The sequence below is a fragment of the Ictidomys tridecemlineatus genome, unplaced genomic scaffold (assembly GCF_052094955.1).
Source record: "Ictidomys tridecemlineatus isolate mIctTri1 unplaced genomic scaffold, mIctTri1.hap1 Scaffold_827, whole genome shotgun sequence".
In the NCBI taxonomy this organism is placed as follows: Eukaryota; Metazoa; Chordata; class Mammalia; order Rodentia; family Sciuridae; genus Ictidomys; species Ictidomys tridecemlineatus.
In genome coordinates, this window is record NW_027526082.1 from 27,214 (window position 1) to 171,392 (window position 144,179).

Below are 144,179 nucleotides of genomic sequence, written 5' to 3' on the forward strand. Positions count from 1 at the left end.
ATGGTCCAAGGGACTCCATCTTCTAGGGACAAGACACCTTGCACCCAGGTGATATCAGGTTTTTCCACACCCATGGTCCAGGGAACAAGCCTATCTAGGGGCGAGACCATCAAACATGGTGCTGGAGGAGATAGATATGGCTGCAACCTGGGTCCAGGGTTCTACCCGCTCTAGGTGCGAGACCCACGAACCTGGGGGAAAATCATATACCATGGCACCCAGGGTCGAGTTGACTCCCCTCTCTAGGGGAGAGACGCCTCGAACCCGGGTGTCTGGAGAAATTCCCATCACAGACATTGTCAAGGGGACCCCTCAAACCCGGTTCATGGGGAGATCAAGTAGGGCCGAACCCAGGGCCAGGGGATGCCCCCCTCTAGGGTCGAGAGTCCTCAAAACTCTGTGTCAGGGGGACATCAGGAACCGCCTAACACAGATAACCGCGGACGCCACCTCAAGGGGTGAGACCCTTCAAACTCAGGTGCCAGAGGAGATAGGTGCAGCTGCACCCAGACACCAAGGGACACCCCCCACTAGGGGCAAGACACCTATAACCAGATGCCTGGGGAATTTCAGATATGGAAGCACCCCGTGTTCAGGTTTCCCCCTATTTAGTCCAGATCCCTCGAACCCGGGATCCAGGGGCAGATCAGATACACCTAGACCCAGGGTCAGGGGATTCCCCCATCTAAGTGCGAGATCCCTCCAACCCAGAGGTAGATGAAGTACCTCCGCCCACAGGGTCAAGGAGACTTCCCCTTCTAGGGCAGAGACTCCTCAAACCCAGATGCGTGAGGAAGATCATGTATGTGGCTGCACCAGGATCCCGGGGACTCCCCACTATAGGGAAGAGACCACTGGAATCAGAGGGTTGGTGTGAGATTAGGTACCGCCGCACCCAGTTTCCAGGGGTCCCCTATTTAGGAGTCAGACACCTCGTACCCAGGTGAAGGGGGGAGATGAGGTACCTGCACCCAGTGACGAGGGAAATCCTCCCCCCTATGGGAGAGACCCCTCGAACACGGTTGCTGGGGGAGAGATCAGGTAGGGCCCCACCCAGGGTCCAAGGGACTCCCCCATCTAGGGATGAGACCCCTCAAAACTGGGTGCCAGAAGTACATCAGGTACGACTGCACACAGTGAACAGGGAGCGTCCCCTCTAGGGGTGAGAAACCTGGAACCCAGGTGCCGGGGAAGATCAGGTAATGCCGCACCAGCATCCAGGGATCTCCCCACTCCATGGCAGAGACCCCTCGAACACGCATGTCGAGGGGAGCTCCCGCCACAGGCAGGGTCAAGGAGACTCTCCAATTTATGGGCGAACCCGGGAGCCGGGGGATATCAGTTACCGCCACACCCGGGTTCCTGGGGCCTCCCCGCTCTTGGTTAGAGACCCCTCGAAACAGATGCCAGGAGGAGATCAGGTACGGCACACAGCACCCAGGGTCCAGGTATGCCCCCCGCTATGGGCGAATCTCTTCTAACATGGATGCCCGGGGTAGATTAGATACGGCTTCACCCAGGGTCCAGGGGACTCCCCACTTTAGGGGGAAAAACCTCTCAAACCAGGTGCCAGGGGGAGATCAGGTATGGCCGCACCCATGGTCCAGGGTACTCCCACATTTAGGGGCTAGACCGTCAAACATGGTGTGGGGGAGATCAGGTTCAGCAGCATCCTTTGTCCAGGGAACGCCCCGCTCGAGGGGCGAGACCCCTGGAACCCAGGTAAAGATCAAGTACTGCCGCACACAGGGTCGAGGGGACTCCCCCCTCTACGGAGGAGACCTTCAAACCCGGATGCAGGGGGCAGATCATGTACAGCCACACCCAGGGTCCAGAGGACTCCCCCAACTAGTGGGAGACCCCATGAACCTTTCTAATCTAGGTGAGAGACCCCTCAAACCTTGGTCCTGGGAGGAGATCAGGTATGGCCGCACCCAGTGTACAGGGGATTCCCACCTCTAGGGTAGAGACCTCTCCAAACAGACGGGAGATCAGGTCTGGAATCACCCAGGGACCAGGGGACGCCCCCTCTATGGAGGAGAACTTTGGAACCTGGTTGCTGGGATAGATCATGTACTGCTGCACCCAGGGATCAGTGTACGCCTCCATCTAGGTTCCAGACCCTTCAAACCCTTGAGGAGATTAGGTTTCACAGCACACAAGGAGGACGGAGGACGGGAATCACCCCTCTAGTGGTGAGACCCCTGGAACCCGGGTGCCTGGGGTGATCAGATACAGCCGCACCCAGGGAGCAGGGGACACCCCCTTCTAGGGGCGAGATGCCTCTAACCAGATGCTGGGGAAATTTCAGGTATGGCAGCCCCCAGGGTCCAGACACACCCCCCCTAGGGGTGAGACTCTTCGAAACAGATGCGGGGGGGGGGGAGAGATGAGGTAGGGCTGCACCCAGGTTTGAGGGGACTCTTCCCCCCTCTACAGGTGAGACCCCTCGAACCCTGGGAGGGAGATCTGGTACCACCGCACCCAGGGTCTAGTGAACTCTCCCCTCTAGGGGTGAAACCTATAGATCCTGGTGTGTGGGGAGACCTGGTAGGGTGCACCCAGGGTCCAGGTGATGGCCCTCTCTAGGGGAGACACAACTCGAACCCGGGTTTCCAGGGGAGAACATGTATGGCCACACCCAGGGAATCCCCACCTAGGCTAGAAACCCCTCAAACCCGATGAGGGGGGAGATCAGGTACCATAGCAAGGAGGGTCTAGGGACGCCCCCCTCTAGAAGTGAGACCCCTCAAATCCATTGTGAGGGTGAGATCAGGTAGAGATGCACCAAGGGACCAAGGGACTCTCCTTTCTAGATGCGAGACACCTGGAACCCGGTTGCTGGGTAAGATCAGGTACTGACATACCCAGGGTTTAGGGAACTCCCCCCTCTATGGCGAAGCCCCTCGAACCTGGGAGCTGGTGGGGGAGGTCAGGTATGGTACGACTGGAACCATGGTCCAGGAGCCTCCGTCCTCTAGGGACGAGACCCCTCGAACCCAGGTGAAAGGGAGATATCAGGTACTGCCGCAACCATGGTCCAGGGGACTCCCCCAATAGGGGCAAGACGGGCAAACAAGGTGCCAGGGGGAGATCAGGTATGGCCGCAACCAGGGTCCAGGGTAATACTCCCTTTAGGGGAGAGACCCCCGAACCCAGCTGCACACAGGGTCGAGGGGACTCCTCCCTCTATGGCCGACACCTTCGAACCTGGATGCCGAGGGAAGATCATGGACGGCCACTCCCAAAGTTCAAGGAACTCCCCCCTCTAAGGGAGACACCCCTCGAACCCGGGTGTCAGGGGAGCTCCGGGTACAACCATTGACGATGGGACTCTCTACTCTAGGGGAGAGACCCAACAAAACCGGATCGCAGCAGGAGATTAGGTACGGCAGCACCCAGGGTCCAGGGACACCCCGCTCTAGGGGTGAGTCCCCTCAAACACAATGCAGGGGAGAGATCAGGTACGGCCGCACCCAGGGACCAGGGGACATCCTCCTCTACGGAGGAGACCCCTGGGACACGGGTCTGCAACACCCAGGGTCCACGTACTTCCCCATCTAGGGGTGAGACCCCTCCAACCTGGGTGCCTGGGGAATCAGGTACTGTTGCACCCATGGTCCAGGGGCCTCTCCACTTTAGGGGAGAGACCTCTCGAACTCACGGGTCGGGTGGAGCTCCCGCTGCAGCCAGGGTCAAGGGGACTGCCCACCCTAGGGGTGAGACCCCTAGAACCCAGGAGCCAGGGGAGATCTGCTTCGGCCGCACCCATGGTCCACGGGAACCCCCCCCCTTCTATGTTAGAAACACCTTGAAACAGATGCCTGGAGGAAATCAGGTACAGCAGCACCCATGGTCCAGGAAAGCCCCCTTCTATGGGCGAGTCTCCTCCAACCCGGGTGCCAGGGGTAGATCCGATATGGCTGCATCCAGGGTCCAGGGCACTCCCCACTTTAGAGGCGAAACCTCTCAAACCAGCTGCTGGGGGGAGATCAGCTACAGCTGCATGCAGGGTCCAGGGGACACGGCCTCTCTAGGGATGAGACCCCTTGAACATGGGTGCTGGGGGAGATCAGGTATGGCTGAACCCAGGCCCAAGGGACACCCTCCTCTAGGGGAGAGATCCCTGGAACCCAGGTTACTGGGGTATATCATGTATGGTACATCTGCACACAGGATCCAGGGGACTCCCCCCTCTAGGGGCAAAACCCCTCCAACCTGGGTGCCGGGGGGAGATCAGGTATGATATGGCTGCACCCAGGATTCAGGCGACTCCCCTCTGTAGGGACAAGTCCCCTCAAATCCAGGGATTGGTGTAAGATTAGGAATGGCCGTCCCCAGCGTCCTGGGGTCCCACTCTTTAGGGGTGACACCCCTCTTACCTGTGTGAAGAGGGGAGATCAGGTACAGTCACACCCAGGGTCCAGGGAATCCCTCCATCTAGGGGCCAGACGATCAAACCAGGTGATGGGAGGAGATCAGGAATTGCTGCAACCAGGGACAAGGAGACGAACCACTCTAGGGGTGAGACCACTGTAAACCGTGTGCAGGGAGAATCAGGTACGGCCTCACCCAGGGTACAGGGAATTCCCCAATCTAGGGGTGAAACCCCTTGAACCTTGGTGCTGGGGGGAGATCAGATAAGGTACGGCTGCAGCCAGGATCAAGAGCACTCCTCTCTGTATGGTCGAGACCCTTGGAACCTGGGTGTTTTGTGAGATTTGGTATGGCTGCATCCAGGGTTCAGGGAACGCCCCCCTCTAGGGGCATTAGCCCTTGAATTCAGGTTCCAGGGAAGATCAGGTATGGCCATACCCAGGGTCCAGTGGCCCCCCTCTTTAGGGGTAAGACCCCTAGAACCCGGGTGAAGGGGGAAGATCAGGTATGGCCAGACCTAGGGTCTAGAGGATGCCCACATTTAGGGGTGAGACCCCTCAACCCAGGGGGAGATCAGGTACCACTGCATACAAGGTCGAGGGGACCCCACCTTCTAGGGGTGAAAACCCTTGAACGTAGGTGCTGGGGAGAGATCAGGTATGTCTGCACCCAGGATCCAGGGGACTCCCCCCCTCTATAGGCGAGAACACTCGAACCCTTGTTTCGGGAGAGCTCCCTTCACAGCCAGGGTCGAGGGGATTCCCAATCCTAGGGGCAAGACCCCTTGAACCGGGGAGCCAATGGAGTTCACTGACAGCCGCACCCAGGGTCCAGGGGACTCTATCCTCTAGGGTAGAGGCACCTTGAACAATATTCCGGGGGGAAATCATGTACGACAGCACCCAGGGCCAAGAGACCCCTCCCCTCCAGGGCCCAGACACCTCATAACCGGATGTGGGGGTTTTATCAGGTAAGGCCACACCCAGGGTCCAGGGGACTCGCTACTTTAGGGGTGAAACCCCTCGAACCAGGTGCCGGAGGGAGATCAGGTACCAAGGGTCCAGGTGATGCCCCTCTCCAGGAACAAGATGCCTTGAAACCGAGTGCTGGGGGAGATCAGGCCCGGCTGTACCCAAGGCCCAAGGGACTCCATCCTCTAGGGAAGAGACCCCTCGAACCCGGGTACCGGGGAAAAATCAGGTATCACCACACCCACTGTCCAGTGGACTCCCCTTTCTAGGAGCAAGACCCTTCAAACCCGGTGCAAGGGGGGGGATGAGGAACTGCTGCACCCAGGGACCAGGGGACGCCCTCCACTAGGGGCGAGATGTCTCGAACCTGGTGCCAGGGGGACATCAGGTATGGCCGCAAGCGGGGACCAGGGGACGTCCCCCTGTAGGGACAAGACCCATGGAACCCAGATACTGGGGAAGATCAGGTACTGCTGCAACCAAGTTCCAGGGAACTGTACACTCAAGGGGCAAATGCCCTCGAACCTTGGTACGGGGAGGGGGGGAGATCAGGTACGGCGGTACCCAGGGTCCAGGGGACTTCCCATCTAGGGAGGAGACCCCTCGAACCCGGGTGTCGGGGGGAGATAAGGTAGGCTGCACCCATGGTCCAGGGACTCACCCCTGGAGGGTAGAGAACCCTCAAAAAAAATGCCAAGGGGAGATTAGGTACAGCCACACCCAGGCACCATGGGACACGCCCCTGTAACCTGGTGCCAGAGGGACATCAAGTATGGCCGCACTCAGGGAATACCCCTATCTAGAGGTGAGACCACTGGGACTAGCGTGCCAGGGAAGGTCAGGTACTGCTTCACCCAGGGACCAGGAAGCTTCCCCCTAAAAAAGGAGTACCCTCCACGTTGTGTGCGGTGGTACCTGATGTCACCCCGTGTTGGAGGGGTCTCTCCCCTAGAGGAGGGAGTCCCCTGGACCCTGGGTGCGGGTGTACCTGATCTTCCCCAGCATCCGGGTTCCAGGGTTCTCACCCCTAGAGGGGGCATCCCATGGTCCCTGTGTGTGGCGTTACCTGATGTCCCCCTGGCACCTGGTTTTGAGAGGTCTTGCCCCTAGAGGGGGTGTGTCCACTGGTCCCTGGTTGCCGCCATACCTGACCTCCACCCCGCACCAGTATCGAGGTGTCTTGCCCCTAGATGGTGGAGTCCATGCAACCCTGGGTGCGATAGTACCTGATCTCCTCTTGGCACCCGGGTCAGAGGGGTGTCTCCCCTACAGGGGTAGTCCCTTGGACCCAGGATGCGGCCTTACCTGATCTCCCCTGGTACTTGGCTTCAAGGGGTCTTTTCCCTAGAGAGGGGTGTCCCTTGGACCCTGGGTGCGGCTGTACATGATCTCCCCCCAGCACCCGGGTTCGAAGCTCTAGTCCCTGGAGGAAGGAGTCCCCTCGGCCCTGTGTGTTGCAGTACTTGATCTTTCCCTGGGTTTGAAGGGTCTCTGCCCTAGAGGGGGGAGTCCCCTGAACCCTGTTTGCGGCAGTACTGATCTCCCCATGGCACCTGGTTTGAGGGGTCCCGACCCTAGAGGTGGGAGTCACCTGGACCCTGGATGCGGCCGTACCTGATCTGCCCTGGGACCCGAGTTTGAGGGGTCTCTACCCTAGAGGGGGGAGTCCCTTGGATCCTGCGTGCGGCCATACCTTATCTCTTTCCAGTATCCGGGTTTAGGGTCTCTCCCCTACAAGCTGGAGTCTCCTCGACAATGTGTGCGGTGGCACTTGATCTCCCATGGGATTTGAGGCGTCTCACACCTACAGGGGGGAATCCCCTGGACCCTGGATTCAGGCGTACCTGATCTTCCTCTGGCACCCGGGTTTGAGGGGTCCCGACCCTAAAGAGGGGGACCCCTAGACCCTGGGTGTGGCCATACCTGATCTCCCAATGACACTGGGTTAGAGGGGTCTCACCCCTAGAGGGGGGCATCCCCTGGACATTGGGTGCGGTCCTACCTCATCTCCCCTCGGCACCGGGTTCCGGTCTCACGCCTAGAGCGGGGAGTTCTCTGGACACTGGGAGCAGCAGTACCTGATCTCTGCCCGCCACCGTTTCGAGGGCTTTCGCCCCTTAGGGGGTAGTTCCCTGGACCCTGGGTGTGGCAGTACCTGATTTTCCTCCACATACAGTTTCCACGGGTCTCACCCCTAGAGGGGGACGTCCCTTGTTCCCTGGGTGCGGCCGTACCTAATATCCCCCTGACACTCAGGTTGGAGGGGTCTCGCCCCTAGAGTGGGTCGTTCCCTAGTCTCAGGGTGCAGCCAAATCTGATCTTCCCCCGCACTAGGTTTGAGAAGTCTCGCACCCAGTGGGGGGAGTCCACTGGACCCTGGGTGCAGTGGTACCTGATCTCATCCTGGCACCAGGTTCGAGGGGTCTCTCCCCCAGAGGGAAGAGTCTCTCGGATCCTGGCTGTGGCTGTACCTGATCTCCCTCAGGCATCCAGGTTCCAGGAGTCTAGTCTCTATAGGGGGGCATGCCTGGACCCTGGGTGGTGCCGTACCTCATCTACCCCTGGTATCCGGTTCGAGGTGCCTCTAGCCTAGAGAGGGGAGGCCCCTGGACCCTAGTGCAGCCGTACATGATCTACCTCTGCACCCGGGTTTAATGGGTCTTGTCCCTAGAGAGGGACTTTCCCTGGATTCTGGGTGCGGCTGTACCTGATCTCCCACAGGCACCTGGTTTGAGAGGTTTTGCTCCTAAAGTAGGGAGTCCCCTGGACACTGGGTGTGGCGGTATTTGATCTATCTCCAGCATCCGGGTTCGAGGAAACTCGCCCATAGAGTGGGGCATCCCTGTACCCTGGGTACTGCTGTACCTGATCTCCTCCCGGCATCTGTTTCGAGGTGTCTCTAGCCTAGAAGGGGGTGTCCCCTGGACCCTGAGTGCGAGCGTACTTGATCTCCCCTGGCACCCAGGTTCGAGGGGTTTCGCCCCTAGAGGGGGGAGTTCCTTGGACCCTGGTGCGGCATTACCTGATCTCCCCCTGGCATCCGTGTTGGAGGTGTCTCGCCCCTTATTGGGCACCCCTGGACCCTGGTTGCTGCCATACCTTATCTCCCCATGCCATCACATTCGAGGGGTCTCTCCCATAGAGGGGGAAGTCCTCTGGACCCTGGGTGCGGCAGTACCTTATCTCACCCAGCACCCGGGTTCCAGGTGACTCATCTCTAAAGGGGGAGTCCCTTGGACCCTGGGTGCCACAGTACCTAATCTCCCACCAGCAACCAATTTCCAGGGGTCTCACCTCTATAGGGGGATTCCCCTGGACCTTGTGTGCAGCTGTACCTGATCTCCCCAAGACACCTGATTCGAAGGGTCTTGCCCCTTTTGGGGGAAGCCCCCTGGACTTGGGTACACACGTATATGATCTCTACCCAAAGTTCCGTGTTCGAGAGTTGCTTCCATACCTGATCTCCCCCTGGCATCAGGTTTCAGGGTTCTCTCCCCTAGAGGGGGGATTCCCCTGGACCTAAGTGAGGCCGTACCTCATCTACCCTGGCACCCATGTTCCAAATGTCTCATCCCTAAGGGGCGAGTCCCCTGGAACCTGGGTGCCACTGCACCTAATCTCCCCCGGCACCGGGTTTGCTGGGTCTCTCCCCTAGTGGGGGTTTTCCCCTAGTCCCTGGGTGTGGCCGTACATGATCTCCCCTTGGCCCTGGGTTTGAGGAGTCTTGCCCCTAGAAAGGGAAGTCCCCTAAACCGTGGGTGTGGCCCTACCTGGTCTCCCCGAGCATCCGTGTTCGAGGGGTCTCACCCCTTAAAGGGGAGATGGCCAGACCCTGGTTGCTGCCATACCTGATCTTCCCCCAGCATATCTGATTTAAGAATTCTCGTTCCTAGAGGGAGAGCATCTCCTGGCCCTTGGGTGTGGCCATACCTTATCTCCTACCAACACCCGAGTGTCAGGGGTCTCATCCCTAGAGGGCAGAGTCCCCTGGACCATGGGTGCGATTGGACCATACCTGATCTCCCCCAGGCACCAAGATTCCAGGGGTTTTGCCCCTAGAGGGGGGCGTTCCCTGGACCCTGGATGCGGCCATATCTGATCTTCCCTTGGCACCGGGATCGAGGTGTCTCCTCCTTAGAGGTGGGTGCCCCTGGACCCTTAGTGCGGTTGTACCTCCTTTCCCCCCAGCACCTGGTCAGAGTGGTCTGGTCCCTAGAGGGGGAAGTCTCCTGGACCCTGCGTGCGGCAGTACCTGATCTCCTCCCGACATCCTGGTTCCAGGAGTCTCGCCCCTTAATGAAGGGACAACTGGACCCTGGTTGCTGCCATACATGATCTCAACCCAACATCAGCTTCGAGGGGTCTCTCTTCTAGTTGGGTTGTCCCCTGAACCCTTGGTGCAGCAGTAACTGATCTCTCCCAGCACACGGTTTCCAGGGGTCTCATCCTTAGAGTTGGGCATCCCCTGGACCATGGGTGCCTTCCCTGATCTCCTCCCGGCACGTGGTTAGAGAGGTTTCCCTCCTAGTGGCGGGAGTCCTCTGGACCCTGGGTGTAGCCGTACCTGATCTCCCCATGGCACCTGGTTTCAGGGTGACGCCCTGGTTCAAGGGGTCTTGTCCCTATATGGGGGAGTCACCTGGATCCTGGGTGCGTCGGAACCTTATCTCGCCCTGTCACCTGGGTGGGAGTGGTCTCGCCCCTAAATGGGGAAGTCCCCTCGACCTTGTGTACAGTGATACCTGATCTCTCCACAAGTTCAAGGAGTCACCCCACTATAGGGGGGATCCCCTGGACCCTGGGTGCTGCCATACCTTGTCTCCTCCCTGCACCCAGGTCGAGGGGTTTTGCTCCTAGAAAAGGGAGTCCCCTCGACCTTGTGTGTGGTGGTACCTGATCTCCCCTGGGTTCCAAGGGTCACGCCCCTAAAGGGAGACGTCCCCTGGACCCTGGATGCCGCTGAACCTCCTCTCCCTCGGGCACCATGTTCGAGGGGTCTCGCCACTAGAGGAAAGAGTTCCCTGGACCTGGGTGCAGCCTTACCTGATTTCCCCACCTTCATCTGGGTAGGAGGGTTCTCGCCCATACAGTGGGGGACCCCTGGAACCTGGGTGGGGCCCTACCTGATCTTTCTTGGCACCCAAATTCCAGGTGTCACACCCCTCGAGTGGGGCATCTCTTGGACCTTGGGTGTGGCCGTACTTAATCTCACACAGACACCCGAGTTGGAGGGGTCTGGTCCATAGAGGGGGAAGTCCCCTGTATCCTGGGTGCAGCCATACCATACCTGATCTCCCTTAGGGACCCAGGTTTAAGGGGTTTCCCCCCTGGAGGGGTGAGTTCCCTGGACTCTGGGCCATCTCTGATCTTCCCCAGAACCTGGGTTTCAGGGATCTCGCCCCCAGAGGGGGGGTTCCCCTGGTCCCTGGATGCAGCCGTTCGTGATCTTCCACAGTACCTGATTTGAGGCGTCTCTCCCCTGGGGGGGGGGCTCTTGTACCATGGGTGTGGCCGTAACTTATGTCCCCCTGACACCTGGGTTCAATGGGTCTCCTCCTTAGTTCGGGGGGTCCCCTGGATCCAGGGTGTGGCCAAACGGGATCTTGCCCCCTCACCAGGGTTTGAGGTGTCTCACCCCTAGTTGTGGAAGTTCCCTCGACTTTGTGTGCAGTGGTACCTGATCTCCCCATGGTTTTGAGGGGTGTCACACCTAGAGGGGGGAGTTCCTGGACCCTGGGTGCAGCCTTATCTGATCTACCCCCTTCACCCGGGTATGAAGGGTCTTGCCCCTAAAGAGGAAGCCCCCTGGAACCTTGGTTGGGCTGTACCTTACCTGGTCTCCCCCAGGCACCCATACACGAGGGTTTTCTCCCCTAGAGGGGGAAGTCCCCTTGACCTTGTGTGTGGTAGTATCTGATTTCCCCTGGGTTTGAGGGGTCTCGCCCCTAGAGTGGGTTGTCCCCTGGACCCTGGGTGCAGCCATACCTGCTCTCCCCTGCACCGTGTTCGAGGGGTCTTGCCCCTATAGAAAGGAGTTCCCTGGACCCTGGGTGCAGCCGTACCTGATCTTCCACCTTCACCTGGGTACGAGGTTTCTCACCCCTAAAGAGGGGGAACCCAGGACCCTGGTTGGGGCTCTACCTGATCTTCCCCAGCACCCAATTTCCAGGGGACACACTCCTAGATTGGGGCATTCCCTGGACCCTGGGTGCGGCCATACCTTATCTCCCACCAATACCCAGGTTCGAGGGGTCTTGTCCCTAGAGGGGAAAGTCCCCTTGACCCTGGGTGTGGCAATACCATAACTGATATCCCCCATGACCCAGGTTCAAGGGGTTTAGCCAATAGAGGGGAGAGTTCCCTGGACACTGGGTGCAAGAGTACCTGATCTTCCTTGGCACCCGGGTTCCAGGGGTCTCTCTCCTAGAGGGGGGCATCACCTTGTTCCTGAGTGCAGCCGTACTTGATGAGCCCCGGCACCCAGGTTTGAGGGGTCTTGTCCCTAGACGGGGCGTCCCCTGGTCCCTGGGTATGGCCATACCTGATCTACCCCTGGCATCTGGTTCGAGGGGTCTCTACTCTAGAATGGGGAGTCCCCTGGACCCTGGGGGTGGCTGGCTATACCTGACCTCCCCTGGCATCTGGTTTGAGGGGTCTCTACCCTAGAAGGGGGAGTACCCTGAACCCTGGATGCAGCCGTACATTATCTCCTCCCAACACCCGGGTTCAAGGGGTCTCAGAGGGGGGAGTCCCCTGAACCCTGGGTGCTGGTGTACCTGATCTACCTCCAGCACCAGGTTCGAATGCATTCGCCCCCTAGAGGGGGGAATTCCCTGGAACCTGAGTGCAGCAGTACCTGATCTTCCTCGGCACCCAGGTTCTAGAGGTCTCACCCCTAGAAGGGCCATCCCCTGGTCCTTGGGTGTGGCCATTCTTGATCTCCCTCTCACACCGGGTTTGAGGGGTCTCATCCCTAGAAGGGGGAGTCCACTGAACACTGGGTGTGGTGATACATGAGTTCCCCCACAGTACCCGATTTGAGGAGCCTCTCCCCTAGAGGTGGGAGTCCCTTGGACCATGGATGTAGCCGTACATGATCTCCCATGGCACCCGGGTTCAAGGGGTCTCGTCCCTAGAGAGGGGCATCCCCTGGACCCTGGGTGCAGCCATATATGGTCTACACCCGATACCTGGTTTGAGAGATTTCAACCATAATGTGGGGAGTCCCCTGGAGCCTGGGTGTGGCCTTACATGATCTACCCTTGGCATCCGTGTATGAGAAGACTGGGCCCTAGAAGGGGAGGGTCCCTGGACCCTGAGAGCTGCCGTACCTGATCTCCCCCCCAGCATATGGTTTGAGGGGTCTCTACCCTAGAGTATAGAGTCCCCTGGACCATGGGTGTGACCGTAAGTGATCACCCTTGGCTCCCTGGTTCGAGGAGTCTTGCTCCTAGGTTGAGGAGTCCCCTCCACCCTGGATGCGGGGGGAGCTCCCCTCGACATGCGGGTTCAAAGGGTCTTGCCCCTAGAGGGGGGAGTTCTCTGGATCCTGGGTGTGGCCATACCCCATTTCCACCACCACCGCCCCCCGCACCTAGGTTGGAGGTGTCTCGCCTTTAGATGGAGGGATTTTCTGGACCCTTTTTGTGGCCATATCTGATCTTCCCCCTTCACCCAGGTATGAGGGGTCTTGCCACATACAAATAAATAAAATAAATGTATTGTGTCCAACTACTAATATAATAATAATAATAATAATGCACAGAAGGAGCCACCAGCCCTGAGGCAGCTGCAGCTCTGGCCAGCTTAAGAATTCCTTCTTTCTTTGCAGACTCTGGTGGTCCACCTTCCCAAGTGTCTGATGGGGATTCATGCCCTCTAGATTATCCCAGTAGACCATATCTAAGATGGTCCACATCACAAGACTGTCTGAAGGAAACATACTCTGTCAAGTCCAGGTTTCAGCATACAAATTCACATTCGTTTTTGTGTTAGTCAGCTTTCCTTGACTTTAACAATTACCTATGTTAATACATTTATAAAGATAAAAGGACTTCTTTCTTTTTTTGTTCTGCTTTTGTTTTTGAGCGGAATGCCAGTGATTGATCTCAGGGTCACACATCCATGGAGCCAGATCCCAAGCCCTATTTTATATTTTATTTAGAGACAGGATCTCACTGTGTTGTGCAGTACCTCGCTTTTTGCTGCAGCTGGCTTTAAACTTGCAATCATCCTGCTTCACCCTCCTGAACCACTGGGATTATAGGCATGCACCACAGCTCCTTGAAAGAAAAGAATTATTTTGGCTCACAATTTTGGAGTCCATGACTGATTGCCTAGTTGCATTTGGGCTTTTAGTTAGGGAGGACATCAGACTGAAGCTTGTGTTAGGAAAGACTTCTACTCAAGGCCAAGTGTAACAGAGGCAGACAGGAAAATAATGGGTTTCTACAATCCTTTTGGGGGGGTCACCTTCAGTTACCTACAATGCCTACTTTCTCTCTCTCTCGCTCTCTCCCTCTCTCTCGCTGTCTGTCATGCTCTTCAACTATGGATTAAATCCAAGGGTGTTCTACCACCTAGATGTACACCAGTGCTTTTTGACATTTATTTTGAATCAGGTCTTGCTAAGTTGCCAAGGCTAGCCTTGAACTTGTGATACTCCTACTTCAGCCTCCAGAATAGGGGGGGGATTACAGTCTCCCCTAAACTTGGCTAGGTCCCACCTCTCAAAGGCTCCATAACCACCACCCAATAGCATCAAGATAGGGAATAAGCCTTTAATAAATGGGCACTGGGTAGATATTGCAGACCTAAGCCATAGCAGCTTACTCACTGGTCTCTAACCTTCTCTACTCTCAGAAAAAAATTTCACACAGTCCCCATGCCTCCATCTCTCCAGCCTCAGAGAATCAAACACTTCACAGCCTCTCAAAGAAGCTGGACTAGAGGTACAGAAATAGATAAAACATCTCCAAATTTGGTGTATGCATGTGTTCATCAGAAGGTGAATAACAGTCTAAAAATGTTTGTAAAATTCTCTAATACCTATAGATTTTTTTATATCCTCTTTGTGGACTAGGAATTTGTGAAGCTGGCAGGATTTGTGCAGTGAGACAAGTTCTAAAGCTTTGTCTGTAGAAATTTACATCTTCATTTGATAACTAACTTGCCACTTTTGCAGCTTTGAAATCTTGGTGCTCCATCATTATTTCCTCAGGCATGACCCTTCTTATCTACTGGGGTTTTGGGGAGATGCAGTGACATCACTGAAGCTTGCTAGGTCCCAAGCAGAGTGCCCAACACTTAGTAAGACTCAGATATTGATTGACATTATTTTGCCCAAATTTCTGTGCCCTAAAGAAGATGTAGCACATCAGAAGCATTTGATAAATGTTGATGAATGAGTTTGTTGATGAATGTTGATGAATAAGTAGCTACAAGTTTTCTATGGTCACAACCAAGAGCAGTGACAGGTTATTCTGCCTGGTGCATCCTGAGAAAGTTTTGGCCAGGAAATGGCCTTTGGGATGTGTATCACTGGGACTGGAGCATATGGAGCATGCAGATGGGCTTTTATTTATGGGTAGCACTGGGTTATTATTTGGACCAAACCATGTTTTTTGCGGGGTCAGCCTCTTTCAGGTAGATCTCTTTCCATTACAATGATAGAAGATAGACTTTAACCAAATAAACAGTAAAGGGAAAGATTTTCTAAATGTGCAATGTGGAAGCACAGGTTTCAGCAGCAGGCCCAACTTGATTTAGGCTTTTGGATGCCAACAGGACCCACTTTACAGTTCTGGTTGTTCTCAATGCAGATTTCATAATCATTCCAGTAGCCAGTCTCCCTCTGCAGGGACAAGGTGTTGGGTTCTTCTAAAGCTGCCTATTTCCAGTTCAAATCCAGTGAAATGAAAGTCCAGCATGTCTCCATCTTTGCCTCCACCACAGCAGTCTTGACATCTGATATAATCACCTGGCCTTAGTTCCATGACTCTGCCTAGAAGATTCTTAAGGTTGGGGAGGTGCTGCTAGGGGCTTCACCCCAAGATGAGAAATCAGAAACTCCTGAACTGATAGTGGAAAGAGGTGGCACGTGGGTGAAAAGAAGTGCTGCCAGCAGAGATATCCAGCAGAGGATACTCCCAATTCTCATTATTTACTATGAGACACCAGCGATACTCTGGGGTCACAGCTGCACAGCTTCCAACCATAACTCACCAGGTGCATGATGTTGTGCAAAGTGCATCATCTCTCTGTGCTTCAGTTTCCTCATCTGCAGAAAATAAATAGTAAGTCCACATCATAGTGTTATAGAGAAACCTAATGAATTTTTACAAATCTTTTAGAATATTGCGCTGAAAGTGCCTGTCAGAGTTAATGAAGCTGTCATTATGAAATGAATTATTTTCCCTGTGATTTTATATTTACTCAGTTATTCTGGTCATTCCCAGCCCCAACTTGGAAATAGAAGTGGCGGGAAGTCATCCACCTCTCAAGTACGTATCAGTATGATTAAAACATAGGGCTGGGACTGTGACCCTTTTTGCTCCCTTTTTGCCATAAATATCACCATGCATGGTGAGGTCCTTGTAATATTCAGCTCAAGGTCTGTATTGGAAAACCTAGCCACTCTGAATTTGGTGGCATTATTGAAAACCAGGAGGAAACCGTATCATTTGGGCCATTTGCAGAAGGACTTTGCAAACTAACTTAAAATGTTGGAACATTCTGTCAATTACAATCTAAACCAGGACCCATTCCCATGAGGAAACAGCCCATGTTGGCTGGCCAGGGGTCTGATATGGCCTTCTTTTTCTTGGCCCCTTCTTATAGTGTGAATGAGCATAGAGTGGGAGTGAGGAAGGGGAGACAGAGGGAGGTAGGAGGAGGGAGAGGATGGGAGGGAGAGAGAGATTGAGAGAGATTTAGAGAGAGAGAGAGAGAGAGAGAGAGAGAGAGAGAGAGAGAGAGAGAGAGAGATTGGGAGATTGAGAGATTTATAAAGCCTTAGGTAATAAAAATTTTAAAAATGTGATGTCAGTCGTTAAAAATGACCTGGAGTATTGTGTCCCAATTATTTATGCAATAACCAATTTGAGGGCTTTATGTTGGTGGTGGTGGTGGTAGTGGTCATATGTGTCTTATTTCATCAACATCTTCTACTTGTAAAGCAATTGGCTTATGAGTCATGTTCTTCTACTACCTGTTCTAAAACCAGCCAAATCTTCTAAATATTGCAGTATTCTGGAGCAGAGGTTCTCTAAGTGTGGTCCCAATGCCAGCAGAGTCATACTCATAGAATGACAATGAATGCCCATTCACAGGACTTATATGGAGTGGCAGTGGTCATCTGCCTGGCCAGTTCCCTCCTTAGCCTAGAAGGTAAGAGGCATTCTGATGGACATTTTAAGAGTTGCTGGCATTTACCATAATGGGAGGGGGCTTTTTAGGGAGGTGCTTGGAATCTTGTGATTGGAAGAGTTCAGGTATAACCTGGAAGATTATCTGGAACAGAATTCTTAAAATTAGCACCTGATGGCTGTATCCACACCACACTATTTAATTTATTTATTAATTCTTTTTAGCAAAAATTTATATCAGAACACAGTTACCACTATGAATTTGTGGCAAGATACTAAATCTGAACTCTAAATAGGTCATATTGTCCATAGTATTTGCACCTTTAATTTATAGAACATCATCATTCAATATTTTTTGCTATTATGGAAATGTTCTGTACCTTTCCATTCTAATCTTTAGCTTCAAGCAAATAATATTTTGGCATATAGATATTATGACAAAACAACTGAGTTTGTTCCTTCAATGGATTACATGGCCATGGCCACAATGTTAAGTAGCATTATTCTAGAACACAAAACCATAAAATGGAAGCATTTCCTCTAAAACTGAAAAAAGACAGGGATGCTCTCCTTTACCACTTCTATTTAATATAGTTCTTGAAACAGTATCCTGAGCAATTAAACAGATGGAAGAAACTAATGGACTATCTATAGGTAAAGAAGAACTCATTAGCACTATTTTTGACAATATAATTACATACCTAGAAGACCCATCAAATTTCATCAGAAAACTGCTAGAATTAGGAAAACAATTCAGAAAATTAACAGGCTACAAAATCAACACTCATAAATCAAAGGCATTTCTTTATATTAGTGACAAATCCACTGAAAGAAAAATGACAAAATTACTCCATTTAGAATAGTATCATAAATAATAATAAAATACTTGAGAATCAACTTAACAAAAGAGGTGATAGACCTCTACAATAAAAACTAAACAATCTTAAGAAAAACAATCAAATAAAACATGGGAAGATGGAAAGATTTACCTTTTTATTTTGTTTGGATAGACAGAATTAATGTTGTATAATGACCATACCACCAAAAGCATTATACAGATTTAATGCAATTTCAATCAAAATTCCAATGACATTCCTCATAGAAATAGAAAAAGCAGTCATAAAATTTATCTGGCAAAATAAGAGGCACAGGATAGCTACAGCAATCTTTAGCAAGAAGAGTGAAGCAGACATCACAATACCAGAACTTAAACTATGCTACATATTAATAATAACAAAAACAGTATGGTGTTGGCACCAAAATAGACTTGTATAACAATGGTACGGAATAGATAACACAGAGACTAACTCCCATAATTACCGTTATCTTATATTTGACAAAGGCATCAATAATATACATTGGAGAAAATATAGCATCTTCAAAAAATGATGCTGGAAAAATTGGAAATTTATATGCAATAAAATGTAATCAAACCCCTATGTCTCACCATGCACAAACCTCAACTCAAATTGAATCAAGGACATAGAAATTATACCAGAGATACTATTTCTCTTAGAAGTAAAAGTAGGCCCGGATCTCCATCATATCTATTTATTCCACCACTTTTTAAATAATAATCCATAGCCCAATAATTACTATTAAGCATCAATTTATAGGATGAATGCAAACTAAAACTGTTCTTAGCAAAAAAAAAATAATAATAATCAGTGAAGTAATTAGAGAGCTTAGTAATTGGAAAGACATTCTTACCACATGCAAATCAGATATAGAACTAATCTCTGGAATATATAAAGAACTAAAAAATCTTTAAAAAAAGAAAAAAAGAAGAAATAACCCAATCAACAAATGACCAAGAAATTGAACAGATACTTCTCAGAAGATGAGAAGATGATATACAATCTATAAACACATACATGAAAAATTGTTCAACATTCCTAGCAATTAGAGAAATGCTAATTAAAACGACTGTATGAATTCATCTTACTCCATTCATTTAAGCATATAAACTACATAATTGTTGGCGAGCATGTGGGTAAAATGTACATACTCATACAATGCTGGTGGGATTTCAAATTGCTGCAGCTAATCTGGAAGCAGTATGGAGATTCTTTGGGAAACTTTGAATGAAACCACAATTTGACCCAGCTATCCCAATCCTTGTTCTGTACCTAAAGAAATTAATAACAGAATACTACAGGGACAAAGCCACATCAATGTTTATAGCAGCACAATTCACAATAGCTAAACTGTGGAGCCAACCTAGATTCCCTTCATTAGATGAATGGATACAGAAAATGTGATACACACACACACACACACACACACACACACACACACAGAGACACTAGAATATTATTTAGCATTAGAAGAGAATAAAATTACGACAATTTCTGGTAAATTGATGGAGCTGGAGAATATAATGCTAAGTGAAATTTTCCAATCCACAAGAAACAAATGCGAAATTATTTTTCTGATTTAAGGATACTAATTCATAACATATTGTAGGAGGGGGCAGGATGGGAGGATTAATTAGACTCCAGATAAAGCAAAGGAGAAAAGGGGGTAGAGGGGAAGGAAGGGGGTATATGAGTAAGAAAGGCACTGGAATGTGATGGTTTTCATTACCCGAAGTACATGTATGAAGTCAGAAGGATAAGACTCTACTTTGTGTACAACCAGAGATATAAAATGTGTTCTATAGGTGTAATATGGATTTTAAGCCATTCTTTTGTTATATATTACAAATTAAATTTTAAAAAAGAAAATATATACATGCAAAAAAATCAATCAGACAGTGGTTTTTAGGTCATTAAGTTGTTTCCTAATTTAAGCAACCTCCAACATATTATTCATACATAAAGATTTTCTTATAAATTTAATAATTCATTTTAAAATAAATTAAATCATCAATTCAAAGGTAATATTTGACAGAAATAGACATTGGTGGTTGAGGTTTTTTTTTTTTTTTTGCATTGATGGAATGACTTACTTTGAACATGAAAGTGTTGTCTAGTGAAAGAACTGAGCCTTTACAGGTACTGTCTTTCTGCTAAAATGTTACTGATAGTGAGTGCAGGATGGGAAGAGACTACTGTGTGAAAGACTTTGCTGTGAGATGCTCTAGACAGATAGCACCCTTTCTGTCCCTGGGTATAGTGTAATTCAAGGATGATGGGAGATTATAAAAAGGAAGGTGTGTGAAGTAGCGAGGCTGGGGTCCGCGTAGAGGGCAGCCGGCGCAGGGGGGGCCGGGGGGCGCCACAATGGCTGCAGTTTCATTCCCACTCCGAGGTAAGGGGCGGGGGAGGAGCCTGGGGTCCACTTGGTGGTCAACCAGGGCGGCTGCAGCAGAACCTTCCTTCCCACAGCGAGGTAAGTTGGCAGGGCTTGGGTCCGGAGGGCGTCAGCCAGGGCAGCGGCTGCAGCTTCATTCTGGCCATGAGGTAAGGTGTCGGGGCTGGGGTCCGAGTGGGGGCAACCGGGGAGTGGCAGCACCAGCTTCCTTCCCACCGCAATGTAAGCAGGGCCGGAGTCTGCATGGGGGCAGTGGAGGGGGGCGGCGGTGGCTTCCTTCAGGCCGCGAGGTAAGGCTGGAGGCTGGGGCCTGGGCAGTGGCAGCTTCATTCTTCCTCCAGGTAAGGCAGCGGGTCTGGGCTCCTGTGGGCATCAGCCTTGGTGGCAGCAGCAGCTTTGTTTCTGCCGCGAGGTAAGGAGGGGGTCGGCGCGGGGGTGGCGGCCTTGGCCTCCTTCCTGCCGCCGCCTCCTTCCTGCCGCCGCCTCCTTCCTGCCGCCGCCTCCTTCCTGCCGCCGCCTCCTTCCTGCCGCCGCCTCCTTCCTGCCGCCGCCTCCTTCCTGCCGCCGCCTCCTTCCTGCCGCCGCCTCCTTCCTGCCGCCGCCTCCTTCCTGCCGCTTTGGGGGCAGCTAGGGCTGTGATAGCGGCGGCTGCAGCTTCGTTCCAGCCAGGAAGTAGGGCAGCGGGGATGGTGTCCGCGTGGGCTTCAGCCGGCGGTGGCGGCAGTGGCAGCTTCATTTTCTGGCCGTGAGGTAAGGCGTAGGGGCTGGGGTCTGTGTGGGGGGCAGCCCTGGAGTGGCAGCGGCAGCTTCCTTCCCACAGCGGTGTAAGCTGGGCTGGAGTCCCCGTGGGGGCAGTGGAGGGGAGCCGCGTTGGCTTCCTTCAGGCGGCAAGGTAAGGCACCAGGCTGGGGTCTGCATGGGCGGTGGGGGTGGGGCGGCGGGGGGGGCGGCGGCTTGGGTGGGGTGGGGGGGGCGGCGGGGGTGGGGTGGGGGGGCGGTGGGGGTGGGGTGGGGGGCGGCGGCCGGGGGCGGCAGCGGTGGGGCTGCGGCAGCTTCATTCCTGCCGGGAAGTATGGCAGCGGGAATGCTGTCCGCGTGAGCTTCAGCCGAGGCAGTGGCAGCGAGGCAGTGGCAGCGGCAGCTTCATTCTCGCTGCGCGGTAAGGGGTGGGGGGCTGGGGTCCACGTGGGGGGCAGTAGGGGCGGCGGCAGCTTCCTTCAGGCAGCAAGGTAGGGAGGTAGCATCGGCAGCGGCAGCTACGTTCACGCCAGGCATCCACGCCACCGGTGTCCGTGAGCTGCGGGGCCTTTTGGCTGCTCCTATTACTTGGCGGCTGGGGTAGCGAACTGTCCGTGGGCGGCCTTCCCCACAAAGGACCGTGCAGCTGCGTGGACACCGGCAGCGGCTCGCCTATGAGGGCACAGACATTTGTTGCAGTTCTTGGGGCTTTGTTGTTTTTCCTTGGGCTTTTACCCTTCTTTTCGTTGATTTTGGATAAAATGTTCCCCATGATGTAAAGATTGAGCAAGGAACCTTGGTGATGTGGGGAGCTTTGCCGAAAGTGTAGTTTGGATTCTGCTTTTCCCATGGTGGCAGCTGGATGAATCTTCACTGCTGGCCCTGGAAAAGGCTAAGGCAGCTTGTTAGTTGAGTTTTAAATTTCCCAGTGTTGTTTTTAAAGGTTTTACATGCATAGAAGAGGGATGTTCACCTTAAATAAGCATATGAGCGGTTAACAGGGAATGTTTTCCTCTGGGAAAGGGAATTTGGTAGCTCTGACCCATGTCAGTCTGTGAATATTTAGACCTGTAGTGACTTTTTAACATTTTTCATAAAAACCTATTATTTACAGTGTGTCATATGTTGTTAATACTCCTTGCCTTAAGTTCCCCGACAAATCTTTTTCATGTCTTCTGAGAAAGTAGACAATTGATAGATTATCCAAGGAATGGAAAAAAATGTGAGTGGGTGATTTCGGACAATCCCTGAGAGCTGGCATTGTAAGACTCATCCTATCCCCAGTAACATTTTCATACAATAAATGTGAACACTTTTGAAGCCTTTTTATAAAGATACAATTTGGGAATGATATTAAGATAAGGAAAAGCTGTTGATTGATTTCTTAGATTAACATTTCTTCCCTTTTCTCTTTAAAACAGTTTTCCAAGTGACAACTTCATGAAGATGGCCAGTGATAAGCAAATGTCTGATGATGATGACAGCCCCAACACCAGCAGTGGCAGTTCAGATGCGAACCAGCAAGACCCTGCTGCTCCAGAGTCTGAAGATCATGAAGAAACAACCTTCTGCCACCCATCAGAAGAAGAGAACCAAACTCTCTAGCACAACCACTGGTAAGTTATCCACTAGTGCTAAAAGGTAACATTGTCAGGTTGTCTTCCAAGCAATTAGATGCTTTTATTTTTACATCAAGAACAATACTGCAGAAATACTTCATAGTTTTCAAATTTAAAAGACTCTGTGAAGGGCCTGGGGTTGTAGCTTAGTGGTGGAGCACTTACCTAGCATGCATAAGGCACTGGGTTCAATTCTCAGCACTGTGTATAAATAAATAAATAAAATAAAGGTCCATCAACAACTATGTGTGATAAAGATCCTGCCCTCTGAACTGCCTGTCCAGCAACACCCCTCAACCCTGCACAGACTTGGGTTCCAGGCCCTATACGAAACACTGTCCATACATTCTCTGTGCCCCCAGTCCTGATCATCTGTCAACACAACTGGTTCTGAAGCTGGATGCTGGGTTGGTGCTTCTCAGTCATTTTAGAGCTTGCCTTTTAGTGGGAGATTTCGTCATAAATTTTGTTTTTTACCAAAAATATAAAAAAATAAAAATTGGTTTTCCATTTATATCTGTTTATCATTCGAATGTTTGACTTTATTATTGGCCATTACCTCTTCCCTACTTGGTAAGAAGATTATATATATCCATGCTTGTTCTATATACTTTAGTGATTAGTCAACATTTTGGCACCATAATGAAATACTGGAGGCATGCTACTTATGAAGAAAAGAAGTTTATTTAGCTCACAGTTTTGGGGATTCAAGAACATGGTGAAGCACCAGCTCAGTTCTGTACAGAAAAAGCAGCAATCAAGATATCAGCACATTTGGATCAGTTTCCTAAATCTCCATTCCTGCAGTGGTGATGTGAATGGGTATAGATATATGCCTGGATAAACACTGGGCTACATTATAGGAAAAGTGCTCTGGGCTTGAAATCCCATTATTTTGTCACATGCAGTGAGCAAGATGAGTTAATTTCTTCAGAAGTAGAAATTAACTCATCTATCAAGGTTTCTCACTTTAAAAACAACCCTGATAAAATGATGGGTAGGAAAAGATCAGATTCTTGCATATTTATTATATCTAGCAAGACATGTGAGAATGTGACAGACCCTTGTAGGAGTTTTCTTCAATAATAATCCTCAGCTTTCTTGTGATGTTAATAAGAAAGTTTAGCTATTATGAGTCGCTGTGACATATACAGTCCTTTGGCTATTCAACAAAGCTGCAGCTAGTACAGAGAAAGTCCATTGATACTTGTATAATTATTTTACATTTTTCCATTTCACCTAATTCTATTATTTAAAAACGTGTTTTAATATTGTTTCTTGGGCATTCTAGGTATTATAGCATCTGAAAATAATGTAAATTGCCCATGGTTTTCTAGTACTGAAAGTAACTCATTTACTGGAAAAGAAAACATTCCTTATTTTCATTCATATTTTTTTCTTCTGTATTAACACAAGTTTTCAAATCAATTTTGAATAATAATGGTGATAGTAAATATGCCATTTATGAGGTTATTATATCTTAACTCCAAATCTACCATTTGATACTAAGCTTGTGATACTTAGTTTGGAAATTTGCAATTCAAATCACATTTTTGCTTTACATTTTGATTCCCCATTAAAGTCTACAGAGAGAGGTATTGGAAGAAGATCCCAGGCTGGGTTGTGATTTAAACATAAAGAAATTAAAAATAAGTTTATAGGGTATGTGACAGACTCAAAAATTCTATTTCATGGAGTCAAAATGGGAACTTGAGGGGATTTGTTTTTTTTCAAAGTGAGTTTATTAAGACATACACATTTTCACATTCACGTTAATTATATAATAAGTTTAAAATTCTATACAATTGACTTAAAGAAGAAGTTTGATCAAACTTTTTCACCAGCCCTCTGGAATTTTAATAAAAAGATGAAAATATAAACTTCACATCTATTGTTGACATATGTTAGGCAGCCCCCTCCTTGTGTAATCTGTAAAGTTTATGTTTTTGGCATTTTCTTTGAAAAATTTGATTTTCTCTTCTGAATCAAAAATAAGTGTATTTGTGTTAAATTTAGAATACATCCCAGACTTCACATTTCCACTTGAAGGACGGAGGGGAAAGGATTATAAATCTAAATCCCTTCACCAGAAATGCTTAAAAGCCATGTCCATTTGCATGTTCCCCTGGCTCACAGGCTCTCTCAGCCTCTGTGGGGAAAAGTGATGACCCTGACCTGCTGGGTGAGGCCTGGCCTTCCCAAACCTTGGTGCCTCTCTCCCCGAACAGCAGGCTCCCGCTCTGAAAAGCATGAATGCCTTCACCATGTCCAGCAGCTCCCCTGATCTTCCAAGATTTAAATGCCCACAGCAAACACGGCCACAGGACTGGCAGCGGCCAGGAGCCAAAAGAAAACTAGGAGAGTGCAAGAATCTGTAAAAACTCAGTTTTCCTACAGCAGGCACATTATGGTGGAGTGAAGACCTGCTGAGTTCATACCTGAGTTCAGGAGGTCAGGCAAGCTGGCCCAGGCGCTCTCCTCTGGCTCTGCCTTCACAGCAGGATAGAGGTGGTTCATCCTTTGTGCCCCTCCCTGTACTTGGCTCCATGCTCCCATCACTGGCCCCTGGGCACAGATGGCGTTACTATCCCATGCTCATGGGCTTCCAGGACATCGACACCCTTGTCAGAATAGCTCCAACAGGAGCTTTGCTCAAAGTCTGTGGTGGGCTTGTGGAATTCAACAGATAGGAAAAGAGACTACTAGAAACACAGAAAGCTAACTGTTGCCCTAGAGTTAGGGTAGAACACCAGGGTTCCAATATTTTCCACATGAAAATAATTTTTAACTTTTTTTCAAAACATACTAATCACCTTTATGGAAATTCAACTGTTCTTCAAGAAATTCTACAATAAAAATAATCAATTCTCAATAATATAACAATAAAAACACAAGGTAAAATGACAAAACATTGTAATTTTGAAAATTCAAGAATGTAGTGATGATTTTGAAGTTCATATTTTCTTATATATTAGTGAAGAATTTACTGATAAAGTTGCAGTTTTTGCTTTCCTTTCAAATAAATGTTTAAAAGATTATCAATTTTTAAAATATAATCAGCAAATGAATTATAAACCAATTTAAAATTAAGGAATGTTTTCTTTTCCAATTTTGCTTTGTTTTTAACATCCCATTTGGACTCTTCTGCTACTCTTTCAGTAAATGAGTCCCTCTAATTCACAAATATTTAAAAATATAACTCTATAGAAACAAAGCAGCATTAAGGAGCTATGGTACGTCAAGCAAAACTAAATACAGTGCTTCAAATGTCACTAAAATCAGTGTTTATTTTTACTCAATTGTAAGTTTTATTAACAAAATTAAAGTTTTAGCTTCTTACACATGGATAGAGAAAATATGTGCATTAAAGCACATTGTTCCCTTGTCCCCTTGATAGACAGACATTAAACACAGAATCCAGAATTCTATGAAGATTTAGCACCTCCCATGGGTAGCAGGTCTTTCAAATTTAAGAGGACAAAAATGAATTAATTACATTTAGTAAGAAACAAATGAGCCTTCAGCACACATCAATTACTGTTGAATTCAGAACATAATAAACATTGTTGAGCAGAAATCAAGATAGGAAACACACCTGTAAAGACTTATTTTCAAAATGGAAAAGATGATGCTGTGGAACTATATATTAGCTAAATTTCCTTCATTATTCTGTTTTTGCTTTTTTTCCACCATATTTTTTCATTCAGACCATGTCTATATTTCAGTGATTCTCAAAATTTGAGATTTTGATAAAACAAACAAATAGCAATAACGTAGCACTTCAAGACTGCAAAGTGTCACATTCCCCTTCAAAACCAAAAAAGTGTCCTAAGTAATTTTCCCTTATATTTGCTTTACATATTTCTTCCTTCTATTAAAATATTTAATTAATTTATTTATTGTTGAAACTAGCATTAATATTTTTAGCCAACCAAGAAAAACAATCAGCAAATACATTTTTAAAGAAAAAAAAACTTCAAAAGGAAAAAAAAAAGAAATTATCAGGAGCTTTTACATATTAGTGGGGTGAGGAGTGGTGAATGATGGGTGGGCAATCTGAACCCTTTCGGGCTTTAGCTTTGTACTGTATCACTTTCAACAGTTACTGCTGAAGCTTTAAGTTCTTTACAACTTCTAATTAAATCCTAGGGAAATGTTAAGCTCACCAATAAAACAATTGTGATGATTTTTTTTTTTTGGCCTGGTGAGGAGAGTGGGTAATCTTTTGGTTGTGATGTTTTTACAGTTTTCTGCTGGGGGTACATAAAATGAACTTTATTTACTTTGATTTGACAGATTTTTTGTCTGCTTTAAACTGTTTCCATATCATATTAAAAGCAAGTATATAGCATTCCATTACATGTGACTTAGTTATTTTTTTAATAAATCACCCTTGTTACATGTAACTAGACTCTCCAGAATATAACAGTGGAAAAGTAATATTAGAAAATGTTTTGTTAACTCAAATTACAGATTAAAAAAAAGGCTTAAGAGCTGATGTTTTCTAAATGCTTATTTATTCCAGAAGCTTTAAGATAACCCATTGGCAAGTACCATTCTTGCAAATTTTCTCCTATATAACTTACCAGTGCTTATTTCATAAAACAAGCAGATATATGTAAATAATTACTGGCAATAGGTTACAATTACTGGTTAAAAATAACTTTGGCATATGGGCCTTGTTGCCCATTTTAATTTTCATTTTTTTTATTTGAGCCCTGGAAGTGGAATAAAATTTGACTATTTAAAATTTTAGCCAAAAAATAAAAGTTTAAATGTATATTTGTACTGACAACAAATAACTGCTAATTCTCAGCCATCTTTTTGATTGAAAGAAGAGTGGTAGGAATGTTGTGAATGTTAGCAGACTTTCCTGCTTATGTCAGAAAATTCTATGTATGAATCCTGTTAGTATTGTTTGCTAGTCTGAAAAAATATCAATTCCAGGCATTAGTTGTTTCTAAATTTGAAAAACAATGAGAAATTTTATTAGGTTCTGTGGGAAACATTTTCCTTCAAAACATTCTTCACTAATAATGGATTTGAAAGAAATGTCTTAATTTTTCAATGACTGAAATCAGAAAAATTGGTTTGAGGGTCTCTTTATTGTGAGAAAATTTAAAAGATTGTGAAATAAGCAACAAAAGGAGGGTAGTCTTAATTATGCAACTTCTGTTAATATTAAGTATTGAGTATTGTTCTCTGTTTTACGTCAATTTGAGCAAGTAATTTTGTGTGCATACTAGACATGCTTCAGTACCCATGAAATGCTTAGGATGAATGTCTACTAGATTTTAGGATTCGACTTTCAGAGTCACTTTGGAATTCTCAAGTATTCCTAAATATGTTTTTTTTTTTTTTTTTTTTTTTTTTTTTTTTTTTTTTAGAAAAGCTCCAACATTTTGAGTTCTGGGCTTGTTAAATGACACACATGCTATATGTAGCAACAATAGAACCTACTGACTATTCAATTCAGGTAAACCAATCGACTCTTGGCCTTTGGTAATGATTTTTAAATACAGGTGTAGAAAACAACAAAGAATAATTTGGGCTCTTAGGTAAAAAAAGAGCATTTACATTTTTTCTCTTGAATGCAGAAGTTGTTTTTATTTCATGATTCTGCTAGCAAACATGATGGTTAAAATGGTTTATTTATATGTATTGGAGAAATAAAATGAAATGAAATTCCATTTTATAATTTTTCTATCCTGTTTAAATGATGTATCTAATAGTTTGGGCATTGGGAGGTTTTATGTTTTATCAGAATTGTCAGATATGAGTCCCTCAGTATTTTTTTAAAATTCTGTCTTAAAAGAAATCTGATTTAGCTCTTGAGACCCATTGTCACAAAGATTTCCAATACTAGTTATATTATTTTATTTTTAAATTATAATTGCCAGTGCCTTGAAGAAAAGGTTTCTTAGAAAACATGGTATTGGATGGTAACTTTTACACAACATCTGAGCACAGCCTGGAAATTATTTTGAAAGATAAATGGAAAAGCTAAACATTCTAAATTTAACACAAATACACTTATTTTTGATTCAGAAGAGAAAATCAAATTTTTCAAAGAAAATGCCCAAAACATAAACTATACAGATTACACAAGGAGGGGCCTGCCTAACATATGTCAACAATAGTCCAGGCTTCCTGTGAGATCCTTCCAGGACCCAAATCACTAAGGATAAGTTATAAAATAACTACCTGCCCTCAGTTTCCTAAACAAGCTAATTTTAAAGATCCTTTATTGCAAGAGTGCAAATATAAATATATGGACTTTTTTTTATTGTAGAAAACAATGTATATAGCCAGTGATGAGCATATCAGGCATTTAAATATAATTCATAAAATGCTACTTCTTTTAGTTACCCTTGTTTTTGCATATCACCTTTTTGCTCATAGAGATTAGGAGTGCTAACTAAGTACTTTTTTGTATTTTTAACACTGTAAATGTAATAATAAATTAAATAATTTATGTAAACTTAAATTATGAATTGTAATTCATAGTTTCTTAGATTTTTTTTACATAAAAACTAATGACTAATAATTGGTAAGTGTGGGTGAGACTAAGATTTAGTGACAGATAAACCAAATTGTCACCCCAAAAGATAATCATAAGCAAAAGTTATCCCTTTCCTGTTGATGGAATACGTAGCTTATCCATAGCTACCTACTATAACTATAGTTGTCTTTGTTGCCATTCCACAAGCAGCAGTTTTTCATTTGGTTCTTTTGTTTCAAAGCTGCTAGTGTCAAGTTCCATTCTGAACCACTAATCTGTAGAGAGATAAATATTGGAATTTGATGCTATGAATTTAGACTAGTAAAAAGATAATTTTATCTGCTTCAACCCACTCTGGTGATATTTTGCAACGTTGGTTGTCATAACTGTGTTTGGGATATATAGTGGGTTTATGCCAGAAGCATTCTACCATTCATCTGACCACCTCCTAACAACAACAAAAAAATGTTGTAAAAGCTCAATGCTGCTGATGTTGAGAAATTGTATAAATCTCTCCTATCACTTCATTTATTACTTCCCTTCTTTCTTCTCCTGTCCTTTCCACTCTGCTCACATCACTCTTTCTTCTTGGGTTATGTCTCTATAACTGGGACAGCATATCTGAGATTAAAATTAGGAAAGATTTATTTTGGCCTAGTATTTTGGTGTGGGTCAGTCCATGATTGCTTGGCCCATTGCTTTGGGTCTGTGGTGGCACAGTACATCATGATGGGGAGTGCATAGTGGCTGGGAAGCAGAGAGTGAGAGAGAAGGAGTGGAAGAAGGGGATGGGATGCCAATAAAACTTTTAAGGGCATGCTACAATGAACAGACTTTCTTCCACTAGGCTTTGTTCCAGCACCTCCCAATAAGGCCACAGGCTGGCAACCAACCTTTAGTACATGAACCTTTGGTGGACATTCAAGATCAAAACCATTATTCTGTTCTGTTCTGCTCTGCTCTACTCTCCTCCTTTTCTTTTTTCCCCCAAATCTTCTCTTCCTGTGTTCTCTTTCTATTTTTAATCTGTCTTTCTCTTGGCTGTCTCTCTCCTATCCTCTTTATACTTTCTGCTTTCCCCAATGGAGGTGGTCGTTTTAAGTGGCAAATTCCTGAACTGGAATAAAAGGTTTTGTTTTGTTGCTTTTAGTTTGTTGTATAGCTGGGATAATTTGGTTCATTAATTGCACAGAAAATAGTTCTTGAAACTAGTGACAATAACTTTAAATATTTTTGGTTGGCATTGATCTAGAGCTTTTGTGTTTTTTGAACTATGAAATTTTTCTTATAAAATTAATTTAATTTGGGCATTATACAGTCCTGCATTGTAACAGGTTTGCTAGAATAAATTTTCTTTATTTTTTGTACAATTAGCTATCTTAGAGTTACTTGACTATATATTTCAATGACCTTTTATACGTTAGTTTTCATATACCATTGTCATATAACCCCCGTAAAATACATAGCAATACATTATCTTCATTATTTGATGAATAATGAAACAGACATAGGTCAAAGGACTTTCCATATTGTTGGGGCAAGTTAGTGATGAGGAAGACTAAGATTTGGAGGTAGGTCTTAATGCCTGGGTTATTTTTAAAGTCACCAATTATTTTTAACTCATTTAATCTTCCTAAAAACCCTTGAATTGAGTAATTGTTCGCACTTTATAGATAAGAAAGTTGATTTAGGGAAATTACACTCTATATTCAAGATCACCAAACTCATAATGTAATTTAAAAATATTTTGTTTTAGTTGTAGGACACAATAACTTTATTTTATTTTTATGTTGTGCTGAGGATTGAACCCAGGGCCCCCCACATGTTCTTGGCGAATGCTCTACGCAAGCCATAACCTCAGCCACTCATAATGTAATTTTTACTGTTTGCTTTGAGCTGTGTTGCTTCTTAAATTATAATTCTTCAAAAAATAAAATTGTCAAGTTTTGTATAAATTCACGAAATCTATGATTACATTACTTAATATTTCTTTTGACACAAAGGTTAATTTGCCACTTGAATTGGTTGGTAAATTGAATGTTTGTAATACTGTTTGTAATACTGAAAGTTCACTGAGTTTTTTTTTTATCATAAGGTAGCTCTTTTTGCTATTTAGAATATATTTTTTGAGACCACTTAATCCAAAAATAGTCCAAGTGTAGCTCTCAGCTGTTTTTTGAGCATAGTTAAGGCAGGTGTCCAACATGCTGGGATTTATGTTGCCATTCTGATACAGATAGATTTATGCAAGGGTTAAGCTTCCCATTTATCTTATTTTCTAATTTGATCATATAGACAAGTGAAATAAATTGGGTAGTCATTGTTTACATCATGTTTGAGGCTGTTTCTTTTCATTGTAACCTAAACCTCAAACTGACTTAACAACAGAGTAAATTATAATAATACAGTTTTTATTTTCTTTGTGAAACATTTGGAGTTTATTCTATGCTAAATGAGCATATCATTTTTATGAGGTGATAGGAACTGGTGATAGTTATTTTATTTCTTAATTGGGGAATTTAGGAGTTTGTTACTTTGTCCAATTAAATCCAAGATAGGATTTTGAATTTGGAGTGTCAGGTTTTACAGAAACAAGCTAGATCATCATTTTATTAGGTTAAAAAGAATATAAACTTAAATAGTTAAGCTGTATTTAAAATATTTTTGATATTATTCAATTCTTTGTATAAATTTTAGTGGTTGAATATTAAAATATTTTATATTGTACATTCATTGGCTGGATTTGGACCATTGATAATATGATATTGTGGATTTTAGAGGAAGGGAGAGAAGGAGTCTGACTTTTGCTAGTGTGCATATATGTTGGACATGAAAAAATGTACTTTTTTATAAATGAAGAAGATTCCAAACTTGACATTATGTTGCATTATTGTAACAAATATTTTTCTTACTTCAGTGAGGAAAAATACTAATATCTAAATACTCATTTATTAGAATAATGAGTGAGGAGATCACCATTAAATATTGCTGAAATAAAGCTGAATTGCATGCTTTCTAAGCAACGGAGAACTCTGCTTTTTGAGATCACTGTTCTCCCAGAAGGCGAAAAATGTTCTTATGTGGAGTTTGAAAAAGCATGGAGTTTTAAGTTTGGGTGATTTTCAAAAGTTAGACAATTTAAGGATTGGTTAACTTTAAGCTTGAAATTTTAGAAACTGACTTACTTTGAGGACATTACTAAATTCAGGAAGTTGGTGATTGGTTGATTTTCTTCACTGAATAAAAAGTTGAGTCGACCTTCAAGATTGATTGGTCATGGCAAATTTAAAATTACAATTGTAGTTGAGTTTTTTCCATCTTGGGGCAAGAGCAGAAGAATGATCTTTTTCTTTCTTGAAGTTGAAGAATAGGTACTCTTTATTCTCTTTATTTATGTTACACATATTCATGTTAGCTATTGTGATAATAGAGTTCTGGTTTTACTTTTGAACTTTTTAAAAAAAGGTAACAAATTCTACATTTTGTTATCTACCAAAATCAGGATTATTTCATATTTGGGACTCAGGCTGCTTCAAGAATCATTTATATAGTGAAATGTATTTTTTTTGGTAGAAGTTCTGTAAAAATTATGGTGAAGATTGTGTTACTTTTATGTCTATTATTCTGGTTGATCATGTATTTGCCAAGATTAACCTTCACAGATGATGAATTATGGATCTGAAAGTTTTTGTTTTTTTATTAGAGATATATTTAAAATAGAATATTTTTGGAAGGAAAGTTAACTAGCAATTATTCCTGTTAACATTTTAGAAGGTTTGATGATTATATCATGTCTTTTGTTTGATAAGATATGCTGAATCATTTTAGTTTCTTTGAATCACACTACAACAATTATTATATCATAGCACTATGTATATAAATTCATTCAGCTGTTTAATATTTATAATATATTTTTCAGAATAAAATAAAATGTTACCATTTATGACTGCTGGAATTGTAACAAAACAGTTTTTAAAATTGATATATTGTGACTTCATTTAATTTTTTTTCCTGTATAGATTTAAGATAAAGTGGGGCATTTGTTATCTTGGAAGTAAGAGAAGCCAAAGAGAGTTTTTCATATAATTTCTTTGTTATATTCAAATTTTATTTAAAGTACTATATTTATAATTTCAGAATAATTTTTAAAATAGTGGGCATTTATTTTATATGAAGCCTGTACTTTTTTTCTTAACCTCAGTTTTTGTGTCATACCTTGTGACTTCCAGATAGGTATTATTTAGTAATGAAGCTATAATTGTGATTTTGATAAAATAATTTTACATGAAATCTCTTGAAAAAATGTAAATTCTGACTCTTATTTTTGTTTACCAGCCAAATTTATTAACCTATGAGGATCACCAATTACATTGATCTTAACCCAACATTAAAATTGATATATACAAAACAGCTATTGTTTTTCTACCACATGGTATTCAGGAGTTTTATTCTTAAGAGTTAAACTTCACAAAATTATACTTAATTAGCACCTGTATTTTATAAGGAAAAAATTGTTGTTGTCCCAAATGTGGTTATTTGTTTATTTCTGTGATATTTATGATATAAAGTAATGGATTTCAAATGTGTCTCTTTACATATCCAGTGACTAGTTGAGCATTTATTGCCTAGTTAACTGATTTTAAAAAGGATCATAGGTAAGGTGGTAGGCTGTCTTTTTAAATTAATTGGGGGAAAAAAGCGAGCATTGTACACTTTTCAATAAAAGCTTTGTTTTCTAGTCTTTGCTAATAGGTAAAATGACATTTTCTGTTTAATTTGCATTCTTTGATTGCTGGTAAAGCTGAACTTCTCTTTATTCGCTTGTTAGCTGTGTGGATTTTACCTACACTTGCCAAATTTATGAAATAAAAATAGAGGATTTGCTATTATAAATGTGAATTTCAGATAAATAACAAATAATATTTTTAAAGGTGTCATGCAATATAGGGTATCTACTTATGCTTGAACAAAAGTCAGTGTCTATCTGAATTTCAAATTTAATTGGGCATACTGAATTTTCTTGTAATGCTCATTTTTTTAATATATTCATTTTTAGTTTTCCATGGGACTTTATTTTATTTACTTATGTGTGTTGCTGATAATTGAACGCAGTGCCTTACACATAAACTCTACCAATAAGCTACAAGCCCAGCCCATGGAAAAATCATTCTACTTTCTGGTTTTTATCAAATTTTCAGTTATAATTCCTGTTTTTGTAAGAGGACTTTGCATAAACTGAATATTAGTCCTTTGTCTTTTTTGGATGTTTCAAACAAATGCTTCTGGTGTTTTCTGTCTTTTAACTTCATATTGTCCTTTGTTGAAAAAAAAAAAACAAGTCCATAATTTCAACAGAGTCGGTTTAATCAAAATTTCCCCATGATGCTTAGACATTTATTTTATTTAAAAATTTTCATCATTTACAGTTTCAAATATATTATTCTGTCTTTTATTTGTCTTATAGCATATATAGTCTATTTGGTTTTATTTCATGGGAAGAGAATTGGTGGCTCCACATTTAAAATGGCTACATTTGTGATGGTTTGATTCAAGGATTTTTTAATCTTGAAAGCAATATATATTCAGTAGGACAGTATTTCAGATTTTGAATTTAATCTTTTGTTACACTAGTTATATGCAGCATAATATTTGTTTGTAAAAGAAATTAGATCCAGCGGTTAGCTATCACTGAGCTACATTTCCAGATCTTTTTATTTTGAGACAGGCTCTTGCAAAACTACACAATTTGACCTGCAACTTACAGTCCTCCTGCCTCAGCTTTGTAAGGAGCTGAGATTACAGGCAAGTGCCATCATGCCTGCAGGATCTTCTTTTTTCATGCTGAACAATAGCAGGGAACTGAAGATCCCAGATCATAAATCCACCATGAAGATAAATGACTGGTACTCTGTTTTGTGCTGCTAAGCTGTGAGGTTTGGTAGAACACATATAATAAACATATACCTGAATTTTATTTTATATTATAATTGTTTTGAGATGTAACCAACTTAAGTTGAGGACGATTTTTATTAGGGATGAGGTTAGAGAGATCATGGGAGGAACAGAAATGGGAAGACTTGTAAGCCATGGTGAGGACTTTGGTTTTTACACGAAGTGAATAGGAGGATTTTCAACAGAGGTGTCCTAATCTGAAAAATGTTTTTAAAAAGAAGCTTTCTGATGACTATTGTGGAAGGATTGTATGAGGGTATGGCTAATTCTAATTAGAGACAGCTAATACTTCTCCATTATCCACTTCCTCCTTCTTTATTTCTAGAATGAGATCCCTGTGGTTTAGATGGCAGCATGGCTATCGGTTAGACAATCTAGATTTCATCATCTTCTAATGTTAGTATTGGCGGTGTGGTTAGGTTTAGGCCAGTTATATATGAAGAGCAGTGAAATATGCAACTTCTGAATTATCTTTTTAAAAGTCCTTGTCCTTGATTTTTTGCGTCCATCTTCTTTTCCCTTCCACTTACTCTAATGGCAACTGCCTTGAACTTATATGGAATTCCTTTCATGAGGGTATCAGCCCCAGAAAACCTTGTGGAGAAAACCAGTACTGCTTGCTCTCCCAGCAGCCACCTGTGTAGCTCCATGTTGTTTCATGAAAAAGAATACATTTTTTTCTTCTTTGAGCCAATGTATTTTGGTATCACTTCATTAAAAATATTTAACCAATATTCTATAAAATACCAAAATTGAGTACCTGAAGTGGGGTATTTTATAATAATAAATTTAAAAGGCGTGATACATGCTAAATCATTGGCTGAAATACTTTATAAAAAACATTATAAGCTAAAAAAATTCAGTGACACTCAATTATACAGTGGTACAATATTTGGTGAAAATGCCACCTCTGATAATATTTATATGGCATCAATTTCTCTATCCTGTCTATACCTCCAGGGAAGTAGTTAGAATCAGATTGCTAATATAGTGATTACTGCTTGTTTCTTTAGCAGTTACTATAAGAGGGCATCAAAGAACAAGCAAGTTAGTTTGTATTTAGAGTTCAAAGTGTGTCTGTAGTTTATAACTATTGGATATTCTTTTTCTCCATTGTTTGTGGTCTAAACTGTCAGGTGGAGCATTAGGGTGGTTGAAAAACATTGCTCCTGTGTGCCAAACAGTGATGATTAAAGTACTCATTCTCAAAAACCTCCTGCTATATTTTTTTGGCTCAACTGTGGAAGCTAGCCCAGGCAAGAATCAAATTAAGTATTTGCTTTTTTACCTGAACTAGTCAGTTGAATTAAATAAAAGCTACAGTTTGAAATATAGTCTTATTTCCCTGTAAAGTAAATGCTTATTTTTTTTTTACCCATGATATGTTAGCTGTGGCTCTCTTCTATGTCCTCTCTCACACCCAAGATTTAAGCTGAAGAAATATTGCCATGTGTGTGTGTGTGGGGGGGTACATTGCCATTTTTGTGACAGAGGAAAAAAGAAATGGCAGAACCAGCTTCTTGGAAGTGACATTACATTTGTTTATATTTTACTGGCCAAAGCAAAGCAAGTAAGTGACTGAGTCTGAAATCACTCAGGTAATCAGGATCATCTCAAGTCGTTGATGTCATTGGGGTGAAAAATCCTCTTGGTATGAATCAGATGACTTCAAGGAACTTAGTTGTAAATCAAGAGAGAGAGGGTTAGATCTTCCACTGGTGTCAGAAAAAAAAAAACAGAGTTGACAAGTTTAATATCCATGACAAACAAAATGTTTAGTTGTGATTACTTTCTTGTGGCACTGACAGAAAACAAATACATCTATTAGGTTTTTGAGAGGATTTTGTTGTCCAAAATCAAAAAAGTTTGACTTGCAAAAACCTGTGGTGTTTTGATGTTGCTTGACACTTAAGTAGTTGAGTAACTCTTAGTCCCAAATATACACCAGCAAGAAGTATACAATTAGATCTTTGCTTCCTTGTTGAAGCACATTCTCTTCTGTGTCCACTTCATATATGGACAGAAAACATTTTGGAAAAGAAAAAATCTTCCAGAGGCCAAGACAGGGCTCCCACCATCAAATGGATAAAAAAATTTCTTTCAGGGAACAGAACCTTAATTTAACCAAGAAACATTTTATTTTGGAGCATGAATTCTTTGCAGTTCTTTTCCAACAGAATTTCATTATTGATAAAATAGGTGTTTAGAATTCTTTTCAGAATAAACACTTAATTGTATTTGACCATTGAATATTAGGCGTGATGGTGATAATATATAGCAAAGATTAGTTATCTGTTAGTTATAGGTCACTAATAGGGAAGAAGCCACATGGTACCTGTTGAAGTGGGTTGTCATCATCCAGAGATCCTAGACTTTGAACAAATTCCAGTAATTGAGTGGAACTTTCAATTTACTCTTGAGAAAGGAGATGTCTCTTGTATACTGGGAAGAAGACATACTTGCAACTCTGATATTTAGCTACGTATATAGTCTCTATATAAAAAGAAACTATATCTCAGGTTTCTTATTGCTAGATAAAGTCACTAAACCAGTTTCTAAGTTTGGGCAGTGAGGTGAGAGTGAAGGTGATGTGTGATGCTACTCTTAAACACATTTGTATTACAAAAGCTGTTTCTCTGTCATACTCTTTTACCCATTCACTTTCCTACCCATGAATTGTTGGTGAGCTAGGGACAAGAGAAGTGCCACAAGAAAAGCTATAAAGAGCCCACTGGATGACCTGGCATTGGAAGACCTTGCAGAGATGAGCTGTCTACCTCCCCTGAACCATTTGCATGCCCCTGTACTCTCTGTAAAGGTAAATTTACTATCTATCTATCTACTTATTTATTTATTTTTAGTCATTGTATTTTTGGTCTTGTTTTATAGCATTTTAGCCTATATTTTAATGAATACAGATGGAAGTGCTCTAAGTAATAAATACACATAGCAAGTTAGATTTGGAATTATTTTTATGTTTTTTTTCAGTTGAATTTTTTTATTTTTACTTTTCTTTTGGCGATGGGTGTTGGGGATATGCCAGGAATTGAATCCTTGACATTTGACCTCTGAGCCACATCCCCAGCCCTATTTTTATATTTTATTTAGAGACAGGGTCTCACTGAGTTGCTTAGTATATCACTTTTGCTGAGGCTGGCTTTGAACATGCAATCCTACTGCTTTATTCTCCTGAGATGCTGGGATTACAAGTGTGCATCACTATGCCTGGCAATGTATTAAGCATGATTAAAGATTGATATCCCAAATACATGAAGAGTTCCCTGAAACTTAATTATGTAAAAATATTAAAGTCCAGGGTTGGGGTCTTGACTCAGTGGTAGAGCACTCACCTTGCATGTGTGAGACCCTGGGTTAGATCATCTGCACCACATTAGAAAAAAATAAATAACTGAATTAAAGATATTGTGTCTGACTATAAATAAAAATTTAAAAGTTCAGTGCATAAGTGAGGAGAGTATTTTAGTAGTTAACAAGTAGTACAGTAAAGTGTGGGAATATTTCCATAATTTTTCCCATAACTGGGAAATCAAATAAATGCATTTTAAATCAACCTTGAGTTACCATTTCCATTCTCTCAAAGTACTTAAAATAATTCCATGTTCTTGAGAGTTTTAAAGGAAAGGAGCCCATTCATAGTTTTTTGTTTGTCATGCTTTATCTATTTTTAATCACTGCTTTTCTTTAAATATTTTGTGTGATTTCAGACTCTGGTACCTCATAAGTATTTACCCATTACCAACTGGTCTCCTGTCAGATCTTCACACTTTCAGAGCTGCAGTGAGAAGCTGGGAGCATTCCCCCCAACTCAGCACTGGTGAGCACCCTGCACTGTGGGCATTGGCATATGAGTCAGTCCTTGCCACTGGAAAGTGGGTCTTGAGGTTTGGGATGGTCAGATCTTCCAGTAGGTTGTGGCACCCATTAACTGTTAGATGACTGTTGTCCTAAATCATTGAATTTTGATGAATGTTTTAATGAACTACAGCATGTTGGTTGTTGAAATAACATGATTATTGGAGGTATGAGTTTGGCAAATTTTTGTAATTAGTACACAATGTTATTTTTACTGTAATTTTAACTGTACTTGAAAAGTAATATGCATAAAATGAGCTTCTTTTAACTTTTAAGACTATTGATATACTTCTCAAATTTACTGTTGTCTTTATGACAAAATATGTAATTTTAAAAAATCAACTGAGGTCTGGGGATATATCTCAGTTGGTATAGTGCTTGCCTCACATGCACAAAGTCTGTGTTCAATCCCCAGCACCACCATAAATAAATAAATAAATAAATAAATAAACAAACAAACAATCAACTGACAAACTTGACTTCTACCTCCTCCATCACAAAATTACTCTGGGTTTCCTGTACATTTATGTTTTCTAACATGTAGCAGTATGGGCCTCCATATTTTTGTGAACTTTTAAGGTTAATTGTGTTTATGTGAGTGGAATTAGGTCCTCAAGCATATTTGAAATTACACTGTATCTTAATGCATATAGCTTGAGATATTTTATTTTCTAAATAATTGTATCTTATGAGTACATAGAGCTTCATTTTTACTTTACAAATGTGTTCCCATTACCAGCAATAAACTCTATAGTTTCTAATGATGTCAAATATAATTGGTAATTGATTTCTTAAACATATTTTGAGTCTTGATCATCTTTCTGTGACCAATATAGAGAATTTCTGTAGACAAACTCTTGTTCATTAGGGAAGAGAGACAAATCCAGAGGCACTTTATATTGTTCCATAAGGGCCATGAGCATGTGATGAACAAAATGTAAAGGAAGGCAGGGGAGAGAAGTAGTTCTTTTTTTTTTCTTTTTTTACCAAAGGAGTCCAGTTATATGCAAGATTCTTCACTAGTGAACCCTTCAGCCGGACTTCAGAAAATGGACAAAAATTTTTGCCAGGAGGAATGGATAAAAAAAGCATGAACAGAAAGGCAGAGGTATAGAAGTAAAGGATATGTGGATAAGCCACTGAAAGATGTTAGGTATATAACATGATCAGGTTTGTTCTTTTGAAAGAAACTTGAGGACAATGTGGAGAATGATTATAACAAGAAGACAAAAGAAAAGTGATTCTTAAACTCTTATTTTTTTGTTGTTGTTGTTGAATGCTTTTCCATGTAACAGTTAAGTAAGCATCCCCATATTTTAGAATGCAACATAGGTAAAACAAACTGTATTATACACAGTTCTAGCCAGTCAACTTTGTGATCTTACTATAGCTGTACATAAGAGTGTCTCTTCTGATATTCTGAGCAAGAACCAGTGGACTAAAGAAGGAGATCAGCTAAGAGGCCATTGTGGTGTTCCTCTATATTTGGCTGTGTAGACTTGGTGTCAGAGTTGATGTATAGGGGTAGGGATAGAAGGAATTACAGACCAGTGTTTCTAAAATTTTTATGTGTATATTAATTGCCTGGGAATTAAAAGATAGGTTCTGATGCAGATGCAGAAGGGCAAGGCCTGAGATTTAGCATTGGATAGGTTCACAGTGATGTCAATACTCTTTGTCCATGTACTATGTTTAAATAGCTACAGTAAAATAACTTGACTGTGAAGCTCCAATGACTTTATGATGATGTCATCATTTGAAATTGGGAACACAAGATAAAAGAAAGGGGAGAATTCAAGGAATTTGTGTCTTTGTGGGACATTCAGGTAAAAAAATGTTATTGATAACTGGAAATTTGGATATTATGGATAAGGGGGAAAGTGAAACCTAGAGATAAAAAATTGTAAATAGCATTTTATACCTGGTAGTTAAGGGTGTGAGAATCAAGGAAATTACCTGCAAGAAAGAGATGAAATAAAATATTTTAAAATGTACTAATTTAAGAATTTAACTGAATCATAGAATTTTTAAAAACTTTTTTTTTGTTTTTAGTTGTAGACAGAAAAAATACCTATATTTATTTATTTTATGTGATGCTGAGAATCAAACCCAGTGCCTCATACATGCTAAGCAAGTGCTCTACACAGAGTTACAACCCCAGCCCCTATTTACTTTATTCCATTGACCAGCAATTGGGAAGAAATTAGAGAGCTTCCATTCTTGGGGTAAATTTAGGAATAAGATAGTTGCCTTTGGCATACAGCCTTCTTCTTTGGTAATGAACATAGATGAAGTTAAATATTTCCTAGATCACTTTAAGAATGCCTTGAAATATTCTTTCTTCTAAAACACTGTTCGTATGAATATACATATTAAACATCTTCAGTATGCCAGGCATTCTTTTCTAAGCTCTGGTATAAAAAATAGCAAATGAAATGAATCCAAGATACAGTGGCATTTATGAGGAGATGGACAAAAGTAATTATAATACAGTATGGTAAATGCTGTGATAGGGAAGTGAATGTAGGGTGATACTCTAGCACCTACATCAGGAGCACATGACTTAGTGGAAGACTTGGAATGACTTTCCTGAGGAAGTAGCATTTAAACTGAGACCAAAAGCCTGAGTGGAGGTGACCTAAAAAAGAGAAAAAGATGGACATGCAAGCAATGTCACAGAGGGGAGAAATCCCCATAGGTTGGTGGAGTTCAGTATATCTGACCCAGCGATATATAGGGTGAGATTGATAGGAGGTGATCTTGGAGAAGTAAAAAGAGTTTATACTAGGCAGTGACTCCTGGAACTTGGGATGAGGACAGAAAATGATGTAGAAAGATATACTGTTATTCTGCCTTGGTGTAGTTAAAATGGTAGTCTTATGCTTATGGTATGGGCTTCAAAACCTGTATTATAATTTAACTTTCAAAAAAAAATTTAACAATTTGGGAAGTGCTTGGATAAAAGCATAACTTTAGTGTTTTGGGGTATTGATGCTTAAATGTGCCTTTACTGGTATTTTTTAATGAGGCTACAGTGTTGATTTTCTCACTTTCTGATATAAATCAAATGTATCATTTCACACATGTAGTTGAATTTTATTTTCTGGACCAGATTTATAAACTATAAGAAAATAAATAAATAAATATTTATAAATTGTTTGGTTTTCAAAATGTTCCTAAAAGTTAAGGATTCCCTCTGTAAACTATATTATAAGATATCCTATATACCAGCAAAGTATAAAAAATGAAGTTTACATAATTATAATTAATAGAATGTAAAAGGTAGTAGAATGAAACAGACATTATCAGTGTATGTGTACATGTGACTACATGACCAATATGATTCTGCAACATGTGCACTCAGAAAAATGAGAAATTATATCCCATCTATGTATGATATATCAAAGTGCATAAATGCATTCTACTGTGATGTATAGCTAATTGAAACAAAAATAAATAAAAAAAATGAAATATAAATTTCGGGACTGTTCCAGAAAGTACATCAAAAAAAAAAAATCTATGCATAAGAATTCCAAAGTTAGATTATCTCTTCTCAAAAAAGTAAAGCATAATCTGTACTCCTTAAATATGGGCTATCTCTACACAGTGGAAAGGAGAAAAACAGAAGAGCCTTACTCTAGAACACCTCACCATCACTACCTTAGTCAGGTGACTAAAGTTAGCATCAAGAGTAATTATCTTTATAGTGTGAACACCCACAATAAGGTTCTGAGAAGAGTGCTTTACTTTTGTAGTCTTCCTCATCCACACATGTAACACCAGTCTAATCATGACAACAATGACAGAAACATTTCAACTGAGAGACATTCAGAACTTTCAACCTCATAAAACAAGATGTCCTAGATCAATTAGATTTGACATTAACAAATAACATCAATCATAATTTGCCCACTATTAGGGCTAGACAAGGTTTTAGGAAAGAAAAAAAGATTAGTAGAACAAGAACAAGGTATAGCAGCACCAATTCAAATAGATCAAGAAATAAATAAACATGGATTGGATTTTCAGAAGGGATCACTGAGACAATAAAAATTACTTGGAAATCAGAAAGACCAGTATGGTTTCCTCAGTGGCCCCTGACTAAAGAAAAGATACAAGAAGCCCATGATCTGGTCGAACAACAATTAGCGGAGGGACATATACAATTTCCATATCTCCAAATAATATTCCCATTTTTGTCATTAAAAAGAAATTTGGTAAATGGAGATTATTGCAAGATTTAAGAGCCATTAATAATGAGATGGTTATTATGGGACCTGCTCAATTGGGTGCCAAGCACCAATTGGCACCAGAATCACGAGCCACCACACAGCTTTGTAGGTTCAAACAGCAATTCTTTATTCCCCTCTCACACCGCCTCCACACAGGTCCAGGGGCAATTGCGTTCTGCCGTCTCCCGCACAATTCACCTACTCCACGAGGCTCTCTCCAAATCCCATTTTAATCTCACGAGAACTCAATGGGAACAAGCAGCAGGAACACCCTAATCCCAGCAATAATCTTCAACTTTCAACTTCCCTAAAACCCATTGTCTTAAACTGGCAATGCCTTAAACTCAAGGAGCCGGTTACTTCCTCAAACCTGATCAGCTCTAAACCCGGATCCGCCTTGGTCCTTGAGCAAGGTCACCTTATTAAAGCAGGCATGCAATGTCCCATCGAATGTCCTCTAAGCAGCATGGGGTACGCTTGGCAAGGAAATTTCGATGCGCCATTCCTACTTGGTAATGGCCCTCAGCAATTGGGGATTTCCCAATTGTCTGCTTTCCCCAAAACCTGGTATGTTTTAGCTATAGATATTAAAGATTTTTGTTTTTTCAATTCCAATTCATTCTAAGGATAGTCCAAGTTTTGCATTTACTATCCCTGCACTGAATCATGAAGGTCCTGATCAGAGATATAAATGGAAAGTACTACCACAAGGGATGGCTAACAGCCCAACTATGCATCAAATTTATGTTAACAAAGCAATCCAGCCACTTAGAAATCAAAATCCTAAACTACAAATATTTCACTATATGGATGATTTATTGTTAGCACACAAAGATAAAAACAGATTGCTAGAATGTTATGCCACTCTTACAAACTCATTAAAAATTATAATCTAGAGATAGCAATAGATAAAGTACAATTAAATTTTCCAATTAATTATTTAGGAGTTCTATGATCCTCAACCATGGTCCATCCCCCCAAAATTCAATACTAGTAGATCAACTCAAATCACTTAATGACTTTCAAAAGTTATTAGGAGACATAAATTGGGTAACGCCTTATCTAGGCATACCAACAGGAGAGTTGAAACCTTTATTTGATATCCTAAAAAATCCATCAGATCCAAATTCATATATACTAGATACCAGCCATTCAGCCCATAGTGTGGTGTGATTCATTGCCTTCATGCTGACTTGTTTGGCCAATGGCATAGGCACCGTGGGACTCACATAGCCATGTGCCCTCAGCAACTTTCACTCTTGTGGAAATTGTACTTCCCATCCTATAGAACAGCAGTGCCTTTGGGGACCTAACCAAAGGTCTTGAACACATTTAACACTTGATGGAGGTAATTGAGCTCATCCACAAGTACTGGTTCAATGTGTTTCTTCTAAGTCAGCCTCCATTTCTCACTGTATTAGTGAGATTTGTTTCCCATCAAACAGAGGAAGGACATTGCCCTTCTACCAGCACATGAGACACAAAAGACTCTCACTTTTCAAAAATCTTTAATAATGTAACAAATCTACGGGCTCTGACCTCTATGTAATTATCTTATGCTCTAGGTTAGTTCCCTTTACTACTACCTCTGGTAGCTGAAGCTACCTCCTTCAGTGAGAGGTGGTTACAACTGAGAAGCCAGAGGAGACACATTGAAATACTTCACCCCATGGGACAGTGTCTGAAGGGATTAAAAGTGGATAGGCCTTTCAGGAGACTTAAGAAAGAGTTAGGTGCCAGAGTAGTCCAGCATGTGAGGTTGGTTTGACATTCAGAGGGGTGGGGCAGAGGGTATCTCCAGAAAGACCATTGGAATGGGGATGTGGTCTGTTGATTTGGCATTGGGTTAACTAGGGGATGCTGTGCAGCCACCAAAGCAAGTTGCAGGAGAAAAGGGTCCTCTGCCTTGGGGCTGCTAACTCTGAAGTCATAACATCTGTCTTTATGGGAGTTCCTGCTCCCACATAATATCTGAAATGTGGACTTTAATCTCAGCATTGGCAACAGCCCTGGGAGGGCCTGTCTTGATGGCCGCAGTCAATCCATATCTGCGTTGTTTGTTGACCCAGTATAGGAATGGGCTGTAAGTGAATGTTGCAGATTTCATCACCTCCACCCACTGCTGGGCACGCTCCTCCCGCTGCAGCTTCTTCCTCCAGTGTAGAAACATCATGCATCCACCAATTATCAGAGTGCCCAGCCCCAGCCATACAAAGTACAATGGGACCCACACTGAGGCAGTAAAAAAAAAAAAAAAAAAGAAAAGAGATAAGTTGTCTGACAGCTGTAGCTTGAGTCCTGAACTGATTCTAATTCCTCTCCTTGATTTGGCTCAGTCATCCATTTATTCTTTCCCTCCCTCTTGCAAGACTTGCCACATTGTATTCTGATAGAGTTCAAGCTATTTTGGCAGGAAGTTGAGAGTCCACTTTGGCCTTTGAAAGATGAGGAACACTAGGTGTAACAGGGGCCATGACTTATGCGGACTCTTTTAGAACTTCCAGCTCCCAGTCCGGGACCCATGCCGTTTTTCAGACTGAGAAGTCTCACTAAGGGCAAGGTCCTTGAGGACGTCAAAGCTCCCCACTTGACAAAGACTCCCATGTATCTTTTATATTTGGGCAGAATGTTGTCTGTCTTCGAGGAGTCCTCCCTTTTCTGGTGGAGTCTATCTATGAACTGCTTAGCACTTTATGGAGGCAACCACCACCCCATGCCTACAAAGGTTATTCCCCTACTCTCTAAGGATGAGAGGGGCACTTACAACCAGGAATGTCCAGGTCCTCCATTGGGGAATCCATAATTTTGAGGCTTGAGGAGTCCATTCGTATGAGGCTTGTTACCAGGACTGTGGCTCTGGACAGAATGAACTCACCCACTCCTCGCTCCACCAATGGGAGTCTTCAGAAGGCCCCCAGCCCCATTATTTCTTCAAGATGAGGTCACTGGGTTCTGAGCACTGGGAATTCCAGGAGTGGCTGTTGTGGAGTGGGTGACAGTTAATGGAAGGACGTGACTCCATCTTGTGACCTGTCATGAGCATTTTTGTCTTCCCTCAAAGAATGGTCCCAACACAGAATTGTCTGTTTCCAACTTCATAAGTGATACTCACAGAACAGCCCCCAGGAAAGGGCCTTTACACCCTCAGGATATTATAGTAATGTTGTGAAGCATTAACACGGAGAACTAATAGATATTCCTAAAGAATAGATATATAAAAGACTCTGTTAGGTGAGAAATCTATGTCTCTGAGCATACAGATTTTCTTTTTAAATTATTTAATTAATTATTAATTTACTTTTTTATTTGTTTTACTTAGTTACACATGACAGTACAATGATCTTAACATATCATACATTTTTATCAGATGGGATATATTTTCTCATTTTTCTGAGTATACAGGTTGCAGAATCACATTGATCAAGCATGGGCTGGAGATATAGCTCAGTTGGTAGAGTTCTTGCCTCCAATGTAAAAGGCCCTGGGTTCAGTCCCCTGCACCACCAAAATAAATATTAATCATTATTTTATACTTGGTGCTGATCATCAAAACCAGGACCTCATACATGACAGCCAGCATTCTACCAGTGAGCCAGAACTCCAGTTCCTTATATAGCTTTTCATATACTATTCCTCTGCTTATTGAAGATCTGTTTCAATGTGCAAAAGAAAAAAAATATTTTGTTTCCTACAAGAATTAGAGCCAGAATAAAGCTGTGGGGAGGGTTTTTTATTGTAGGTGTTAATTGCTTTTTATTTTCTCTTTAAGACTCTCAGTTTAATCTTTCAACATTTAGATGGTGTAAGACCCAACTTCAGGAGAAGTAAAACAAATAACAAATGAAAATGAATTGGCATATTCCATGAAAACATGTTCTGTGAAACAATCTGAAAGTGGAAAGTGCAAACAGTTTCTAGAAATATGAGGAAAACGAGATAAATTATATGAACATTAGCAAACTTGTCTTTCTTGGTCTTACTCTTACCTAACTAATATACTTCTATTTCATTTTTTTCATTCCTGTTACCTACATCTAATATAAAACCATCAATACCCTATATTGGATTATTGCATTATCTTTCTAGTAGGTCTTCCGCTCCCATTTTTCTCCCTTTATATATCATATCCTCACCAGCTGAGTTCTCTTAAATTTTGCTTGCCTGATAGGGAATCATAGTATACTGGTTCAAACAGAGACTCCAGAACCAATCTGCCAGTTTTAAATCCTAGATTTTTACCCTACTAGCTGTCTAACATGGACATGTCTATTAATTTTTTGAGCCTTAGATTCTCTACTATAAAGTGGAGATAACTACAGTACATTCTTGAAAGCTACTTGAAAATTAAACATATTAAGCTCGCTAAAGCATTAGAATAATGTCTGGCAGAGAGTGAGGGCTATAGTTATGTTCTTAAAAGAATAAAAATAAATATTATATTGGGAACATGCTTGCAAATGTTAAGTAACTTCTCATTGCTTTCTTCCTTTCTTTCTTCTTTCTTTCTTTCTTTCTTTCTTTTCTTTTCTTTTCTTTTCTTTCCTTTATTTGCATTTGTAATTCTCCATTATTCCAGAACCTTTCACAAGAAGCTTCCTGAACTCCTTTCTTCAAAGTACTCATCATCTATTCTGCCTATTTGGCCACCATATGTTCCTTGGTTTTCATTGCCACTTACATTTTCATGCCTCAGTCTTCTCTAATTAGAGTTTAAGAAGCTATTTTTGGCATTTCATGAATTTTATTTTAGGTATATGTACTAATTATGAAAATAATAATAAAAGGAGTAGTCAGGTATTATGCCTAATTCTTCATATGACTTATTTCATTAAATTCTCATGACTACTCTCTGAAGGCAGTATTGCTATCCTCACATTATAGTTGATGAAGCTGGAATTAGTCTCATAAATTTCAATGCTGATTCATAAACTTTGCTGATATTATAAATTAAATTAAAAATTATCAGACTATGCTTTCCTTAAAATAAGACAATGTTTTGACATGCTTTTTTTTTTATAAAAAGACAAAGGAACTTTAGGCTGCATTAGTTGAGTGGTTTGCTTAAGTTCTAGGAGGTAATGAGTCCTTTTGTGTGCTATATTTTCTTTAGCTAGACTACACTTTAATTAGTATATTCAATTGGGACTTGTGTGTGTGTGTGTGGTACCAGAGATGAAACCCAAGGCCTTCCACATGCTAGATAATTATTCTACCAGTGAGCCGTCATCCTGGGGCCTTATATTTAAGTGAGAATGTTGATAGAGCAGAGCAATTCTGAGGTAGGTTGACCCATTTTTAAAGACCTGCTCACTCAGAGGTCACTTTGGTTATGACATCTTTTCTGAATTCTATGCTGTCTATAATGTCATGCTGAGCCTAGAATGTGTCTGTTATATCCTTCTGCCTTATTTCATTTCTTCTGATTGAAGTGATCAAGGGAGAATATGTGAAAGAAAAAGTGTATAGGCTCAGATTCAGAGAACAGGAAAGACTTGGGGGGCCAGAGATAGTGAAGATGGGTTTTCAGTGAGAGTCAATTACATAAAAAGTACAGAAGACAATAAAAATAATAGTAGTAAAAATATGGATACAGAGGCTGTTTATGATATGTTAAGAGATTTTTAAAAAGCAAGACACAGTATTGCATATGTACTGTATCTATACTATAACAGAAAAATATTCTTAAGACATACTAGACACAGATTTATCAAAAATGAAAAAAGTGCTTCTTTTATGGTAGTAAGACTATAGGCATATTTCTCTTTTCCCTATTTTCTAATTTTATAATTTTATTATATAAATTTTTATTCCTTACAATTTGGTATTTACATGATAAGGTTTTACTGTGCTGTCTTTGTTCTCTGATTCCAGGCAGAGGGAAGACTTCTGTCTGATATATACCATAGTCACCCAGCATATTCTGTCTCTTCCTTATATGAAAGACTTTCAGGAAGCAGGATTTCAAAAGCTGCTTATAACACAGCAAGAATAACTAATACAGGCTAGCATTACTTTGAGTGCTTACTTTGTGCCAAGCACAAATTTGTACTTGTTCATCTAGTCTTCACACCAATCCTGTGAGGTTGATATTATTGCAATTTTAATGATGTTATTTTGGGAGTTTTCATGATTTGCACAATGTAGCATAGCTAGCAAATTGTTGGAGCGAGGATCTACATCCATGTCCTCCTGATGCCAGACCCTGATCTCTGAATGACTGATGTTATGTCATTCAGAAACAGGCCCACATTTGGCAGGGAGATGAGGGTTTGGGAAGAAAAGAAAGAAGATCCAAAAAAAAAAAAAAAAAAAGAGGATCTCACACACAAGGCACATCTCGAAAATAGTGATTTCAAACATCATAAAATCAATTTCTCTGATAAAATTTGTTAGTAAGAGTAAAATCTTAATTATTTAGAAGACCATGTGGCATTAAATCTTCTTTGTAATTATATATTAGTTATAAAAGCACTACAGTGTGTTTTTCCTTATTGGTATCAAATTGTATATTATTGGGAGCAATGAAAGTTATCAATTTTTTTGGCATAGGTTGAAAAGATTAGTTATTTAACAAATTCACCCTCTTTTTTTCTATACAGATTTGGCAGAAGTATTTTGCAGCAAAAGATACAGTCTATGCAGTCATTCCTATAAGCAGTTTGGATGGGAATTGAAAGAGTAACAGTACGAATGTCAATGCTCTCACCTTAGCAGTTAGTTGCCTTTATTTTTCTTGTGTTTGTATCCTCTTGATAACTTTGAAATTACAGCTTTGAGGGTTCTTATTATGCTCTAAGTGCCAAATATAAGAGGTTCCATAATATATATATAATCTTTGGTTTTTCCTATTTCTGATTAAGAAATGTATTTAAGTTATGACAAGGAAGCATAGTATAAGTTTATCTTCCTGAGTAATTTTCAGATTTCTTTTATTTTTATGGTTTTAACCAAGCTATACCTCTGTCACTCTCAAAACCTTTCTGTAACAAATCATAAATTTCAGACTTTCAGTGTGCAAACAGGAAAAATGTCATATTTCAAATCTCTTTTTATGTGAGTAAAATAAACAATAGAATCCTAGTAGTTAAATATACTGACTTCAATTGTCTTCAGTTATATTTCTTTAAAAATTGCTTATTTACTTCAGGAAAAATCTTAGCTGTATCTTCTATGCATATTTAATGTTTACTCTTATAATGCTTCTGAGGGGAAAATTTTTTTTAAAATAATTTTCTCCGCAATTAGGTAAATGAGAATCTATAGTCCTAACATGCTCTTAAAATGATAATAACTTATTTTGCTACTTATGGACCAAGCTAATTGGAAGTGAAAAAAATTTTGGCAAAACAAATGATACCACTTTTCTGACTTACTCTCTATGAAAAGGATTTTAGTCTGGTACAAAAACTTATAAGTTATTTATCTATAACTCACAGGATGTTTTCTGAATTGTATATGTTGTTTTTCTTTTTTAGAAATTCTGTATGGCTGGCGTTGTGGCTCAGTGGTAGAAATGCTTGACTAGCATGAGTGAGGCCCTGGGTTTGATCACATAAACAAAGGTTTTGTGTCCACCTACACTAGAAATATATACATTTAAAAAAAAATTCTCTAAGAAGTCAGTGATGTGATAAGCTGCTATTTTCCAAAGTGAGTTTTTTGATTTATTATTGCTTTTTATATTTTGCTTATTAAACATTTTTATAATTCTAGGATTGTGCATTTATTTATTCTAACTCCATTCATCAGTTTAAAAAAAGTAACAGTGAAGTCTAAGGGATCAGTTTGAGGATCAGGTTACAGAAATTTGAATACTGTATTTACCAGCTAGAAGATGTGTAACTTTGAGTAACTCATATATCCTCTCTGTGCCGTGTTTCACACATGAGTAAATAGATGTGTATACTCTGATATGTAGATATAAATATTCATGTAAGGCATTGACAACATTAAGTGCTTAATTAATATTACGGTTTTATGATGTAGGCTAAAAGCGTATTTCCTTATAAAAGTCTTTTATTCTCTAAATTAAAAGAAGGGTTACCTTGTATGCCTGTTCAGTGTGTATACTGAACAATACCACCTTTCAGAAGTTGCCTTACAGGCTAATATTCTGTCTTTGCTTCCATCATTTTGATTTTTTTCTTTCTAACTGATCACTTCCAAATAACCTTTGAGATGAAATCACTGAGGTAGTTTTTTTACCCAGAGCTTGCCTACATATTGGCATTTACTGAGGTTTTTTTTTTTTGTTTTGTTTTGTTTTGTTTTTCTTCCTGGAATAATGATAATACTAACTATAAAAATAAAAATTGTAGATATCATTTATACAATTCTCAATGCAGTGCATACACTTTGCCTAGCAATCTGTACTCCTGGTGACATTTCATTTTCAAGACAATTCTATGAGGTTGGATTTCTTAAGCCCATTTTACAGATGAGGAGGAAGAGAGAGGACACACACATATAAATGCTTGCTGCCTCTCCATATGGTACCCGTATCCACCTGGGATTCTGCCAGAAAAAAAAGCCATCACCAGTTGTTATTTCTTGGCCTTGGACTTCTAGCACTATGAACCAAAAATGAACTTCTTTTCTTGATGTCACCCAGTCGCAGGTATTTTTTTATAGTAACTGAAATTTGACATGGGCACATATAAGAAGTTTTAGAATGCTAGAGCAGTACTTCAGAAAAAAGCTATTAAAATGGCACCAGACTACTTTTGCTCAAAGTATTTCTCATTGGTAAATAAGACTAAGGTCTCTGCTATATTTTGAAGACTATGATCTCAAAGAGAAGGCAAAGTAGAAACAATTCCATAGTTTGAGAATATTTTGGAGGAGAAGATATAGCTTTCAAAACCCCTTTGTTCAATTTTAATTTTCACTTTGAACATAATATTATATGTTTTCTACATGTTCTTATAGGATAATATGTATTCTGAGAGATGATGTGTTAAAGTAATTGATATTTTTTGTTTGGTCATGTGTGTGAAATAGAAAGTTTTAAATGTACAAAATAATGTATACATTGAATAAATTATTTTAAATTTGTTTTCATTGTATAGGTTAAAAGGAGGAGAGGGGAAAAAACCTAGCTGAACCATTTTTCATAGGATCATAATTTGTTTGGCTGACATTGATAAAAAGTCGCTTTACTATGTAAATTTGTCAGTCAAAGATTAAATTTAGTATCTCATTAAGTTTCTTCATGTTCCCTCAGCATTATTCTTATTACTATTAACTCCAAGTTTAGCCTCCATCTTGCCCTTTTCTTTTTGTGTGCCAGCACAGTAGCTGCTGAGCCTGAATGCATCGGACAGGTTCATGGAGCACACAAATCCTCAAATGCTTCCCACAAGCACCAACACAGACAGGATGTGTGCTAAGAGATACAGATCACAGATATCCCGAGACTGGGACTTGAAACACAGGCACAGATGGACCCAGGTCCACATGTTCACCTGCCAAGGCAGGGTGTCAGGCACAGGTGACACCCAGTTGGTTGCACTATTGGTCTAGAAAGAGTTAACCTGGAAGGTCAGGGGTTAGTGGTTAGCCAGATGAGGCTCCCTCAGACATTCCTGCAAAGTAGCTAGAAACTTCAGGAATGTGGCCTTTCCAGACCTAGGGAGAGCTGCCTTGCTGGTTTACCTGGGCAGCTAGCTATGAGCTGAAAAGAAGCCATGCCTTGTCTCTCAGCATGCAGGAAGGTGTTTTGGGGCTGTCCACTACCTTAGTCTCTGCCACTTAAAGGAACAAAGAGAGAGGGCCTGAACTCAGCCTCACCCCACTCCTGTGGCCATGCAGTTGTTGTCCAGATGCACACATGCAGGAATTCTAGCAGGCACCCACAGCGCCCTGTACTGCTGGAGTGACGTTACCTGTGCAGTGACAGTCATATGTCATGTTCAAGGGTGTCAACACAGGCAGTGTCCAGACACAGGCGCAGTGATGCACAGGTGCTCAGCACTCCTGACTTCACCCTCAAGGCATCACAGAGGCCTCTCCTCCTGGCCTGGCAGCATGGGCCTAATCCTCTGTCACCAATGGATCTGTACACTCGGACCTTCTGCAGAAGGGACAGAGATGCCTGTTTCTGACCACATGGGGGCAGAAGCAGCCCCCATCTTAGGGCAGTCTTCCTGGTGCTGTGGTCCCACCGAAAGGTAGACTCTGTTGGGGAGGCTGAAGCAGGTGTGCAGAGCCTCAGACCCTCCTGCAGCAGCTGCATGACCCAGTCTTCTCTGCCCTTCTTGGGACCTTACTTTCCCATCTGAAAATGAGAGGTGGTCTCAAAACCCACCTTCTAAAGCCGCCTTTAGCTTGAAGTAAAACAGTCAGCAGAGCAGCTATGGGAGGTGGGAGCACCAAACCCCTGCACACCCTAGACACTTTCCTCTGTAAATGGATCTGGAGCGCAGAAACCATTTACAGAGGAAAAAACCCCTCAGGGCTCCCATCAACTCTGAGCCAAGCAAAGGGAAAGAAATGAGTTCTCTAGTGCCCCCTGAGGCCCCCAAATCTATCTCATCTGTCTCTCACTGAGATAGATGTGAGGGTGGTTTATATTCTTCTCCTCCCTGCAGACAGTATGGCCGCACTTGGGCCCAGTCTGGATACTAGAGCATACACAGGGGTGCATTGGTGCAGCTGCTGTCCTGCAGAGTGGATGCGGGGGCAGGGTGCAGTTCTCTCCCTCATGGCTCAAATTATTGTAGAAATGTTGTGCACCCTCAGGGCCACCAGAGCTAAGTAGCACACAGGCCTTAAGTGCAGTCTCACCCATTCCATGTCCCAAGGGTATGTCAGCAGGGGTGGAGTGAGGAGCCCCTTGTGCTCATGTGTGTCAATGCTGCGTGAGGGGTGTTCGTGTGCTTATGTGTGCCTGCCCTGGCCTCCTGCCATTCACTTTAGCTGACACTCAGCACAAATACGGTGTGAAGGCCTCAGGGACCCATGTTCCTTACTCTGGGAATCTGGGCCTTCATTGGTCCAGGCCAGCAGTGCTGGTTAGAGTTCACTCTGTGTACAATTCACAGGCACTGTGAGCCCTAGGGCCAGAGCCCACCAGGAAGTCCTGATAGGGGCACTAGGCTATGCTGTCTGCAGAGCTTTGGGGCAGAGGTCATCCCCAAGTGGGGAGAGGAGTGGGTACAGGTGGGATCTCTGCCAGACTGCCAGGTGGAAACAAGAGGACATCTGGGCAGTTCCTTCACAAAGAAAACCTTGGGTGGGATGTGCTGAATCATCACGGATGGTGCTGGAGGGAAAAGGAAAGGGCTAGAAGGGGTCAGGTGGTCAGCTGCTGCTCTGACTCATCTGAGAGCCCCCTCAGCTGTTCAGGCTGCAGGGTGGATTCTCAGTGCTGGGGTAGTGTCTTTCCTGACACACCCTGGCACATGGCAGGTACCAGTGTCTTAAGGACTGCCCATGGAGCAACCCAATGTGGCCATGGGTGGATCCAGCTCATACCCTGATCTGGTACCTGCTGGGCTCTGGGCTCTCTGAGCCATTCCTAACTTGACATGGCTACCTTGTCCCTGGGCAGCACCATTGGCTGACTGCTCCCCTCTGCTACCACCTGCCCTGGAATCTCTACATACCTTCCTGTCCCCAGAAGCTTATTAAGAGTTGGACTACAGATCTGGGAGGCTGAGGCAGGAGGATCACACGTTTCAGGCCAGCCTTAGCAACATAGCCGGCAATGTAAGCAACTTACAAGACCCTCTCTCTAATTAAAAAAAAATTAAAAGGGTTGGGGATGTAGCTCATTGGTAAAGTACCTCTGGGTTCAATCCTCATTACTGAAAAAAAAGGGTACTGCCACAGGTACCCTCTTCATCAGAGAGAGATACCTGAAAGTCTTCTGCTGAAGAAGCCTAGGTAGACATCCTTGGTCTTCAGCAAGCACTGCCCAAGCTGGAAGGTAAGGTTAGATCTAAGGGTGCATAAGTGGGATGTGGTGCTGTTCTGAGGACCCTGCCACTGACACAAGGGTGAGGCAGAGTGCCCACGAACACACAGCGACAGGCAGTGGTCACACCATAGAGGGTCTGAGATCCTGCAGACCAAGTGCTGGCTGCCTGAGATCTCCTGATGCTTATCTATGTTTCTCCTGTGAAGTGCCTTCTCTGTCCACCAGCGAGGGCTTGTGGGGAATTTTTGCTGTCTGGGGCCCCACAGGGCAGGATTCAGGCCTAGGAGAAGCAGATATGGAAGCTCAAAATAGAGAAAACTAGTCAGAGTTGCCTGGTAACAGCCTTGGCCTTCTCCTGGGTAGAAGGACACAAGAAAAAGCTAAAGGCCACCTGCTGAGAGCCTGACACTGATGGTGGCCCAGGTGCAGGCCGGTGTACCAGATGCCCCCCAATGTCTCATGTCCTTGCCCCAGTGTGGCCTGAGTCAACCTGCACACGGCATTTGGGGTGGAGCAGTGGTAAGTGTTCAGGAACAGAACACAGAACAGCAGCATACACTCAGGTGAGTGACAGGGAGCAGTGGTGCGCACACAGGTGTGTACCCGGGGACAACACGTGGGTGTTCAATGCAGAGTGCCTGACGTGGAGCATGCTCCCTCACACAGCCCGAGGCTGCCCAGTTGTCTGGGGCTGTCCCTTCAGTGTTTCTTCATGCTATAATACTGTCACCTTGTGCTCAGTAGGTCACACCTCTGAACCAGCTGCATCAAGAAGAGGGCATGGGGGCTGGGGAGGGGGCTCAAGCGGTCATGCGCTCGCCTGGCATGCGCAGGGCGCTGGGTTTGATCCTCAGCACCACATAAAAATAAAATGAAGATGTTGTGTCCACCGAAAACTGAAAAATAAATATTTAAAAAAAGGAAGAGGGCATGGACACGTGAGGCCCCACCTGGAGGGCCAGCAGCCCCTTCATCAACACCGGTGTCTTTGTCATGTCGGGATTGTTGGAGGTAGGAAGCTTGGGTGGACCAGATCACTGTCCTGGCTTCCTGATGTATAGACCGAGTCTGATTCCAGGCTCCCATTGCCACCCAGCCCCAGTCCCTGGGGGGCAGGTTGACAATGACATCCTTTGAGGTGCACTTGTGGCTTTGTGCATGGATGTCCGGTGAGGCCCTCTGGATGTGTAAGTTCCTATTCCTGACTAGGCAGGCTCCCCTGGGACCATCTCATCTCCTGCACTGTGTGAGGGCAGGTGGGGCAGCCCTGAGTGCTGTTCCCTGGGACCAGGACTCTGCTGCTGAATGGCCATGACCCCAGCTGTGGCCCCAGGTGGGGATGTGTTGAGGCCCTGTGCAGAGCCAAGATGCAGAGGCTCATGACCTGATGACAGCCACCTGGAAGGAATGGTGCACACATCTGCAGCCGTACTTCACCCGTATGCATGAACGGTCAACACAGGGCCTTGGGAACCTAGGCAGGGCTCATCTATGGCTGCTCACTCCAGTGGTGTGTGGGCATTTGCAGGCCAGGTCCAGGGGCTGCCCAGTTCCCTAGAACCTAGCCTGTGATGGCAGGAGGGACTCAGGGCCCTGGGCACCATCTAGCCTTCTGAACAGTGCAGTTCCTACTCCCACCCCAGCCCCCACATGCAGCACTGAGGCAGAGAGTAATAAAACATCCACCTCACAGGAGACAGCTTTATCTTGTTGATCGGAAGTCTGCCAGCCCAATTTATGATGGAACATAAGATCTCCAAATCTGAATTTATGTGCCGGAGTATAAGGAGAGGTCAATGAGATTGAAAGTGGGCTCCTGAGAGGAGCTGGCAGGCTCACTCCCAGGTGCTGTAAGGAAACTTCACAGTCTTTGTCCCCAACTCCAGCCTGGCCCAACAGGGAAAGGACCGCCAAGGAGAGCCCTGCCTGAGAGGCATGCCATTTGGTGTAAGTGGGAGAGAGAGGGACTCTGTCGGGCGGGGCCACAGCTGTGGCAGGAGTCTTGGAGAGGGCCAGCCTGGACCATCTGTGCTGAGGATGCAGATCTTGTGCCTGGTATCAGGCCTGGCCCTCAGCCGTGGGCGAGCCCCTGTTCAGAACAGTCACAGCAGAGCTCAGGCTCTGGCCCAGGGACCCACTGCCAAATGGAGTTGCCATGGGTGACCATGAACCCATGGCCCCCACCTAAGCCCTCTGGAGCCCTCTGTCCTCATCACCCCCTGGAGTCAGGGGTGGGGTAGGAGGAGGGTTGGCTCTGTCTTGGGTGGGCACCTGGCCAGCAGGAGGCTGGCTTTCTGTGCCCCAGGGCAGACCCTGACTTTAGGATTTATACAAATAAGTGAAATGAAAAGTGCTGGCAGCCCTGATCTGATTACAGCCATTCATTCTCTGGTCGTTAATAATTTGTGCAATAAAGGGTTGCGGCTGCTCCAGTGTGGGGGTGGCTTCGGCTCAGCCTTCCCTTGGTGCCGGCTTCGGGAGCTGGAAACATGAATTATTAGTTTCTTATCGCTCGGACCACCATCGCTCATGCTGTCAGGACCTGGTGGGAGCTGGCAGAGGTCCCCCGCTTCCTCTGCTGGCCCTGAGCTGCTGCTTCTCTTGGAGACTCCCGGTGGGGCTCAGCACTACCCCACCCAGCCCTTCTGGGAGTGTGACCCCTGGAGCAGGAGGCTGCAACAGGCATGGGAGCTGCAGTGCTGTGCTCTGAGCCTCAGATCCTCTCTGTTAGTGAAGCCAGACCTCACATGCCAGCAAAGCACTGGCCCAGGGAGGGTGGGGTCCTTATCAGGGTGCTCTCCAAGGGGCACAGACTGCCTAGTCCCTGGCCAGAGAGGAGAGGAAGTCCCCTCTGGGAGCCACAGTGCCTTAGGCAGTCAGAGCTCCATCACCTGCAGAACAGCCAGGGGCTTGAGGAGACCCTGAGGAAAGGGATGGTGCTGGCTAGGGTCTGGGTGGGGGTACGGGGAGCCTTCTGTGGGCTTTGTGCCTGGTCTCCTGGGCTTTTTGTCTGCACCTCCAAGTACAGCTGCTGAGGTGTGTGGGCTGGGGGCTGAACTCCAAGGCCACAGCCCAGATGGTGACCAGGTGGTTACTGTCACAGAAGCACGCACCCTCCTGCAAGGCTCCCAGCCAAGCTGGGGAGTGCAAGGCTAAGGCAAAGCTGGGGTGTGGAAGGAATGGGGACCTGGCACCCACCTCTGCCTCTTGCCTGCCAAGCCCCTCCAGGTGCCTCCTGGGCTGCAGCCCTACTTCATCTCTGTGAGGATGTGGAACCTAGAGGGTAGGCCTTGCGCCCACGGCTGTTTGCCCACCACTTCCTGGCTGTGTGGCCTTGGAGAGACTGTCAGTTCTTCCAACCTCAGTCTGTAAAATGGGAATGAGGATAAAAGGAGACAAAATTAGTATGTACTGAGTGTCTGGGGTGTGTGCAGGTGTCATAGGTGGAGTGGGGTGGCCCCTGCAGCCCTGCATGCTGGGCAGTTCCATCCTTCAGGCTTCAAAAAGTCTGACCACATTCCATCTGCTTTCTGTTTTCTTAACATCTGGACAGAGTTGTAGTGAATGTCCCAATGTACTTGTCTCCTCCCAGGTCATCTCTATCATTTCTGGGTCACCTTCAGTTGACTGGTTTCCTCTTTTCCTGCTGGGCTGTGTTTTTTGCTTCTTTGCACACCTGTGAGGGTGTTCTCTCTCTCTCTCTCTCTCTCTCTCTCTCTCTCTCTCTCTCTCTCTCTCTCTCTCTCTTCCCTTCCATCCCTCCCTCCATGTTTATTTTGTTTATTTATCTTTATGTGGTGCTGAGGATCAAACCCAGGGCCTCATACATGCTACACCTCATCTCTGAGCTAGCCCTCTCACAGTGCCTGGGCTGCACAACATAGCTGACCCCATGCCCTCTGCAACCTGCTGAACACACCCTCAGCCCCAACAGCTGCCAACCCACTTTTTCTTTTTGGTAGTACAGATGGACAGAATGCCTTTATTTTATTTGTTTATTTTTGTGTGGTACAAAGGATGGAACCCAGTGCTCACACATGCTAGGCAAGCGCTCTGCTACTGAGCTATAGCCCTGCCAATCCAATTTTGCTATGGTGTTTTGGTTAGGCCTGGGACTTCCTGAACATTCCCCAGGGAGAGATTGAAGGGGCTCTGTGGGCAGGGGCTGGGAGGCTGCAGCCCCTGCAGCAGCCAAGTCTGGCTACTTTCTACCTCTAGGGCATAGACTTTCTTCCACCTGCTGTGGCAGAACAGGAAGCCCCCACCCTGCACCTGGCACTGAAGACCACTCATCAGGGCCTGAGACACAGAGCAGCCCTGGGGTCCCTCTTTCTAACCCTCTGCATCCTTGATGCCAGTTTTGAATGCCATTTCTGCCAGGAAGCTTCCTGGATCCTCCAGTCAGAAAGCATCCTGTTCCTGGAGCTTCTGAACACATCCAAACCGTGGTATTCTGACTCCCACAGAAATCCTGTCTTCCTCTAACTGGACGGGAGCCCCAGTGGATGGCACTCTGGCATTCTTGGCTGATGGTTCTTTAACTGAAACCAGAAGAGAAGAGCCAACCAAGGGCACAGTCCTTCTGGCTGGCTGTGGGCAGGGCTGAGGTCTGCGGGATATCTGAAGGTCCAGAGGCTCCAGGCTTTCCACAGCCCCAGGCTGGGCTCTCAGAGGGCTGTTCCTGCTTGGGTCTGCCCTTCCCCATTTTTCTGGTCCCTCTGCTCCTGTCCCCTGTGGCCTGTCTGGCCACCTCCCTGCTACCACACCACACCCTCTACCTCAGATGGCTTCCTCCCGGCCCCAGCTCACACACACAGAATCCCTTACCCCGGGAGCATTCCAGGCATGCACAGTCCACTGACTTGGCCCTGGCCAGGCTGTGCATTAACACAAAGACAGCTGACTGGGTTTCCCTCACCCAGGTCTGGAGCCCCTGAATGGGGAGTCCCCACCCCCACTCCGTGTGGTCGCCTCTAGACTGATTTCATTTATCACTGACCGAGGATGAGTAATTTTATTGTGAAGCACAGTTCAGGGTGATAGATGAGGGAGCAGGGCAGGTGGTCGCCTTGCTGTCTTCCTCTCCAGAGGGTGGGGGAAGGGGAATCCTGCCTCTCCATAAGTGGAGACTGGCAGTTGGGGAGGAAAGAGCCCCGTCAGGGTGGCTGGCCACTCCAGATGGGAGTGAGGAGGCAGGGAAGGCAGAGCAGGTCTCCCTGTCCAGATAGGGCAAAACCAGGACATAGCCATCCCCCACGTCCTGACTAGGGCTGAGGGCCCTACAGGTGGGAGTATGGAGGGGCAGATGTGTAACTCCAGCATCCAAACAGAAAAAGTGGGGATGCTTTCCTCTGAAAATTGCCACAGCAATCAGATTCTCTTTGAATCCATGTGTTTCTGTTTGGTTTCCTTTTTTTTTTTAATTTGCAGTACTGTGAACTGAACTCACTGAGCCACACCCCCAGCCCTTGTCATTTTTAAATTTTGAGACAGGATCTTGCTAAGTTGCCCAGGCTGGCCTTGAACTTGAGATCCTCCGTCCTCAACCCTGCTAATCCACTGTTTTTAACAATGCCCATCTTACCAGCTACTGCACACCCACACTTCAAAGTAGCACTTGCCCGCTGGGGCTGGAGCTGGGGCTCAGTAGTAGAGCACTTGCTTAGCAGGTAGGAGGCAGTAGGTTCCATTCTCAGCACCACACAAAAATAAACAAAATAAAAGGTATTGTGTCCATCTACAACTAAGAAAAATAAACAAAGTAACACTTGCCATTGGTCACTTCCAGGTGTTTGGTGAGGGAACCTGCATTGCTGCCGGTGGGATTTGGGGTTCTGGCCTGCTCACCCACTCCAAGGTCCCAGGCCTGGGTGGGATGTGTGTGGCTGGGTGGGTGGAAGCTGGGAGGCGCAGGTGCCAGAGAGCAAGCTCACCCCGACTGCTTATGGTGGGCAAGGTTCTGGGGTCTGGGAGGGCTGAGCAGACCCAGGACTTCTCTCTACTGTGGTCAGCCAACAGCCTCCCTCTGGCAGGCAGGTTAGCCCCCTGGCTGGACATGGGTCAGATAGTCCTGCAGGACCTCTCAATCTTGGCCAAGAAGCATGGATGGTGGGCGCCTCGCTGTGTGACAGTCCCTGTCAGTCACGATGGTTGTGGGCCCAGAGAGAAGCGGGGGCGGAGACGGGAGGGGGCGCTGGAGGGGGCACTGGCTGGTGGAGCTGTCCCCAGCCGCCGGCTGCGTCCCCGGAGGCTGGCGGCTGCGGCGCCAGGCGCGTCCGGGAAGTCTGGGCAGCCGCGCCGCCACTGCCCCTGGCCTGCCCCCAGCCTGCCCCCATGGGCTTAACCCTTAGTCTCTCTGGGCTAACCCTCGTGCCCAGGCCTGGCTTAACCCTTAGGTCTCCACTGGTCTAACACTTCTGTCTCAGGGACTAGCTGACATCCGCTGTGCCTAAGTTGGCCCCAGTGGGCAGCCCAGGAGCAGCTCCTACTGGAGCTTCAGGCTGGAGAAAGACGCTGGACCAGGTCACTGAGGACACTGCCCCTCCCTCCTGCCCCCTTTTCCCAGGGTCTGCAGTCAGGCCTGCTGTCTTCCCCTTGTACCACAGGGACACAGTGAGGACACACTGGATAATGACAATTTCTGCTAAAATTGTTAGTATGCTGGGCTCCCTACCCAGCTCCTTGTGCAAATCATGAACCTTGTCAAGAGGGCCTGCCAAGGAAACTGAGGCTCTGAGAGGCCAGGACTTGGCTCAGCTCTGGCAGGTGGTAGAACTGGATCCTGCCTCCTGCACCAGGACTAAAGGCATTCACTCCCCTCTCTCCTGGCCCCTGCCCCTTCCTCTTCTCCCTCCCAAGGAGATGGTGCAGGAATTGAAATGGACTTGTGGGGAGGTGGGCCTCTGGATTCTCAGAGTCTCTGAGTAGGGTCTGCAGATGATGAATCCCTGGGAGTGGGAGTATCTTTGGATCTCAAGGAGGAAGAGTCAACAGTCATGAAACCCAGAGAAAATGGACTGCAGCAGTTCCAATCAGGTGAGACTCAACCTCTCTTTGACTCTGGATGGGCTAAGGGGTAGACATTGTACCAACCCCTGTTGCCCACTGCAATGCCAGCTTGAGTTCTCACACAAGACTGGCATTTGAACCATAGATAGGAGCCTTAAAAATAACGTAAAGGTCGGCTGCTGTGGCACGTGCCTATGATCCCAGAGACTTGGTCCAGAGTTATTAGGATAATGAATTTGAGGCCACCCTTGGTTACTTAGCAAGACCCTGTCTCAAAAATAAAACAAAACAAAAACAAAAAACAAAATACACACACACACACACACACACACACACACACATACAGAGAGAGAGAGACAAGACTAAGGATGTTGATCAGTGGTAAAGTGACCGGTATTAAATCCCCAGCACAAACAAACAAACAACAAAAACTAGAACTTTAAGGGGTTAAGGTGTAGTTTAGTAGTAGAGCACTGCCCAGCATGCTCTACCATGAGGCCTGGGTTCAATACCCAGCACCAGGGAAAACAAAAGAAAATAAGACATTAAGGAACAGAAATCATTGGTCAGCCAGAGAATGACAGGAAAGGCTTGGGCACACTACTGGAGACAAGGGAGAGAGAGAGGTGCTCAAAATTAGGGCTCCTAGGGTTTCCACAGCCTCAGCCTCTCTACTACACGTATTCAGTTCCCCAGGACTCGGCTGAGGTCTGGGTAGCAAGTGTGTGCAAGAGGACGTGGGCCTTCAGCCCCTCCAATCAAGGAGAGGTTGAGTCTCACCTGATCAGAACTGCTGCAGTCCATTTTCTCTGGGTTTCTTTGTTGGGGCTTGGGAGGTCTCAGCACAGCTGTAGCCCACAGGTTGGACAGGGATACCTGGGACCCAGAGTCCTGTAGCAACTGCAGGGCAGTCCCAAACCATCTTCCTGGCTCCTCTGCATTTTAGGTGGGTGGTGGCTGGCTAAATTTCTCAGCATCTCCCCAAATGTCCCCCTCACTTGTGACCTTGGATTCAATACCCAGTCTCATCCTAGGTGGAGACAGCTGGATTTGCTGAACTATGGGAACTCTCTCCATTTTTCTGAGCAGGAAAGAAAAGAGGGTGGGAAACTGGTTTCTGAGAGCCAGGTCACATGCCAGGAGGACCTCTGGCTGCATACAGTCACCTCTTGCAGTAGGAGGACAGTAGACTGAGCACATGTGGAGGGGCTGGGGTCCAAGAGACTGACCATGAGGGACAACTCTGCACCCAGCCAAGGTCTGCATCTTATGCCACTATCAAAGCCTACGGGTGGGTGAGGATAATTCCATGGGTTATGCTGCACTGCTGCGGTACATCCTTAAAACTGGCAAGAGTGGGTTGGCAAGTGAGGAGGGCCTTGACTCAGAGGATAGTGCTGGATCTGCTCCTGAAGGCGGTGGAGCCCACTGCCCATGCAGGGTGAGATACCTGCAAACTTCTCTTCCTAGACAACTGACCAGGAGGTCAGAGAGAGGCAGAGTGAAGAAAGTCAGGGTCAGGGTGAATTGACCCTTGGCCTGACTGGTGAGAGACTGAACATGTTTAAGGGCCAAGGGGCTGAGGTGGGGGCTGAAGATCCAGGAAAGTTTCCCCCAAAGCAAGGTCAGACTTAGATGGGAGGTGAACCCCCAGCATCAGGCCAAGGGCAGGAATGCCTGATGGGTGGGGGTTTGTTCAAGGTTGGTGAAGGAGGAGGAAGGTAGGGAGGGGGTCATCAGGGCTTCTGCCAATGGCTCGGTGAGGTGCAAAGGTTCAGAGGTTGCTGCTAAATGACTGAAGCCACAGTGTGGGCAGAGGTGAGCCATCAGGGTCCCCTCTGCAGGGAACAGTGTCAGGAGGTGGAGCTCGTCTGCAGCTGGTGAGGGCAGATCAGGTAGAGAGGAGTCGTCGTGGACACGCAGCAGAAGGGGGATGCAGGTGGAGGGAGAGTAGGGCTCTTAGCCACAGCCCAGAGAGTCCTGATCTGGCTGAGGATGGTGGGGCTCGAGTTCTAGGGACAGCTGGGTACTAGCACTCAGGCACAGCTAGATGGCTGAGTGCAGGGCACATATGGCCTGCATGGCTTATTTTTTATTTTATTGAGATAGTATTCACATTACAGGGGCTGGGGTTGTGGCTCAGCCGTAGAGTGCCCGCTTAGCGTATGTAGGGCCCTGGGTTTGATCCTCAGCACCACAAAAAATAAATAAACAAAATAAAGGTATTGTGTTAAACTACAACTATAAAAATATTAAAAAATTCACACAATATAAATTTAAGCTCAAAGTGAAAAATTCAGTGGTGCTTTTTGCATTCACAATGTTGTACAACTTGAAATTTCACCTAACTCTTGACACATTTCGTAGCACCAAGCAGTCACCCCTGTTCTTCCTTCCCTCGAGCTGGGTAACCACAACTCTATTTCCTGTTTCTATGGATTTGTCTTTTCTGGACTCTTTTCTAGTTGGAGTCCTGCACTAGATGCCTGTTTTTGCTGATCATACTGTTTTCAGAGTTCATCCATGTTGAAGCATGTGTCAAACTTTATTCCCTTTGGGGCTGAATAGCATTCACCCTGTGGCTGGACCACAGTTGTATCATTCACCCACTGATGGCCCTGGGGCGCTCCCACTGTATGGCCATTGTGGGCAATGAGGTTGTCGACATTAAGTGTTGTTGAGCACTAGTTGCAGTCCTTTCTGGCAGGTGCCGGAGACTGGAATTGTGTGTCCTGTGTGATTCTGTGCTTAACTTTCGTGAGAAGTTGCCCTTCCACATTTCATAACCTCACCAGTCATACAAGAGGGTTCTAACTTCTCCACATCCTCATCAACACCTGTTATTTTACTTTTTGAAATTTAGCATTCTAGCAGGTTTGGAGTGGTACCTGGAGTGCTGGTTTTGTATTTAGTTTTCAGGGGCTTCAGAAGGTGGAGTTTACGAGTGGGGTGGAAAATGAAAGTGTCCTGCCAGGAATGGGGTGAGATGGGGGCAACAGGCCTGTGGAGATCACACAATACGCTGAGGAGGCCAGGTGCTTGCTGTTGACAGGAGCTCTCACTGCTGGACCAGCATGAGAGACAGCCCTTCTTCCTCTATCCCATAGTCCCTGCAAAGCTGGGTCAGTCCCTAGATGTGTGCACATGCTCAGATCTGCAAACCTGCACCCTAGGGTCACAGAGTCAATGCAGTGTCTCCCAGAGTGTGGGGAGGGACTCAGGTCAGGTGTCCTGACCAAACAGCTATGGAAAGATCCTTCCTGGAACATGAGTCTGGAATTAGTGTCCAGAAAAAAAAGCCCACACTTTGGGAGCCTTGCTATTGTTAAGGCATTTGTCTTTTCTGTGAAGCTTACTGATTCCTCACCCTTACTTTCTACACATACTCTGGGAATTCCTACACCCACTTGGGCAATGCTACAGGAATTCAGGCAGGTGCAACAGGGCTGGAAGGAGGATTTTTGCCCCCTGGGGGCTGTGTGGGAAGCTGGGCAGGTGTCAGCTTTGGACAGGGTCATGGGCTTGGTCACCTTGTGTAAGAGCTTGTGCATCTAGAGAGGCCATAATGGTAGGGGACCCTCTGGTGCAGGTGGCACTGGGGGCCAGCACCTAAACCTCAGGCTCTTTCTTGGATTTCTCTTGGGAGTGAGCAGAAGGAAGGACACAATGTGGGGACATTTCCTGTACTAGATGTTGATGAGAGAGTGTCAGGTGAACCTCATTGATGGTATGTGGGAAGGGACCCCACGCTCAGATGCTCAGCCCCCGACTCTGGAGGACCACAGAGAGAAGATGTGTTCTGCTAGAGGCTGTGCTGGTAAACTGCCAGGCCCTCCCCTCTGCCACTGTGATCACTTCTCCATGGGACTCCAGAGCCCAGGCACAGGCAGAGAGGGCTCCAAAGGTGGGAGGGCTTGTTTCCTACCACCAGACCCTGAGACTGGAGGCCAGCATCCTGCTCGGCTGTATTCCCTGCTCTCTGAGCCTCCGCCTGCTTTGTCGATCCAGGTTTTCTCATTTTCATGGCTGGGTTCTGTCTGGTGACATAGAAGTGAGAGGAATACAGGCTGCAGTGGTCTAGCAGGAAGCCTATCTATCTCCCTAAGGGAGCCCTCACTTCCCAGATCCTGGGTCTAGCTGCTGCAAGCTGTACAGAAGGGTCAGTGTGCCCTCTGGTGACCAGTTCTGTCCTTACAGGCTGAGGGAAAGAAGCAGAGTACCCCTCCTTAGGCCTGACCACTGAGCCCCCAGCTCAGTGTCCAACCTTGTCTTTGACATGGTAAAAACATTCTGGCTTTACTTTCATCCTCAGGGAAGCCACTTACCATGTGCTGAGGCAGCCCCAGAAGAGGCTGGTCTGTCCACAGCCACAGGAGGGAGCTTGGAAGTGGAGTTCCCAACCTAGCCTTCAAAAGAGACTGCAGCCCTGGCCACAGAGACCTGGGGCCTGGGTAGCTGGCCAAACCACACCTCAGATTCTGATCCAAAGCAGGAGTAAGATAATCAATGCTTATTTTTTTATTTTGGGGGCATGGGGCCAGAAACATGCCACCCTGAAGCATGTCTTTGGCATATTTCAAGGTGAAATACCGAGAAGCTGCTGAAAAGATGCCCTTTGTAACTGAGATTTACATCCATCCATACTAGGAAAAATGGCAGATGCAGGTAGGACTTCCTGTTTGACACTCATTCCCTTTCTGCCTGGAAGAGTTTCTTCTGCAGAAAGAAGATGGGGCTCTGACACCTGCCCAGTCCGAGGTGGTCACAAGTGCCTGTGCTGTGGAAGTTATCGGACCACAGGACAACCCTGGCTCCCTCTGCTCCTCCCCCAAGCTTCTGAAGCCAGCACCACTGCCTGGGCCCTAGGAACCCAAAGCCCCCATGCACCATCCTGCCCTTCCCTGGGCCTCTTGTAGGAGTGTGTGCCTCCTGTGTTTAGGCATATAGTGCCTAAATTACCACGTAAGTTCCCTATTAATCTGTCTATTGCTCCGTTTCCTTCATAGCTTAAAATGATCAAAACTTGAGAGGGAAAAGAATAAGTCAAGAACTTCCCTGCAGGGCTACTGTGTTGCATGGTAACAGGTGACTCACCCAGGAGCATGGATGCTCCTGATGATGAGGGCAGTGCAAAGACTTGTTTGGGAGCACAAGGCTGCTTGGTGTGTGTAGGCATGAGAGGCAGCGTGTGAGACGGTGGCTGCTCATGAACTCCTGACACTTCGCCACACAGGCACCTTCCTGGGCCAAGGAGCATGTGCTCTAGAGGGAAACAGACCATGAACAAAAACCACAACCCACAGGAAGATTCAGATCATAGTGCAGGGAAGGAAATACCAAGGAGATGTTTGCAGGGCCTGGGAAGTGAGGTCGGATGGTCAGGCAAGTCCTTGGAAGGAGTGACATTTGAATGAAAGGGGTTGGGGAGATAAGAAGGATAGAGAATGAAACAGACTTTATTATTACTGTGTGAATCTATATGACTGCATGACATATGCATATGACTGCATGACATATGACTACCACACCTTGTGGATGAGGAGACAGAAGTTCCAAAAACTAAGGCAGCTTGTCTGAGTCCCACAGCTACACAGATGGTGAGTACCTAGGTCCACTGGTCCAAGGTCAACCCAAGGTGATTACATCTTCCCCCATGCCTGACTGTAAGGGAAAAGCCAGCTTAGGTGCCATAGGTATTAAAGGCCACATGGATAGTGGGGACCCAACTGCCTGGCCTTAGGTCACTCTCCCTCCTAGGCAGGCTGTGCCTATACAATGCCAAGAGAAAATGTTGAGCATGTGAACACTCTTGTGGGTCTGTGGAGTTGGAGCACCTGGATTACTCTGTCTACTCTGTCTCAGTGGGTCCACAAAGCAAAGCAAACCAGGTATTTGTATGCCCAATTTCCAGATGAGAGAACTGAGGCTCCAACAATGAATGGATGAACAATCATGGTCACAGTTAGTTGCTGGGCGACCCATCCCCTGGCTCTTTCCACAGATCCTCATCCCTGTGGCCCATGTCATTGAATCATTAATCCAATCACACATTCATTCGACAATCCCTTAGTGAACATAGCTGTGGTATGGGCCAACTGCTGAGTGGAGGAACATGAGGACCACCTACCCTGGAGGAATTCACAAACTGGTGGGGGACAATTTGGAATTTATACTACTGCTCCCCGCCTCAAGTTCCTGGAGGTCAGCACCACCCACGCAGACCAATAATGTCAGATGCAGCACAGGAATCTCCCCCTAAGCTTGGGATAAATTTAACCAACAGAAGCATCCATGTGATGCTTCAGCTGCCTGTGCTTGGCCACTTTGGCCAAGTCACAGTATTTCATTGACCCTCAGTGCCTCTGAGACCTGAGGGCTATGGTTTCCCATCTCACGGTGATTCTGAGAGACATACACAGTCTGCCCAGACTCCACATAGGCCAAAGGCAGCAGACCCAGACCTAAACTCACCCATCCGCTCCCATCTCTATACCCAGCTCAGACCTATATTGACCCTAGGGAGCAACAGCCTCACCACACAGCAGGTCTAGGCTGGGTAAGCCCCTCAATGTACAAGGAAGAATGTCAGGGTCCAGTAGCTGATGGGTCCTGGGATGAGACAAGGTTCTCAGAGTCAGAAGGGGGAGAGAGACTGGCTTTCTCTATAGCAAAAGTCATACCCCAGAATAGCACAGGTGGGTGTGGGGGATACTTAGGGAGGGGACTCTGGGGCTCTAGAGGAGGGAGAGTGAAGTGGCTGTCAGGTCTGGGGGAGGGGAATAAAGTGGCTATTTGGGGCTCTGGTGGAAGGGAGAAGCAGAGCCAGTAGCTCTTCCTGAGTTGAGCAGGTTGACTCTCCCATCTGGTCCATGCCCCCAACTGCAAGACCTACAAAGGCACCAGGAGAGTATCCTCCACCAGGTCTGGACAGGAGACACCAATATTCTTCATCCCATAGTACTCTGACTCCCAGCCTGTACTTTCCATCTCACAGGTCCAAAACAAAGTTTTCAAGCCAACTAGAAACTTGAGCTTCTAGGAGTATAGGTGACATAGTCACTGTCCACTGAAGTGCCCACTGACATTTAATGTTTGTGAACTTTATCCTTTCTTCCTGACACATCAGCTTCTTCAACAGGGTCTCTGTCATTCCTGGGCCATTTTCATTGTCTCCAACCTCATCTCCAGGGAATTTTCCTACTGTTGTCTGAATCCTTGAGAATCTCACAGAATGCCCAATCTTCATCCCCTGTTCAGGATGGGTTTCTATGGTTCTGAAGAGACCACATGTCATGACCTTGAATCAAAGCTCCCTCTGAGGCTCCTCAATGAGATATGCACGAAGAACAGTTCTAAGTCAACCTGGATCCCTCACACACATGAGATTGGATGACTCTCAAGGTAGCATTGACACGGTCTAGGAAGGTTGCTTCTTTCTCAAAAACATTTTGTTGTGCAAAGTCCTCAAGAGTCAAGAGATTGTTTAAAAGCACCTTGCATGAGAACTCCCTCCATCTGGGGTGAACTGAGGAAAATGCTCACTTATTTGGCCTTCTTGAAGAATTGTAGAGAGGCCATGGGAACATAAACACAGAGACATGGAAGAGAGTGCTAGGGTCACGGTCAGTCTTTCTGAATAACTGCCTAGTTACCTGGAATCTCAAACCAATCTGTTAGGTCAATAATTACACAGAATTACTCTAGACCACAGGGGCTCTATGCAGAAGGGATCTAGGCCTATTTCCTGGGGTTCCAGACATTCCTAATTTGTACCTGTTTTCCTCACATGATTATTACTACTCTCTTCTCCACTCCCAGTAAAGTCCCAGTACAGATGATGAATTTTGATCACTCAATCTCAAATAACTGTCAAACAACTGAGTGATGATTATGATTAGAAGGAAGAATGAGATAAAGACAAGGACAATGATCATGACTGAATGATTTTCCTTAACTCATCACATCAGCTGTCTTTATCTACAGGCTGAATCTCTCCATTACACAATATTGTTTTCTCATTTTCTGAGGGCCAGGCCTGACGCTGAAGGCTAATATACCCTACATGTCACTGACCTTGTAGATGAGCAAGATGGTATAAAAGATTTCATTCAGCGTTCGGGGGGGGGGGAGTCCCTGGGAGTTCCCTGAGCCACTTCTGCTTCTCTCCTATTAGGGTGCATGTCTAACTCCTGCCTCTGGCCTTGGACTCCTCACATCCTGGGGACTGGTGCCAGGTTCCATCCTAGGAGTCTGGGCTGCAGCTGCTTCTTCCACAGCACCCCCATATGTGCATGACTCTCTGACTAATCAGGACCCAGAAGCTGTGGTTTCCCCTAGGGGCTGTCCCAGGTCTCAGGGAGAAAAAAGGGACTGTCCCTAAACATAGTATCGCCAGCTATACCAATGCCCAGCCTCAGCTCCTCTCCCCCGCCCACCAGCTCCTGCACCTGCAGCAGATGTCTCACCACAGACCACATCCTCACAAGGTGACCACACTCAGAAATTTGGAAATTCAGATTTGGCGGGATCCTGGAGATCCTCACGGGGCTGGGCAGGGGATCTCCTCAGCTGTTGCAGCTGCAGCTCTAGATGCCCATGCCCTCCCCTGCTCCAGACTGATATACACTGAGAACTGGATTCTGGCAGTGAGAGAGGAGTCTGGGTCCAGCTGGCCCTTTTCTCAGTGTCCCTGGAGCCTGGAGTGTCTCTCCTTTTGAAAAGGGGTAGGTATGCTATTCCAGTGCTCCCCTGTCAGAAGGACTTGTGCTAGTCTCCTGCTGCCTCATTTCTACTCACAGTCCTCAGAGACTCTCCCTGTGGGTATAAGGTGCTCATTCTTCCTAGGCCCAGTTGTCCTCAGCTTCCTGTTCTTGCCATCCCCAATGGCTCTTCTCAACTCATGTGATTGTCCCACTGCAGGGTGGGGAATTGGGGATTCTGAGACAGAGGATGACAGTATTGTTCTGGGGACATAAGAATGGTTCTGAGTCTCAGAATTCTCAGTTAGGAGCTAGCTCTGTAGAACCAAGCCCCTTTGGAGAGGCTTCCAAGATCTTAAGAACACTGCCTCCTCTAGAAATATATGGGGAGGACAGTATTTCCTACGTCAGCTCTCTCCAGGAATTGGGAAAGACTCCTTTCTCCTAGTAGAATATATGCTATCACAGACTCACTGACCTGGAAGGGATATTCTAGTTCCTTCTGTTGATCACTTAGTAGAGGTACAGAGAGGGAGTTTTTCTTGCATAAAGCACACAGCAACTTTGTATAAATTCTGTGTCCTGGGACTTTAACAATATTAGCCAAGACCTGGGAGGACGAGACATTTTAAAACACCTGGTATGATGTGAGCCTGAAACTGGATGGTGGTTTTTTAGGCAATTTTAATTCTCTCCATCCAAGTTCTTAGAATGCCTGACATGGACAGTCCAATATGGGGCAGCAGAGACCAGACATGGGGAGCTGAGAGCTGGAAAGTGTTGAAGCTCTTCATGGGGGAGGCTAGACATCCAGTGGCAGGCTGCAGGGGTTGTTACAGAAGGAGGGATTCAGGGATACAACTCTGGTTCTGCATTCCTGCAGTGTTAGTTTTTCATCATCCTAACAAACACCAGAAATAATGAACTAATATGAATAAAAGGTCTCTTCTTCCTTTCAGGTGTCTACATTTTGGTCCATGAGCAGTTGACTACATCACTTTGACCCTGAAGTAATGGAGTCTATCATGTTGGGCAGCACATGGTAGAGAGGTTCTGCCCACCTCATGGCAGGTAAGGGTAAGAGGAAAAGAGAGAGGAATGGGGACTCCATTAACTCCTTGAAGGGCACACTATGACTGGAGACCTTCCAAAAGCCCCAGGTCTTAAAGGTTTTGCCATCTCAACACAGCCATAAAGCCAGACTGCAACATCAAAGATCCTTCTACCTGCACTCTCTGCTCTACTTCCTGCTCCAGAACTTGAGATGGCTTTTAAAAAACTTGTAAAAACAGACAAAAGTTAGAAACTGTTCAATGTTAGCAAAACAGAATCTTACAGTGTTTTGGTTTTTTATTACAATAATATTTCATGAGAGTGTTCATGTTTTTGCCATAGGACTGTAGACAAGGGGCCTGGAAGGAAATGAAAAAAAATTTCATCCAAGACTTTCAAATCAGAATTAAGCTGGTTTGCCACATCACGTCCACAAGGAAGATGTATTCAAAGGCAAAGACTAATCATAATTTTGTTCACAAATTTCAATTTAAAGGAGTCCTATGTAAGAAAAACACTTAGAAATTATATCCTTGCATGGACTTCAAAAGTTGATCTTACAATTTTTTTTTAAAAAAAATAGATAATTAAAAATATTTTGTCCAGCAGAGCTGGACATCAGGCTAGCTGCTACTGTAACTTGGATCATTTATCTCCAGTCACATTTCAGCTAATTGCTGCATGGAACCATGTGATGATGCTTTGGACCCCAAGCACACTTTGTATTGTTTGGGATCCAGATTGGAGTCATGGAAGACAGAGTGTTGGACATGCACTACTCCTACCTAATGGATTCTTAACATCTTCAAACATACTTGGAGAACATTATTGAAAATGTCCACATCCTTCAGCCCCAGCCATGGATGGAAATTGCCACCCACTTGGACAAGATGTCCCTTATAATTACAAGTAATGCCAAACCCATAGTTTCTCCAGAAGCCAGTTTTTGAGTAAAAGGAAAAAAAAATGGTTGTCTCTGGGAACTTTCCCATCATAAATAATCTTTCAATCATACTGTCTAAAGATGATTGTGGAATATGTTTATTGGCCCCAAACTCTATTTGCTCAACACTGTTGCAGGAGTTCCATGGTAAACACCAGGTCAACTTCACAGAAGAAGTGCAAAGATTTATTATGAAATGGGAAGATCTTACCCTGAGGGCCAGAATAATTTAAAATTCTGAAGACGAAGGCAAAACCTTCAGATCACCTTTAGGGTACTTCCTGCTATAATTTCTCATCAGTTCCACTAGTTTGGCCTTATCAGGGTTGGAATCAGAATTAAAAAGTAGTACAACCACTTTGGCGTGCTGACTTGGGGTGGGACATGTCTTTCCTAAGTTTTCCAGAAACCTCACAAACATGTCAAAATGTCCAGATAATGGCACCAGTATATGACATTTTCATCTTTGACCTCTTTGTGTTTGTTCTTGGATCCAGGGAACTAGAAGGGAAAAAGCTACTTCAGGGAATTGGAGAGGAAGAACAGGTATCCAGACTTCTGGTTGATTCTGTTGGCCAGCTCCTGAGTTTCTAGTTCCTCATGCTCCACTAACTGGATCTTGCTGAAAATATTCTGTAGGTCTGCATGCCTCCTCACAGCAAGTTTCCTGTCATGCGAGGCTGCCACTGGGCCAAGCCTTGTGGTCATAGCTGTGCCCTACAGACATTTTCTTGTGCCCCACAGGCTTGGGATCCTTTTGCCCACCAGCAGTCCTTCAGGCTAGTATGGCACCACTAACCCACTGGTTTCAGCTCTGAAGCATGGGGTAGGACAAGCCTGTGTGGCCAGCCCAAAGCCCAGCAGGAGTCAGATATGAGGCAACAAGCAGAGCTAGGCTTGATAACTTGCCTGGAGCGATGCCCACACCAATCTGCCTATAGGGCCACTTTTACCGCCTATGTTCAGAAGCCCTCCCACCACAGCTCCCAGCGGCAGAGACTGGTTGCCCTCATGCTAGGAAGCCTGGTCCCAGCTTCTCAGCGGGTGCCTAGGGCCATCCTTGCCCATGGCAACCCTGGAGCTGATAACAGGCCTGGTGCCAAAGCTTCATTATGCACACCTGCCTGCACAACAGTGACCTGCTCCTTTAAGAAGGTAACATGCCCTGCTCATGCAAGCTGCCTCTCCTGAGCAAGGCCACCATGACTATTCAAGCTTTGGCAAAGAAGTGTGGGGCCAATGAAAATTCATTGGCAATGGCACCTGCTCAGAGATCTTGGTCCTGTCCTTATGGTGCCCGGGCAGGCTCCACCCCTGTTCTCCATGTGGCCTAGACTGCTGCTGCTGCTGGTGCACATGGCTCACCATTGCCCTTTGATTTATTTTGAGTTAATTTTTGTGCAATGTGAGAAATAGGGTCTAGTTTTATTTTTCTACATATTCCACTATGACTTTCTATCATTCTGTTTCTGTGATAGAGTCAGAAGCTTATGGGAACCTGTGAAGCCATGAGCCAAAAATTAATCTGCCCTCCTATAACTTGTTCCTGTCACGTAAAATGGTCACAATGAAGAAGATCTGACCACCACAAATGGGACAGTTGCAGAGCACATTAGTGTTTCTTGTAGTTCTGCCCAGCATGAAATACTGAGGGGAGTCCTAAGACTTAAGAAGGGTAAGAGATGGGAACTTGAGAACCTGGGAAATTAATATCTCTGCTAAAGGTACTTACATAGCTGAACATAAATCCTAACAATGACATATCCTTGTATTTTAGTTTCTAACATATTATATTATAAATTAAAAACAGGAGAAAAAATTTCATAGTTTGAATCAATAATGGAAATGAACACAAAAATTCCAGTGTGCACATCATAATTGTGACAACAGCATCATAAACAATAAGGAAGAGATGAGGGTAGGAGGAGAAGGAACGTGGTAATAGAACTCAGGCATATGTTGGTATTGATGTAAAACACATAGAAACCACTATAAAAATAAATTTCAAATATAGATAAAAGGATATAAAAGGTAACAAAAGTGGTATGATAGGGAATAAATAAACCAATCAAAATGGAAGCTGCTAGTGGAGCAGTGAGGAACCTAAAAAAAAACAAAAAAAAACACATGTAAAAAACAGCCCATTGGCAGAAGTCTTTCATTATCTGTGATGACATTAGATGGAACAGATGAGTCTTGGTTTCTAAATACCTAAGAAGCCTGCGTCCACACAAAGTTTCACACAATTTCTCTACAATATTGCATTAGGGAGATAAGCTTGGGTTTGATGGATTCTCTTCTAACAGAAACAATGCACCTGGTAACACAAACTTGACCTGCCATGACTTCCCATGCTCTGTCAATGCCACCAGTCAGACACAGGACAGGACACCTTTTGGCACAACTGGCACAGAATGAGGCTGGACACCCTTGCAATAGGCTCTCCAGTGACAGAAGATTTGGGGTCCTCAGGAGGCGGGCTGTGAAACCTAAACAAGAAAGAAGCAGTGGAGGGGCATTCAGAGGAATCCAGGAGAGAAGCTGGGGTTGTACAGAGTTCAGGAGTGAGGCCAGTCCTGGGAGTGAACAGGAGGAATGGGCATCAGGAGAGTTTAAACTTTGTCTGAGGTTGCAGTAACCACATTCTGAGGGTCAGACTAACACATGGTCACCCCCAGGACACTGGCAAGAGCCAAAGCACAAGAGGACCTCACCTGTAAAATGCACTGAAGGAAGCTGATTGTATGTGTAAGCATGGCAGACCATGCTGGTTGAATTTCCTTAGGGAGAACATGCTAAAGTCCAGATGCTGTAGGAGAGAGCACAGTGTGAGAAGATGGGGCTCCTAGGAACTATTTCCTTCTCCCAGCATGACTGCATGTGCCTCCTGCTAATCTCAGGGGACTATTTATCACTGTCCAGAAGTCATCCCCGGGAAGGCTTCTCTATCCTAGGGTCCTCTAAAGATACCTACACAGTTTTCTCTGGCATTTCCTCCCACCTCTAGCCATACATACCTTTCCTTAGAAAGAATTTCCTATGTGGTCTTGCATGAGGGAGGGGGGCACATGGTCACTTCTCCCTCCACCCTGGCTAAGGCTGTATACAACTCCCAGAAACCCAGAAGAAATGGGTCTCCCGCCATCAGGGGCGACTCTCCTCTACACTGCTGCAGTTGTATAAGATCTCCACTCCTATACCCAGGTGGGAGGCATGTCTTGCCTGGAGGGGCGAGTCCCCTCTACCCTGGCTGCTACAGTATATGAAGGTCTTCCCACTAGAGGGTGAAGTCTGCTGTACCCTGGCAGCAGCAGTATAGGAGCTCCCCCTGACATCCAAATGGGAAGGATCTCCCGCCTAGAGTGGTGAGTCCCCTCTACCCTGGCTGCAGCTGTGTATGAGCTCCCCAGAAACCCAGATGAGAGGCATCTCCCAAATGGAGGGGTGAGTCCCCTCTAACCTGGCTGCGGCAGTATACAAGCCAGGTGGTAGAGGTCTCCCACATGGAGGGCAAGTAACCTCTACCTCTATATGAGCACCCCAACACCCAGTGAGAGGGCTCTCCTGCCTGGAGGGGCGAGTGGCCTTCTACCCTGGCTGGGGCGGTATTCTAGCTCACCCCAACTCCCAAGTGGGAGGGCTCTCCCACCTGGAGGGGCCAGTCCCCTCTACTTTGGCTGGTGCCACATAAGGGCTCCCAGGCACTCTGGTTGGAGGTGACTCCCATCTAGAGAGGCAAGTACTCTCTATCCTGGCTGTGGGAGTATATGAGCTCCCCCTGACACCCAGATGGAAGGGGTCTCCTGCCTGCGATGGTGTAGGGGCTCCCCTAGACACTCAGGTGGGAGGGGTCTCCCGCCTGGAGGGGCGAGTCCCCTCTACCATGGCTGCAGCGGTATATGAGCTCCCCCTGACACCCAGGTGGGAGGGGTCTCTTACCTGGAGGGGCGAGTCCCTGCTACTCTGGGTGCAGTGGTATATGAGCTACCCCCAACATCAGGGTGGAGGGGTCTCCTGCCTAGAGGGTCGAATTCCCTCTACTTTTGCTGCAGCGGTGTAGAAAATCCCCCAGACACCTAGATGGAGAGGTCTCTCACATGGAGGGGCAATTACCCTCTATCCTGGCTGTGGTGGTATCTGAGTATGCCAGACACATGGGGGAAGGAGTCTCCTGCCTGGAGGCGCCAATCACCTCTACCCTGGCTAAGGTGGTATACAAAATTCCAGTGACACCTAGGTGGGAGGGGTTTCCTCCCTGGAGGGGCAAGGCCCCTCTACCCTCTCTGCAGAGGGTATAAGAGTTCACTCAGACACCCAGGTGAAAGGGGTCTCCCGCCTGAAGGGGCAAGTACCCTCTACCTGGCTGCGGGGGTATATGAGTTCTGCGCGATGCCCAGGTAGGAGAGGTCTCTTGCCTGGAGATGTGAATCCTCTCTACCACATGGGGCAGTATGCTAGCTCCCCAACACCCAGTTGGAAGGGGTCTACAGCCTGGAGGAGCGAGTCCCTGCTACCCTGGCTACAGCTGTATACAAGCCCACCCGCCACACACAGGTGAGAGGGGTCTCCCTCCTTGAGGTTAGAGTCCCCTCTACCCTGGCTAAGGCTGAATACAAGATCACCTTGACACCAACGTGGGAGAAGTCTCACGCCTGGAGGAGCTAGTCTCCTCTATTGGGGCTGCAGCGGTATAAGAGCTCACCACGACACACAGTGGGGAAGGATCTTCTACCAGAAGGGGCAAGACCGCTCTACCTTGACTGCAACGGTATACAAGCTCCTGAAGACACCCAGGTAAGAGGGGTCTCCCGCCTGGAAGGGCAAGTTTCCTCTACCCTGGCTGCAGGGGTACAAGAGCCCCCTCCGACACCCAGAAAGGAAGGGTCTCCCACCTGGAGGGGCGAATCCCTTCTACCGTGGCTGCAGAGGTATAAGAGTTCCCCCAGGCACCCAAGTGGGAGGGGTCTCCTGCTTTGAGGAGCAAGTGCACCCTATCCTGGCTGTGGAGGTATATGAGCTTTCCAGTCACCAAGGTGGGAGGGGCCTCTTCCCTGGAGGGGCGAGTCCCCTCTGCCCTGGCTGCATAAAAGCTCTTCCACCATACCCAAATGGGAGGGGTCTCTCGCCTGAAGGGGCTAGTCCTCTCTTCCCTGGGTGTGGTGGTATACTAGCTTTCACTGACACCCAGGTGGGAAGGGTGACACCCTTCCTGGAGAAGCTAGTCCCCTCGATCCTGGCTGAGGCAGTATACAAACTCCCCCCAAACGCAGATGGGAGGGATCTTTCAATTGGAGGGGCAAGTCCTGTCTACCCTTGCTGCTAGGTATAAGAGATCCCCATGACACCCTGGTGGGAGGTGTCTCCTGCTTGGAGGGGCAAGTACCCTCAACCCTGGCTTCAGCGGTATATGGTATATCCCACTCATACACCCAGGTGGGAGGGGTCTCCCGCCTGAAGGGAAAAATCCCCTCTATCCTGGAGGCAGAGGTATAGGAGCCCCTCAGACACCCAAGTAGGAGGGGTCTCCCGCCTAGAGGGGAGAGTCCCCTCTACCCTGGCTAAGGTTGTATACCAGCTTCCCAAGACACCCAGGTGGGAGGGGTCTCCTTCCTTGAGAGGTGGGTCCTCACTACCCTGGCTTCAGCGGTACATGGGATCCCCCACCTAGACACCCAAGTGGGAGTGGCCTCCTGCCTTTAGGAAAGAGTCCCCTTTACCCTGGTGGCAGAATATAGGAGCCCCTCAGACACCCATATGGGAGGGGTCTCCTGCCTGGAGGGGCAAGTCCCCTCTAGCCTGGCTGAAGCTTTATAGGAGCTCTCCTGGACACCCAGATGGGAGGGGTCTCTCGAGTGGAGGGGCGAGTTCCCTCTACCCTCACTGAGTCTGTTTTATGCACCCCCGACACCCAGGTGAAGGGGGTCTCTGGCCTGGAGGGGCAAGTCCCCTTTACCCTGGCTGCAGCAGTATATGACCTCCTCCCAACACCCAGGTGGGAGGGGGCTTCTGCCTCGAGGTGCGACTACCCTCTACCCTGGCTTTGACTGTATAGGAGCTCTCTCTGACACCTAAGTGAGAGGGATCTCTCGACTGGAGGGGTGAGTCCCCTCTACCCTGGCTGCAGTGGTATATTAGCTTTTACTGAAACCCTGTTGGAAGGGGTCTCCTGCCTGGAGGGGTGAGTCCCCTCTACCCTGGTTGTGTCGATATAAGAACTCCCCCTGAAACCCAGGTGGGAGGAGTCTTCCGCCTAGAGGGGCGAGTTGCCTCTACCCCAGCTGCAGCTATATATGAGCCCCCCTCCCAGACACCCATGTGGGAGGGGACTCCTTCCTGGAGGGGCTAGTCCCCTCTACACTGGCTAAGGCCAAATACCTTAGGTGGGAGGGGTCTTCTGCCTGGAGGCGCTAACCCCCACTACCCTGGCTCTGCTGTATAGCAGCTACCAAGACAACCAGGTATGAGGAGTCTGCCGCCTGGAGGGTAGCATCCCTCTACCCTGCATGCGGCGGTTTAGGAGCTCCCCTGGATATACAGGTGAAAGGGGTCTCTGGCCAAGAGGGGCGACTCCCTTCTACCCTGGCTGCAGCTGCATAGGAGCCCGTCCAGGACACCCAGGTGGGAGAGGTCTTCTGCCTGGAGGGATGAGGCCCCTCTACCTTGGCTGCAGAAGGTATATGAGCTCCCACAGACACCCAGAAGAGAGGGATCTCCTGCCTAGAGGGGTGAGTTCCCTCTACCCTGGTGGTGGCAGTATATGAGTCCCCCCCCATTCCCAAGTGGGAGGGGTTTTTGCTTGGAGCAGCGAGTCTCCTGTACCTTGGCTGCTGGGTTATAGTAGCTTCCCCTGGCACCTTGGTGGGAGGGGTCTCCCACCTGGAGGGGCAAGTACCCTCAACTGAGTTGCGGTGGTATATGTGCTCTCCCTGACACCCAGGTGAGAAGGGGCTCCCGCCTGGAGGGGCAAGTTTTCTCTATCCTGGCTAAGTTGGTATACAATTTTCCCCTGACACCTAGGTCAGAGTGGTCTTCTGCCTGGAGAGGCGAGTCTCCTCTACCTTGGCTTTGGAGGTATAGTAGCTCACCACTACACTCAGGTTGGAGCAGTCTCTCACTTGGAGGGGCGAATCCTCTCTATTTTGTCTGGTGCCATATGAGAGTTCTTAGGACACCCAGGTGTCCCTGGCTGCAGCAGTATTCAAGTTCTCCTCCAACACCCAAGTTAGAGGGGTCTACCAACAGGAGGGGCGAGTCCCCTCTACCCTGGCTGCAGAGGTATAGGAGCTTCACAATACACACAGGTGGGAGGGTTCCCCTACTGGAGGGGCGATTCCCTGCTACCCTGGCTGCAGCCATATATGACCCCTCCCACCGGGCACCCAGGTGTGAGTGGTCTGACGCCTGAGAGGCAAGTCCCCTCTACCAAGGCTAAGGCAGAATACAATCTGGGAAACCTAGGTGGGAGAGCTATGTTGTCTGGAGGAGCTAGTCCCCTTTCTCTGGATATGGCAGTGTATGAGCTCCCACAGACACCCAGGTGGGAGTGGTCTCCTGCATGGAAGAGGGAGTCCCCTCTACCCTGGCTGTGGCTGTATGCAAGCTCCCCCTGGCACCATGGTGGGAGGGGTCTACTGCCAGGAGGGGCAAGTACCCTCTACACTGGCTGCGGTGGTATATGAGCTCGCCCCAACACACAGGTGAGAGAGGTATCCCGCCTGGAGGGGCAAATAGTCTCTACCCTGGCTAAGGTGGTATACAAGCTCCCCCCACACATACACCCTGATGGGAGTGGTCTCCCCCCTGGAGGTGGTGATATAGGACCCCCTGTCTGTGGTAACATAGGACCTCCCCCTGACACCCAGTTGGGAAGTGTCTTCCTCCTGGAGCAGAGATTCCCCTCTACCCTGGCTTCAGAGATATACAGGTTCCCCCAGACATCCAGGTGGTAGGTGTCTCCCGCCTGGAGGGGCAAGTCCCCTTATGCCTGGCTAAGGCGGTATACAAGCTCCCCTAGAAACACAGGTGGGAGGGGTCTCCCACCTGGAGTGGTAAGTCCCCTCTACCCTGCCCGAAGCTGTATATGGGCTCCCCTGACGACAAGGTTGTGAGATCTCCTGCCTAGTGAGGCGAGTCCCCGCTATCTTGTCTGCAGAAGTATAAGAGCAGCCCCCTCATAGCCAGATAGGAGGGGTCAGCTACCTGGAGGGGCGTGTCCACTGTACCCTGGCTGCTGCAATGTAGGAGCTCCCATGACAACCAAGTGTGAGGAGTCTCTAGCCTGGAGCTAGAGTCCCCTCTACACAGCCTGCAGCAGTATAGAAGTTTCCCTTAATACCCAGGTGGAAAGGGACTCCTGCCTGGAGGGGCGAGTCCCTGCTACCCTGGCTGTGGTGGTATATGAGCTCCCCTGGACACCCAGGTGGGAAGGGTCTCCCGCCTGAAGGTGCGAGTCTCCCCTGTACCCTGGTTGGGGCATCATACTAGCTCCCTCAGATACCAGGTTGGGAGGGTCCTCCCACCTGGAGAGGCAAGTCCCCTCTATCCTGGCTGTAGAGATATATGATTTCCCCCAGACACCCAGGTGAAAGGGGTGTCCTGCCTTGAGGGGCGAGTCCCTGCTACCCTTGCTGCAGCTTTATATGTGGCCCCTCCCCACACCCAAGTGGGAGGGGTCTTGCCTAGAGGGGAGAGTCTGTTCTACCCTGGCTGTGGCAGGATTAGAGCTCCACCTGAAAACCAGGTGAAAGGGGTCTCCCTCCTGGAGGGGCCAGTCCCTGCTACCCTGGCTGCAACTTTATACCTAACCCCCAACACCCAGGTGTGAGTGGTCTCTGGCCTGGAGGAGCAACTCTCCTCTACCCTGACTGCAGCGGTATATGAGCTCCCCCTGACACCCAGGTGAAATGGGTCTTCCACTTGGAGGGGCAAGTCCGCTCTACACTGGCTGCGGTGGATACAAGCTCTCCCAGATACCCAGGTGGGAGGGGTCTCCTGCATGGAGGGGTGAGTCCCCTCTACCATGGCTATGGTGTTATAGGAGCTTCCATGCATACCCAGGTGGGAGGGGTCTCCCACATGGAGGGGCGAATCCCCTCTACCCTGGGCTGCTGTGGTATAGGAGCTCCCATGACAACCAGGTTTGAGGAGTCTAGAGGGTAAAGTACTCTCTACCCGGCCTTTGGTGGTTTTGGAGCTCTCCTGGATACCCAGGTATAAGGGGTCTCACGCCTGGAGGGGCGAATCACTTCTACCCTGACTGTGACAATATAAGAGCGTCCCCTGACACCAGGTGGGAGGGGTCTCCCTCCTGAAGGGGCGAGTTCCCTCCACCCTGGTTGCAGAGGAATAGGAGCTCCTCCCTCAACACCCAGGTAGTGGGAGGGGTCTCCCCCCTGGAAGGGCGAGTCCCCTCTACCATGGCTGTGGTGGTATAAGAGCTCCCCCTGACAAACAGAGGTGAAGGGTCTCCAGCCTGAAGCAGCAAGTCTCCTCTATCATAGCTGGGGAGATATACAAGCTCCACCAGACACCCAGGTGGGAGGTGCCTCCCGCTTGGAGGGGCAAGTTCCCTATTCCCTGGCTAAGGCGGTATATAAGCTCCCCCCAAAAACAGTTGGGAGGCATGTCCCTCCTGGAGAGGCGAGTCCCCTCTACCCTGCCTGCAGCAGTACATGAGTTCCCCTACCCTGACATACTTGTGGGAGGGGTCTCCCGCCTGGAGGGATGAGTCTTCTCTACCTTGGCTGGGGCGGTATACTAGCCCCCCCATACCAAGGATGGAGGGGTCTCCTGTTTTTAGGGGTGAGTCTCCTCTACCCCAGCTATGGTATAGGAGCTCTCCCCAGACACGGAGGTGGGAGAGGTCTCCAGCCTGGAGAGGCGAGTCCCCTCTACCCTGGCTACGGAGACAAGCATTCCCCAAGACACCCTGGTTGGAGGGGTCTTTCGCCTGGGAGGAGAGAATCCCCTCTACCCTGGTTTCAGAGGTATATGAACTCCCCCCATACCAAGGTGGGAGAGGTCTCTTGCCTGGAGGGGAGAGTCCCCTCTACCCTGGCTGGGGCTGGCTACAAGCTTCCCCTGACAACCAGGTGAAAGTGGTCTCCCTTCTGGAGGGGCGATTTTCTACTACCCTGGATGCAGCTGTTTGGGAGTCCCCCCCACACACACAGACACCTAGGTGGAAGTAGTCTTCTTCTTGGAGGAGCAAGTCCCAACTACCCTGGCTGCAGCATTATATTAGCTCCCCTACCCTGACACTCCGGTGGGACGGGTCTCTTCTCTACTCTCCCTGGGGTGGTATACTAGCTCACATCAAAACCAAGATAGGAGGGGTCTCCTGCCTTTAGGGAGACCTTAGCTGCTGAAGTATTAAAAAAAAAATTATGGGCTGGGTTGTGGCTCAGCAGTAGAGAGCTTATCTAGCACATGTGAGGCCCTGTATTCAATTCTCAGCACCACATAAAAACAAATAAACAAAATAAATGTATAAAAAATTAACATTTATTTTCAAATGTGAGGGCTACACCTGTAATCCCAGGTGAGGCAGGAGGACCAAAGTTCAAGGCAGTTCAATTTTCTGAATTTGCTTTGGCTGATTCCGTAGGAACCCTGATGAAGTTTGTGCTAAAGTCCTTGAGATCAGTGGCGGCCCCAGGGGTACTGCATGCAGGTCCCTGCCCTGCCTGCTGCCCACTGTGCTCCAGGCAGCTCTGTGCCTTCTGGGAGCAACCACTTCTGGTGAAGCGTCACTGAGGAGCTTCTCGCTGCCCAGAGGAGCTGGCCCAGTCAGGAGCAGGTGGGAGCCCCTGGCAGCCTGGACCAGCTCTGCAGCAGGGCAGGGTGGGAGAGAGAGGCCACACTGACAGCAGAGGGTACGGGCAGGGTCCTGCTGCAGAAGGATGTGAGGGGCCGCAGGTGCTCCAAGTGGTGCTGGTTTGCTGCTTTGATTCTCAGTTTTTAAGATTTTGCTTCTCTCTCCATTGATTAAAACATCTTATTTTTATTAGTCTAATGCAAGTGGAAAACTCCAGAAGAAGAAAAAGAAGCAGAAAAATAAGAAAAACAGTGCAGGAGAAGCCTCAGTATGTGACCAGACTTGACTGGCCCCTGCCCAATCCCTCTGTGCCCCTTGGGCCGTGTCCCTCACGGTGGTGCTGGGAGAAGACCATTTTATTTGATGTCTTCATTTTTTCCTGTCAGGAGTATAACTATCTAAGAGGTCAAGGATAAAGAAGAGTCACCTACAGTTTTGCTTGTGATTTGTCCCTTTGTTCCTTGGTAGTCATGGCCTACTCCTAGTCTCTGTGTCCCAGCTGCCCTCTGCAGGGAGAGTCCCTTCCCAGCCCTGCTCCCTGTTGCTGTTCACCCAGCCTTCATCCCGCCAGTGCACGAGGGGTGCTGGGTGTGGAAGCCCACAGACCAGATCCCCCTCAGTGAGAATGTTTCCGTTCTTGCCTTGATCCTCCTTGTCTCATTGTTCGTCCTGAAGAGAGGTGGTAGCTTTGTTGCTGTTCAGTTGGAGTCACAGGTCCCAGTTCCATTCAACTGAGGATGTGAGCTCACCTGTGAGACATGAAGTGTGGCTCTCTGGCCCGATGGTTCCCAGGGCCTTCTGGATTAGTGATGGTTCTGAGCTTCCTCCTATAATACATCTCCTCCTTCTGAGTTAGATCATCTTTTAGAAAGTACATACCAAATAACTTTTCAAAGTAACTCCTTGTTATTGGTTGTCAGAGCACTTGGAGTGAAGCCAGTGTGGCTATTAACAGTTCCTTCTGGGCTTTTAGGAAAGTGGGATGGAGGATATCGACTGCATCTTGGAGAGGATTGAGGATGGCAGTGGGCTCAGCCGCCCGGGTCCCCCACCACTGAGCTCCAGGAAGCATGTCCTGTATGTGGAGCACAGGTATGGCCTCGGCCTCTGATTTTGATGGGGAGGAGTGATTTAGAAAGAGGACAGTTTGCTGTCTTTATTTATTTAGAAGTGTTAAGAGTGCATTATTAAACATTTAGGAAGTAGAAAAAAGGAGAAAGAAGTAAGGAAAAGACATCTGTGTTTCAAAGGACTTTTTTTTGGTACTGAGAATTGAATCCAGGGGTGCTTTACCATTGAGCCATATCCCCAGCCCTTTTTATTTTTTTGAGGCAGGATCTCACCAAGTTGCTTAGGGCCTCACTAATTTGCTGAGGCGGTCCTCAAATTTTCAATCTTCCTGGATGCTAGGATTATACCCGAGCATCACTGTACCTGGCTCCTTTTTATTTTTGATTTTGAGACTGGGTATTGTTAGCTTGTTTAGGGCTTGCTAAGTAGCTGAGACCAGCCTCTAACAAGGAGTCCTCCTGCCTTGGCCTCTGAGTAGACACCGGTGTGACACCATCATGCCCAGCTCAGGACTTCCAAACAGCTTGCCTTTGTATGTCTCATGAGGCGTTTTTAGCTGTACCAGTGTAGTGTCACCCTTGAACGATCACCCATCTCTTGGTCTGGTGGGTGCTTAATGAAACCTGATCTTTGCCAGCTTTGACAAGCAAGCTGCCTGTATCGTTGAGGCCCTCCAGTCCATGTCAGTGTGCATGCTCCCTGTACGAAGCATGGCAGATGAACACTGGACCCACAGGGGAGACCTACCCCAGGTTCTCTCCTAGCAGTGACCCACTGTGTCCCTTGAGTGCCCCAAGGGGCCAGTAGTGGTCAGGTCCTATTGCAGGTGGCAGATTTAAAGAAAGCAGGCCTAGAAATCACCTTTCAAGCCCAAAATCATTGTTCTTTGGCTGCACTCTTACTTAGCTTTCTGCAATTTCGGGTCCTTGTAGGAAAGCCTGACTTAATTTTTCTTCCTCACATTTCCCACATTCTAGACACTTGAATCCGACACAGAACTGAAACGGTATTTTGGTGCTCGAGCGGTCCTGGGGGAGCAAAGGTAAGGCCCACAGCAGCTGCATTCTCAAGGTGTTTTTACCTGCTTTCATTTCTTATGGGTGGGGGAGCCATTGAAAACCCTGGGGGAGAGTACTGAAAGCCACACTGGACAGATGGAGCCCTTCCAGGGCCTGGGCAGGTGACTGAGATGCCAGGAGGCCAGGCTGTTTCACACCTTCTCAACTGTGCACCCCATATTTTTAAAAAGGTCCTACAAGCTGTTAAACTTTGAATCCTGAAATTTTAGCCAGATCCATTTTGTTTCTCCACCAGCAGGAAAAATGACAAAAAGTTTGGGTTCTGAGATCAGTTTTATGTCACCTAACTCATTTCTGGCTAGTCAGCTTCTGCAGTGTCAGCTGATGGTGAGCAGGCAGTGGAGTGTCCCTTGGCTTTTCCAGGGGAAGTCAGGGCCCATCCTGGGACTTTCTGTAGGAGGTGGGAATTCCACTCTCCATCTCCGTACCGAAACATCCGGAAGCTTGTGTCTTTTTAAGTATGTGTTTTCTGATTATAGCGCTGAATGCTTTTTGTTAAAGCTCTGAAGCAGTGTAGAAATGTTCCCCTCTTATTCTGATCACCTGTGGCCATGTCCCCAGGCCTTTCTGCACGCCTCTCGAGGAAGCTGTGCTGGCTTTGGCATGTCGGAGTCCCAGGTGTCTTCTGTGCCTGATGCACAGGGTTCTTTGTTAGGCCAAGGATAGGCATGTCCACACCTTGGCTGCAGGCCCCTGCATCCATGCAGCCCTCCGAGAAGTGGCCCACTGTGGGTTTCCTCGAGTACCTGCGCCTTGCCCAGCTGCCCTCCCAGGAACGGTACCGCCAAGGCCCACCTGCACTCGGTCGTCCTCAGCTACATCCTCGACCACACAGTGCCTTGAAACTGCGTGAGGTGTGCACGTGGCGCCCTTGTCTGACTGGTGTCTGTTGGGTCATGAGTGGGCCAAGGATTATTTTCAGACTTCGTTTGTTCCCACTTTCCTTGTGTTTAACAGTTTTTGCCTTGTATTTTTGTTTTTAAGTGTTTGGGGACTCATGGGTTTCTGACTTCTCTGTGTTTTGGGTTATTTGTGAAAAGCACTTACATGAGCCACTACCGTCGCTGCTCAGGCTGAGTTCTGCCACTCAGCCCAGCTCTGTCTGCCTGCCCCTGTGTTACATTTTTGCATCATCTTATTTTTGTAAATTATAGTTATTATCAGTCATTAGTTAATAATTACATTTGTTTTTTAGTTTTTATGGTGCTAGGGAGTGAACCCACAGCCACACACCTCCGAGCCACACACCTCTGAGCTGCCCCCTGCACATATTTCAGTTTTATGTATCTATTTTTGAGGTGAGGCCCTCTGTGCTTCCCAGACTGATTGCACACTCATGAGTCTGCATGGGCCTCCCCCTCAGCCTCCCAGGCAGCCAGGACCACAGGTCTGTAACCAGGTCAGCTCACTTACTACCTTTATAGTAGCACACTTTTTTGTTGTTTGTTTCTTCAAAAATTTAAGTCCTACTGAAGTATGTCCAGTGAAAGGCTGTGGTTCCCTCCTTCTTGGTCCCCCACCCTTGTCCTGTTGTTCAGAGACCAAACCTTAGCTCCTTTATGTTCCTCCCTCCTGGTGACCATTCAGGGTTTCCATATAGCTGTGCACTGATCTTTGGGGGGAATCTGACTTCCTCCTGAGACAGATGGGGTCTGCTCCCTTCCCCCTGTCTGTGCTGTCTCCACACCCCCTGTGTCGCTCCTCCTGACCCTCCCTCCAGCATCTGTCAGGGCTGCCTCCTCCCCTAGACTTCTGGCTGGAAGCTCACCTCAGACAGACCTGGCGGTGCCCAGGATGCTGTAGACTTCCAGGCACCGGTGGTTTCCTTTCCACTGCTTGCTGCGTGTGCAGAGTTGTGCCATGTTGTGCCTCTCAGCCTCTGGCCATGCTTTTCTTTTTGTGTATTTGTTCTTCTCATACAGTTTTAATGTCTCTTTTTGAGAAAAGAAAGATACTGTTTTGTCCTGTTCCGGGTAGTCCAGCTCCTTATTCCTTGTTTTGTTTTAGTGAAATAGGGCACTGTTGAAAAGCCTAGAGATTGGTCTACACACATCCACATCCCATCACTCAGCTCAGGGTGCAGCCCTTCCAGGCCTGGCTAAGATGCCACCTGGCAAGGGAGCCAGACCCCCTAACAGCAGCTAAGAACTCTTGCCCAAAGGGGGCCTGGTACCCTCAACTTGTCGCTCACACAAGAGTCCCAGGGAGCTGGGTGCCTGAGGACCCTCAACACTCTGCTCTCGGTCTTCTTCCTTGCAGAAATATGCCAATTTCCTCCTCAGTTTTTCTCATTGTTTCCATGTTTTCCTTTTCAAAGATTCGAGTCATATTGCTGGGGTCTGGGTCAGAGGTCCACTTCCCTAATTTGCCTCTGACCACGGCCAGGCATTCCTCCTGTGCAGTCTGTCCCATAGGAAGCAGCTCATTTGCTCAGGGAATTTCAGTGGCCCTGAGCTCCTGCTCTGCACCATGTTCTAGGGTTTCACTTTTGTTTCCTTTTTGTCCCTCTTGCCTTCGTCCTGGACTATTGGCCTCCCTGTTCCCATGGACCTGATGGAAGCTGCTTGCACAGGTCGCAGCTGGGGTCCCCTCTTCACGCAGCAGTGCTTTGCTCTCCCTCCCTGTGTGCCCCCTGCCCACTGCTCTGCCTCCAGGGAGAGCTGGAGGGATTGGGCGGCCAGCCTGGCCCCTGGCCCGTGGAGGTAAAGCTGTGCCTGTCTCCTCCTCCCCAGGCCGCGACAGAGGCAGCATATATAACCCAAGTGCACGTGGCTGACGACCCCCAAGAGCACCTGGCCGCGGTACAGCAAGCCAGGTGAGTCTGTCACTCCTGCAGCAGGGGGCTGGCACGCTGGCCTCAGTGCCTTCCGGGTGGGTCTTGCAGCACCATGTGCAGCTGCGTGTGAAGTATGGTGTTCCTGAGGGTGCAGCAGCCTGTATGTCCCCAGCTGGCCTGACCTGTGCAGAAGCTCTCAACTTCCTTGCCGTCTGCCTCGTCCTCTGGGTGCCATGCTACAGGAAGCAGCTGAACAGACGCTTGCATTTTTAAGTGTTTTTTTTTGTGTGTGTGTGTGTGTGCTGGCACTGAGCCTGAGCCCTCCAAGCCACACATGCCAGGCTGGGCTCTGCTGCTGAGCTGCATCCTCAGCCCTTGAGTTTGTTTTCACATTATGATAATTTGGGGGCTGGGGTTGTAGCTCAGTGGTAGAGCGCTTGCCTAGCATGTATGAGGCCTTGGGTTCGATTCCTAACACCACATAAAACTAAATAAGCAATATAAAGGTATTGTGTCCATCTACAACTAAAAATATTTTAAAAAATCAATAATGTATGATAGTTTTACGTTTAAAGAAAACAGCCATGCAGAAGGTGCAGGGTAGGAAGTGAATGCCCTTTCTGGGCATCGGCTACACAGCAGAGAGAAGCATCCAGACAGCCCTCTGCAGGTTGATGGGGCACATACTGTAGAAGAGGTCATGAGTGTGTAGAGGACATGTGTGGAGGGTGGTAACCAACGCACCTCACCTGCTGTGCCTGTGGGGTTGGGGATTCTAGAAGAATCCCCTTAGACTCCCAGTGAGGATCACCTGGGAGTTCGGGACCTGTACTTGTAGGATCAACCCTGATGCCTCTCATGTATCTTCTCTTCCCACCAGGTCTCTTGCCCTTCTAGCAAAGGAACCCGAACATGGTAGAGGTAGGGGCTCATTGTCTCAGTCTGCAGGACTTGGACCTTGGGCTGGGCTCTCAGGATGGAGTAGCTCAGGGGAAGCCCATGAGAACCATTGGCCATTTAGCGGTTGTCTTAGCAGACTGAGTTTTTCAGGTTAACCAGAGGAAATGGTCCCTCCACACAGTAACACAAAAGGAGCAGAACCATATTTGGTCAGGGGTTACACATGGCCAAGGCCTCTGACCTGGCCCTGTGCCCACTGCTCGCCTCCTGCCCCAGCCCCTCACAGCCACCCTGGCTGCTGGTCCCAACCAGATGTGATCGGGCACCCAGATGGACCTCCATGCTCCCATCCCTGAGGTTTGTTGTCCTGGGCGAATTCGGCTCCATCCGTTCCCAGAGCTCATCTGAATTCTATAGAGAAGTGAGTCTTTGTGGAAAGCAGACGGAGGCCAGCTCCAGGGACAGCCCAAGGAAGCAGTGGGAAGCAGGCCCAGGTGTTCTGAGAGAGTCCCCGGACGTCAGCCTCTGGCCCAGAGGCAGCCCAGCCCCAGGCCTGGGTGACCTGTGAGACCCCTCAGATCGAGTGGGTTGGTATCACAGAGTCCTTTCTGAGAACAGCACAAGGGAGACTTTTGGGGCTACTGTGCTCTGTAGAGGCGCCATGTCCTGGCATCCAGCACACCCTCTCTGTGCATTCTCACCTGCCAGGTCTGTCTATGTGGCTGTTGGAATCGAAAAAAGGGCTTTCCTTCTTTGCGTTTGAACACAGTGAGGAGTACCAGCAGGCACAGCACAAGTTCCTGGTGGCCGTGGAGTCCATGGAGCCAAACAACCTTGTGGTATGTGGGCCCCACAGCTGCCAGTGGGTGGAGGGTGAGTGCCCGGGCAGCTGCTCCCTTGGCAGTGGGGCCCCCGGACCCGAGGGGCACTGTGAAGACTTGGCACTCAGGTGCTCTCCTGCTGGGAGCTGCGTGTAGTGGCACTATGGTCCTTCCCAGGTGCTGCCTCTGTCTTGGGCCTCACTGGGGAGGTAGGGGGAGCATGTAGATCCTGCTGGCCCCATGTCCCCCACGTAGGGGGGGCAGGAACCTGCTTGCTTTCAGTCCTCTGTCCTGAGACCTGGGAGCAAATACAGCCCCACTGAGCAGGCAGTTTCCCCAGTTTTCACCTGGAGCCAGGTCCAGGCCTTGGCTGGGTAATAGCAGTGCACACCTGGAGTCCAAAGGGAATTTCGTTTGTCACCTGGTGATTATCTCTCCTGGTGTGCACAGGTCCTGGGGGACTGCAGGGGTGTCCTTTGGGTCCCTGCCTGTGACCTTCCTCCAGAGCTGCCCTTCTTTTCTGGTAGATTCTGCTCCAGATAAGCCCCTACCATGTGGACTCACTCCTGCAGCTCAGTGATGCCTACCGCTTTCAAGAGGATCAGGAGATGGCACGAGACCTCATAGGTGAGACCCAGTAGGCAGTGCAGCCTGCCTGTTCTTGCCACTAGAGCAGATGCAGGTGGCAGGACGTTTTCATGTAGCACTTTGTGGAAGGTGTGTCATGCCTGGTTTAGTGTGTCCTGGAACTGGGCAGCCATCACTGCAGTCCATTCCAGGAAAACAGCCTGCCATCTTCTATCTTCCCACAGGCCCCAGAACCCCTGACTTCTGGTCAGACTCTCCGTGGCCCTACCTGTGTGGGGAGCCATTCAGTGGAAGCACTGTGCGTGGTCTCTGCCCATGGTTGTGTGCCCCATGTGTGGTGTGACCCAGGTTTGCGTGTGCTCTTGGCTGGATAGTACTCCCCCTTTGGACAGACGTGGTTGGCGAATCCGTCATCAGTGGTGGTTCTGGTTGCTCTTCCGTGTGTGCGTGCACGCTACTCTGGGTGTCTGGGCCATGTTTGCATCACCTGGGGACTGGGCATGAACAGGACATGTGGCAGTGGCACATCATGGTGTCGAGCGTGTTTCTCATTCAGGCTCACATGTTCTGTGGCTGCAATTAATGCCATGGCACCAGGGAAACCTAGGAGGTCCCATTGCAGGGTCCCAATTCTGTGACCCCTTCTTTCCAGTGCTTCGCTTGTTTGGGGTCTTGGGAGTTGCAGGTGCCTACTGTGGCTGACTCCTGCCTCTGTGTTGCTGCCCACAGAGCGAGTGCTGTACAGCATGGAGTGTGCCTTCCACCCCCTGTTCAGTCTCACCAGTGGGACATGCCGGCTGGACTACCACAGACCTGAGAACAAGTGAGCTGCCTCTCCTGAAGGCAGCCCTCCCTGTGGGCCTGGGATACTTCTGCAGGCCTCACAGGCCTGTGTCTTGATTCTTAAATCAGTGATGCTTAAGTCAGATTCAGCCTGACAGAGCAGACCTGGGTCTATGCTCTGCTTTATGACATTTCTGTGCTGAACACCTCTGGCATCAGCCCCGAGGCAAGCCTGCATGACCGCAGCAGTCTTCCTGCTGTCCTGTGTGTATTCTTGCTGCTCTGGGCAGCGCTGCTTGGCTGTGGCATGGCCCCCACCTTATGGCCACCATGCCCTGTCTCAGTGCAGCAACGTGACTGCACCAGGCACTCTGTCTAGACTTTCTCCACTGGTTTCTTTTTCTAGTAAACTCTCAGTTCTAAAAATAAGTCTACAGGATGACTAAAGTCACATAGCTTTATGTATGCAACAGTAGCACCATTGAAATTTGAAGGTAAATTAAGATCATAATTATAACTGTTTTTAGCTCATTTCCCTTGAATAACAAGTAGCAAACCAAAAGCAAGATAATGATTTCAAAAAGCTTGGTTTTCAGGGAGCTGAGGCTGTAGCTCAGTGGCAGAGCTCTTGCCTAGCACATGAGAAGCACTGGTTTGATCTTCAGCAGCACCACATAAAAATAAATAAAATAAAAAATATTCTGTCCATCTACAACAACAACAAAATTTTTTTAAACCCTTTTTTAAAATATTTATTTTTTAGGTGTAGATGGACACAACACAGTGCCTTTTTTAATGTGGTGCTGAGGATCAAACCCGGGTCCCGCCTGTGCTAGCCGAGCGCTCTACAGCTGAGCCACAATCCCAGCCCCAACAACAAAAATTTTTTAAATACTTTCAGTACATTTGTGTGTGTTCAGCTCTTCAGGCACACACAAAGCTTCTCCCCAGACACAAAAGGCATTCACAGACTCGTATGATGACCTGGACACTGGCGTGGAGCCAGGTGGCTCTCAGAGGCTGCTCTGCTGTTTGCTGCCACTTGAACTCACATGGATCTTTTTGGATGTAGGAGCTTCTACCTGGCCCTCTACAAGCAGATGAGCTTCCTGGAGAAGCGTGGCTGCCCGCGCACCGCACTGGAGTTCTGCAAGCTCATCCTGAGGTGAGTGTCCACCAGGGATCCACTCCTGCCAGTCCTCATGGCAGGGGCTTCTGGGCTGCAGAGACCCTGGGCCCTGACAGTTTCCCTGCTCTCTTTGCTCTTCCCTCACTGTGCTGCCTGCGAAGCCTTGAGCCACACGAGGACCCGCTGTGCATGCTGCTGCTTGTCGACCACCTGGCCTTGCGGGCCTGGAACTATGAGTACTTGATCCGCCTCTTCCAGGAGTGGGAGGTAGGTGTGCACTTGCAGTGTGACTAGTAGCCATGGTGAGTCCATGAAGCAGAGCCAAGGTGGGTTCCAGGGACCTCCTGCCCTTTAGTCTTCCTCATCTCTGCTGTTGAGCAGAATCAGGTCTTCCCAGAGGGAAGCAGCCTTGCATCGATCCCCAAGATGAGCACACAACTGCATTGAGTGTGCGTGTAGAGATGGTGCTTAGTAATGGACAATCAGGCAGACCACAGAGCTGGGCATGCTAGGCACAGAAAGGGACAGCCACTCAGTGAGGGAAGTTGTGATGCAGGGCTGACAGGGACCCTAGGTCCTGAGTGTGGGGACGACAGTCTGGGTAGTCACGATTGGTTACATGTTCCAGGTCAGAGTTGCACATAAATGCCACCTGCCATCCTGGGGCCCCAGACCCAGGAGAGTGGGGTTTGTCTTGGGCTCCACTGAGTGCTATAGAGCATGCACTATCTTGCTACAGGTGAGGTTTGCACACAAGTCGAAGCAGCAGTATAGGTGTGCTGGGTCAGGCTCCACGTGTGAAGATCAGTCTCACCTCTTGCTTTAGTGTAGCTGCTGCAAACTGAATGGGACAAACAGCTGAACAGAGCTTGTCCAGAGGGGGCTCAGGCCTAGGAGGGGAGGAGGGGGAGGAGCCTGTACTTGTTCTACTTTTCTGCTTGAACCTTTCACAGCACATATTTTTCGTGAATAAAGAAATACATTTTTCATAAAAAATAAGTAATGAAAAACAGGTAAATCATTTAAAAATCACATAACTCTTTATACAGTTGGCTAAGAAGTCTCACTTCCAGGGATCTAGTTTACAGAGATTCCAGGAGCTCAGGAGAATGGCTATAAGAAACCCACGGGGTCCCCAGAACCAGCCACAGAAGAATGTTTGTGGTGGTTTATAAGATTACAGAACTCTGTGGAGACGAGCATTCCCTGTTAATGGAAAAGCATGGAGTAGATCATGTCTGTTACATCGCACACAAAAAAAGGCGGGGAAATGTTTGAAGAGGGTGGTGGCCCCTCTAGGTGGGGGCAGTCATAGCTTGGCTGCGTTAACTCTGGACTCTGCTGTGTGGGGAGAGGGAGTCGCTCCTGTCCCCCACAGTGCTGAGCCTGAGGGGCTCAACAGAGCTCTTTTCCCACTGACGTTGCCCTTCTGCACATTGAAGACCCCCAGGTAGAGCAAGTCCTCCATTCAGGTGTGGGGGTGGCCCGCTTTGTCAGCTCACTGTGGTGCACCTGGTCCTCACAGAGGGCAGGCCCCTCACCTGGCCTCTTGCTCCCTTGTAGGCTCATCGGAACCTGTTGCAGCTCCCAAATTTTGCCTTCTAGGTTCCATTGGCATATTTCCTGTTGAGTCAGCAGACAGACCTCACCCAGCATGAGCTCAGCTTTGCCAGAGAGAAGGCCTCCCTCCTGATCCAGCAGGCACTCACCATGTGCCCTGGAGGTAGGTACCACGCTGGCCTGTGCAGTGGTTCTTCCTGAGGGTGGAGACCTGATCCCAGCCCTCCCTGGTGCTTAAAGAAAGATGTGTTCTCCAGCCAGCCTAAAAACTGCTGATGTTGCAGTTAGCTGATTATTCACCTCAGCGGGCCAACTGCATGCCAGCCAGGTGGGAGGGGGCTTTGGGTGAGGGACAAACTGTATGTCCACTAACTTTGCTGTTAGTTACAGGGCAGGAGAGAGATACAGGGTATGCACATTGGTGTTTAGTGTTAGGGAGAGAAACAGCAGCAGAGGGTTGAGCAGGACCTGGACCTGATCCAGAGGCAGTGTGTGGTACGGCCCTGCATTTCCAGGATGCCCCCCCGCCACACTAGGCCTCTATCTGCACCCAGGGCAGGTCCAGGGGCCTGCTGCCTACTCAGGCGGCGGGTGGCGAACCTTCTCCACAAGCATGCAGGAAGGGACCCTCTAGAGGAGGCCGTCCTTGTGCTTGAGGGTAGGAGTGTTTGTGACAGAGGTGTGCACACAATCGGTGACTGCCCCTCTGAGGGGAAGTCCCAGAGTCAGCACTGCTTTGTTGGCTCTGATGAAGCCATGGAGAGGCCCCAGCACTGGGTGGACACAAGCACAGGCAGACCCACCTGCAGTGTCCAGAGCTCCCTGTCAGAAGAGCCAGCTCACCAACTCAGGGCTCAGCCCATCATCCCAGCAGCCACCTCTGTCCCCCTTGGGTTCGATGCAACTGGGAGCCCTCGGTAGGCCAGCCAAGGTGGGGGACACAGGGACATGGGGCCCACGTTGAATAACAGAGCTGCCATGGCTATCCCTCAGGAGAGACCCTACTGCGGCTTGTCCCTGGGAGGCAGTTGGTAGGCCGGCTTTCCCAGCAGCTGCCTCCGGCAGGGTCTCAGCATGTGGGCAGTGTAGGGAAGCCCTGCCTACTCAGCCAGAGAGTACTGCATGGGGACAGTACTAGAGCTGGAGAGGCCCTGACCCAGGGGACTGGACACCCAGAGCCCGTGACCATGTGTTGGCCACTGTCCTTACCCTGGGGCCCTGTGGGGTCACCTCCTCCAGGGCACTGGCCGACCCACTCCCATCAGTCTGTCCTAGGGTCTGTTGCTCATGCTTGAAGGGTGATGGCAAGTCTCCCTGAGATGTGGAAGGGCACTTGGAGGACAAGGGTCTGCCTCCAGGGTGCAGAGAGGTACCTGCTCATCCTTTGTGGACCCCCATCCTCAGCCACTCCCCCTGCAGCAGCTCAGAACGCTGGTCAGACTCAAGGACCCCATGGCCTTGCAGCCTCTGTGACGTCATGACTCCAGTCGTGTCTGTGATCAGGGCCCACAGGGCCCCGGGTCCTTGTCCTGGCCACTGAGCACCTGAGCCTCTGCTTCCTCCTGCAGTCCTCATGCTCTTGCTCGAGTACTGCAGTGTGTGGCCCGATGCCACTGTCTCCAATCACCGCTTCTTTGGACCAGATGCTGAGATAAGGTAGAGCCTTGGTGCCCTGCTGGGATAACACCTGGTGGGCATCCTCGTCGACTCCTGGGGGCCCTCGCTTACCTTCAGGGCAGTGGAGGGGTGGCAGGTACGCTCTGCTCCGCAGGGTCAGGGTGTGTGTGTGGCTCTGTCTCCTGGAAACCTTCTTCAGCCTGGTGGCAATCTCGGAGACAGGAAACCCCTGGGGATGTTGGTTACTGTCCCCTAAGGAAGGCCTGGAGTCTGTGTCCACATATGGGTCACCTTACGTCTGAAGAGAAACACTGGTGGGTTAAGTAAATGGCCTCTGGCCTAATACATGAGGTTCACCTGATGCCTTTTGACAGGAGTGGGCAGCAGGGCTTAAGGTCAGACAGCATGACCCACAGGCACTGGCTGTGGGCAGAGGGTCTCTCGTTGCTGGTATGTTCCACATTCTGCATTGGCACATATCACCTTTTTCATGTTTCTCATAAAAATACAGAGGAGACAGCCAGGTGTAGTGGCACAGCCTATGATGCCAGCAATGCTGGAGGCTGAGGAGGGGGATCCAGCCTCAACAACTCAGCGAGACCCTATCTCAAAGGAAAAATAAAGGGGGCTGCAGTTGTGGTTCAGTGGTGGAGCACTTGCCTTGAACTTGTGAGGCACTGGGTTTGATCCTCAGTACCACATAAAAATAATAATAAAATAAAGATATTGTGTCCATTTAGAACTAAAAATATATATAAGATATGAAAAATAAAAAGGCTGGGGATGTGGCTTAGTGGTAGAGTACCCCTGGGTTCAATCCCCAGTACCAGAAATAAAAAGAAAACATAAATGAAAGAAAAACATGTTATGGGGGTCCACCCCAGAATCCCCGACCCCTAGGCAGCCTTCGTCCTCTGCACTTGCTCTCTGCAGACACACATGTACACTGAGCAACTCAGTCAGCTGAGGAGCGCAGACAGCACCAATTCAAAGTTACAGACCTGTATGCCCTCCCTTCAGGAGGTGGACTGTCCATCAGTAGCTGAGAGACAGCCTCTTTTTGCTCCAGAAGGTCCTGCTGGTGGGTCTGCTCACAGGCTTTGCTCCCACAGTCAGGCCCCACCATGGCGCAGGCATTGCTCCCAAAGCCAACCCTCATCCTGCACCCTGATGTTGCTCCCACAGCCAGCTCCCTATCCCTGACGTTGGCTTTGCTCCCACAGCTAGCCCCCTGCCCTTACACTGGCCTTGCTGTACCCAGCTTCCCATCCCTGACCTTGGCCTTGCTCCACCCAGTCCCCCATCCCTGACCCTGGTCTTCCTCGCACAGCCAGTCCCCCATCCCTGACCCAGGCCTTGCTCCGACCAGCTCCCGATCCCTGACCCTGGCCTTGCTCCCACAGCCAGCTCCCCATCCCTGACCTTGGCCTTGCTCCACCCAGCTCCCCATCCCTGACCCAGGTCTTGCTCAACAGCCAGCGCCCCATCCGTGACCTTGGCCTTGCTACACCCAGCTCCCCATCCATAACTCTGGCCTTCCTCCCACAGCCAGCTCCCTATCCCTGACCTAGGACATGCTACACCCAGCTCCCCATCCATAACTCTGGCCTTCCTCCCACAGCCAGCTCCCTATCCCTGACCTTGGACATGCTCCACCCAGCTCCCCATCCCTGACCCAGGTCTTGCTCCCATAGCCAGCCCCCCATCCCTGACCCAGGCCTTGCTCCACCCAGCTCCCCATCCCTGAACCAGGCTTGCTCCCACAGCCAGCGCCCCATCCCAGACCCAGTCCTTGCACCACAGCCAACCAGCCATCCCTAACCAAGGGCTTGCTCCACAGCCAGCTCCCCATCCCTGACCCAGATCTTGCTCCTTGCACCACAGCCAGCCAGCCATCCCTAACCAAGGGCTTGCTCCACAGCCAGCTCCCCATCCCTGACCCTGGCCTTGCTCCAACCAGGTCCCCATCTATTACCCAGGCTTTGATCCACCCAGCTCCCCATCCCTGATCTTGGCGTTGCTCTGCCCAACTCCCGATCCCTGACCCAGGCCTTGCTCCCACAGCCAGCCCCCTTCCCGGACCCTGGCCTTATTCCCACAGCCAGCGCCCCATCACAGACCCTGGCCTTGCTCCACCTAACTCCCCATCCCTGGCATTGGACTTGCTCCACCCAGCTCCCCATCCCGGACCCAGGCCTTGGTCCCACAGCCAGTCACCCATCCCTGACCAAGGCCTTGCTCCACCCAGCTCTCCATCCCTGAACCTGGCCTTTCTCCCACAGCCAGTCCCCCATCCCTGACCCAAGCCTGGCTCCACCCAGCTCCCCATCCCTGACCCTGGACTTATTCCCACACCCAGCCCCCGATCCCTGACCCAGACCTTGCTCCCACAGCAAGCTCCACATCCCTGACCTTGAATTGCTCCACCCAGCTCCCCATCCCTTACCCAGGTATTGCTCCCACAGCTAACCCCCAACCCTTACTCAGGTCTTGCTGCACCCAGCTCCCCATCCCTGACACAGGCTTGCTCCCAAAGCCAGCCCCCCATCTCTGACCTTGGCTTTGCTCCACCCAGCACCGCATCCCTGACCCAGGCCTTGATCCCACAGCCAGCCCCCAATCCCTGACCCAGGACTTGCTCCACAGCCAGCCCCCCATCCCTGACCCAGGACTTGCTCCACAGCCAGCCCCCCATCCCTGATCCACACCTTGCTCCACAGCCAGCTCCCATTCCCTGACCCAGGCCTTGCTCCAACCAGCTTCCCATCTCTGACCCAGGTCTTGATCCACCCAGCTCCCCATCCCTGACCTTGGCCTTACTCCACCTAGCTCCTCATCCCTGACCCAGGCCTTGTTCCCACAGCCAGTCCCCCATCCCTGACCCAGGCCTTGCTCCACCCAGCTCCACATCTCTGATCCAGGCTTGCTCCCACAGCCAGCTCCCCACCCTGACCCTGGCCTTGATCCACCCAGCTCCCCATCCCTGACCTTGGCCTTTCTCCAACTACCTCCTCATCCCTGACTCAAGCCTTGTTACCAAGCCAGTCCCCTATTTCTGACCCAGCCTTTGCTCTACCAAGCTCCCCATCCCTGACCCAGGCCTTGCTCCCACAGCCAGCTCCCCATCCCTGACCTTGGCCTTGCTCTACCCAACTCCCATCCCTGTCCCAGGTCTTGCTCCCACAGCCAGTCCCCTGCCGTGACCATGGCCTAGTTCCAACACCCAGCTTCTCATCCCTGACCTTGGCCTTACTCCACCCAGCCCCCCATCCCTGACCCAGGCCTTGCTCCACCTAGCTCCCCATCTCTGACCCAGGTCTGGCTCCCACAGCCAGCTACCCATCCCTAACCTTGGCCTTGCTCCACCCAGCTCCCCATCCCTGACCCAGGCCTTGATCCCACAGCCAGTCCCCCATCCCTGACCCAGGCCTTGCTCCACCCAGCTCTCCATCCCTGACACAGTCCTTTCTCCACCCAGCTCCCCATGCCTGACCCAGGTATTTCTCCCAGAGCCAGCCCCCCATCCCTGACCCAGGCCTTGCTCCACCCAGCTCCCCATCCCTGACACAGGCTTGCTCCCAATGCCAGCCCCCCATCTCTGACCTTGGCCTTGCTCCACACAGTTCCCCATCCCTGACCCAGGCCTTGATCCCACAGCCAGCCCTCCATCCCTGATCCAGGCCTTTGTCCACCCAGCTCTCCATCCCTGACCCTGGCCTTGCTCCCACAGCCAGTCCCCCATCCCTGAGGCGGGCCTGGCTCCACCCAGAGCCCCAACCCTGACCCAGGCCTTACTCCTATAGCCAGCTCCCCATCCCTGACCTTGGCCTTGCTCCACCCAGCTCCCCAACCCAGACCCTGGCCTTGCTCCCAAAGCCAGTCCCCCATCCCTGAATCTGGCCTGCTCCCACAGCCAGTACCCCATCCCTGACCCTGGCCTTGCTCCACCAGCTCCCCATCCCTGACCCAGGTCTTGCTCCCATAGCCATCCCCCATCCCTGACCCAGGCCTTGCTCCACCCAGCTCCCCATCCCTGACCCAGGTCTTGCTCCCATAGCCAGTCTCCCATTCCTGACCCAGGCCTTGCTCACCCAGGTCCCCATCCCTGACCCAGGCCTTGCTCCACCCAGCTCCCCATCCCTGACCCAAGCCTTGCTCCCACAGCCAGCCCTCCATCCCTGACCCAGGCCTTGCTCCACAGCCAGCCCCCCATTCCTGACCCAGGCCTTGTTCCACAGCCAGCTCCCAATCCCTGACCCAGGCCTTGCTCTACCCAGCTCCCCATCCCTGACCCAGGCCTTGCTCTACCCAGCTCCCCATCCCTGACCCAGGCCTTGCTCTACCCAGCTCCCCATTCCTGACCCAGGCTTGCTCCCACAGCCAGCTTCCTATCCCTGAATCTGGCCTTGTTCCACCCAGCTCCCCATCCCTGACACAGGTCTTGCTCCACCTAGCTCCCCATCCCTGACCTTGGCCTTGCTCCACCCAGCTCCCCATCCCTGACACAGGCCTTGCTCCCACAACCAGCCCCCTGCCCTGACCCTGGCCTTATTCCCACAGCCAGCTCCCCATTCCTGACCCTGGCCTTGCTCCACCCAGTTTCCCATCCCTGACCTTGGTCTTGCTCCATGCAGCTCCTCATCCCTGACCCAGGCCTTTTTCCCACAGCCAATCCCCCATCCCTGACCCCGGCCTTGCTCCACCCAGCTCTTCATCCCTGACCCTGGCCTTGCTCCCACAGCCAGTCTCCCATTCCTGACCCAGGCCTTGCTCACCCAGGTCCCCATCCCTGACCCAGGCCTTGCTCCCACACCCAGCTCCCCATCCCTGACCTTGGTTTTGCTCCACCCAACGCCCATCTCTGACCCTGGTCTTGCTCCCCCAGCCAGTCCTCTGCCCTGACCATGGCCTAGTTCCCACTCCCAGCTCCCCATCCCTGACTTTGGCCTTGCTCCACCCAGTCCCCCATCCCTGACCCTGGCTTTGCTCCCACAGCCAGCTCCCCATCCCTGACCTTGGCCTTGCTTTACCCAGCCCCCCATCCCTGATCCAGGCCTTGCTCCCACAGCCAGGCCCCTGCCCTGACCCTGGCCTTATTCCACAGCCAGCTCCCCATCCCTGACCCTGGCCTTGCTCCACCCAGCTCCCCATCCCTGACCTTGGCCTTTCTCCTCCCAGCTCCCCATCCCTGACCTTGTCCTTGCTCCACTCAGCTCCCTATCCCTGACCCAGGACTTGTTCCCACAGCCAGTCCTTCATCCCTGACCCTGGCCTTGCTCCCACAGCCAGTCCCCCATCCCTGACCCTGGCCTTGCTCCCACAGCCAGCTTCTTATCCCTGACCCTGGCCTTGCTCCCACAGCCAGCTTCTTATCCCTGACCCTGGCCTTATTCCCACAGCCAGCTCCCCATCCCTGACCTTGGCCTTGCTCCACCCTGCTCCCCATCCCTGACCCAGGCCTTATTCCCAGAGCAAGTCCCCCATCCCTGACCCAGGCCTTGCTCCACCCAACTCTCCATCCCTGACCCTGGCCTTCCTCTACAACCAGTCTTTCATCCCTGATCCAGGCCTTGCTCCACCCAGCTCCCCATCCCTGACCCAGGCCTTGCTCCCACACCCAGCTCCCCATCTCTGACCTTGGCCTTGCTCCACCCAGCTCCCATCCCTCACCCAGGTCTTGCTCCCACAGCCAGTCCCCTGCCCTGACCATGGCCTTTTTCCCACACCCAGCATCCCATCCCTGACCTTGGCTGTGCTCCAGCCAGCCCCCCATCCCTGACCCTGGCCTTGCTCCCAGAGCCAGCCCCCCATCCCTGACCCAGGTCTTGCTCCCACAGCCACCCCCCTGCCCTACCCAGCTGGTGAGTCTGTACCTCGGGAGGTCTCACTTCCTCTGGAAATAGCCTGCCACCATGAGCTGGCTGGAGGAAAATGTTCGCCAGGTTCTTCAGGCAGTGGATGCTGGGGACCCCGCTGTGGAGGCTTGTGTGAACAGGTGAGATGCTGGGTATTCATGCAGGTCAGCCCCTCCTGCCCTCTCTGGGCACCCTCTGATGTTAGATGCTGTGGGCCAGAGTGGTTTCATGTCTTCTGCCGCTGGCATAGCCCTGCTCTCCTGTGGGTGAGCATGTAGACCCCAAGGCTGCTGCCACTGTCCAGGTGGGATTGAAGGTGTGGCATGGGTCTGCCCATATTCTGTCCTGCCTACTGCTGTGCGTCTGGTTCTCACATCTGCTATAGCAGGTGCCAGGCTCACACCTGCTGGCAGAGATAGCAGCAAGCAGCAGCCCTGGCCCACTCCCACCCATGGTCTGGCCTTTGGCCCTGTTAGCATTGTGGTCTGGGACTGCTGTGGCCAGGCTGGGTAGTACAGTGAGGACTCTGTGGTCTGTGCTGGCCAGGAGTCTCCCCTAACTGCCCAGAGGAAGCCCTCTGCTGTTTAAGTAAAATTGAAGAAATGATGGGAGAGTGGGGGCCCTGGAACCCTGGCCCTCACAGCCAGTATTCACTGTGCACTCATCTGTTCTCCACACTAGAGGGGATGTTTTAATGGGCAGGAGCACGTTCTGCTCCCTGTGCAGCTTCTCTGCCCCACCCTGTCCAGCAGGGGCAGGCCCCATGCCTCAGCTCTAGTGACACTGGGGTCCTTCAGAGACTCACTCAGCACACCATGGACTGACTGCTTGGCCATCTGGGGGTGAAGCTGGAGATCCTTAGAAGATGGAGACCTGCCAGGGAGGAAGGGCTTAGCAGTTTGCAGGGTGAGCAATGGTTAATCTGTTGCTGTTTGCCCTGGCCTCAGGTGGAAGATGCTCTACCAGCATGCACCCAGGAAGATCCATCGCCATGTGATCCTCTCGGAGATCAGGGAGGCTGTTGCTGCGCTTCCCCCAGTAAGGAGGATGGCGTAATGGTGGGCTGTGTGACCGTTCCCCTCCTGCTCCTGGCAGCCCACAGGCAGGATGGTGGGTGAGGCCAAAGGGGATATATGTACCTTCCCTCAGCCTACTGGGGTGCTGGTCAATCCAGGAGCAGCTGGACCCATAGTCTTGGCCCCACGTGCCTTGCTGGTGGCCAGGCCTGCATGCAACACTGCTGAGAGCAGGCTGCTGCTGTGGGGAAACCTCAAGGGCACCACAGGTCTGTAGGAAGAGGCAGGTCAGGGCGGCCAGGACAGGGGGTCCCTTGGGGCCCTCGACACCACTAATTTACCTAAGCTGCTCTGCTGATCCTCAGGACAGCACTGCCAACCTCTTCTGGCCAGGAAGGCTTGTTCTGATGAGTAGTGACAGCATGGTGCTGGCGGGAGAGGGTAGAGAGGCCGGACAGGACTGTGCCAGCTTTGTGTGACTTGTGGTTCAGCCCGTGCTGTGTGGCTTGGGCACCACAGTGAGTTTGATCATGGCATGCGTGGGCACTTCCTGTGTGCCTGACCTTTCCCACCATGCCTCTGTCCAGGGGCAGAAAGCCAAGCCCATTCCCCTTCTCTGTTGAGTGACCTGCCCCAGAAGGCTCTAGCATCACTGTTTCTCCCCTTTCTAAAGGATGTGACCACACAGTCTGTGATGGGGTTTGACCCTCTGCCTCCCCTGGACACCATCTACTCCTACGTCAGACCAGAGAGGTAATGCCCTCACCCCCACTGTGCTTGTGCAGACCCAGGTCAGTGCCTCAGGGCTCCCCGGGGCTCGATGCCCACCGAAGGCAGCCCAGAAGGCCAGCGGTCAGCCACAGGGAAGAGGGAGCAGCAGTGACACTCAGGACACAGCTGCCTTTGCACATATCCACCCAACTCTGAGCGTTTCTTTCCAGATTTTGTAGCAGGTACTAGAAACGCAGTGGGAAGCAGAATAAGAAGCCACTCTGCCTGTGGTCAGCTGCCGTGGTAGGAACAGATGAGAATTGTAGAACCTAGAGATAAGGGTAAGGTTCAAAGTGCACCGAGAGATACCCAGAGCAGCAGGAAGGCAGCAAGAAGGCCCGTGAGGCTGGGCAAGGAGAGTGGGTTGGTGGGACAGAAAGTGACAAAGAAACACATCAGAGCCCGCCTCCAGGCTGGCCCCGGAGTGTGGGCAGCTTTCAGAGCCAACAGAGCCCTTTCACCTTTACTTCTGGTGTTAGGGCCACACTCAGGGCTGAGACCAGGAGGATCACAAGTTCAAGGCCAACAGCTTAGCAAGACCCTTTCTCAAAATCAAAAGGGCCAGGATTTAGCTCAGTGGCAGAGCACTTGCCTAGTATGTGTGACCTGGGTTCCATCCTGGCAGGGGAAAAATATGCTGAGGAGCTGCTTGTCTGGGGTAAGCCCCAGAGCTGCTGGCGGCCCTCCCTTTTAAGGCAGGCTGCCTTCCATCCCCACCTTTCCCCACCAACTTTGTAGAAGTTATAATGGGACTGTGTGTTCACAGTGAAGCCCATTGTGTCAAGCTCCCCAGTAGCTCAGGAGGAGGTCATTAGTCAGCGGTACAGAGGCACCTTGCTCTGCTCTCTGCCCACATGGGCTTTATCCTCCTCAGAGCATGGGTGTGGCCCTGGCATCCAGCAGACAGTGGCCGTGGCGTCCCCTGCCTGTGGCTCTGTTCTCTGCTGGCCTTGTGCTGAAGGAAGTGTGCACCTGCGGCCCTTTTCTGTTTTGTGGTGCTGGAGATTGAACCTGGGTGCTCTACCCCTGAGCTGCAGCCCCAGCACTTTTTTAAATGTTGGAGCCATCTTGCTGATTTACCCAGGTTGGCTTTGAACTCATGATCCGCCTACCTCAGCTTCCCAAGTTGCTGGCACAGGCATGGCCACCACGCCCAGTGAGAGTGCAGTTCTTCTTGGAAACAAGGCCTGTCCATGGCAGAGGACAGCCTGGCTGTGGTCATTTCACAGACTAGGCTCCTTGAAGAGCCACCCCCGGGCCCCTTCCTTTCCTTCCCAGTTGTCCTTGGGTGTCCATGGCCCCTCCCCAAGCTGGACCCTGACCTGCGTTGGAAGGAGTCAAGGGGAGTCTAGCTTTGTTTTATGACTTCTCTTGACTTCCTGTTTCAGGTTAAGTCCTGTCAGCCATGGAAACATGGTTGCCCTCTTCTTCCGGTCACTGTTGCCAAATTACACTGTGGAGGTAGGTTGGGCACGTCTCAGCTTCTGTGCTGAGTGGTTCAAGCCAGTCGTCTGCATGCAGATGTCCAACGTCAGCACCATGCTGGGCAGTGCAGGAGCGGGGCCGACAGCTCCTGGGAGCCGCAGGGCTGCTCGGCCCCCTGCCTCGCACTGGCCTGGGTAGACATGTGCCTTTGGTTTTTCAGAGCTTCATGTCCTTGACAGGGACCTGAGGAGGGTCCAGGTCCCGTGCTGGGGTGCAGGCCACCCCGGGCTTGATGACGCATCTCCCTGCTTGGGCCCCAGGTCCCCAGTCCCAGCACAGAGAGGCCCTGCTCAGACATGTCTCGCTGCTGCAGGGGGAGAGGCCAGTGGAAGGAGTGCCTGGGGGTCTGAACCACAACCAAGGCTTGAACCGGTTGATGCTGGCCATGCGAGACATGATGGCCAACTTCCACTTCAATGACCTGGAGGTGTCGCGGAAGGACAACCCCAGGGGGAGGGGGACTGGGACTGAGCCACTTAGGCTGCTGCGCCCAGCGCTGTGTAATTATGTTCCTGATTCTGTTCTGGTCTGGATTGACCAGTCCCCTGAAGTAGAAGTGCGGGATGTACCATCTGCCGTGTCTTCTGTTCCCTGCAAACATGGATGGGTTTCTTCCCTGCTGCGGGGGCTCCTCCTCCAACACTCAACTCCACCTCAGCACTCAGGAGTCCAGAGCCAGCCCTGGCCCATGTGCGGCCCACACCAGAATCTGGAACACAGGGCTCCAGGGGGATCCCTGGTGGTGTGGGATCTCCAGGCTTGTATTGAGAAGAGATGTCTACATGGCTGGCCTTCAGGCCACAGCCCAGTTCTTTTCAAGCAGTTGGGGATAATGTGGGGGGGGTCCCTCAGCTGGACACTGCAGCCTCCCCAAACTTTCGAGTTTTGAACTTTCTGAGCACACATTCTACCTTGGAGCTACAGCCCCAGCCCGGTACTGTATTAGGAAACTGGAGGGCTGAGACGAAGCTGAGGGGTAGAGCACTGGGCTGGCATGTACAAGGCTCTGGACCCCATCCCCAGAACAGGAGGGAAGGAAGGCAGGAGGGAGAGGAGGAGACAGGGAGAGAAGGAAGGAAGCTGGGAAGCTTCAGGGGCAGTGTCCGGAGGTGAAGGAGAAGCCCAAAAAGCAAGTTTAGGAAGAAAGTTGTTGAGGGTAGATTGGGGGTATAGGAAAAGTTAATGGACATTTGTTCTGGGGATAACTGGGAGCTCCAATAAGACCCCCAGGTTGGCTCACAGCTGGCCACACAGCCAGGGCACACCAGAGCCTCAGCGTCATTGTGCCTAACCACTGGAGGGACAGATCATGTGACCCAAGCCAGGCATGTTGGCCACACCTGTAATCCTGTAATCCCAGCAACTCTGGAGGCTGAGGTCAGGGCTAGGGATGTAACTCAGGGATACCATGTTTTTCAGTCCCTAGTAACCAACAGAGGAATATCCTGTCTAGTTCTGGAAGGGTCAGGAAATTGAGGGGTTGTGAACTGTGCCAGTTCTCTCCTGGGCCCCCTTCACAGTGCTGATCTTCTGCCCCAAGAGGGGCCAGGAAGAGGCGCAGTCCCAAATTTCAATGTTGGCCTAACGGGGTTTGGTAGGGGATTGCACCCATCTTCAGGTTGGGCAGCACCCGAGCTTCCACAGCTGGGGTGGTCTGTGGGGGCAATGTACTGAGAAAGGGTTTGTTCTCTGAAAATGACAGGCAAGCAGGGTACCTTTCCTCTTCCTGCCTTCAATCTAGATATGTGATATCTGGAGCCACAGCAGTGATCCTGCATCCAGGAGCCAGGGAACTCTGAAATGGATGGCCAGCACTCTAGCATTACAGCAGAGAGAAGGGCCCTGGGCTCGAGGGACCTGCTCAGCTGCAGGCCTGCTTCCTGAGGCCCTGAGCCCACAGCACCTCATGGTGCACTTGGGCTTAAGCAGTGCTACAGCTGAGCACGCTTCTAGAGTTGCTCACATCTCTGAACAGCCACGAAGGCCTAGCTGCCAAGCAGGCCTGGCTCCTCTTTGGACCACTTGGCCTCAGCAGGAGGACCTGTGTGATGGGCAGGGTGGCTGACCAGCTGTGGCCTTTCTCACCGAGCTAGACAAGGTGGGCACCCAGGAGCAAACCTCCCTGTCACCTTCCAGACAGGGACTTCAGAGGAGGCTGATATTGCCAAGATGTGGCCAACGCCCTTCCTGAGAAGCTGTGCTTGAGCATGAGGGTCAGGTAGTGGCCCTACTCTCCCCATGTGGGGAAGGCCTGTCGATCCTCAACACCACATAAAAATAAAAAATAAACATATTGTGTCCACCTAAAAAAAATAAGAAAAAATAAATATTTAAAGAAGAAGGCACCTCCTCTGAAGTCCCTCTGCAGTGCTCCGGCAGGTGCTGGTCTGGGCTGCAGACCCTCAGCCCTGGCGTGTCACCTCCTCCTCTTACCCCACAGGTCAGAGTGGGGCCGGCAACAACTGGGCCAAGGGCCACTACATGGAGGGCGCAGAGCTGGTGGACTCGGTCATAGATGTGGTGCACAAGGAGTGCAAGAACTGCGACTGCCTGCAGGGCTTCCAGCTGACCCACTCGCTGGGCGGCGGCATGGGCTCGGGCATGGGCACGCTGCTCATCAGCAAGGTGCGAGAGGAGTACCCTGACCACATCATGAACACCTTCAGTGTGGTGCCCTCGCCCAAGGTGTCGGACACAGTGATGGAACCCTACAACGCCACGCTGTCCATCAACCAGCTGGTGGAGAACATGGACGAGACCTACTGCATTGACAATGAGGCGCTCTACAACATCTACACCCTCAAGCTAGCCACACCCACCTACGGGGACCTCAACCACCTGGTGTCTGCCACCATGAGGGGGTCACCACCTCGCTGCGCTTCCCAGGCCAACTCAACGCCGACTTGCGCAAGCTGGCGGTGAACATGGTGCCCTTCTCTCTTGCATAACCTCCCAGCTTTGGAGTGCAGGAAGCCCGTCTGAAGGTGAAGATATTCTGCACCTGACAAGTTGCATCTTCCAAAGAAGGCCACAGACGGGCTTCCACACCACAGGCCCGGCTACAGCCCTGCCACTCTCACCAAGAGAGTCTAACCCCTTCCTCTAGAACTCAGAATGGCCTTTTGTAAGAATAGCTGCAAAAACAAAACAAAAACAAATACCCCAAAGAGAATGTGTATGGAGCTCCAGGTTGGGGTCCCCATCTGGGATAGGCACGTCTGGGTGAACATGATAAAAGGGTTCCTGTTTGATGCCAGTGGTTTGGGGTGGCCTTCTGGGTTAGTCAGCTTTTCCTCCCAATGACCAAAATGTCCAAGAAGAATTTTGAGGAGGAAAAGTTCATTTTGTTTCATGGTTTCAGGGTTCAGTCCCTGATCGGTCAACTCCATTGCTCTGGACCTGAACTGAGGCAGGACATCACGGAGGAAGGGCCTAGCAGAGGGAAGCCAGGAAGGAGAGAGAGGGCAGGAGGAGCTTGGAACAAGATCTACAACTCTCCAGCCCTGCCCCACCGGGCTAGTTATCACCAGGAGCCCATCAAATTGCTAATCTGACTAGGTCACCATTTTACAATCAAATCATCCATCTCACCTCCTGCAGACCTCATGTGCATACCATAACAGCTGCTATATGGGGATGGACAGCCACTTTGTGCAGAAAGGAAAAGCAGAATTCTAGTTGGTTTTTCAAAGTTAAAGCAGAAGGGACTTCCTCATCACGAGCACAACTGGTGTGGTGAGGCTCCAGAAAACTGTCCTAGTCTCAGGTTCAGTTGTGTTGTGTGGATCTTTTTTGAGCAGGCATGTGGAGTTACTCGTGAGCTTAGCCCCCTCCCCCAAGACAATAACCTCCTATAACTTTCTTTTCTTTTTTGAGACATGGTCACCTTGTGTTGCCCAGGCTGGTCTTGAACCCCTGGGCTCAAGAGATCCTCCCTCCTCAGCCTCCTGAGCAGCTGAGACTACAGGTCAGAACCACCACCACAGCATTTTTGCAATTTTAATGTAACATCAGCAGTGTCTTTTAAGTGGTGAAGAAGAAAGAACTCCAAGTACCACACCATAACAAACAGGTGGGTGGGTCACAACTCTATGTGGGGAGAGAAGATCCAATTGCAACTGGTGAATGGAATGTACCAGTTCTGATGCCACGCAGGATCTGGGCTAAGTCAAGGCACCCTTCTACACAGCTCTGCCCCAGCACAGCTGCCTCCGCCCCTGCGCTGAGTGGAGCTCAAGTGCCGTTTGGTACGCTCAAGCACACGGACAGCTCACTCCTGGTCACTGCGAGTGAAGGATATGGACAACAGGCCTCAGGGAACTTCCCTTACTGTCCCCCACATGCCCTCCTGCCCTGTCCTAAATGAGCTGGCCACCAGAACTCCTTCCACGACCTGGTGGTGCTAAGCCCTATAAAATCCAGCCCTTTGTTGCGGCCTGCCACAAATTTCCCCTCAGAAGTATGGTCCATGAAGGTCTGCCTCCATCCTCTTCTTCTTTTTGTATTCTTCCATGTGCTTTCTGTGAGAGTGGTGGCCAAGAGGGGTGGGGACAGAGAGCACCTCAGTTCCTCTGCTCTTCTGTTCCCACTCACCGCAGGTCAGATGGGTGTCCAAAAGGGACTGATGGAGCTGCCACACTGTACAACTCCAGGTGGTCATAACTGAAGGAGAGAAGAGTGCCCCTGTAGTTGCACATGCACAAACTGTGCCGTTGCCTGCAGTCTGGGAGAATGGTAGCTCAAAGATGGTGAAGAGGCAGCTGGGCATCTCTCATCTGCACCCGTGACTGAAATGCCTTTGACCAGTTCTGCTTTGATAAATCTGCTTCCAAGATAAAGAATGACCACTTTTCCACAGAGCTTTCTCTTTGTCAGGCTCTCTCCTAGGACTGTACACATACACCTCCCTGAACCTTCCCAACCTGCGCATGCTGCCCTGAGCAACTTTGGTCTGTCTCCCAGAGTTCCCAACACACCATAAATAAACAGACCATCAGAGAGGCCAGTGGAGCTTTACCCTGCTGCCATACAACAGGAACAAGCTTGACTCCTCTTTACTAGCTTGAGATACACTGTTTTGGCTGACCATATGTAAGTCCCCTCCTTCTGACCCAAACTGCAAGAATCCTGGACATGCTGACCACAGCTTCTGTGAGTGAGTCCCCCAATAAATTGTGCTCTGTACTACCCTAGACCTGGCTGCCTCTTTGTGGTGTTCTGACACCTCCTGGACAGTTCTCCCACTACAGGACTCAGTTTTTCCTTTGTCTGCATTTCACAGAGAAGATGAGGAGGCTCTTTGCTATCTTGTCCTGAGTCTTGGTGAAGGTTGTGTGTCTCCCCTCTGGGCTTACAGTGGCCAAACATCTGCTTCCTCCAGAGCACCTTCACCAATAAGAGCTGCAGCTTTGCTCCTATGGCCGAGGTGAACCAGTACTCCTTGGCCACCTGTGCCTTTATTGTTCTGATTTTGAGACCAATCACTTCCTACCCCCTTACCCACCCTTAAGACCCACAAGCACCAGTGTATAGTGTGGGCTATGTGACAGGATGGGGAAGGGTCAGGGAGGGGAACCTGGCACCTACTAGCCCTCTCAGACATCTCTGTCTCTTGCAAAATTTCCCCCTCTGGGGGACTTCACCTAGCATTGTACTAGTGCTCCCCTCCTCCAGTGGGTGGCCATGGCCATTATTACCCATGGAAATCTGTAGCCCTGATGCTGACCTTTTCCATTCTTAGGAGCAGGATGATTGTCCGAAAACGAAGATTAACGAAAACAGAAAACACTGGGCTCACCAAGGTCACACTCAGAGTTAACTGAAACTGGCCAGCATGTCTCAGAAAGGGGGAGAATAAGTGTCCAGGCCCTCCTGGCATCCCTGCCGTAGCCACCTGGATTACCCCTGACTGCAGGGTAGGCGGAACCCAGGGGAGTCTTCACCTACAGACGGTGGCTTTTAGAGAGGGGAAGGTGGGGGAGAGCTAGCAGACAGAACTGAAAAGAGGAAGGAGGCTTCTGAAAACAGGAGCATAAATGGGGTGGGGGTAGGAGGGATGGGGTTCATAGGTTTGGGACCACCTGGCTCTTGGAGAGAAAATGTACACACTTTGTGAAATATCCCTTTCCTACCTGTTCTGATCCATTCTCCATGGATCAGCATCAGAGGGATTTGTGTTTTTTTTTTTTTGTATTGAGAATTGGATCCTAGGGTGCTTTACATTGAGCCATATCCCCTGTCCTTTTTCATTTTGAAACAGGGCTTTGCTAAGTTGCTGATGCTGACCTCAAACTTGTGATCCTCCTTCCACAGCCACCCAAGTAGCTGGGATTACAGGCATGGCCACCACGCTGAGCTTCACATAATTTTTAAAAAATAAAGTCATAATGGGGTGATGTGGTGCACACCTATACCCACAGCTACTTGGGAAGATAAAGTGGAAGAATCCCATTAGAGGTCAGTCTGGGCCACTTAGTGAGACCCTGTCTTAAAATAAAAAATAAAATTAAAAGGGTTGGGGGCTTAGCTCAGTGGCAGAGTGACCCTGAATTCAGTCCAAAGTACTGAAACCAGTCAACCATGCCACTTTACCAGACTCTTCCAGCAGAGACAATGACGACAGTGATGTTAAAGACACTGAGAGTGACCAGATGCCAGTAAGAATGGCATAACCACCATGAGAGAATTTTTAAGTTTCTTAGAAAATTGAACACACTCCATATGATCTACCGATTCTGCTGCTGAGTATTTTGCCTAGGAGAAATAAAGGCGTATGTCCACACAAAGACTTGCACACAAATGTTCTAGCAGTTTTATTTGTAATATCAAACAGTGGCAACAGCCCAGATGTTTATCAATAGCAATAAAAAGAGTCAACAACTGCTCCCTGCACAACATGAATGAGTCTCAAAGTAACTACTGAGTGAAAGAAGTTACACAAAAATAAGTACGTACTGTATGAATCCATTTCTAGGAAATTCTAGAAAAGGCAATATAGTGACAGAAAGTAGAACAGTGGTTGTCTGTAGATAGGGGCAGAAAAGGGCACAAAGAACATTTGAAGACAACAAAAATTAGGTTTTCTACCTTAATTGTGATAATAATTTCTCAGGTTCACATATATGTCAAAATGCATCAAACTAAATACTTATAATGTGCAGTTAGTTTATTATATGCCAATTGTATCTCAATAAAGAATAGATAATAGATTTCAGAGGCTTCCATCCCACAAGTCCAAGCCAACATGTCTATAGCTGGCCCATCATCCCTCCATCTTAAGCCCTTTCCTCCTGCCTTCTCTTGGCACAAACTCTAGCTGCAGAAGCTGCTTTTGGCTCCACAAGCACACCATGCTGCCAGCTCCTCAAGGCCTCTGTGTTGGCAGTTTCTCTTCTGGATGCTTCTCTCCTGCTTACCCTTGGGATCTTGACTGGAGCATCTGGCCTTCCTGCCCCTCATCCCAAGTGCCACCTCCTCAACCTTCTTGGTGCTCAATACATCCCTGATTAGTTTGCTTCTTTGCTTATTGTCTGTCTGCCCTCCTGGGTTCTGGGATCTTGTCTGTCTTCTCACCACCATATTTTGGTGCTCAGTCAGAACATGGTACACAGTTGGTGCTCAATAAATGCATTGTTGAATGAGTGGAGATATGGTCATGACATATACTAGAGAGAGGCGGACCTTAAATTGTGAGTCAAGTATGGGGTCATCTTTGCTCTCCTTGGAGCTGGACCAGGACCCACTACTTGCACAAACACAGGCTCAGGTCAACAGTTGGTACTAATATGTGGTTATGGAATGGGCTGCCTGCTAAGCGCACTGTCTTCCTCTCAGCCCTGGCCTTGACTGGGCATTCAACCCTTCTTCAGTCCAGGGCCCAGGACCAGTGAAGGAAGACAACAGATAGCTCGCCTGCAGCTCCTAGCTTCTGGTGGTAGTGGGAGGACAGACAATAAATTAAAATATACAAGATGGGGGCACCAGTCAGTGCTGGAGCTGAGCATGAGGGAAGGACACCAATGCAGGAGGAAACCGTGGAGAAGCCTTGGAAGCCAGGGCTGAGGGTGCGGCCTAGCCTGTTGGGAATCAAGGAGAGAGACTGGTGAGGGAGCCCTGAGGTGGAGTCTGGAACAGGCTTCTTTCTCCCAGGATGGCTGTGGCTGCTGAGCTGAGAATGGACTTGGGAGGAAAGGGGTTGGGGACAGGTGCAGCTGCCATTAAGGGTGGTACAGCTTTGAAGAGGCTGAGTGCCCACTTGGACATGTTGAGTGTGAATGGCTTATCAGACATCCCAGTGATGTTAAGAAGAGCACTGGATGTCAGCCTCCGAGTCATGAGGAGTGAGTGAGGCATCACTGGGGAGCCATTGACAGAGTTGTTTCTTAGAGTCACCTGCCTGAAGGCATCCAGAAAAGGAGTGAGCAAGCACAGAAGGGGTAAAAGGATCCAGGGCAGAGTCAGAGCACTACAGGGTCAAGAAGCAGGAGACCTGAAGGAGCAGCTGGTAGGGTGGGTGAGCAGGGAAAGGTGCCCCCTGAAGGTCTCTCTGTTCATTCTTCTTTGTTGTGGCCCAGTCCTGGGCTTGCCAGAGGACCATAAGGGCAGGCAGGAGAGAAGCAGGGAGAAGGGCCAGGTGGAAAAGAGTCTTCAGGACGGGGCCAGGGAGGGACAATCAGACCATCAGACCAGCAGCCTTAGAATCCCAGCTCAGTGAATTCCCCTCCAGTATGAACAGGTCTGGAGCGGATGAGCACAAGGCACCAAGTCACCCAGAGCTGGGTTGCAATCTTGCTTCACTCCTTATTGGTGATGTAATCTTTGTGAAGTTGATGAGCCACCCCACCTGTAGACCACCCACCTCCAGGCTTGGATAGGGTTAAAAGAGGTGGTCTGGAGTTCCCACTTGGGAGCCCCCAGTTATAGGCTCTAAAATCATGGTGCCCTCTTTGAGCAAAGTGACCATTTCCAGAGTCTTTCCACAGAGACCAGAAACAGGGGCACCATGCCCCACAGCTGCCCTCCTCTGTCTCAGTTCCTCCCTGCAGGGATAAAGCTTATCCCTGAGCTGGGGTGGGGGGGGGCAGGACTGTGAGCTGGAGCAACCCTGCTTCTGTCTACAAACACCCAGAAAGCAGTAGTAACTCCAGCCTCTGCGGCAGAGGCTGTCTCCCACTGCTGCTGTACTGAACAGCCCCAGCCTCCCTGGGTCGAGGATGGACTTGAGAGGAAACTGGGGTAGATGAATGAAGCTACCTGCTCACCAACAGAGAAGACCAACGAGGTCCAGCACAATGTCTGCTGCCTGTTAGGCGGTTCTCGCTTTTCCTCAACCAAGAGGGTTCCCCCGCCCCAGACCGGGTCTTGCAATATTGCCCAGGCTCCAACTCCTGATCCTCTGGAGTCACTCTGGAGTGACTGGGACTGCACGCATGCCCCTCACACACACTTTTCTTTTTTCTCTTTTCTTTTCTTTTCTTCTTTTTTTTTTTTGACAGAGAGAGAGAGAAAGAGAGAGAGAGAGAATATTATTTAATATTTATTTTTCAGTTTTCGGTGGGCACAACATCTTTATTTTATCTTATGTGGTGCTGAGGATCCAACCCAGCGCCCCGCACAGGCCAGGGGAGTGTTACCGCTTGAGCCACATCCCCAGTCCCACTTTTCTTTTTTAAAGTGATGTGGCTCGGTTTTAACCAGGACTTTTACAGCCTCCAGACTTACCACGGTGAGCTGTGTCCCCCGGGGCGGGATGTGGAGGCCGCCGGGCTCCGGGCAGGGCGCGCACCCTGGGGACCTGGTGTCATGAGCCTCCAGGCCGCAGGCGGCAGCAGCGCGCGGCGGGGCCGGACACAATGTAGCAGCCGAGGCGCGACGGGTTACAATGTAGCGGCGGTGGCGGCGGCGGCTGAGTTCTGGTGAGCACAGAGCGGCCTCCGGGCGGCGGGCCCGGCCATTGGGCGGGGAGCGGGAGCGTTGGGCCTCGGACGCGCACGGCCCGCCCGGCAGGACCTCCTGAAGCCTGGCTGCGGACGCGGACGCCAGAGCGCACAGCCGGCGGGAGGCCCCCGTGCACCCGAGGCAGGGTTCGGACTCGCGACCCCAGCTGCCCACCCTCTGGTCCTCTCCCGGGAGCGCCAGGCACTTCCATCTGGCAGAGTTTAGGACCTAGATGGAGGGACCTTTCCACCCAGTTAACTGTCACCGTCAGTATGGGATCCGGGAGGCCCAAAGACCCGCATCACTGTGCCTTCCTCAGCGATGCTGGGTTGCTCTGAGCCTCGGGTTTCCCCTCTATGAAATGGGTGGGCGTGGTGGCAGACTGATCCCCACCAGGACCTGAGTATCCCCAGGGTGCATTCGGGTGGTGGTGGGTGAAGGTGGAGATATGGGTTCGGGAGGTTTGTCTCTGCAGCTAGCCTCATTGGTGGGTCGTCCTTAAAGGAATGGTAACCCTGTCCCTGGGCACACCTGGGTCCTGGCAGGCCTTGTTTAAGGTACAGATGAAGCGCACTTTGTCCCCCTCCAGGGTGAACTCTCAGGACCTCCAGATGACGGCTGGAATGGTAGCCAGGTGGGCAGGACATGGGGGGACTGATGCATGGATCCTGAAGATATCCTCAGCTTCAGCTCAGTGTCCCTCTGCCCCTGGGGCTGCTCTGGCTACACTCTGACGTTTTTTGATTGCTATGTTGGCAGTCACCTCCACTACAAGAGGGGAGATCTCTAGAGGGCAGAGAATAGAGAGTGGGGTTCTTTCCTCTCTCCCCTTTCTTGCCTGTTCCTTTCTAAGTCCAAGCCAGAATAATGGGTGCAGAGCTCTGTGGGGTGACTTTGAAGGGAATGGTTTGCTGGCTCTCTACTAAAGTCAGCAGCTGTACTCTTGCAGCCATGTGATGGGACATCATCTATCTGCCCTCAGCAGACAGGGAAACATGATTTCCTAACCAGTCAGGAGAGAAACTAGCACTGAGATGTCAAATGACACCACTGCTTCATCCATCCACTGCCTTGGTGCCAGGCCTGGGGGGTGACAATGCCACTCAGGAGTTGAATAAAAGATGCTGTTTCCTCTGGAGATTGCAGCCCCAAGACAGTTGCTGGGAAGTGTAAAGATATTGAGTCTCAGGCTAAGGTTTGCAGGGAGAGCTCCTGGGGGTGGCTTCCAAGCCCTCTACTCCAATTCCTTTCTATTGGGCTCATTATCATGTGATAACAGTGATAGTTTTCTCAGCAGCAACTCTGGGCTGCTGACTTTCATGTCTATACAAACATTTAACCTCTCATCCACTTAAGGAGGCAGTGTTCTCCCTGACTGTAGACAATGTGGTCCTGTAGCTCATCACTAGGAAAGCTAGACTCTAAATCAGAGTTGTCATCTCAACAATAATGGTAACAATGATAATAATAAGTTGTAGCTGGTACTTATCATGGGCTTACTATGTGCTGGCCAGCACTTTCAGAACTTTGTATTAACCAATATTTACAATAGGCCCATATGGTACTATCATATCTTCTCAGAGATGAGAAGTTGGAAGTAGAGAAATGTGTAGGCTTTTACCCAAGTCATGTAGTGGGGAACTGGCGGAACTGAGGTTTAAATTGGGCTTGCTTATCTTAACACCAAGAGGCAACTAGGGTGAAGAATCAGGTTTTGTTTGGGCTGCAAAAGACAGAACTCTATCCCCAATAACGGTGGTGTGAATGGAAGTTTGTTTCTGTCTCACTTGAAACAAACTTTGCAGTGAGTGCCCAGGGCTCAGATGGCGTCTCCTGCAATCTTGTCATTTGGCTATCTGCATTATGACTTCTATGTCCCTGCCCAAGGTAGTTGCTCCAGCTCTACTCAGTACATCTTCTCCCCAGACAGCAAAAGGGAGGAAGGAAGGACTGCAGAGGGGCAGCCCTCCCTTTAAGAACAATTCCCAGAAGTCTTGTGTGATCTTTTTGTTCATTTCCTATTGGTCAGAACATAGTCACATTACCATGTCTAGCTGCAGGAGAGACTGGGAAATCATGTGACAAGCCAAAAAACAAGGACTCCCTACTCAAGATGAAGGCATCAGTGAATATTGGGAGTGCATAATCTCTCCTGCTATTCTCTGGGCACTTGGGAGGTGGGTATCAGATGGCTGCCTCTGACTCTGGTGCCCAGTGTGAGCCACCCATAGTCACCAGGTGATAGTGAGAGGCCAGGCTTGAGCCACAGTACCTTCATCCTCTTCTGTACCTTCCGGTTTTGACCCAGGAGCTGCCTGTCAACAGGTGCTGGCTCCTGCCAGACTAGAACTCTGGCTGCCCAACCCATGCTCCACGTCAGAGGCATAACAAGCAGGACAGGATCCACGGGTGGTGTGGAGCTCCTGACTCCAGTGTAAGGACAGCATGGTGCTGGGGTGGGGCTGTTTAGCTGCCAGTGAGGTGACACTGGGACCCAGGGCAGGGCCTTTTCATCTGGACTCAGTTCTCTTCCATTTCTTTGGGGTGAGGGAGCAGAGGATGAGTCACAGGATTGTCTTGTATAACAGGTATGGAAGAAGCATAACCAGGACTCCTGGACTTACTGCACAGCTTTGAAAAATTATCTTTTGACTTCATATGATAGTAAATCTTTTCTGTTTTTGTTTTTTTTCTTTCTTTATACAATGGATTTAAACCAGGGTTGCTTTACCACTGAGCCACATCCCCAGCCCTTTTTGTTTTCTATTTTGAGACAGGATCTCTCTAAATTGCTTAAGGCCTTGCTAAGTAGCTGAGGCTGGCCTTGAACTTGTGATCCTCTTGTCTCAGCCTTCTAAGCTGTGTGTGCCACTGTACCCTGCCTATCAGAGTAAATCTTACCAAGAGCTTATTTTGTGCTCAACTTCTGTGAACCAATTTCACCTGGAAAGTGGCTGACTTGTGGATGATGGAATGGAGGTAGAGGGAGGCCGTGGAGGGAACAGGGCCAGAGAGGTTGAGGAGTGTGACCCAGCTAATTAAGTGGGAGCCGTATTTGGCTGCCTGTGTTCCTGCCCAGACAAAGCCCTTTCTTCCTGCCTTGAGTCCTTAGCCCTGTGTGTCCTTAGTTTGTTGAGTCCTGTGATGGGAAAGAATAGTTACTGATCCTTGACTAGGCGCTTCCTTCTTGTTACCTTGGAGGACAAGGCACAGAGCTGTGAGAATGTCCCAGGTCATGTGGCTCTTAGCAGGACTGGAACCCAGTCCTGAGAGGTGCCAGCAGAGTCTAGAACCTGGAGGCATTCCTGGAGCAGGGGGAAGATGGGCCCTGCCAGTCACACAGCAGACAGAAAAGCAGGGTGGGCCCCGCACTGGCTGCAGTTCCAGGAGTTGTGGTGGGAAAGGAGCACCTTAGGTTGGGATGGAGGATCCCAGTTGTAGGAGACGTGTCTCAGGGAAGTTGGCGAACAGCAAGGGCATGGCAGGACTTGGCCGAGTGAGGCCAGTTTAGATGTATGGGGGACCCTAGCGCTGGAGCCCTATAGTGTCTGGGGTAAAAAAAAACCCTGAGCTGGGAGGGAAGACCTTGGGTTCCAGAGCATCTGGCTGGGCACCCTTGGATAAGTCATATACATGACGGACATCAGAAGGGCCGGTTACTGTGGACTTCCCCAGGGGAGCCTGCCAAGGGGCCTGGAGGGGGTCTTCAGGTGGTAGAGGGAGAGTCTGAGGATGGAGGCTGTAGTGTGAGGATGCTTCCTGAAAGAGGTAGGGGTTTTCGGGAATGGGAATGCTCCATGGGGAGGATGGGACCTGGGTCCTCATCTTGCCCTGCCAGGTGGAATGCTATGGAATATGATGAGAAGCTGGCCCGGTTCCGGCAGGCCCACCTCAACCCCTTCAACAAGGATCTGGGGCCAAGGCAGCATGAGCAGGGACCTAGTGAGGAGTCCCTGGACATTTCTTCTGAAGGTAGGTGCTAGGGGACTCTGTGGGCCCCCTGACTCTTCTCCCAGCCCACCACCTTTCCTCCCACTGCCCTCTCCAGCATGCTGGCTTTCTCCCAGAGTGGGTTCCCAAGGGCACAGTCACTTTCTACCTGCTCTGTGGATTGCTTCTGCCTTCTTGCCAGCAGGAGCTTTTGAGGGCAGGGATTTGTGTCTGGTGTGCCACTGCTGAATCCCAGGGCCTGGCACATAGTCCACGCTCAGAGGACACTTGTGAAACAAACTCAGAGCCAAGACTGGTGGGGAAAGTTAGCAGGTGAAGCATCCTGTGCAGAGGCCCCTGCTCACCTAGGGGTCAGGAGGGTATGAATCCAGGAACTGCAGATGTGGCCTGCAGTACACACCAGAGTATGGATTTTGTGTTATAACTGTTCAGTGGCTACACCACACAACACACTTCCTTTTTTTTAGAAATTCAGTTGCTTTTTTGGTTGTGTAGAATCAGTGCAGAGTCCATGTAGTTATACATGAGGTATCTGCTGTAGAAACTGAGATGTTTCTATAAAGTTATCTTGTGGGCCTCTTTTAGCACCATTGAATACCATTCCACCTCATCATTTTTTTTAATATTTATTTTTCGGTTTTAGGTGGACATAATATCTTGATTTCACATTTATGTGGTGCTGAGGATCAAACCCAGGCCCTTGCACATTCTATGCGAGTGCACTACCACTGAGCCACAATCCCAGCCCCTCCACCTCATCTTTTTGAATTAAACCAAATGGACGTGCAGAGCTGAGCAGGCCCAGCTCCCCAGGGCCTCCTTCTTGTGTCTACCTAGGTCCCACTTCCCAGCTCCAGTGGCCCCAGCTTCCTTCCTGGGGGATGAGGAGCATGAGAGAGAGCAGGCTGAGTTTTCTTTCCTACCATCCTCCATGCCCCTCCTCTCTTCCTCCAGAGACTCTGCCTGAGCTGCCCCCGTGGAGCCTGGGTTCTACTGCTCTGAGTGCGTGATGGATCTTGGCCTGTCTGAGGACCACTTCTCCCGCCCTGTGGTGAGGTTTGGGTCTGGGAGGGGAGAGGGGGCTGGACCATGAGGTTTGAGGTGTGCAGTCTTCCCTCCCCAGGGAACCACCATTTTCAGGTGTTGATAGTCCCCTCCTCAGCCAAGTCCCCTGGAGCTCGAATCTGAGCCTGTATGAGAGCAGATGGAGAAAGCCTGGGTTTGGAGCTTGAGAACCTGGGGCTTCTGCCTTCCTCTAGGCTCCTGCTCCAGATTCTTGGGGAGCCAGTGTGAGGATTGGTTCCCTTTGGGGTCTTCAGGGGTCTTGTAGATCTGCAGTAGAGTGAGGGTGGATGAGGAAAGCAGGAGGCCTTCCCTGCCTCCCCAGCTGCCCAGCACTGAAGGGCCACTCTTGCTTGTTCTACATGAAGTTCTACAAAAGGGTTACTTTGAATGAAAAGTGAATGTGGAAGACCTGGAATTATTTGAAAAGTTATAAAGCCTTTAGTTTTATGCAAACTATCTCCAACTTTTATTTGAGAGAAACACAGTAAAATCAGAATGTAACTTAAAAAGATTTAGCCAGAAGTCACCGGATTCTAATTCATTTTTCATTTTGTATGTGGCCTTAAAACGTTGCCCATGCAGATACATGTTTTTATCTTTATCGTAACATTTTGAATACTTCCTTTTGGCCACAGACTTTCCGAGGAGAAGGGAAGGGTGCATCTTCTCTTTGCCTGGGTCTCTTAGAGCCCAGCACACCGGTGGATGAGGAAGGCTCCTGAGTGTCAGCCCAACCTGCTCAGCTCCAGGAGCTGCCTCCCTTGGTCTGTTCTGAGTCTGGGGCTTAGCAAATCCCTGCTAGTCTGGTGGTAGTGGACACCTCCAGGCTCCTTTATTGGCCTTTGTCTGGGATTGGCAATTGAGCCAAGTGGCCATTTCCTCTCCTTTATGACAGCAAGTATCTTTTCCGCAGCTTGCCTCAAAGGGGAAGTTCTTTTGAAGTCAGTGTAACAGTCAGCCACAGTGGTGCGTACTTGTAATCCCAGTGACTTGGGAGGCTGAGGCAGGAGAATTGCAAGTTTAAGGCTGATTTTCTCAGCAACTTAGTGGGACCCTGTCTCAAAAAAAAAAATACCACCACCACCAACATCAACAAATCAGCACTGGGGATGTAGGTCAGTGGTTAAGTGCCCCTGGATTCAACCCACAGTACAAACAAACAAATAAATAGTAAGTGAAATAGTAGAGTCAACAAAACAAAACAAAACAAAACAAAAAACCCTAGTCAATTTTCTGAAAAAAAAAAAGGAAGTTAGTGTGCTTGTGTGTGGAGGAGTGGGGGTTGGGCTGGGGACTACATCAGCTTCCAGCATGTCAAACAAGCCCTGTACCACTGAGCATCCATCCCAGCCCTTGGAAGTTGTATTTTGGAAAGCATCCTGAATTACTAGGTCTTCAGAAGTCTGTGGGTAGACTAGTCCAGTTGGGGACAGGCAGTGCAGGATGGATTCTGACTGTGCTGCTAATTCTCCTGGGCTTTGAACAAGTCCTCATCTGGGGGAAGGGCTTGAGGTCTGCTCTGTGCCTAACTGTCCATGAGGACTAGTCTGGCCTCCAAGGGAGAGTCCAAGGAGTGGCCATCTGACTGCTCCTCAACCTGGCAGGGTCTGTTCCTGGCCTCCGATGTTCAGCAACTACAGCAGGCAATTGAGGAATGCAAGCAGGTGATCCTGGAGCTGCCTGAGCAGTTGGAGAAGCAGAAGGATGCAGTGGTGAGGCTCATCCACCTGCGGCTGAAGCTCCAGGAGCTGAAGGTGGGTGCTGGCCGGCTGTGCCACAGGGGGAGCCTAGAGCCAGGGCTGTAGCAGTGGAGACAGGAGCACCAGGGTGGCCTCCAGTTCCTCCCTGGTGCATCTTTTTGGGCTCTGAGAGGCTGAGATATAAAGGCATCTAGAAATGCAGAGTGAGGGATGGGCCCTTATCCCAAGTTCAGGCTTTTCCCCTCTTGGTTGCAAGGAACAGAAACCTGACCTTAAGTAGCTTAAACAAGAAGGAAAGTATCTTCTTGTTAACCAACAGATTCTCAGGAATCCTGCCCTTCTTTGTTCTGCTTTCCATGTTTGACCCCTCCTCAGTAGTCCGCAGACAGGTGATGTAGACATGCGCCCAGCAACGGCAGCTGGGCTTTGCAGCAGAGGAGAGCTTCCTTTCCTTTTTCTTTATTTTTTTTTTTGGTGGTTCTGGGATGGAACTGGGGCCTCCTGCCAATTAGGCAAGTGCTCGACAACTGAGACAGCCCCAGTCTGAAGCTCCCCTTTGTCAGTGGTTAGGGCAGAAGTCAGTCCTGGGCCCTCCTGACCTCTGACCTCCTGACCTCTGCCACATGGCCATGCCTGAAACAAGCACCGCAGTGTGCCAGCTCTGGTCAGGTGCCCCACTGAAGCAAGTGAGTGGGGCAGTACCTCTTTGAGCCACATCCTCCTCTCTAGATGATGATGAGGAGTTTCCCTACAGGAGAACAGAAGGAGGTAATGAATCCTAGAGTCCAAAATCCCTAGGTGTCCACTGCAGGCCAATTGTGTTCCTCGGCTTGGCTGTCATTGTATGCCCTGCAGTGACCCACAATGTGTATGTGGCCACAGCCTCACTGATTTCCTAATGAAGACTCCACATCAGAAGACCCTGGGAAATCAGTAAGGCTGTGGCCACATACAATCCAAAAACTCAGTGATTTAAAGGAGATTGGTGTGTGGTTTTCCTCATGAAAACCCCCCCCAGGTGGTCCAGGGCCTGTGTGACAGGTAATGGTGTTGAAGACCCGAGTCATCCTTTTTCATGGCTCTGCCATTCCCTGGGAGAGTCCCAAAGGGCTCCATACCACGTCGCTTTGGTCTGCACCCAGCCAGCAAAGGGAGAGTAGATCATTCCTGCTCACAGGGCAGACCCAGGTGGCAAGTGGCTGACAGGGCTGCCAGGAAATGGAGTGGGTGGTCTGTGATCTGCCTCTGACTGACCGTCTTTCTATGGCTAATGGTAACTCAGACTCCTATAAGCAGTGCCTGGAGGAAATAAGTAGAGGGGCTAGAATAAAGGAAAGGAGTTGAAACCAGCTCACTGGTGGCCCTTTCCTGGCTCTCTGTCTGTAGGACCCCAATGAGGATGAGCCCAACATTAGGGTCCTTCTTGAGCACCGCTTCTACAAGGAGAAGAGCAAGAGTGTCAAGCAAACCTGCGACAAGTGCAACACCATCATCTGGGGACTCATTCAGACTTGGTACACCTGCACAGGTAGGCCAAGACTGAGACCCACTCCTACTGGATAAGCAGTCTAGGTCTCTGGGGCAGGGCAGAGAAGTCCAAAACTCTGCTTCAAGATGTGGGTCATGTTCAGGTGAATCCTCTATAGTGTACACAGTGGACCAAGACCTATTGTGTGCTGGAGATACAAGGAACAGTTAGGGGCAAAGATCCTGCCTTCACTGGCCTGCATCCAGATCTAAGCTGTCCAGTACGGTGGTCACTAACTCTACATGGCCATCAAATTTAAATAGGAATAAATCAGTGGTACTGTCTACATTGCAAGTGCTCAATAGCCATCTGAGGCTGGTGGCTGCCACACTGGACAGTATAGAGAGAACATTTCCATCACTGCAGAAGATTTCCTTGGTGGAAATATCAGACTAGTAAATGACACCAGAGTCATTCTTACTTGGCACTTTGTGATGTGTGGATAGCCAAATGCCTGGAAAGGTCTGAAGAGGGGCGTTTCCTGAGAAAAAAAGGTATTGGCTCATTGCTGGCTCCTGACAGCTACACAGAGATGATCAAGGAGAACAGATCTGAGAAAGGACAGGCACTTGTGGGGAATATAGTTTCACCCAACAGACAGAGGACACTTTGGATAGACAGAGACCAACTCCAGAGGGAGTTTGTGTGTCCTAGTGTATGTGTGTTTTAATTTGTAGTTATGTCTCATGTTCATAGAACTTGGAGGGAAAATGGTTTCTTAGGTTTGAAATGGACTGTACTTGTGAGTCCTTTTGCTATTGGTGAATGTTTTTATGTCAATGGATCCCACTAGATTTGTGATTAAAGACAGTAGAGAGAAGAATGCATCAAAGAATGTGTCCTGTCTACTGGAATGCTTTCCAGCACTCCTTGTGGGCAATTTATGAATGGACTGTTGCTTGCCTTGCAGATGGGCAACACCTACCATGTTCCTAAGTTCCTGTATTCTTCCTGAATTTCGACCACTCTCTGAAGGGGCTCGTGGATTTGTGTCCAAAATATGTACCACCTTCAACCTCTGTGACATGGCCATGGACTGGATTGCTGAAGGGAATGCCAAAAATCTCAGAAAAATCAGAAATTTGTGTGACCAGTAAGGCTCTCTCTGGAGAATCCCTGCTTCCATAGATAGAAAACCAAGTGGCATTACCAGTAGCTGTCAGTGGGACAGTGTTGATCATGTGGAAAAGTCAACCCCAGGCTTTTTTCTTACCTATTGCTCTGTTCCCCTGAATTTCAGGAAAGTCTTTGCCTTAGGCCACCCTTTTGTGAAATCTCAAGGAAACAATTTCAAATGGAAATGAAGAGGCCTAATCTGTGCCTTTTAAGGTAAAGTGCTTTGTAAAAGATGTGTCTGAATCAGAATCTTGGCCCTGTGCTAGGCTGTGGATTAGATTCTGAGAACTCCAGGAAACTAAATAAACATTCCATATGTCCATCCAAAACTAAAAGGATAAAAAAGAAGAATAATTTTTATAAAGTCTCTTGCCTTCCTCTGGTCAGACTCCTGATCCCTATGAAGAAACAACAGGAATCTCTTGGATCAAATGAGTTGTTGCAAGCCCTGTAATAACTAACATAGAGGTGGTTGGGTTTTTTCAAGACTCCAGTACAGATAAACAATCTAGCCCTGGCAAGCAGTGGGTCTCAAATTTGAGAAGCAGAGCAGTATTTGCTACAGGTGCATATTTGGGGTGATAGTAATGTCAAGGCATTGTGGTGGATGACACTGGAAGATTGTTATGTGGCACGTGTTCACATATATATTAGACTCATTTTCCGTTTTGCCATTTGAAATATTGAATCTCTGACCCTAACCCATAACCTACTAGACTCTGACTACTTATCGTAACATTGATAAAAATAATCTAAAGGAATAGAAGTAGAGGCATTTGATAGGAGGCATGGTGTATACTTGGACTTGCCTTTTGCTGCATCAGAGATACATATTATGAAACCTGTCACACATTTTTCTCCTTTTATTTCTCCATGAATTTTCAAAATTAACAAATATGTAACTTCCTGACTCCCTGTCTCTGTCGCCTGGGTCACGATGTATATTTTTATGTACACATATATAATCCTACTGCCATCACAGGTATATTCTTGAGAGTACTCTGATTTTGGAAAATACAAATTTCATGAAGAGATCACTGCCCCCCAGTACACTGAGGTAACTGAAAATTCAAGCTGTGGTGTGCTAATACTTCAACAAGTTTATCCATGAAACAATGTAGAGGAAAGTGAATATTTTGGGTACATGTGTGAAGGATATATATCCCCATATGAATTTCGATTGGCATACGTACTATTACATTTTAATATATTAAATATATAGTATAGATTTGCAAACATGAACTATATGTGTCATATACTTATACTACCTTGATTCTTTCATGTTTATCTGGGTGGATTTATAATCAACTTTTCACAAGATATTTCTCAGAAATATTCATGTTCTTGACATACATATTCATTTCTGAATACTCAAAATGAACTTCAGTGAATATTGAGTACTAACCCTAACATTTCTACAGTAAGTGACCCAGTTTAACATCAACGAAAGTATATTCATATGGCACATGATGTGTATTTTGAAGTAAATTTTCATTCAAAATTGTTAAATTCCTATTTCTTCAGAAATGAATCATTTCCAGAAGAAGGAGAAGTTATACTCCATTTATGTATAATGCATCAAAATGTGTTCTACTGTCATGTGTAACTAATTTGAACAAATGAAAGAAAATAAAAAAAATCATTTGTAATTCCATGAAAGCCTTTTTAAAAAAAAACTTCATGTGAATCAGTTAGTGTTTTTGAGAAGGGAGCAGTATAAATCAAGATGATATATTTTTTTGGTGCTTAAAACACTGCAGAGCTATCTGAGGTGTGATAAATTGCAATTCCCTGAAGAACTGAGGGAAATTGTCACCTAGAAACAGACATTAGCTCTTGAGAAGGGCTTATGTTCTCCATGCTTGACCACTCTAATTAGTCTGGGCAATATATATATATGATGGATCTAATAGAAACTTGGCCAGATCATTCCATGTTTTCTAAAGTTAGAAAAACAATTGTTGAAGTGTTTTTCTAAAATAAAATGGTTAAAAAGACTGGGGGTGGGGGGTGGGCACTGAGGTTGTGGCTCAGTGATAGAGCAGTAAGCTAGGATGGGTTTGATCCTGGGTTTGTTTCTCAGAACCACATAATTATAAATAAAAATGTTGTTTCCATCTACAACTAAAAATATTTTTAAAAGGGCACTACAGAAGATTTTTATGTGTTTTTGAAGAAAAATCTAACCCTTTTAAGATTTGCTGCCTTCTGTTTGAAATTTAGAACAGGTAGCCACAGATAGTTTCCATTTAGGAATTGTCTATAGCTGTCTCCAGTCACAGGTGAATGAAGAAAGATTGTGACAGTATGCCAAGCCCAAAGGTAGTGATTAACCATTAAACTTGTAATGATAGTCCAACCATTCTGCATTCAAGACCCTTCTTGTAGCATAAAAACCAAATGGCCCTACATGTCTATATAGCCTTCCCTAAACATCAAACCACATTGTAAAATGAACAGGAGGTTAGCACCTTCCCCTTAACAACCACTAGACACCCAAGTAATGTGTTTCTGCTTGTAGACAGAGAATGTCTTGCACCAGAACAACACCAGTATAAAATAGCTGAGAACCTACTGTTATTCAACAGCTACAGTAACATACATTGGAGATGCAGTGATTAACAACAAAGTGATGTGTGACTGCTCTCCTAGAACTCATTTTTCAGCAAGAGAAACTTGAGAAGATAAAGTTGTCAAGGAATAATCACATACCAGCTTTTATTCACAGCCCCTGTGTATATCATGTGATGAAATAAACACACGATAACTCCTGGGGCACAGTCCTGTGACACAGGTTATATCCTGAACTTCCTCTCCCCCTGTGCAGACCTAACTCTACACTCTGCCTAGAGCAAGAAAGCTACTTCTAACCTTACACATTGTCCTTACTGAGTTTTTTTCCCAAATAGCTAATACTTGTCTAAATTATCTCCAAATTTCATAGTCCTTTGTCCCAGATAGATTTTGCTTAATATAGTGTCCCCCAGGCCCACTCTGACAGTTTCTAATAGGACATAAAGAATCTCAGAAATTACAATGTCCTCCACTTGTGCTTAAATTATATTATTTTTGGCATTTGAGCATCATTTATCTATACTTGACCATAATCACTTTTTAAAATTTTTCTTCATAGCTTAAAATATTTGCAGTTTGTTTAAGGGTTTTCTTTTTCTTTTAACAATACTTCTTTCCCAAAATGCAATTGGAATCTGTATCCCTATTTCTACTCCCAAAATGCAATTAGAATCTGTATCCCTATTTCTACAAAAGTATATTTAAAATCTGTTTACATATTTGAAACACATAGTGCATATTATAGAGTAGTGTTTTTTTGGCTATCACTGACTAATTCAGAATTTCTGGGGGTGAAGAGGATCCAAGATTATTTCAATGCTTCACAAATTATTTAATCACCAAACTACAGAACCACATTCTGAAGATTCCAGATATAATAAGTGAAGAGTGAGGGCTACAAAAAATGCTGGATACAAACCAGTCATGGATTCCAAAAGTAGACCAGAAAAGAGAGAAAAATAGCCCAGATCCTGAGTTTTTAGATTAAAAAAATGTTATTTTACTGTTATAGTGACTTTTTTGTGGCAGCAATTATTTAGAAATAAAAACAAAAACAATGACTTTGGCATAATACATAGACAAAGTTCAGACACATACATTAAATTAAATTCTATGCAAGAAAAGCAGAGGTGTCCTTGTGATCTAGGCCAGTGTTCTCAAACATTAGCAATCTCCAGAATGTATAAACAGGAAGTGAGAAAGAGTAAAATGAATCCCCTTTTTTCTCCCCAATTTTCCACACCCCACAAGAGGATGAAGTGTTTCTACCTAAAGAGAAAATATTTCAAATAGACCACAAATAGACCCTCTCCATTATGTGTTTTAGAGATGGATGACCTCAGCCATCATAGATGCAAACCAAGTAGTAAATGGCAGAGACATTTTTTTAATCTGAATATTTTTCAGAATACATGTGGTAGAAATTCTAAATGTTTCATCAACTATTGGACAGGTGTAGAATTTATATACAATGCATCTTGTAGGGCACTAATTATTGATAATGCATGTATGAAATCTGTATATTTTTTACTCTACTGACTTTTGCATAATACATAGACAAATTTCAGACACATGCATAGTGCATTTGCCCTCAGAGGTATACACAATTATATATATATATATATATATATATATATATATATATATATATATATATAGAGAGAGAGAGAGAGAGAGAGAGAGAGAGAGAGAGAGAGAGAGAGGGAGAGAGAGTGTGTCAGTCAGGAGCATCACAAGATAAAGCCATTCTCAGCAACATTGAGTTCCCCAGTGACTAACTCAAATAAAACTAACAAATAAATAGATCTTGGGAGTGGATTGTTGCTCAGAAGTAAAGCTTTCCTGAAGGAGAAAGTGGAGATGAAGAAGCAGGAGAACAGAAGTGGAAAGGAAGAAGGCCTCTGCATGCCAAGTCTGGAGTTGCAGCTTGCCCTGAGTTCTCCAGTGGCCTTCATGCCTCCCAGATTAGTGGTGCGACAAAGTGTGTATGTTGGGGATAGTGCAGATCTGTGTGCTAGTAGCCCACTAACCCCTGTGCTCCTAGTCACTGCTACATGATCTGAGTTTCTAGGAAGTTCAACACCACTCACACCCAAGCCACTGTGAAGCTGAAGTAGTGGGAGAAAACAAGTCTTTCTGTGGGGTAGGAAAGGCATCATGGGGTGCCCTGGAAGCAACCAGAATGCAGTCTCCTCTGTCCTTCATTTCCCTCATGTTTCCACCATTTTGTACCACCTGCTTTTTTGGAGGTAGAGGCGAGTGGCATGGAGCAGAAGTTTCCTTGCTTTATTTTACCTTTCAAAGATTTGACTCTGTACAGGAAGCCCAGCTCCAATTTTCCAACCCTGCCTTCCCTACACTTCTGTCACAGGCTGTCAGGAAGAAGCGTTTGATAGACCCAGTCTGATTCCCTCTTAAAATTGGGAGCCATCTTGCCACAAAGAGATGAAAAGCTAATTTGGACTTTACTATATGTTACTGCAAATTCTGAACTTGCTTGGAATGCCTGCCTGTGCCTTGAACTTACCCATGCCTGGCTTTCTCTGACCAGATAGTAGCCCTCTCTGAAACTTTATTGATGTCTCAAAAATCCTGGCCTTCCCTGGCCAGATAAGGACCCTCTCTGTGGCTCTAATGACCTTCATAAATTCTGATGTCAGGGCCAGCAAAAGTATAAACTAGCATTTGTGTTATGCTCTCAGAGTTTTGTTATCTGTAACACCCACTTTTTGTAACTTTCTAGACTATAAAGCTGGGCTGCAAGAAAGTTGCAGGGCTGTCTTGTTCCCATGGTTTTTGGTGAGAGAGCCAGTCTGACAGGTAAAAATAATAAGCTTGCTTTAATTTGATATTAATTGGAGTCAGTGGTCTTTTGTTTACATCCTCATCTAACACATTGCCCAGACTCCCCTTCCTTTCAGATCTATCAAGCTTTTTTAAATGATTTAAAGAATCCTCTCTATTGTTGAATTTTAGAACTAAATTTCTTATTCCAGCTGTCAAAAATAATAACATGCCATATTTTCTTGTTTTTCAATGCTAATGTAATTTCTCTTTCTTGTTTTTTGTTTTCCTCTCTTTTCCATTGAGTTGTTTGCTGCTTGCTTAAGTACTGCTGTAATTCAACTCACTTATAAAATATACATGATTTTAATATACATTAATTCTAATGTTCCATTTATAGCTATTCAGCATTATTTTGGCCATAATTACCTCTACATTATTTGTGATAAATCTTTTTACTATATATGTTTTCAATGCTGAAGATTCACATTAAGGGTTTCCTTCAAAGGCATAGCTAAATGTCATAATTGGGAGGTCTACTTTTTTTCTTGTTTGATTATAAGTGTAAATTATAATATGATGATGGCATTGTGTATTTTTAACACTTACAAAAATTTGGGAGGGGGGAAATGGGGATTGAACCCAGGGTAACTTTACCTCTGAATTGCCTCCTCAATCATATTTTTAAATTTATTTTTAGTTTGAGACAGGTTTTACTAACTTGTGATGTCCTTACTAAGTTGATGAAGCTGGCTTTGAACTTAGGATCTCCTTCTTTGTGCTTCCACTACTGAGATTTAAGGCCTGTACTATTATATCTAGTCACTAACTTTTTAAAAAAAAATTATATACATGTGGCACATAAACCACATTAAACCAAGGTAGTTAATAATAAATTCATAATGATATGAACTTAACTAAAATACCCCATTAATATGTCTTAGTTAAATGCTATGTAAGCTGATTTTTTTATTTTGTTCATAGGTTTGCATAGTTAAAGGCCCCAGGAAGAATAAATATTCCAAGAATAGTGTTTCTTGATAGATAAAATCAGCTTATTGTAGGGTATTTCATATACAGTTAGGCTATGTAAAAGAAGAGGATTCTGGAACAGGAATAAAAGAGATGAAATTTTAACAACAATTTCATTTTTATAATCTCAAATTTTGAAAATTGTACATAAAGTCATTTGAAAAATGTGGTGTGATATTAATTAAGATATATTTATAAAGGAGTAAGAGAGGTGCACATGGTGACTTTAAAATGATTTGCTGCACTATCAGGAACTTAGATATAGTGCAAGAATTAGCAAATAAATGCCTGAAATAAAATCCAAATCATGAACATATTTGTAAATATAATGATCTTTTGTGGGTTTTTGGTTTTGGTTATATTTTATTGCTTCTAGACATCAAACTCAGGGACTTGAGTTTGTGCAGTCTTGGTAGGCAATCATCTTATCACTACTCTAGTAATAACTTTATTAGGAATGTGTCCACACCTATTTATTTATTTTCTACGAGAGATTTCAGAATATTACCACAGGATAGATTGGCTCTTAGTTCCTAATTTGAATAAAATGATGTTCTCCACGTTTATGTTATATTGAAATCTCATTGAAATTTTAAGATATTGAGGATATATCCTCAATATCTTAATATATATATATATATATATATATATATATATATATATATATATGAATATCTCTGGTTTTCTAAGTGAACAATTCCAAGATTGATAATAAATTACTTTTCATCTTTTCTGCTACATATGTGATTTATCTCCTTTCTTTTCTTAACTATACCTATTTTCTATTTAGGTAAATTAAAATAGTAAATTTTTATTTTCTTACCTTTGAAAAAAAATAAAAATAGCTGACATTTTTCAAGTTCAAGATTTTAATTAAAAAATAATTGTAGTGGCGTCTGGAAATGTTGCTGTCTTCTGCTTTGCAGAAGTGGTGTTCATTCTGTTCTACTATCACTGTCATTGTAATTGGAAATACTCACCACAGTGCTCTTTCATCTGAATTCCTCTTTAAGCTATTGATTAGAAATGAATTCTCTGAGAGGGATCACTTTAACTTCTGAATTTATATATCAAGAATGTATTTTTCTTATTTATAGATTATCTTTAGCAATATTCTAATTAGATTTTTTTCACTTCCATTTATTTGTGGTAACTGTGATACTTTTTAGGTTTTAAAAGTCATGTTTTTCCAAGTTAATAAAATGAAACTATGAGAATTCACGTTAGTTTCCTATAGTCCATAAGATTTTTAAATATCTTAGAATCTAATGATCTGGTCCCTAAAGTTAGCTAGAACTCAGCTATTAATCTATGTAAATTGCTTGTCTTCCTATTGTTAACTGATAATCCCCTTTATGATATAAATATTCATCTCTTCATATTTTTCACTGAGTTACTATTAACAGTATAAAATTTATTTTAAAAAATTTCCTTATTGATTTTCAAATGTAATGCTATTAATCACCTTCTGTAATCTCTTGTAATTTTTTAAATAATTTATACATTTTTATAGGAGATTGAAGCAAGTGGCACTTTTCTAATAACCTCATCCCCATGTTTTTCAAGTTTTAATTTGACACACAATCTCATTAGGTTTCTTAGGGTCTTGCTAAATTGCTGCAACTGGCTATGAATTTGTGATCTTTCTGATTGCACTTCACAGGTCAAATCACTGGGACAAAATGCACATATCAATTCTCCTGGATTTTTTTGTTGTTTAAAATATCTTTACTGGACTATGGTTATTATTCTTTCTCAATAGTAATGTTAAAGTTTCATGTGTCTTCTTTTTTTTCCCTTTGTTTATGATTGAGAAGCTGTGTACAGTGGCTCATGTCATAATCTCAGCACACCGAAGGTTAAAGAAAAGAGGAACATCCAAATTTTAAACCAACCTGGGCAATTTAATTTTCAAAATTAAAAATTTTTATTTCAAAAAGATTGTGTGTACAGTGCAGTGGTGAAGTACTTCTGGGTTTCACCCCCAGTACTGGGAATGGGGGTGATTGAGAACCATAAATTTAATAATCATTTGTATTTTCAATTATATGTTTGATAGACTTATTCCTGATAATTTACTAAGTTATTTATTTTTATTTTTTATTAGTATTACATAATTTTTTTATTTTGGTGTTAATTTGCTCTTATTTCTCTAGGGCTTTGAAGTGTAATGTTAAGGCATTGTTTTGTTGACTTTTTCCTCTTTTAAGAAATGAACTCCATGCAAATAAGTTTCTTCTTATAACAGCATTCATAGTTTCCCAGGGATATTAATATGTTGTCTCTGTGTTTTCATTCACATCTAATTTTTTAAAAATATCTTCCTTGATGTGTTGTGTAACCAAATGTTCATTCACTAGCATATTGTTTAGTCTCCAGGTGTTGGAGTGATTTTTTTTCTTATTTTATCATTGGTTTCTATTTTTATTTCATTATGGTCCTGCAGAATGCAGAGTAATATCTCTACCTTTTTATATTTCTAAGAGTTGCTTTGCAGCACAATTTATGATCTATTTTAGAGAAGGATTCATGTGCTACTGATAAGAAAGTATATTCTTTCATTGGAGGAAGAAATATATATATATTCTATACATGTAAGTTAAGTGTAAGTTATTGATTGTATTATCTAGTTCTATAGTTTCTTTGTTCAACTTTTTTTGGAAGATCTATTTAGTGATGAAAAAGTGTGTTAAGATTACCCAAAATAATTGTGTTGTAATCTGTACTACTCTTGGACTTCAGAAGAATTTGTTTGATGAACATAAATGCTTTATTTTTTGGAGCATATGCATTTATAATTGTTCAGTCTTGTTTGTGTATTTTTTTGAAGAATATTGTAGTATTCTTTATCTTTTTTGATTGACTTTAGTTTGTTGTCTGCTTTATTTAATATAAGGATGAAAACCCCTGCTTACTTCAATAGTCAAAGTGAGTGGTATGATTTTTCCTAAACCTTCATGTTCAGTCTGTGGATGTCTTTTTCTATGATATGAGTCTCTTTGAAGCAGCATATTGTTTTATTAGTGAGTTTAGGCCATTAACATTCAAGGTTATTGTTGAGAAATGATTTGTATTTCCAGCCATTTTTGTTTATTTTTGGTATTTAATGGGACTTAGTTTTTTGTCTGATTAGATTTTCCTTTAGTATAATCCCTCCCTCTGCTGATTTTCATCATTGTCTTTCATTTTATATTATTGGAATATTTTGCTGAGGTTGTTCTGTAATGCAGACTTTCTAGCTGTGAATTCATTTAACTTTTGTTATTCATGGAATGTTTTTATTGCATCATCAAACCTAAAGCTTAATTTTGCTGAAATTCTTGATTTGCATCCATTTTCTTTCAGAGCTTAATATATGTTGTTCCACAATTCTTGGCTTTCAGAGTCTGTGTTAAAAAATCTTCTGATATATAAATTGATCTCTCTCGATAGGTGATCTGATTCCTGTCTCTTGTGGCTTTTAATATTCTATCCTTATTCTGTATGCTAGGTATTTTTATTATAATATTCCTTTTTGTAGATCTGTTGAAATTTTTTTCCATTTGGTGTCCTGCAAGCCTCTTGTATTTGGTTTTACAATTTGTTCTCTATACTTGGGAAATTTCCTGATATTATTTCATTGAAGAGATTGTGCATACCTTTGATTTGAAACTCTGTGCCTTCTTCTATCTCAATAACTCTTCAATTTTGTCTTTTGATGCCATCCCATAATTATTGGATGTTCTTTTTATGGTTTCTAACTATCTTCATTGTTATCAACTTTATTTTTCAGAGTATACTTTGTCTTCTTTATCTGACATTCTTTCTTCCATGTGATCTAGTCTGTTGGTTATACTTTCTATTGAGTTTTTTATTTGATTTATTGTATCCTTTGTTTCAAGGATTTCTGATTGATTTTATTTCAGAGTTTCTGTCTCTTTTTTAATATTTATTTTTAGTCTTCGGCAGAAACAACATCTTTGTATGTGGTGCTGTGGATTGAACCCGGGCCGCACGTATGCCAGGTGAACGCACTACCACTTGAGCCACATCCCCTCTGTCTCTTTTTTAAGTAATCTTTTTCTACCTGTATTTTCTTTCTTATCTCATTGTTGGAGTGATCAGTTTTTCCCTGTATTTTTCTCATTTAGTTCATTCTTTAATTCACAGATCATTTTAATCATGAAGTTTTGGAACACCTTCTCTGATATTTCATCAACTTCACTTTCTGTGGGTTTTGTTGTTATAATGTCCTGGTTTGTTTGGGATAGTTTCCTCCCTTTTTTTCCTATGTTGTCTATGTGTCTTTTTTTTTCTTACTGGGTGGATCTCAAATATTACAGCTTCTTCCTTATATTCTTGTAGTACATGTACATATTGTCTGAACCTCTCCCTTGGTGTTGGGCTTCCAGACCCTATTGGTGTTTCTCAATGAAAGTTACTGAATCCTGGATCTAAGTCCTGTGGAAGTTGGTGTGGGTGGATCTAGACCTCTGGCCTTGACCTCTTTCAGAGGTCTCCTGGTTAGGATGGTGACTCTTCATCAGAGCCTAGGTTGTGGTAAGTGTCTGCCTCAATGGGGGAGGGGTGAAACAGGCATGCTGTTCACATGGGACACTCACAGTTCAGTATTGGTAGATTTGGACTGTGGGCTTGAACTCCTGTGGTGGTCCACTGGCAGTCCTGCACCAGAGAGAAAGATGCAAACTTTAATTAAGAATTATGTGCTTACTAATGCTCTCAATTTTGGTCTTCTAGAATGCATCCTAGAAACTTGGCATTTGGGTTCATAAACACAGTGTTGAATAATGTCTAGAGATGCTACAGTTGGTTCATGAAATCCAAACATGCATATGTAAAACTCGTCACAGAAACAAAAATTATTCTCATCCATAATGAGGTCCTAACTCAAACAAACATGGCCCACTAGGTTTTGAGGTAACTTCAGTTTTTACAGTCCAATCAACATTTCTCAGACCTTTTATTGATTGAAAAGCATAGTAATTATGTTACCTCTATAAATAAAGTTGCTTATATCTGTGTGTTTGTGTATGTGTCTGTGTGTGTGTGACTGAAACCATCTCTTTTCCTACAGCCAAACACCCTCAGTATGTACAGCATAATATGCTACAAAACCTAAGCAAGTATAAATCTCATATAGTTAGAAACTTGGGTCTTAAAAAACTTAGAACTTTAAGATCCCAGTTGTCAGACTTTTTTAAAGCATGGCAGGTGAAGATAGAGACTTAAAAACCCTTTATCAGAGAAGGTGGGCCTGTTACTGTTACAACAACTCCACTCTTTTATAGAGCCCAGCATCTAATGCAGTTCAGTCTTGGAATGCAATACACTTCAAGCATTCATTCTTAATGGTATCCCAGAAGCTCCTCCATGGTAGGATTCAAAAGGTTTGGATAAAAGTAATGTGAAATAAATTTTGCAGTTGAGTTAAAAAAAAATGAGTTCATATTTGACCAGTAGCAGCAGCAAGTTGCTTTACTTTCCTAATTTACACTCACAGGATCTGTTGTCCCTAGGTACAATCAGCAGATTTTTCTCATCTTTTATGACCTGTTATTCTGTTCAGAATCATGAATATTGACTTGGAAGAAAGGGAACTATTTTGAGTAGGTAGAATTTCCACAGATTTAAATGTGGGGTCTGGAAGGAAAGAAAAGCTTGCTATGTCTTGTGTGTGCATAGTGGCCTGCTAGACTTCTGCCTCATTGACAATATTCCATCTTCTTATGAATGTGGTCAGTGTTCAGTATTTTAATGTACAATAGTGAATTCTTACATCACTGTTGTTTAATAGGTAGTGTGATTTCTGGGAAGATAGCAGAGAAATGGATCAGGAGTCAAAGTCAAGGCCTTATACATCTTAAAAAATTAAAAAATGAGCTATGTTTCTGAGACTTATTTTTTGTAGACCAAGAAGTAATAGGTAACATTGGAAGGCTGTATATATAAATTAACAAGTTTCTTATAATAAAATGTTGGCTTAACAGATACAGTAAATGCTTCTCATGAAAGTAATTTATAAAATCATATTGAATATCATAAATAAATTTGTTGATATTTCCTATTATTCCTGAAGAACTGAGTTCACAACAACTTATAGATAAGAAGAAGATCTGGGAACAATTTACACTCTCAAATATAAACATTTATTTATACCAATTTAATTCCACATGAAACATAAACAAAATATGTTTTATTGATAATATGTATGTCTCTAACAAACAACTGAATGATTGGCAATCTTAAATGTGTCAACATACAAAAATATGCAAAAGAAAAATTGTAAACTTAAGCAAGAGACCAATAGTGAATGAAGTGTGGCTGAAGAAGCTGGAGTGGGGTAAGGGGTGGTGTGAGGAATGGACATAGATTCAGTTTGAGGTTAAGAAGAGTGACCAATTTTGAGTAAGAAGAGCATTGAAAGAAAAGGAATCACAAAGATAGCAATGATTATCAACTTCCATTTCTGTGTTTGGAATACCATTTGAAATAGTGCATGATTTCTGCATGATTTACCTAAGTCAAATTGGTAATCAACCCAGAATGTTAAAAAAGACAAGTCATGCTTCTCTGGTTTCAAAATCAAGGAAAGGAATTTAGAGAGATTTATTGAGCTGGAAAAAGTCACTTTACTAAAAAATTGGTTGAAGCAGGAGCTCTTTGATTGGGTGGAGCAGGTTCCTCTTTACTAGATAGAGGAACCAGAAAGAAATAGAACCCAGTTTTTCAGAATCTCAGTATAATCCATTATAGCCACCCTGGCTGCACAGGGCATTTTTGCTAAACAAAGAACTTATTCACTTATGTACAGCTTAAAGAACATTGCTGTTTTTAGCCAGTCTTTCTTGTTAAGAACAATGTTGTCTGTTTCTCCATTTTCCAGCCAAAAAATTACACAGTCTCAGTGGTGTTCTGCTTCATTCTCCATAAATCCTGCTGCAACATTCACAAGAACAAGATTATATTTACCTTCTAACAGCCTCATCAAAACATTTACTTCTAGAATTGAATTACTTCACTTTGCATGATATTCTCCAACTTCATCCATTTACTTGAAAATGCTGTGATTCTATTCTCTCTTAATGCTGAGTAATATTCCATTATGCATATATTCCAGTTTCTTTATCTATTCATCTATTTAAGGGCATCCAGGTGGCTTCAATAGTGTAGCTACTGTGAAATGAGCTACTATGAACATTGATGTGGCTATGTTACTATAGATGCTGATTTTCAATCCTATGGGCATAGACCTAGAAGTGGTATAGCTGCGTCAAATGGTGGTTTTATTACAAGTTTTCTAAGAAATCTCCCTACTGCTATCAAGATTGGTTGCAACAATTTGCAGTCCCCCAGCAAAGTATGAGTGTGCCTTTTTCCCTACATTCTCACTAACATATATTGTTGTCTTTATTCTTCAGAACTGCCATTCTGATTGGCATGGGATGAAATCCTAGACTAATTGTAATTTTCGTTTTTCCAATTAGTAGAGATAATAAACATTTTTTTCATATATTTGTAGATCAAATGTATATCTTATTCTGAGAAGTGTCTGATTTATTAATTTTCTGAGTTATTTATATATTCTGGAGATTAGTAATCTACCTTGAATGTATGTGGCAAAAATTTGCTCCCAAAATGTAGGTTCTCTATTCACTTCATTGTTTCTTTTGCTAAGAAGCTTTTTAGTTTGAGTCCATCCCATTATTAATTCTTGGTTTTATTTCTTGTGATTTAGAAGTCTTGTTAAGGAAGTTGGGGCCTTCTCTGATAACTGGATGATAATCTATTACAGGGATGGGGGCATGGAAAAAATGGAGAAACTTTGATTGAGCAAAGGGGAGGCAGGTTAGAGAGGGTTCATGGGGGCAGGAAAGATGGTGGAATGTGAAAAACATCATTACGCTAGGTACATGTAAGACTGCACATAGGGTGTGATACTACATTGTGTACAATGAGAGAAATAAAATGTTGTGCTGCAATTGTATACAATGACTCAAAATGCATTTTGTTGTCACATATTCCTAATTAAAATAAATACATTTCTTAAAAACTTTTAATTCATTCATTTTAATGTCACACATATACTTCCGAGAAAAAAATGAAGCATATATGTTACAACTGTTTTATCTTTGTGAGGATGGACATTATCCTGAGTGGAAGTTGATGCACTTAATGATCACATTCTTTTTTGATAATCTTTTGCTTGGCCCACAACTTTAAGTTATCCCTATACTGCTGAACGTCCCCCAGAGTCTCATGCAGCTTCTTCTTGATGCCTTTGAGTTGGCACAAAGAGGTTGCCAAGACCAAGCACATGTCAGGGATGGCAAAACACTCTACCATGATTTTTTAATCCAGTGGAGTATAGTTACTGCCACACATCCCTATTTTTATGGGAGCAGGGCCCTTTTTCACACTATTATCACCATCACCCTTTAAAGATGATTAGAGAAAAACAAATTAAGGAGTTTAATATTCCCCTGGCACCCAAAACCTCTCATCTAAGAAATAAAAGCATTAAATTTTTAAATATTTATTTTTGAGTTTTACACAATACCTTTATTTTGTTTTTTTTTTTATTCTTATGTGGTGCTGAGGATCGAACCCAAAGCCTCGCACTTGCTAGGTGACACTCTATGCTGAGTCACAACACCACCCCTGATTTTAAAAAAAATTTAGAGCCATAGAATTTTTTAAAAATTAATAATTCTACCTCAAATATAATATGTTTATTCTCAGATGAGTAGAAAAAGTGTCCTTTGATTAATTTGGTAAAATAATGTGAGTTTATCATATTTACTTGCCAGTAAATGTTGATGATGACTGGTGAGATCCTGAGTCTCATGTAAAAAGTGATTCCCAGCTGTAGTTCACTTCAGGGTGATCAGATCTATTCACAGAGAGAGTGACAGCCTATTCTAAATCTCTAGATGGTAATAGTGGCAACATCCAGGCAGAGACCCTACAGATATGTGGGCATATGATCTGAAGACGTCCACCTGCTCAGGTCTTCTGATGCAGCAGTGTGATCTACACTGAGCTAATACTGACTACCAGAGCCCTGCAGTTAACCAGTCTGGTTGCTGCCTACTCTACACTGGATTTCAGTGGCTGATGCCCAAGTGCCCCAACCCTCCAATATTGCCGATCAGCTATTCTCCTTTCATACAGTGTTTTTTCCTTAGCAACACAATGTTGGTATAATACTTAATACAAGGAACAAGGAACCACAGGCTCTGATGTGAGAATTGATGGTTGAACTTTGCCAAGAAGGAGCTTCTGGGGCTGAGGGTGATGTCATAGAGAACACTCAGCAGGCAGGTGGTAAAAATGGAGAAGTCCCTCCAAAACTTGTGAAAGTAGATTATTAATTTATATTTGATGTCATCTCCAAATTTTGGAGACAAAAATATCTGTAACTATAAACCCCATAATTATCAGCATTCGTAGATATATTAGGGCCAAGATACCAATGGTAAACTTCTTGGGCTAGATCTTGTGCTAAAAAAGGCATGCGAAGTTGCAGAAGAAAATTTTGGTGTTAGTTGGTATCTCAAGACGAACTTCAGAGGAAAATGTTTCTTATACTAACAAAATAATATAGTTTGTTGATCTTTTTCATATTCCATATTAATAGTATACATCTTAGGAAAAAATGAAGAAGAATCTTTTATTTCAAATGTTGTCATCTTTATCAATCTCAGCCTATCTTGTTACCAGGGATATATGTGGATTCACCCAACACACCTTTTTTCCACTTTAGTTATCAAGTCCCTCTAGTATTCTCCAAGTGCCATTCCAATATTACTACAAAATCATGTCTGGATTATGTAAGAGTAGCTGTGCTTCCACTCTACATAGCCTTTCTTATAGATTCAGAATCTCCATATATTTTCAAAATAGTTCTTGATATAATCTCCTCTTGAGTTTTTCTGAGGTACTATGTTATGTTGATTTCATCTTTCTCTTCTTGTTTAAGCACTAGGAACATATTGAAAACTATACAATTTTCAATTAATTGAAATGGAAGGATTACACAAAAGTAAAGAATTGCAACCTTCTTAAAAAATGAATCTCAATATAGTAGGTGTGCACATAGATTTTTTTTAGAGCTGTCTAAAAAATTTATTTATTATCAGACCTAATGCCTTTAATATATCATCTAAGGTGACACTGAGAAGCATGTCCTCTAAGATGATTTTTTAAATTTGTATTTATGATCTTTTATCGCATTAAAGTGTTACCTTGATGCTAAATCTGAACATCTTGTATTACATATAAAAAGTCTTATCACATATATTTTAGGGCTATTGTGTTTGAAAGAAGAACAAGGATCAAATATGGATGTGTTTCTGAAATAAAAAGTCCTCAGTAGAAATGCTGGACATTATGTTTTAATTATGCAGTTCATCATATCTGTGATTTAATAGATTTAAAACTTTTCCTTTAATAATGGCTACATATGTTGTTGATTCAAATTATTTTCATGATGTTAAAATTTTCTAGCAATATGTGTAGAAAGCTCTTTGGCAGCATTTTAGGCCTGTCTTTGAATCTCCAATGTAGCTATCCTCCTTGCATATATGTTATTATCATGACCAGAAAAACTATCTTAAGTGACCAAAGTCCAGCTATTGAATATGAGTAGACATATATTATTATTGTTTTCTCCTCAGTCATCTGGAATAAAGGTGGTATTAAAGTCACAGATCAGATACACTCAAAGTCATTTCATTGTAAGATTTTTAATTAAAGAACAAGAATTTGACCCAAGCCTAAAAGATGAACTTCTGTAAGAGTCCCAATATTCATCTGCTTGAAATAAGCAATGTATTTCTCCAGTAAAGAAACCATGCATCAAATTGATACAGAGAAATTGATGTTAATCTGATGAAATATTTTTATACAAGGCACATTGCATTTTGAGTCAAGTGTCTGATATAGTAGGTATGTATTTTAACTTGTTTCCAGCTACATATTAAAAAATACCAGTCATGAGGGCAAAGATACTGGCTCAGTGGTAGAGTGCTTGCCTAGCCCATGTGAGGAACTGTGTTCAATCTTCAACACCACATAAAAATAAAATAATAAAATAAAGTGTAAACAAGTTTTGAAAAAAAAACCAGTAATCAGAAAACCATGTGAATAAGGCTAAATCGTTCCATGACTCTTTAGAACTTGTAGATCTAAAAGGTATGACAGTAAGGGAAACCAAAATAGTGAAACATTCATGAACATAGGATACCATTTAAAAATCTCACGTAATGTAGATATTTGGTTGAAACATCAAATAATTGATTTCTATTTATTTTAAGTTTTAACTGGAATCTACTATTTGTACTTGGATATGAGACTCATTATTATAACTCAACATGTGTATATAGTGTGTAATTATCAGATCTGGGTAATTTTCACCCCATTAAAATTATTATTCTTTGTTTGAAACCTTCTAAGTTCTGGCTATTTTGATTTGTTTCAGTAGTTATTATACAATGTAATCACTTTATTGTTCTATAAAACCTAAGAGTTACTTTCTGGTTTTAATTATTTTTTGCACTCCTTAAACACAATCGGTCTCTTTCTCATTCTTATCATAATTCCGGGAAGTGTTTCTGTTCTCAGTTTATGTGTGATCATCTTTTCAGCTTCAACACATAAATGCCACATGCAGTATTTGTGGGAAAATAAATACCACTACTAGAAAAAATAAAATATTATCCTCTATTAATAATTAGAGAAATTGGCATAATTCTGTGCATTCAGTCTTTTGAACTTTCTACAATAAGAAAATTGGAAAAAGAATAAAATATATAAATCAAATGTGCATATGTGTTTAACATTTTATGGGTCATATTTGGTCACTGGAAGTGTTGTGACATCTATTTTCATAAAAATGACATATTCTATTTCTTATATATTTATTTATAATAAGTGAATATATTATAAGTATTTTTTTATATTGTAAGTTTAAATAGATCCATATTACCATGGAATAAATTACATTAAAAATTGTATTAGAGTTGGCTCAGTGGCACAGGCCTGTCATCCCAGTGGATGCGGAGGCTGAGGCAGTAGTATTGGTAGTTCAATGCCAGCCTCATTAACTAGGTGATGTCCTGAGAAACAATTTAACCCTGTCTCAAAAAAAAAACAAGAAAGAAAGAAAAGGGGAGCAAGACACAATGGTACATACCTGTAATCCCAGTGGCTCAGGAGGCTGAGGTGGAAGGATCATGAGTTCTTAGTCAGCCTTAATGATGGTGATAAAATAAGCAAATTAGTGAGACTCTGTCTCTAAATAAAATACAAAATGGGGTTGGTGATGTTACTCAGTGGTGGAGTATCCAAAATTTAAATCCCAGAAGTGCCAAATCAAATAAATAAATAAATGGTGCTGGGGATGATGCTGGGCCTGTGGTTAAATGGTAGCACAATTTCATGGCATGTATGAGGTACTGGGTTTGATTCTCAGAACCACATATAAGTAAAAAAAAAAAGATCTATCAGAAAAGAAAAAAATATTTTAAAAAAATGGTGATGTATCTCAGTGGGTAACCATCCAAATGCACTCACCCTCTACCCCTTCTTCACCTGGGATGCCCACCCCAACACATATGAAAGAACAATATCTCAGCCTGCCACCTATCCAGCAGTTCTCCTTTAACAGTCCATCAGAACCCATTCCTCACTTGATGCCCATCTTTTTATGCCACTCTGTGACTATGCACTGGACCTGCACTAAGCCACTCCAGCACAACTGGTTGCTAAGGTCCAGGTGCAGGTATCCCTCATTAGTTCCAATGGGACATTATATTTTTTAAAAAGGGTTGCTAATAATTCAAAATGGCAGGTTTATGGCTGAAAGTACAGCTCAGTAGTAAACAAGTTTCACATTTGCCTGGCTCTTGGTTCCAACTCCAGCACCTAAAAAAAGCCAGGCAGACCTGATGTCACATGCCTATAATCCCAATGACTATAGAGGCTGAGGCAGGAGCCTCACAAGTCTAAAGACAGCTTCAGCAATGTAGTGAGGCCCTAAAAATCTTAGAGAGACTATCTCTAAAATATAGAAAGTGTTGGGGATGGTTATTCATTGCTTAAGCAATCCTAGATTCAGTCTCCACAACCAAAAACAAAACCAAACCCAAACTAAAAGTGAAAACAAACTTTATTTCCCAATATCCTTAGCAGATGGGGTGTCTATGATTCTGTTCTGGCCAATGAGATATCAGTGGAAGCCACTGGTCCTCTAGCTCTTTGTTTTTTTTCTTATTCCCTTTTCCCTGATTGCTGTATTGAATGGATGGCAGGATGAAAAACAGGAAGAGTCCTGGGGCATGATGGAATAGCTGGATAACCATAGCAGCCCAGACTACAAACCACTGGGGTTTTTGATTTTCAAGTAAAAGAAAATATTTTTCAGTATTTGATGGGTATATTTTTCTAGTAGTGGAAAGACAGATGCATTGATTTTCCTCCTTGTTCTACTTTCGGTTCATTGTCCTCAGGTTCAGGAAAAATGTAGACCAAGATAACCAGCCATCTTTGTCACCAATTCTTTTTCAGGTTACTGAGGATAGGATGAAAGTACAACACAAAACCTCTACAGTACCTAATCTGAACCCTTTGGGGCAGAGTTAGGCCTGAGTCATCTCCAGGATCCATCACCTGCCCCAGAATGTTAACAGAGAATGAATATCTTTCTTTTTGATGCCAAC

The 144,179-nt window shown here is 46.4% G+C and overlaps 2 long non-coding RNA genes and 3 pseudogenes across 10 annotated transcripts; 4 read left to right on the forward strand and 1 right to left on the reverse strand.

The window, feature by feature from the left end:
- Positions 1-20,506: 20,506 nt before the first annotated feature.
- LOC144374697 (uncharacterized) lies at positions 20,507-73,163 on the forward strand. 8 transcript variants are annotated; one of them, XR_013434034.1, is made up of 7 exons: positions 20,507-20,719; positions 22,129-22,323; positions 37,472-37,598; positions 38,506-38,615; positions 66,522-66,775; positions 71,472-71,583; positions 73,006-73,163. It is a non-coding gene; the product is annotated as an uncharacterized LOC144374697 (long non-coding RNA). The 8 variants fall into 8 exon arrangements; XR_013434031.1 differs by lacking the exon at positions 73,006-73,163 and adding an exon at positions 71,908-72,865; XR_013434033.1 differs by lacking the exons at positions 66,522-66,775; positions 73,006-73,163 and adding an exon at positions 71,908-72,865 and having other exon boundaries at positions 20,518-20,719.
- Positions 57,174-58,282, reverse strand: LOC144374698 (uncharacterized). Its single transcript, XR_013434037.1, has 2 exons — positions 58,004-58,282; positions 57,174-57,286 (listed from the first exon to the last, which is right to left on the reverse strand). It is a non-coding gene; the product is annotated as an uncharacterized LOC144374698 (long non-coding RNA).
- A 10,089-nt stretch (positions 73,164-83,252) lies between the features above and the next one.
- Positions 83,253-105,348, forward strand: LOC144374700 (ribosome quality control complex subunit TCF25-like; annotated as a pseudogene). The gene is made up of 18 exons (XR_013434038.1): positions 83,253-83,306; positions 83,518-83,592; positions 84,298-84,416; positions 85,373-85,437; positions 88,207-88,289; positions 89,859-89,989; positions 90,499-90,598; positions 91,289-91,382; positions 92,415-92,507; positions 92,633-92,738; positions 94,035-94,194; positions 95,600-95,687; positions 98,114-98,135; positions 101,507-101,643; positions 102,451-102,541; positions 103,193-103,272; positions 104,679-104,751; positions 105,089-105,348. The product of XR_013434038.1 is annotated as a ribosome quality control complex subunit TCF25-like (transcript).
- A 26-nt stretch (positions 105,349-105,374) lies between these two features.
- On the forward strand, positions 105,375-109,967 carry LOC144374699 (tubulin beta-4 chain pseudogene; annotated as a pseudogene).
- A 5,198-nt stretch (positions 109,968-115,165) lies between these two features.
- LOC144374696 (differentially expressed in FDCP 8 homolog) lies at positions 115,166-125,720 on the forward strand (annotated as a pseudogene).
- The last annotated feature ends 18,459 nt before the right edge of the window (positions 125,721-144,179 follow it).